General features: G+C 34.5%; 5 protein-coding genes and 1 long non-coding RNA gene across 6 annotated transcripts; 3 read left to right on the top strand and 3 right to left on the bottom strand.

Annotated features, from left to right (window-relative positions):
* Nucleotides 1-4,285: 4,285 nt before the first annotated feature.
* LOC128213293 (receptor-type tyrosine-protein phosphatase kappa-like) lies at nucleotides 4,286-25,728 on the bottom strand. The gene is made up of 23 exons (XM_052918893.1): nucleotides 25,627-25,728; nucleotides 25,089-25,316; nucleotides 20,601-20,801; nucleotides 19,272-20,400; nucleotides 18,861-19,043; nucleotides 18,431-18,539; nucleotides 18,070-18,176; nucleotides 17,784-17,971; nucleotides 17,068-17,155; nucleotides 16,463-16,536; nucleotides 14,915-14,951; nucleotides 14,569-14,666; nucleotides 14,217-14,336; nucleotides 13,812-13,963; nucleotides 12,708-12,843; nucleotides 12,166-12,315; nucleotides 11,891-11,990; nucleotides 11,698-11,774; nucleotides 11,346-11,477; nucleotides 8,316-8,444; nucleotides 7,827-7,972; nucleotides 5,198-5,333; nucleotides 4,286-4,944 (listed from the first exon to the last, which is right to left on the bottom strand). The coding sequence occupies exons 4-21, from the start codon at nucleotides 19,804-19,806 to the stop codon at nucleotides 7,952-7,954; spliced, it is 2,436 nt and encodes an 811-aa protein (XP_052774853.1). The 5' UTR covers nucleotides 19,807-20,400; nucleotides 20,601-20,801; nucleotides 25,089-25,316; nucleotides 25,627-25,728; the 3' UTR covers nucleotides 4,286-4,944; nucleotides 5,198-5,333; nucleotides 7,827-7,951.
* A 14,113-nt stretch (nucleotides 25,729-39,841) lies between these two features.
* LOC128212814 (cartilage matrix protein-like) lies at nucleotides 39,842-58,501 on the top strand. The gene is made up of 12 exons (XM_052918147.1): nucleotides 39,842-39,955; nucleotides 44,251-44,269; nucleotides 47,104-47,351; nucleotides 47,639-47,866; nucleotides 48,308-48,434; nucleotides 49,541-49,699; nucleotides 52,433-52,569; nucleotides 55,565-55,702; nucleotides 56,810-56,969; nucleotides 57,282-57,416; nucleotides 57,595-57,612; nucleotides 57,801-58,501. The coding sequence occupies exons 1-12, from the start codon at nucleotides 39,926-39,928 to the stop codon at nucleotides 58,349-58,351; spliced, it is 1,950 nt and encodes a 649-aa protein (XP_052774107.1). The 5' UTR covers nucleotides 39,842-39,925; the 3' UTR covers nucleotides 58,352-58,501.
* A 9,571-nt stretch (nucleotides 58,502-68,072) lies between these two features.
* LOC128215391 (uncharacterized) lies at nucleotides 68,073-69,837 on the bottom strand. The gene is made up of 2 exons (XM_052922078.1): nucleotides 69,690-69,837; nucleotides 68,073-68,680 (listed from the first exon to the last, which is right to left on the bottom strand). Exons 1-2 carry the CDS (start codon nucleotides 69,835-69,837, stop codon nucleotides 68,073-68,075), a joined length of 756 nt encoding a protein of 251 aa, XP_052778038.1.
* Nucleotides 69,838-75,632: 5,795 nt separating this feature from the next.
* On the bottom strand, nucleotides 75,633-77,806 carry LOC128214365 (heavy metal-binding protein HIP-like). Its single transcript, XM_052920788.1, has one exon. It carries the CDS (start codon nucleotides 77,652-77,654, stop codon nucleotides 77,004-77,006), a length of 651 nt encoding a protein of 216 aa, XP_052776748.1. The 5' UTR covers nucleotides 77,655-77,806; the 3' UTR covers nucleotides 75,633-77,003.
* A 12,569-nt stretch (nucleotides 77,807-90,375) lies between these two features.
* Nucleotides 90,376-92,326, top strand: LOC128215390 (uncharacterized). Its single transcript, XM_052922077.1, has 2 exons — nucleotides 90,376-90,555; nucleotides 90,833-92,326. The coding sequence occupies exons 1-2, from the start codon at nucleotides 90,376-90,378 to the stop codon at nucleotides 92,324-92,326; spliced, it is 1,674 nt and encodes a 557-aa protein (XP_052778037.1).
* A 19,361-nt stretch (nucleotides 92,327-111,687) lies between these two features.
* LOC128213484 (uncharacterized) lies at nucleotides 111,688-112,954 on the top strand. Its single transcript, XR_008257742.1, has 3 exons — nucleotides 111,688-111,812; nucleotides 112,440-112,524; nucleotides 112,850-112,954. It is a non-coding gene; the product is annotated as an uncharacterized LOC128213484 (long non-coding RNA).
* The last annotated feature ends 3,275 nt before the right edge of the window (nucleotides 112,955-116,229 follow it).

Genomic DNA, 116,229 nt, shown 5'->3' with positions numbered 1-116,229 from the left:
ATCAACGATTATGACTGAATAACTGAAATTTTCCGCCTCGAGTCAAAACTTTCTTATTGATAAGTTCAAATGCTTTGAAGTTTGAAGTGTACGGTTATCAACCAGCGACGACAAGTATTCGACAAGATATATAAAAATGTAATTTATATAAATTCTATTTTTGGCTCTTTTAAAGTGTATTTTAAAGGTCAATTTACGTCTGTTTCGGAAACGTGCAGCTTTTGATGGGAAACTATTAACTTAATAAGGTTTATAAATTTAATGCTGCGAAATAATCTTTACAAAATATTGTTGTATTAGAAGGGTTGTAAAAACGGGTTAAAGTAATCTCTTTCCATGTTATTTTCTTACCCCTTTCACTCCCCAAGCCGATGTGGTCTAACTGAAATATAGTTCTTATTAATGTTTTTTTCAACATTTGATCCTATTAGAGAAAGCAATACTTACTATATACTAGATGGCAACTCACTTCAAATGAGCAATTAAAATACATGAATACAGCAAAGAACGTTTCCGTTTGTGTTAATATACAAATTCCTCAGTAAGTTATTTAACTACTAGTAACATATCCCAATCTTAGCTTACCTTAAACTTGTATCAAACAAATAGCAATGCTATGGCAATAGTAAATGGATTTGTTTGTGTAATAATAGGAATGGGGAAAAATTCAGCAAAATTAATTGTTATTTTGTACCGTTATTGTTTAAAATGTTGTTTTTTTGTCAAACTACGTGTTTGAATAGAAATAGAATATCAATAGACACGTATTGATTATGACATTTGAGCAGAATTGGTTATTGAGTTTGCAGATACATTTTACTGATAGTTTCTCTGCTTTAGGTTTCTGTAATTATGCACACATCTGAGAGGTACAGACAAAGCTGAATACGCCAGGGATAAATAATATGTGCCTCTCAATCTGTTCTATCCCCGCAAAATCTCCTGCGTGCTATATCACATATTAGTTTTAATAAAGTCGTTTTATTGTTTTAAAATCATTGAAGGTACCAACTTCAAACTTCATGAACTTAATCACAGTAAATTGTAATATAAATCCAACCTAAATATTGTAAGAGTTATTGCCCTTTGTATCTTTTTAAACAAATACATATTTGTCATGTTTTTACACGCCTGTTTAAAAAAAAACTGGACATATAATAGTTCCACCTTTGGAAGGGCAGACAGGCACCATCCAGTATGTAGTCCGATCAATTACTTTTGAACCCTTTGTCCAATCATGACAAACTTTGGTCAGAATGTGTATGAACGTGTTTGATAATTAGCAAAATTGCTGTAGTTACCTGAGAGTTATTGCGTTTTAATTATAAAAATGATCTAAAATTGCTCTTGTTCTATCAATAACTTTTTAAGCATTTGATCAACCATCACAAAATTTGGTGAAAATGTGAATTGGCATAATACATCAGACAAGCCAAATCCTTGTTATTGAGCTTTAATTATCAACAAGTTTATAGCACAACGTTTCATTTAGGGAGGATTTCTGAACCAACTAATAATTTTCTGATTATATTATTCTTTTGTATTTTTGACGTCTGTTTTACCTGCGCTTACCGAACGCCGCAATCTACCAAAGCAACGACATTTCCCGCACTAAATGCATTGAACAAATGTAGCACCCGAGCGAAAACAAACTTTTATTTCGATCGCTTTTATTGAGTTAATTACTAGATAAAAGCTGGAATAACATCAATTCAGAACAACAGTGTAAACACTATACTTTCAACAAAAATATGCTTTGTTAAAATGGTCACGTCGTCCCAAAACGATGACTTATTATTCTATTTCATGATCAAGACGCTATTTAATGCAATACTGCAAGTGACGAACGTTTGAAGGTTTTTCATGAGGAAGAGTATGGAAAAATGGCGGTAATAATTAATGATGATCATTTTGTCTTTTATTTTATGATCCCACATTGACGAATTCATATTTGAATTTGATGTATATTTTATTATGCTGGTTAATCAGACCAATGGTGGCAATATTGATAACGACGAAGACTGCACTTAGAAAAATGGCACTATATATATCGCCAATCCCTTAGTACCATTATATTAAGCCGATGGATACAGCTGTGTCGATTACAACGTAAGTTGCCTTAACGATCGCGCCATTATAGCACCGTGTTCGCGATGAGATTTCCTGTTAATTATACCAATATTTTGACTATTTTGGATCTTGATTACCTCGTAAGACTTAAATCATAACAAATTCACTATTTCTCAAATATACAAGCAAATTACTGTTTGTGTGTTGTTTTGTATAGTATTCGCCATATTATTCATTTGTATCGCAGTAACCTAATACCAATATTAGATAGCTGCGGTGTTCAAGACGCCATATATATGTTTTAAATATGATTATATACATGTATTACACACCTTACATGGAAACACAGGTTTGAATGGTATAGAAGATTCATAAGATAAAATAGAACTTGCCTTGATGTAATGTACATACCTGCATCAGATATGTATGTGCAAACATAATGTTCTATGTATTTTAACAATAAGAGACTTGTTGGTGTGTGAGATCTGTTTAATCATGATTTTCTATCCATACGTACTTTCGAATAAACCATCTGGTGTATTACAAGTGTAAATCAAATACCTCTTTGGAGTGAGATGAATTTTGGGTCCTAGCATTTGATAGGTCCTATAAAAGTCAGCGGTCGTGATGGTGCGAATGAGTTAGTCATTCATCCTGTAAGCATAGAATAGTATCACAAATAAACAATGGTGCAAATCACCAAAGTCGCCACATTTTTTTATTTTTCTGATTTCCAGTATGATCGGATTACAGTGGAAATTATATTGTTGAGAATCAATCCTCGAACCTCAAACGATGAACACAAAATTTCATTTCTAAAAAAAAACCCATTGAATACTTGAAATCAATATGACCAAAAGCCTGTTTTATTTTTATCTTATATGAACACGACTCTCAGGCAAGACTCCTCTTTCGCATTTTCTCTCGGTTACGTAAAATTATGATGCCATTCATCGCTTTTATTGTAACTTTTTAGAGGCTAATTCATTCTCTTTTGGCGTATTACCGCAAAAACAGGGCGATTTTAGCGTATAGGAGAACCTTGTACGCAAATGGAAACGGAGCCGCAATGACGTCAGAGATGCACGGACGGTCGCGTAACGTAGAGAATTAAGAGAACTAAATTACAAGACCGGTCCCTACCTCCTAGGATTCCTGGTTTTGGAGATATTTTCGACATTAACTTCCTATTAAATGCTCTGTCGGAGCCCGTTGAAAAGTATGAAATGTAGCGTTTTGGGGACACTTTGAGGCTTTAGAAACTGGTGACCAAATAACGTCCCAGGCACCGAGATGGTTGTATCTTATAGGGAATTGGGTCCCCTAAAGGACATGGTCCCAACCTCCGCACGTGCAGGGATGCTGAGATATGTTAGACTCTAGTTACCCCATTTTAAGGTATTTTTGGCGGCATTTTAGCGTAAAGGAGAACCTTGTACGCGAATGTAATTTTTTGGAGACACGATGTAGTCAGAGATGCACAGACGATCGCGTAACGTAGGGAATCGAGAGATCTAAATAACAAGACCTTTCTCGACATTCTAGCATTCGTGGTTCCGGAGATATCATCGACATTAACTTCTCATTACAAGCTATGTAGGAGCCCGTTAAAAAGTATGAAAAGTAGCGTTTTTGTGACACTTTGAGGCGTAAGATTCCGATGACCAAATAACGTCCCAGGCACCGCGGGAAATTGCTTTATTTGAAATGCCATTATTCAACGGCTCTTAATCTTTCTTATTATATGCAATCATCTCCTGACATTTGGCTCCAGAATTCGTTTATATACAGCTATATGTATTTTCATTGATATACAATAATCTCTTCGTTTATGATCTATGACGACCTAAACAAACGATCAGATAATCAAACTTACTTAAATTCAATAAATATAACAAATATCATGGCTGAGGCCTGATATTTAGGGACAAAAAAGACAAACGTCTAGCATAGATCTTACTTAGGACGCATAAGAACGGAACGATATTGAAGGATAATATTTATTAAGCATATTTTAACGAAAAATTAAAGTCCTTTACATTATATACAATTAAAGTCCTTTACATTATATACAATTTAAGTCCTTTACATTATATACAATTAAAGTCCTTTACATTATATACAATTAAAGTCCTTTACATTATATACAATTTAAGTCCTTTACATTATATACAATTAAAGTCCTTGGCATTATATACAATTAAAGTCATTTGCATTATATACAATTAAAGTCCTTTATATTATATACAATTAAAGTCCTTTGCATTATATACAATTAAAGTCCTTTACATTATATACAATTAAAGTCCTTTACATTATATACAATTAAAGTCCTTTACATTATATACAATTAAAGTCCTTTACATTATATGTACAAATGTGTGACCTAATTATCAAATAATGTCTTGTGGCGGTTGTCATGTAATTACAAAAATGATATTTATATATACGTTGGTAAACGGAATAAGAGTAAACTTGTTCCTGGTGTGAAAAAAGGAATAAGCAGGACTTTTGAAGCGCATTTGAAATTGCATTTTTATGACAACGACAATCATACGATACGGTTTGGCGAAGGAACACTCTTTCGGCTATAGCTTTTGTCAATCTGTTTAAAAGTACAATACATATATACACCCACTTCATGTTCTTAAAGCAATCAAGTATGCAACAACTATATAGAAGCACATATTAAACAAATGTTACGTAATGTATGTTACATAAAAAATACCAAAATACACGTTTAAAACAATCCCTGGTTGACATGTTAATGTCACATTGCTGGACAGCCAGTCGACCTCAGTCGGTGAAATTTGAATATGTTTTGTTTTGCAGAATATATTCCTTGACTACTTCATGCACAAACTGGAATTGTTCCTGAAAAAGATGGTGTCAAATTGTTATTTGAAATAACTGTCTTTAAAGCCTATGACACTGTTGTTTTTTTAAACAGACGTGTTTGATCGTTTTTACTGCTATGTTTTATTCAGAGTTAACCTCCAAAGCACAGCATGAAACGAATTTAATACATAGCTGTTTTGCTGATTGTAAGACATGAAATGAGAATATTGCAAAAGAAATGTTAAATATCATCTTTAGGCGTTCTGTTGAAGTATATATATATACGCACCACAGAGGGAATGATCTGTTCCCTGTAGTTCCTCATCTCTTTGATGACCTGTGTAATAGCAACGTCTTGTTCAACCTTCATTCCCTCCAAGACTGCTGACGCAACACAGAACAAGCCACTTCTGTCTGCTCCGTTCCTGTAGCAGTGATATTATATTGATTAAATATCTAAACGAAAGGCAAGTATGTTGTGTGTTTTTTATTCTAAGGAACGCTGAAAATATATTAAACGAGCAGCCTCTGTTTGCTCCGCCCGTGGCGTGTTAAAATTTATCATCGATGTAACGAACTAGTATGAGTTTAAAGACCCTTAAGAAAACGAAAATCAAACGGCATCTCCAACAGTTCTTCTTGGAAAAGTGTGCCCTCCTGCATTCATACTGCATGAACACACGAAAGAAATGCTATTGATATTAATAATTACTATAATTAAGATGAATAATCAAAATCATAATCAAAATCTAGAACATATCATTTACTTAGTCATCATAATAAAATGGTATAAAAAGTTCGATTTCTCGAAAATCTTAAATTATTTGTTCCGCAAATCAAAATCAGGTTTCGTGAGTTCTAGTTTGTGACACGGCATTATTTAACAACATGCGTCGGGGTTGCAACATTGAACGTATGTTATGTATGTCATGTGTTATATGGCTTCAAATAGTTCGAATTAACAGGCCACTTCATCTAAATACGCTTATAAGTTTGCAACGTTAATGTGACTTTGAAAGCACGCCAAAGAGTCTTAAATACATATTTGAGAACCGATTGGAATAGATCCTTGTAGATCAGTAAATAGCAAATGGAATTATGTTAACTAAAAGACACTGCCGCCTTACTTTACCTTTTACAAATAGGCCAAACGTCCTCGGCCAATATCGGGATCACATGAAATAACTTCACACTAGTAATAAACTTGCGAGATGAAAAGAATGTTCATTTTTCCTAATTGTATTAAAATTGATCAAATTAAATTAACCTTAGGTAATGATAAGCACTGATCGGTTACAGATTGGAGTCACTCGACAAATTGATTTACATTGCACTTGAACAGAAATATTAAAAAAAGGAAAATCACGCTTGTCGCGCCTATAGATTTTCAATGCTTTCAGCGCTTTTGTCTCTATTTTTGTAAGAATGTTTGTATCTAGTATAATCGATAACATAAGGCCACTCCTTTTTTTTATTTTTTGGTTTACAAGAATTACTTGAAAAACATGTCCACTGGTGGTCGAAAAAAAGCAAAAAAAAGAAAAAAGTCACAAAACATACTCTTTAAGGGTACAAATCTCTTAATGGGTAAAAATCAGAGAACAACATAACAACATTGAAAGTTTATATCATTCACTTGACATTTTAAATTCTTAAACTGCTATTAATGCATGTGTTTATACACTAAAAATTTCAAAGTTCTAATTAAGCACACAGTTTAAATCTTACATACTGTGCATATAAATCATCAATGCAATTGACTATAAAACATATATACATGTTTAACCTACACTTTATCAAAGATACATTGAATATTACTCAGCAAGACATAAAGCAAAAGTGAATGCAGAAAACCTAAAAACTGACCAATATTAATTTAAAACAGAAACAAAGAGTAGGCACATTTAACGCATTTAAATAAACAAGAAAACTTATTATTGTATTAAAACGATACATTACATTTTCCAAACATTGTCTCAGTTATTTCAATATTGGAAACTGTCAATAAAGTAAAAATAAATACCAATTTTGTAAACAAGGAAGTAACATTTTATGAAGTCATTTGAACTTTAATATTGTGAAAACGGAAGCAACTCTTGAAAAACTAAAAACCAAACTAGACCTAGATTTGGGTTTTAATAACAGTAATACACAAACTTTTAAAACATCCGGTTGATAGCCGTGCCGATTGTTTCATTCACGTCAGACCACAGAAATACTTTACTGGGGCCAACCAGCGATAAGAAACCCCGAAACGATACTTCAAAATATGAATATTTCGCCATTGCCAAGGGCGCTGCCATAATAGTTGACCGGCTCACATGCTATCACTATAAATTGCCGAATACGACTACGTATCAACAAACCAGTCGAGATCTACGGCATTCGTACTCTTATATTTTCGTTTGATTTTGTTTCGCACCAGAATCAATATGGTCTGGTAAATAATTTTGAAATAAAAAGTGAAATTCAATTATTTTATTTTTTGTACTTTTCGGAAAATTAGGTCCGCCGGCTTTGTAAACCAATTTATATAAAAGCAGTGGCCTAAGAAAGCTTGTTTAGTTCTGTCACCATCGAGAACTATTTTCTCAGTTTGCATCAAAGCAATAATAAGCAAATAGAAACTTTCTGTAATTATTATAAGAATAGAAAGAAGCTCTTCATTTTCAGCGTTGGCAGCGACTGCGGCTGCACGCGTTAACCCTTTTAAGGACATACTTCATTAAACAATGCATACTTGAAAGGAAAGTTTCTCATGGCCCTTGTGACATAACTACTGTTTGAAGAATTATAATCTATGAGTAACTACGTTAAACATTCCATTGTTTAAAACTTAATGGCGAAAAAATAAAAGTGAAGGGTTTCTATATATTGTTGGATATTAGAGTTAAGAGCAAAACAGTGCATTCACTTACATGCAATGCACGAGCACAGGGTTGTTTCCTGATTGTTGTTGCCAGTACTGCACTTCATCAAGGAGGTGTAAAACATCCTTAGGAGATGATGGCAACGCTGAATCATCAGGCCAACCTTCGTATTGTTATTGTTGAAGTTTCCTTAACTAAAACAAGCAATAAGTTTTCTTCATAGAATTGTTTTTCTCGTAAGTATATTCTCCGCTCGCTTCCTCCATTTTACTAATTACCATTTAAGTTTAAATATGAGTATTTTTAATCAAGTAATCATTGTGAATGTAACATGTGTTAATGATGCTGTTGGCGATGTTGTTGATGATGATGATGATGATGATGATGATGATGATGATGATGATGATGATGATGATGATGATGATGATGATGATGATGATGATAATGATGGTGGAGGTGGAGCTTGTATTGATGATGATGATGATGATGATGATGATGATGATGATGATGATGATGATGATGATGACTTTTCATCACCTTCTCAAACCGATTAAAGTCAAACATTATCTTCCTCAATCCTCCCTCGCAGTCTTCGCTTGTCTTGGTTATCGTCATATTTTCATATGTTTCCGATTCATTATGTACAGGCCAGTATATCTCGTCTTCCTATAACCGACAGTGCATAAATGAAATCGAAATAAGTTACGGAATCAACGTAATAATACGAACGAACCAATTTGCCAATACTATGATATCATTTTTGGGATAAATCAAAAGCCGTAAAGTTTGATGCCAAACGGACAGACTAACACGACTTAAAAAGTTTCCGACAACGTGTTTGTTTTTTTTGTTTTTCATTCACTTGTTTAACAACATCTTTGCACTTACAAATCATATTTGTTTTCTTCTGTACTTTATATTTCAATTTTATTAAGAGACGTAAGAGAAATAAATATATTGTAAGCTTTCTTTCCAAACCTAAATCTGTGGATTTGTAAATCTGTTAAAGTTTGGTAAAGGAATTAGGGATGGAAACCGGATACCAAATCGGTATCCGGATATTCGTATCAAGTATTCGAATACTATCCGGATACTCGTATCAAATTGTTTTCATAATAAGTAAATTTCCTATTATATGTCACCCACCTTCTGTTATTTGACACAAGTGTCCACTTTATTTATAATTCGTCATATGGCAATTTCACTTTTTCATTCATTCTTTCTCAGTCTTAATAATTTATAATGTATTAATCAAAGCTAAACAACTCATTTTACGTCATAAAACTCATGATGAATACCACATAAACACCTCGCGAATTTGATAGTCACTTCGGCCGAGGTGGTTGCTTGGTTACTGCCACGTGCTTTCGAGTTTGTTATTTATCAGCAGGTTTCATGTTAAATGACGCTTTGATTATTTGATTAGTCGATTGTAATTTTATTTCATTATATTGTTTGATTTAATGCAATACCTACAATTTCTGCGGTGTTTTTTGATGAAGGATATAATTGCGGAAAAGATAAGAAGACAAAAAGACGATCTGATTTTTCTTTATTTACATGCGTGTACTTTTTTTATTTATCAATAAACTAAACATGTATACATATCGTATAAAAAAAATAATAGTGGACATGGTGACGTCAAGAGTTGTCTGCCTCATGGTGGACTTTGAAGGCGTAGTCGGTGGACTGCATACGGGGTGTTTTTTCATGTGATTTCTAAGATTTGAAGTGCCAACACAATATACCAGTTTAACATTACACAGTTGACACACAACACCTTTACCTTCCTCGGATTTTGTGAAATACTTCCAAAAACTTGAAATCAATGTTGGAGGCATATTTCCGTCGTCATGATACAGGAATAACGATTAATAATTTAAAACACAATAACAAGATGCAAAATGATGGAAATTTGATTGAAAAGTGAAAAGATAAACAAATTTGTTTTTATATTTATTGTTTAGATAGCAATAATTTCTTCATGCATATTCATCAAAAATACGATTGGTCATTAATAGCTTTGATTGCACGACCCTTATCTTGTGATTGGACGATCAATTCCTGCGGATTAATGATCAATCCGTTTAATATCAACTAGTGCCAATTAGTGTCAATTAAACACATCTGATATCATAAAACAACACTTGTCATTGTAAACAAGGTCATAGAACTTCACAGGGTGCTGCACAAGGACACAATATCACGCCTTGTACAAACACCAAATTAGCAGACGATTTGTGACACATACCCACTTCGCGACAGACACTGTTGATCACCTGAAATATTTCATCTGAAAAGTTTTATAACAATTGCTATGTCTCTGCTAAGCTATTTCATTGAAATTTTAATTCTTAACGAATATTCGAATACCCATTTTGGTATCCGAATACTTGCGTGATATCCGGATACTCGGATATTCGCTTCCATCCCTAAACGGAATATATTTTTCAAATAAATCAAATCGTCCCAACTCTCAAATCGTTTTCGTTTCTTTCATCATTTTGGTAAGATCAAAGTACTGATATATAGGATCTGACACGGGTTGTCATTTAATACAAGATTTTATTAAACGAGTTCATGAAATTTGTTTGTTAGCGAGCCTCTGGCCAGCTTACTAACAACTTTTATGGACGAGTTTAATAGAAATTTTGTTTATCACATTCTTAAAACGATATTTTTATTTTCAATTTAGTTCCACTTTCTGAACCCATTGTTTGACAGCAAAAGTTCTCAGAGCGTTTTGTCAACGATGCGCCATATAAATAGTTCCAAATGAAAATGACAAAAAAGCTAGCAGTTACCAGGTTTTAAATCTGATAAAGCGCTTAACAAGTCACAAATATTAAAATGTGTAGTTTATATCCAACAACATGAATAACGAACAATTTTAACCAAAAAAAAAACAATAAGCACACAATTTCATGACGTCACACTGAGAGTAAATGCATTTACGCGGTTTGTGTGACCTACATCGGTCTGTCAAGCGTTTTCTTAGTGTACATGGAGTTTCACAGCATGCAGAAGGTTACGGCGAAGCCTTACTCTGTACTGCATGGATCTCGATGTTGAAAAAGTTCCAAGAATGTTTCCAGAGAACATAATATTCTAGCCGTCATGGGATGTGTGATGGGAAGCCTGTGGTTCGGAATTTTTATTTGTGTTTTTGGTAACCGACAGCTGATTAAACTGGCAAGCAAATGGCATTGATTGCAAATTCCTGTGTTTGTCAAGATGGAGATGTTTGAAATGTTCTTGTGTTGTTTGTCACTAATGTGGCTGTATTTGTTGACTGACTGGATATTTCTATGACTAGTGAACTGAATTATCTGGTTGGCGGAACATTATTATCAGAACGTTTTTCAACAAGATGCTTTCTGACACTATGAGTTCTTTAGTCATTTGTCTCCCGGAAGTCCTACAGCTTCATTATTGAGGGTAGTATAGAAAACAAGGGTAGACATGTGATAAATAAAAAACTATCATTACATGTAATATATTTAAGATAGTCAATGCATATATATTTATAATAGACTTGGGTAATTGATAGTGTTAAATGGACCTTACCTTCATCTCACTCATATTGTTCATCATGATGATTGTATGGACATCGTGTTCTACCACCAGTCTCCAGAAGTCAGTCTTGGTCGCTTTGAGAGGTGTCTGGGTGACGATGAACGCTCCCTTCTTCTTGTAGTTCTGAAATGATATTTCAAGGATTAAACATCGTCCGTTGAAAGTGAAATTTAATATTTCACATAGGACACCGTACATTCCTGTCCGCCGAAAAACTTTTAATCTTATCCCGAAATGTTCGGAAGAACAAGGATACTATTATGCCACAAAATGCGTCCAAATATGGTTATTGCACGATCGCCTTGTTTAATCTGTATGTTTTGTTTATGCGAAAGCAACATACCGGTAAGAATACAGCGTTGATATAATCCGGTTCAGACCTCTTTCCAGAGGGAGTCAAGTACGGCATGTGGTCAGCGACTGTGAAACAATCATTTTAAGTAAACATTATTAGACGTTATAATTTAGACCAATTTCTCTTAAAACACATTTCCCAGTAAGTTAAACAACAACGCATCAACCATAAACAAAAATACCTGGGAGAATGTTTGAATATCGATTCTTTTTTCTGTTTCTCACTTCTTTTGCACTCACATACTGACATTCATCAGCCACGGGAGACATTTTCTCCATTCTCTGCGAAAGTGTATCATAAACATAGATAAAGCATGGCAAATAAAGTGTACTGCAGCTTACGCTGTAGTTAAGTTTCCGAAACAAAACAAAATATATGAAGATATGCCAGTCCATAATAACAAAGAGAAACTTACGAACATCCATAAAACAATTGGAATCGACATTTTATACTCACGGAGAACTCGATATCAATTTTACGTTTTCTGAGGTGATTATCAAAGGCCATTAGTTCTTCATAATATTTGAGAAACCTTGACGCAGATAGAGCAGACGTTGACAGCATCAACGTCTCCAAAAGCGCCATGTGCAGAAATATATACTGATCCTGAACGAAACCATAGTGACAGTTAAATACGAATAAACAAATTACATATTTAGATGTATAAGAGGTTTTACTTTTGTTATGACTCAAATAGCGTATCTGAATTCCTCGCATTCTTAGAAACATGAAAGTAACCATGTTTTATTTAATAGATCAATGAAAGCTCAATGGAATGGTGAAACAAGTGATATCAGTCTAGCCCTTATTATATAGCTTTACCCGAATTCGTAATCAGAACCGTATTTAATGTTGAACAATCGTTATTCTTAATCAGGCCTCTGTGATACCATTTATTTTAACAGCCAGCCAATGGAAACACTCATGTTTTATGTCTTCGATCAGGAGCAATCGTAGATGTATTATCCCCTTTAAAACCATCTTTGTTATATTCTTACCGGTGTTTGAACCATGTCGACCCTCTGTCTCCTCAGTGTATTCACACAGCCCACAGGATCCACATATCCCATCGTTGAGGCTTGCTCTGTCAGAATATTCAGCGCAATAAAGGTCCCCGTCCGACCCACACCGGCACTAAAATTAGCAAATAAATGTAAGTAATGATCTTTAGTTACTGCATATATCAAATTGGTAATATATTCACTTTTCATGTGAATCTTTATAGTTTTTGACCATTTCAACATTTTAAAGACAATGATGGTACGGCTCTCTGACGTCTTGTATCACGTCGAGTTCGGTGTGTCAATACTTTCTCCGGAGACCGTGCAGCCATCGAAAAGGACGCATGTTTATTCACCAAACTAAACGTGATGTGAGTTGCAAGAAAAGCCTTTTATCGTAATATTTCTTTTATGTTATGCCTTCTTGTATTTATCATATTGTTTAACGAACTGTTTATAGTTTTAATCGAAGAAATTCCTCTAAGCTTTCACATGATATATCCGGAATATCACTCCGAAATGACGGAATATAGACAGAAAAAGGCTTTTTTCTAAACTATTTTCTTTTCCTTTGTGTTTGAGTTCCTTAATAAATTATCTATAAATCAAGTCAAAATTTCAACACAAAATTATTGCAAAATACAGTATGAATAACTCAAAACGACCCGCTGTATTTTCACTTGTAGATAAAAATAGAATCGATAAGCGGCCTAAAAAGCTTTATAAGACATGCTTTTAGTAACTCTGTCTTTTAGTGAAAAAGATGTATTTTGTTTAAATATCTTGTTTTCAGTTGAGGCAATTTTAAATATCAATTGATATCATTAATTAAGCTATATTTCTGTATTTTGTTTCAATTTAAATGATGTATATATATTCCTTAAACTATAAAATGGAAATGACGTTATCATTTGGAAGAAAGGTGCTTTCTGTTTGTTAACACATAAACATTTGTATTGGTAGTATACTTTTCCAAACAAGACATGATGAGTTATTTTTTGGCGTAAATTGTATGATAAATTGCCGTGTATCTATTATTACTAATGCAATACTATTAGGTCCATAAATATCTAATAAAAACAACAATACGGTCATACAAACCTGCAATGAACAATAACGGGCCCATTCTCTTTTACAGGAGTGGTTTCAACTTTATGCCGGAAATGAACAAGCGACGAAGCATACTTTGGGACACTTTTATCCGGCCACGCAGTAAAATGAAAATGGAACAGCTTTCGTTTTCCCTCTCCTGTCTGTTTATGAGTAAACCCAAATGAATCAATATAACACCTTTGAATTCCGTTAAGCATTTTTTTCACTTTTTTCACTTATATAATAGTCACTGTGGACAACAGTAGTTTGCGGTGCTCGTTAAACTAGTAGTTATCATTCGTATAAATAAATCATATTAATATAATATAAAAACAGAATGGATGCAATATTTCTAGTATTTAGAAGGATATCCATCTTATTTAAATGATTGAAATTAAGCTATTTTAATTTTACCTTCTCAACAATTAATGTTCTTATGATAAAGTCTGAATAATTCTCTTCCCCCTGAGTGGTTACTTTGTAATCATCGAAGTTAACACTATCTGCTTCAGGCCAATATTGTATGCACTTCATCTAAAATGAATCATAACATAGGCCTGAATACTCGTCATAATGCTGCAATTTTGCCTAATGTTGTTATGAATATCCTCGAGAGGTGATTACAGTATATGTACTTGTTTAAAAATATACATGAATTGACAAAATATGTACGTGTTCATTGTTTACATAATTATTAATTTATTGCATACATGCACGTATATTAAACCTTGCACTTGGCTAGATTACACTCCATCATTTCACCAACCGTTTTGTTCTCCTCAAGATTAGTCAGCATAACAACCTTGCCAACCCTTAGTTGCCAAATCATTCTCCAAAAATCAACCAGTACCTCTTTCGTAGGCCCTTAAAAGTTCAATAGAAGTTTATTTTTTGATAATACTCTTATTGTTGATTACTCATATTGTTGAAAAGTAACATGTTTTCGTTTGATTTTGTTTGTCATTAGTCAAATTTTACTCGGATATATCTCTTCTATGCGAATGTATGTTTCAAATTCATAATGTAAACACTGTTATAGCTAGTTTGTTATTGTCTAGTTTGTAGATTTCAGATAGGTTGTTCAAGCTTGATTCCTTAATAAGCATAGTTACCTTGAGACGCAATATACGCTCTGGTCTGATTATATCCCTGCAAAAAGAGCACAGCTTAAAATATATGAAACATGAATCAATTAGTCTGCGCATAACCAGCAACTCAATATTTTGGAAGATCTAGGCTGCTAATCCGTATTTCAAGAAAGGCACATCAAAACTATCATACTATGCGCAATGATAATATTAAGACAAATCTTAGGGATATTCCAGTCAATCTTTCAAAAGGCACAATGGATAATACATAAAATATTAACTGATACGTAATTTCAAGTACTCCACGACCAAACACAAACAGCACCTTTCAACGAATGAATCGCCAATGCCACTCCAGATAGTTCAAAATTAGGCAAATATAATATTTCTTTGAAACAACCCAATAATTATCAGAACGGCCTTGGATGTTGCCGAAAAGGCATCATTTTATAGGATTAAAATAATAGACGCAACAATCAAGTCGTCAACACGCTGCCTTAGCTGAGAATGGCCGTTTAGAAATAGCGCGAAACGATTTTCATGTTTAAAAGTAGCGTTGAAAGGTTTTTTACCGAACACATTGCAAGTCACGTGAACGAATTACACATAAACCTGACACTACGCATTTTAATTAACTCGCTGTTTTTTCAGCAGTGTGAATCTCTTTTAAACGTTTTCATCGATCGATGGCATCACCGATGTTTATCATTCAGGCTTTTTTCTAAGTTGTTTTGCAGCAATATTCCGCTTTGGTGCACTATCCGTCATTTTAGGAAGCCATGACGTATGTATGCTTAGCATGTTCACGTCACGTGATTTGTATATAACGATTATATTTTTGAATCATTTGTACTTACTTGGTGTATAAACAGTACATTCCGATTAGAAAAAATACCCCCAAAATTCAAAAGAGAAATGTTTCGTACGCCATTAAAAGATGCAATGCATTGTATGCAACGATATCAATTTTTCAGATTTTCGACGTGTTTTTTTTTAAATTTGACAATGTATCATATAAAAAGCTAAAAGGTGGAATGTTGACTCCAAAACTTTGTAAGTTTTGCTTTTGTTTTAAAGGTTATTGTTTGCTGCTTGGCTACTTAGATGTTAAATACTCGTACATGACCAAAACTACATAATACATTAAGTGATTGTAGTTTATATCCCTTATCCTTTATTTCAAACGTGTAATTTGACTAATTTCTTATTTTGCAAAGTTACTGCTAAAATAAAAGCTTGTTATAATATTTTTGGTCATTTTTTTACATTTTCTTTGCTGCTTCAAAGTCCCCTTTAAAGTGATATCAATAAAGAATAGGTAAACAGTTAAACAAAATTCATATTTTTCATTCACATGAAATATTTGTTTTAGTCTCATTCCTTCAGTGTTAATGCGTAATACGCTTTTTTGCAGCCTCAATACTCAACTACAAACATAGGCTTTACATGATCAATTAATAATATTTTGATCACTCGAATTTTATCTATAATCGTTCATCGGATTGATTTTTTTAATTTGATTCAATAACAATTAAAAATCAAACAGCATAAAAGAATGTATAATATATTTACGTGTATGTAGTTTGCGTTGGTGTAATCGCTGATATGGCTTCCATATTTCTGAAGAATTACTCTTGTTTCATCATCTGGAAAATAACCGAAGTCGTGTAAGACAGATGGGCAAAAGGTATTTGCGATCTCTGGAATCATAACAAGGTTGAGAGAAGACATGTATTAAGCGTTCTTACGCTTCTGATATTTTTCTTGTAACAAAGTATGTCCATGAGTTTCCATTGGTTTATTTTGGCTTAATGATGATTTTAGGCGTGATATTCACAATTAATTGTCATTATTCTCTTACCATGAAATATCACCTCGGTGTACAGAACACGATCAAGTTTAGTGCGGCTTATCCATTAAATCAATTATGCTCAGCATTTCGCTGTAACAAGATACCACAGTAGCGCAAATTGTTTTTACTCTTATTGTGCAATATCGATACATGTTATCATTAACAGTGTGTGTATGTGTGTGTGTGTACGTGTGCGTGTGCGTGTGTGCGTTTGCGTGTGCGCGCGTGTGTGTGTGTGTGTCTGTGTGTGTGTGTTTCATGTACACGTATACAACAATCCATTTGTTTAAACCTCAAGCGTTTGTTACTGTTGGGCAATACTTACATGGATATATGCTTTTGTATCTATTTTTTTGTCTGTTTTGAGGTTTCAGGGCTACCTGATAGTCTTCTGTCAGTCCTTTTGGAAAGATCTGCAGGCATAATATCATTATCATTATTTTTATTATTATTATTATTATTATTATTATTATTATTAGTAGTAGTAGTAGTAGTAGTAGTAGTAGTAGTAGTAGTAGTAGTAGTAGTAGTAGTAGTAGTAGTAGTAGTAGTAGTAGTAGTAGTAGTAGTAGTAGTAGTAGTAGTAGTAGTAGTAGTAGTAATAGTAGTAGTAGTAATAGGTAATAGTAGTAGTAGTAGTAGTAGTAGTAGTAGTAGTAGTAGTAGTAGTAGTAGTAGTAGTAGTAGTAGTAGTAGTAGTAGTAGTAGTAGTAGTAGTAGTAGTAGTAGTAGTAGTAGTAGTAGTAGTAGTAGTAGTAGTAGTAGTAGTAGTAGTAGTAGTAGTAGTAGTAGTAGTAGTAGTAGTAGTAGTAGTAGTAGTAGTAGTAGTGGTAGTAGTAATAGTAGTAGTAGTAGCAGTAGTGGTAGTAGTAGAAGCAGTATTAGTGGTAGTAGTGTTAGTATTATTTTTATTATTATCATTATTATTATTGTACTCCTATTATGTTTGCTTATTTTTAGTATCATTTTCATTAACATAAAACAAATGAGGTGTGAAAAGTATGCAATTGGCGACTTCTCCTCAAAAATAAAATGATGTACCTTAAACTGAGTTTTCATAGTTTCCTTGGATTCAGATGAGAAAATGATATCATACAAATTTTCCACTTTAATGGCATTATCTGGAAGTTTTACACGATCACCAATGCTGTAATATGACTTCTCCATACCGGCCTCTTCATCCCGCGTTAATCCGAAATGGGCTGTACTTGTCGCATACTCTGTGTTATCTAAATCAACAGACGACAAAAATCAACCAAAATCAATCTGTCAAGGACTACGCCCGCAATTGAAAATATAATTTCAATAAAATCGTAATTATTGTCACCTTTTGTTTCAACTGCCCTTCCAATGTTCACAGTTTCAGAAATCACGTTTAAGACATTCGTTGGTTTATGCAGTGTACATTTGTTTTTCGTGTGTTCCTTCCGTTTCCTTCAATAAAATAGATTTCAAATAAATGTATAAAAAGCATCATTATCATCTCGACCACGCACATATTTGCTCGGATTATTTGGAAAGGCAAGCAAAACAGCAGTTCACTGGGAGGGAGATTGAGGGGGGGGGGGGGCGTGAGAGGTACTTAATCTCGCATGTTTAGCAAAATAAAACAAAAAAGCCATATCGGAGCCAGGCTTAATTTTAACTTTCAATTCAACAAATACAAACATATCAAAAGCAATACATACCTTCTATGCAGGAAAACTGCAAATGCTATAGCAGAGGCAACAATGAGGAGTGTGCCTACACTAGCTGCACTAGCAATTGCAACTGTCTGGGTTTCGAAGGTTGACAGTTCTTAAAATATAATAAAAACACTCTTTGAAATGAAACAATAAAATGCGGCTGACATAATGGGATAGGGCAATGCTAAAGGATACAGGCATACAGTTGTAAATGGCAAAGTTTGTTGAACCGTGAATTATGCAACGTGAAACGTTTTGTTTGAATACTTTCAATGCCTTCCGCAAACTCCAAAAGGAGTGTTTAACTTTACCGTAGCAGAAAGCGCCATCATCGATTATCATTTTGATTTTTTTACTGATATTTATACTTACACCCTTAAATTATTTAAGTAAACATTGTATAGCGAATAAATGATCAAATATTCGTACGTACTTTCACAAAACAAATCTCCATTCCATGAGTGTGAAGGAAGACATTTGACATAAGTGTTTGATGTTGAGAAACCTTCATAACATTCAATTCGTATAGTTGTCCCCTGTTCGCACTTATCGTCAGATAAACAGGAATGATTCACAATCCCGTTTGGTATCGTTTTTGGTAAGATGCATATTTTTCCTTTAATAAAAATGTGTTTTATATATAAATATGTTATATCATGGTTGATATGATACTTGATCATTTGAAATAATTTAATTGTTCTAACGATGTGAATCTATTACAACTCTACACATCTATGATATTATAGCATATGGACCACTTCAATTTTAATCATGCTATTTAGCTTCAAGACACACCCTATGTTTACCATTATAGTAAAGAAACATGAAATAATGAAATGCATACGTAGATCAGGAGGTTTGCCATGTTGCCATTTAAGTGACCCATTGACAGCACAGCTGACTGACAATGAACCGTTCACATGATAAAATAATGAATGGTTATATTCAACTATTTTCGTTTCTTCGTAGAGGAATGGTCCACTGACGTGTACAGAATATCCCGATATGTTGACCTCTAAATGATTAACTGCGACGCAGGCCTTTCTTGTGCAAATTGGTTCATGCCCACTTAGTTGACCGTCTAACTCGCACTTTCTCGGAATATGGCCGGATTTAGGAGTAAATCCATCCTTACAAACTGGATATAACGTTGTATTATAATCAATCAGAAATATGTTTCCAGTGTAGTGTTCAATGGGTGTATATAAGACATTGTTGTTCTCGAAAATATAAACAGAACATGTCACTTTTACACACTGCGGGTTATAAACACTCCAGTGTCCTTCAGCTGTGCATAAACTAAAAGAAGGTATGGTGGTTCTTTTAAAGCCGATGTTACATATTATATATAATGTCGTGTTATACAAGTATTGTCCCATATGCGCTGGTTCGTATCTTCCGTGTACGGGTGCTGGTGGTACAAAGCATGTCACCAATTCACAATGTGGTTGACCCCCGGACCATCTACCGTCAGAACTACATCTGAGTGGGTTTACATTTCCTGTGAGTTTGTATCCGGTACTACAGTTTGGCGTGACAACAGTATTATACTGATATTGGCTCTGTGCAGTATTGGCGTAAAAACCATTTTGAATTTCTGGAGGCTCGTTACAAGAAACTCCACAGTTTATTGTATGACGGCTCCAACGTTTGTCATTTTGGCATGTTGTTGTGACTGCAGAGGATGATATATACCCTACTTTGCATTGAACTTGCAACTTCGTTCCATAATGTTTACGCCCGTAGCAATGATTGTTTGTAGATTCTTCAATGTATATGGCATTGTATGTGTCTGTAGGACAAGGGCATTTGACCAATTCGCATCTTGCATCGACATTCCAGTGCCCATTTTACTGACTGCCAATAATCTGGTTCCAGATAATATACGTTCGAACACATCACATTTACCCGTGTCGAAGGTGGGGACAACGGAAGTTGTTCACCATTTTCTATATCAACAGGCTCACAGGCAACTAAAGCAAAATGGTGTTTTTACGTTCATTGTACATACAAATCCAATACGAGACATAAATACAAACATATAATTGCATTCTAAATATTATTGCAAACATTGTAAATACACAATTGTTCTTTTTGTACTACTATTTTAACACTGACTCAAAGGCATATAAGCATGTTGCTGATGATCTATACGTAAAAATTGCTCATTTACTTGCAAAAACTTCCACTTCACACAGGGTAAGATAGCTTTTCGTTGTTATTCTAATTCTTTGCACCATTTCAGTGCCGCCAACGGAAATGATGATAGTATCATTTCTTGATACACTTCTGTCACCGTCATGAAATAATTCAATGTAACTGGTACTGGAAGTGTATCCATATATTATCATTCCGGTAAGCATGTCTCTTGAAGCTAGAAGAAATACAAGTAAAATAAAATAATTCAATACATGATGAAATGTTTTCATCATTCAGAGTAAATGTCTTAAGAGATGTGATATATAATCAGCGACATCGTTTAAATATTTGTTCAGAAAGCGAGCTGGTACCACAGCGGCCGCGACCGGCTTGTGATTGCAATAAGGCATTAAATGATTGCACCCATGCAAATAACTTGAATGTAAACAGCTACACATTATACTGCATATTCGTTATGGTATGACAATACACATATAAATGTGATCATTCCAAGACATGGGTCAAAACGGAATTAAAGTTATTTTGCTTTTTTGAGCATTTGTGCGAAGCAGTCGTTGGATTGTTATGTAAATGTAACTAAAAGTCGGTACTTTTAAGGTATTAGCCATGTAATACACACTTTTATAAAAGCTTTAAACATCAACAAAGTGTTAATCATGGTACACTATGGGACTTTTATCCAAATCTTAAAGATTTTTTACCGTTAATTAACAAAAAAATATGTTTAACTACACCCACCCCTCAACTCTAAGGGCTACAAAGAGCGACAAGTAAATATTTTGTCTATATTTTTTTCCTACTATCAGAGGTTATGAAATAAACACAATAGTTTCTGGTATTTAAACTTCAGTTAACAGAAAACTAAAGTTCAAACGGACACAATATTGATAGAAATGGGAAAAATCATTTTGATTGAGCTTGTGACTCATGGAAACAGAGCAGCGGTGTTTGAAGATATATATAGCAGTTTTATAAAATTCATAAAAATAGTTAGATATTACCAAGCTGGTGAATACGTTTTAGATATTTTCTATGATGTCTATTGAACAATTAAAAAGACAATTTATGATAGTTTACCGTCTAGTTTTGAAGAAAATATACATAATGTCATGCAACCATACATTTTTATAGCTAATAAAATGCTTAAATTCAACCTTTTTTGTAAAAATTTATAAAGCTTAATTGGACTTATTCATAAAATGTACTCTTTCAAATAAATGCATTTTAATTTTGATATTAACTCAAAATAAAGAGTTTTAAAAGATATGATTGTACATTATAACACTAAGCGGGCGGAAATGCCCCTCAAAAATGTCTAGTTAAAAAAGTTAAAGTTCTAAACAAATTTTGTTTTAATATTATAACATGTAAACAATCTCTGTGGGTAATTTGATGTCTATTTGTTTGACCATCTGTTTCATTTTGCCATTGGTATTCTAACATTTAGATTTTTTCACAATAATTATTCACTCTTTAAGTTCAACATTTGAAGTTTTGTCTGTCCCCATGCGTTTGTACTTGTAGAGTGTGCACAGATGATAACTACTCATTGCTGAGTCAATGCTTATTTGTTTTTCATGCCCCTTCAGGTACTGTACCCATGAAGAATGTTAAGTGCTGTAAAGGAAAAAGGTAGTACATTAAAGCCTTTCTAATTATTATAAAGGATTGTACTGGCAAACATATACAAAATAAAATATTTCTCGGCTTTATTTGGAAAAACAAGCTGATACATATCATCACCATCATCACTACCACCACCACCACATAATTATTGAATACAGTGTGTTTATAAAAACAAAAACCAAGTCAATTATGTTTTAAATAAAATACTCACATCATCTCAATCAGGAGCGGCCGCCTTGTGTAAAGACATGGCTGTCAAGACCGCTCTAAAGGATCCAACATAGTATTTAATGCAGGCTGCATTATTTCATAACCTAGTGTTGTTGACTTTGTAATATTCAGTCACTTTCCTGCCTGAAAGAAATTAGTCTTCTGATTCTCAGCAGAAACTACAACCGTAAAATCCAAATGCAAAAGTATTATACATTATGCACAAATATCTGTTTTAGGTAAGGGTAAGGGGTTGTAGGCACAAATATATTGTTGTTGCGCATATGGCTGATAATGATTCACGACAGTCTGGGGTTTTGACGAGACCTACACCAAGCAAAATGAATTTCGCTAGTGCCAAGCAGTCGTGGGTTCGAGCCCCAAAACACGCACAACTTTTCCTCACAGGTTAACTCTGAAAATATGCATTTTGTACACAAATACCGGGTGTGTACATGTATTAGGTATGTTAGAAATAGGTCACTTATCAAAATATTTACAATGATATTAACCAAAACTTTAAATCTAATATTTTTCTAACATAACATAATCAAATTAAAGATTACAAACTCATACAAATAAACAATATACATAATTGCATGTAAATATATGTAAAACTTACAAAAGGACATGTAAAATATGTAACATCATGTTAAACATTTACATATTAAAGTACATGTAAAAATATGAACATGCTGTCTAAACATTTAGCTAATAAAAATGATTTAAGAATTCTAAAGATAAATTAAAACACATAAACGTAAAAACTGTTCAAGGTCTACTTACCCTTTAACACGAATATCGGAATATTCCAGTTCCAGGATGATTGTTGACAGTTTGTTTTTCGACAGAAAATCTACTTTTATACGCATAATTATCTTATACACGGATACGAATCAGTGACTTCAGCTCTTTTAGGAGCTGTATAAAAAAGAGCCAATGACACTTCCGAGCTAGAGCAAAAGAACGGACATCATCATTAAACGTAAGTATGACTCGTTATTTTTATCTAATATCACAATTATGAGGGCTTATTTGAGAAATCGGGGAATGCAGTGCCATATAAATATTTTTAATCTTCACACGTATTTCGGTTAGTTTGTAAACATATTGTTTATGGAGTTATAAAACCGATTCTCCCATCAAATACATGCATGTTTACAAACGAAAGTAGAACAATTTCCCCAATTTTCAGCTGAATTTCACTCAACAAGCTTACATTTAAGATAACACCAGTATTATCGAGTGCTTTTATTTTGTCGGGAATAAAAAATGACCGCCTTTTTACCGGATTTAGCATATTTATACTATTTTTCTGGGTTGAGCTGGAGCCAAAAGCCATAGAGATCTTTTTTATATACAGCCCTTAAAAGAGCTGGAGCCACTGTTTCGCACCCATGTTATAATGTTTTACTGCATTCAAATTTAGTATTTATGTATTTTAAACTTACAATTATGAGAAAAACATCACCAAATACAACGATGTAGAAATTTCATTATTGACCTATGAATAGCGGGGAAAAACATTCTGTTTCTAAAAATAGCAACATCCGGTACAGGCCGAATACGTCCGATGTTCGCCGTGATCTGTAACTGCGAGTGGCGATATATGTCGATGCTACCCAATGTTAACCAAGTTGTATTACATGGCTAATACCTTAAATTGAAGAATTTAAACAGGGAAAACATTAAGATGTCAAGTCTTTCATGAAAAAGAGAAATATAAACCATGAAATAAACTTATCGTATGACTGATAACTATTTCTGAACCTACAATATTCATTTATAAGTTTATACAAATCAACTTCCAGGTCAGTTAAAACACCCATCCTTGTTGAAGCAAAAGGTTGAAATCACTGATATCAGACTACTTGTGAATGATGACAACAGTAGTTATCTCATCTTCAAGTCTTAACCTCCAAAAAGAAAACAACATCAGCAACATGACGAGGCAAAGGGTATCAGCACATTTATGCAACTACTACAATCTTGAAAGATAACATTGCAATTGTTAAGATCACAGAACCCGAGTCTAATGTTTTGAAATATTTTAATCATTCTTCTTCGATGGTCTTTCGTTTTCTAAGCATGATAAACGCTCACAGACCCTTATTCAATTATTAAGAGGTACAAGAGCTTCGCAATCCATTATTTCAGTAGAAATTCGGCATTTTTTACAGATTTTTATCCTGAACAAGTGTCTGTTTCAGTGAGAAGTGTATGGATTTGTAAATGTCCCTCTCCATGACGTTCATTTTGTTACTGGGAGAGAAGTTGGTATATGATCTGTATTACCCTTTCTTTATTACCGCTAGGCAGTGACTGAGCTGGGGATACGGTTGTATAAACCAACTAACTGACTCACCTTGCGTAGATATGAACCCTGATCTCACTGAGCATGACATTCCTAAACCGTATCCTTCATCTGCACGATACACGTAATATGATAAAGCCAGATATTAAGAATAACAATATCTTAAATATTGACTAAGCCTACACTTGGTCAGTATTTTAATACAGAGGTTTACAAAGCGCTTTGCCTTGTCCGTCCGTACAGACTTGTCAACATTTGATTGTTCTCTACCCAAATCGAATGGTTATGACATGTTGATATGGTGCGGATATATAAAGACGTTCCGTTGTATGACATGTAAATTGTACATACCAATATGTTTTCTGTTAACAATCACAATACCGGTGATGCTGTATAAATTGTTGAATTGAACTTCCCACCAAGCGTTTTCCTCGTGGTTTGGTAAGCCCGTGTGTGAACATTTTCCATGTGCAACATCTGGATCCGGATCTTTATCAATTGCTCTATATGCATTAAATCTGTTATCATAGTATGTCTTCGGATATTGATCAGCCTGACCATATGGTGCGATATTGTGCCCTGAAATTTCAAACGTTTGAATTAATCATTTAATTTCATGAAAATGGGCATTTGGAAAATAAATCTGAATACCGTTAATAAATTTAACTGTGATCATCTTCTTCAACATCAAATAGCTATTATTATTAGCTATGTTGTATTTTAAATTCACTGTTATTACGGTTAATACCTGTTTCAACTAAAACCTATGACATAATATGCCTGTATTTTGGCTGAAATTGTATGTAAAGAAATCACCATAATACCATAAGTGATTTAACATTTTTGTCTGCGACAACATTTTTGTATAAAAGACCAAGAAAATATTCACCTCCAAAATCGCCATAGATAATGATTCTCCAAATAACAGAATAAACGAAACGATAAAATCCCTTTTCAAATTCATAATGAAATGACAAAAGCCAATGTCAACGTGCCTTGCAAACATGAATGACTCATTCAAAAAATCTCAAGTTTAAATCTTCCGCATTGACAATCACTTAAGTGAAGTGATTTGAAGTATTTACAATCCCTTAAGTGTAGTGATTTGAAGTTTGTAGATTGTTAACTATTTAGAATGATTATGTCAATATTAAAATGGCGTTCTAAAGGTCTTTTTGATTCAAAATATGGTGATTGGAATTTTAGAAGAGATAAATTCATAGCTTCGAAAATGCGACATAAGGCAGCTTAATTCATTATTTGTCTAAACCATCATTGTAGAAGAAATTGCTGCCAATATATAGTACAGCGATAGGGGGCATTGTCAGTGTTACACCAACTACAGCTGGAAATGTAATGTCTAGCGATATACAACATTGACACAGTTGCATCTACAATTGCAATCAATTAACAGTCAAGCGAGTGGATGTGTGGACAATATTGTATATACTATAGTATAACAAATATGTTGTTCACTGTTTTGTCAAGCTCACTATACATTCTGAGAGTAACTTCATATTGCTAGGCTTACCGAGAAATAAGTAGTGTTCGTATATTTAAGTTTTTTTGTTATTTGTCAACACGCGTCGTTTGCACGGTTGGTTTGAAAATAAAGTTTGCTTTGCTTAAAGGTTGCCGATTAAATAAACAATCATTTATGATGGTAACGTTTTATCAGCTGCCTCGTTTATAAGTAGCATTTGCGTGTGCCATCATCAATCAATTTTATTTTCACTCTAATTACGAATGACAAAATTTATTCAAGTAAATGATTTGTATTTTTGGAAAAACGTCTAATCGCACCATGCACTAACCTATAATACCGACATGTAATAACTAGCACGAAGGGCTTGAGCTGTTAGCGTACATATCTATTTCAAGTGTCTTAAATAAATTGCAAGACCAAGTCCGCTTTTCCATGTGAGCGTTGTTCGCATACGTAAAAACAAATATATAAAATTCGTGTTATTTATTCCGAGTGTCTGGATCCAAGCATTTTCATTAGATGCGCACATGTGCAGAACTATGCAGTTAACAAAATCCACGGATATGAAACAAAGCCAGAAAAAAACACGTAGAAAATGTGGCAAAAACGGAAAAAGTAATGAACTGAAATGAAAATAGATAGTATATCAGACATGCGTAAAATGAATAGTTTGCATTTGTTTCTGTTCTATTTGAACGTTTTTCATGGTAAATCAACATGACTGTTTAAGTTAACACCGACCATTGGAGAGCATTTAAATTTTATGGATTTCAGCACTGTGGCACATGAGAGCAGCCTGATTGGGATTATTGCGATAACTACTGCAGTGCCTGGGCCAGAAATTATTCATGGGCTCGGAAAATAACAAAACAGTCACTCAAAATTGACTTCGTACATACAGAGCAAGTAATTCGTAAATATATGTTTCATTTAAAGTGACACTCTTATTTTCATACAAATGAAAAACAAACATACATTTTGACTGATTAATCTTTAACTACTTACTAAATAAAGCAATTATCGAAACTATTAATTACTGATAACACGATTGTTAGCGTTTTAATAGCAGAAAGCGCATAAATATCAAAAGATTGGTGATTGCTAAAATATATACTTTGGTCTTCTTTATATTTATAAGGTAGAAATACCGTGTTTTATGCTCATTTCTTTCAAATTCAACTCAGTATTTGTCATAAGAACAATTGTTTTCGACAATCCTTTTTAAATATTAAAACAATTTATTAATTGTGGTAAATCTTATTTGGGAGTAAGAGTACATCTTTAAGGAATGAATGGGAAAGTCGATGTCATTATCTGAGTGTGTAAGCAGTTGTGCCGGTTAAAATATGTAGAGTCCGAAGTACTCTAGGCTTACTTTAACCTGCCCATTTTCGGGTATATCCACATTAATGACATCAATTACGCAATTCATTACTTATATTAACAACACAAATTTATTTATTTTCAGAATGATTGAAAACAACACTTATTTTCATTTAACCTTTCAGTTAGTAACCATTATGTAAATAGATCGACCCGACTGTTTGCCATATGACGCGGGTCAAAATACACGCCGTTATAGACGAATTTTAAAGTAAAAAGAAAAATATTATAACAAATCATCAATGAATATTTTTCAACATGAACAATATAAACAATGTGCATGTATATTTATACGCGATCCGAGCATATCCAAAGATGTTGCGTTCATCGGATGATAATCATAACTGCCACTCATTTAAATTACCAATTCGTTCAAAATGTTTGCGAAAAACTACAGAAAAAAGCTCAGGAGCAAAAAGTTTAAACATATACCCGTTTAAATGGCACTGGAAAAACGCCAACAAATAGAATCTAAAAACAAAAATCACAATCAAGGAACATGGAAAAACAGCACAAAACTCCATTTACAGCACATTGCATACATACTATATATTAAAAAAACTAGGTGTGTTGATCAAGGATTGTTTTGTACCGCATTGAAACGGTCAGTAAAATATAAATTTACCGGAGGTTTAAACCAGTTAAAGTACACAAACCTCACTCTTATCCCAACAATACTAAATAAAGAAAAAACGCAAAAGGTCAAAGTATGCCTTATCTTGTGGAAACTTAACAATAAAACAAATAATAAAAAACGAATCGGTAAATCCCAAGTACTTCTATGATAAGAGATCCCAACTCTATTTGCAAATGGAGGTGTACAATTCAGAGCACCTAATGCAAAAATGTTTTGAAACTATAGTCATCACACACAGACTGCCTTATAAATTAAAAGGTTTAAAACTGTGTGACCATAGGAGTTTCATAACAAAGAGCATCATTGTACTAAAACTAGGAACAACTAAAGAAAACATTATTAAAAACAAGAGCAGTCACAGTATGTGACGAATGCTCCTGAATGTGAAATTGACCTAAGAACAAGGTCAGTACATAAGCAGTTAATCTTGCCTTTACGTGTCAAAAACATATGTCAAATTATTTAAATTGCCTCTGAACATAAAAATACCACTCATACTCAACATACACTCTTAAGTCCTCATATTCAGCATTCCATTGTAAATAAACTTCTTAGTGTATCTTTCACCTTAGAGGTAGGGACATGGGTCTTGCACGTGACAGGTCGTCTTGGTATGTCAAACACATGTGGCAAGTTATTTTTAAATCTGTCCATACAAGAAATAGTTACAGCTCGGACACGACAACCTATACTCTGTGTCCTTATTTGCAGCACTCCATTGTGAGTAAACCTATGTGTGAAAACTTAGAGGTAGGGACACGGGTCTTGCACGCGACACGTCGTCTTAGTATGTCGAACACATGTGGCAAATTCCCAAACAAAAGAAAGTTACAGCCTGGACAAGACAACCTATACTCTATTTTCTTAGTTGCAGCATTCCAGCAAGTGTGACCTTGACCTTAGAGAGAGGGACACGAGTCTTGCAAGCGACAACGCCGTCTTGGTATGTTAAAAACATGTGGCAAGTTATTTTAAAATCGACAATGCCAAGAATACTGTTTATATACCGACTCACAGATATTCGCCAGTAATTTTTAATCTGCACAAGGGCCGAACCCGGCATGCACTTTTTGACTCTTCACGCGGACGGGTAACAGTCACGAGGTAAACATATCCCCGGTTCCCGTTCGCGCGTAAAGTCGAAGATTGCATGCCGGGTCCGGCCGGTGTGCATGGTCAAAATTACGGGCGAACCTTTGAGTCGATAAATAAACAGTATTCTTGGCAGAGTTATTAAAGAAATTTGCGAACACCGTCTAGTTTGTGCTTGTTGAGCGATTGCACCTAAGAGAACTTCCTTCTGAAGATGCATGCGACGTATACAGTTGTTTTATCGAAAAAATCTTGTTCATCTGCTAACCTTCATAACTTGTGAAAGATAAAGATTGTATGAAATTTTAAAATATTAAATATGTGAAAATAAACGACGAGTGGATTATTTGTTTATTATGTGTGTCATAAAGTACTGAGACACATTTTATTTATGATTCCCAGTCCAAGAGATCACCCTAGGGACCAATCGCTCGAATCTTGAGATAGCTCGATTGGCCAAAAATGCAGTCTAAATACCAAGTTACTGTGCGCTTTATACTGTATCGTTAAATAGTGTGAAAACATTATGCTGATGGTTAAATCAACAATTTGACGTACCTGTAAAATGCCAGTCTGTCCTATCGCCGAGAGCTGTGCCAGACAGAAAAAGCAACATCAATGTTAATTCCATGTTCACTTTATCCGTTTTCATAACAAATACCAGCGATACAGATGCCTAAGTCAAAGATCATGACACAATAACTTAAAATTTCCGCCTCGAATCAAAACTTCCTAATTGGTACTTATACGGCTAATTGTTTGAAGTGTACGGTTATCATACAGCAATGACATGTATTCAACAAGATATCTTTAAAACACGATTCATATACATTCTATTTTTGTCTCCTTTAAAGTGTTTTTTTAAGGTACCTATAATTTACGTCTGATTCGGAAACGTGCAGCTTTTGAAGGCGTATCTACCTGATTAATAATGTCTTTAAATTTAGTGCTGCGAACCAATTATTACAAAATATTGGTGTATTTAAAGGGTTATAAAAACGAGTTAAAGTAAACTCTTTCCATGATATTTTCAAAGCTGATTCACTCAGCAAGCAGATGTGGTCCAACTGAATAGTTGTTGTTAACGATTAATTTTCAAAATTTGATCCTATAACAGGAAGCAATAATATATCTATCAATTACAAGGCAACTCACTTCAAATGAGCGACAATAATACATTTATAATGGAAAGATAAATTATATTTGTGGTAATATAAAATTGCCGTAGTAACTAATTTAACTTATTGTAATAAATCCTAATCGGAGCTAATCTTAAACTTGTATTAAACAAATAGAAGTGTTATGGTGATAGTAAGCGCAGATCGTCTCAGCTTTACATGTTACTTGTCAAAAGAAGATGACTGATGTTTGAAATGAAGGCAAATGTTAACACTCACTACCCGTATTTAATAAAACACAATTGAGATTACGCTATGTAGACGATTTTTTATATTCGAGTGCATTTGTATAATGCGTGTAGTTGTCTATCAAAAATACCTACATCTTGTTAAATACCAAGATGTTTAAAGGTATCTGATGTTGTCATTATATCGGGCCATTGGAAACAACCTAAAACCGTGATGCCTCCTGAACGCATTCATTTTTGGTATAACCTTAATAAGAACTTTGTACTGTAATGAAAATGTACACAAAATTTGACATTGAGCTCCCAAACGGTTGAATTATCTACAAAACTTGGAAGTTTCGTGAAATCAAATTGGCGTTACACGATTTACTGCGGATGTTTCGAATCCATTGTGAAATGTACATAAGGGGTTTCCTAGCTACAATGATATTAACCTTGAACATTTTGTAATATCTGTCGTTTAATTCCAAACATCAATGTTTGCACTGTTTGTCGTTGTGCTGAATATGTCAACAATTGTTCTATTGTAATGGCTTTGGGATCGTTGCCGGCCGTGTCTTGCGAACAGGTCGTCCTTTCAGTTGTTAATGTATTCAATTCAAACATAGTACATTTGGTTGTCCGGTTAGCGTATTGAATAGCGCACTTGTTTCTCACCCGTCCAAGCTGAATTAGTGAGTTTCCTCAGGATACGCCGGTTTCCCCTACAACATAAGACAACACTATCCGACAAATCGTGCCAACGGGTGTGATTCTTTGTTTTCCACTAACCAGCTTAAGGACATAGCCTGAGGGAACCTTCTCAATGACCGTTCAAATAGCATGAAGAGTTGTTCACTGCTGTAAATGTAATTAACCTCGACTTTACTACAGTCGCACCAAGTTGAAATTCAAACAAAACCTTTTCATTGCTAAATGTATACCTGAATATACCTTTAGCTGTGGGGCCCCTATTGCTCATCCTTCTAACTGGTGTTTAAGAGGTGTAGTATCCAGAAAACTTAATAGTGACAACCAGATAGAAGTTTGTTTCTCCGACCTCAGATAAGTAGATCCATTAATTTAACCATGCAAGAAATTCTTATCTTGCCCACGGGCGAAGATAAAATGCCCGTATGAAACTTCTTTTAATGGTCACCACATTGTAATTACCTCCCTTGTTGAAGACTGTTATCTGTAGCGCATCATGGAAACCTTGTCTTGTGGCAATATTTAGAACGCTAGTTAATTATTTCTCGCTTCAAATGTCACCAGAAAACAGTTTTCACGCACCTTTCAAGAAATAATGCTTCACTCTTACTTAATTTTATTTAACTGAGGTGGGAGAAAAAGCATCTACCATAGCCGCTCGTGTAAGATAGGTTCATCCCGACCCTCGCGCAGGGTGTTTTGCGGAAATTCGGTATACCTCGTTTCCGCAAAACACCCTACGCTCGGTTCGGAATGAACCTATCTTACACTATCGGCCATGGACGATACTTATATTCTATGCAAGTAATGCAAGTAAATTGAGCAACGGAGTGGATGTTGTCATTGTGGGGACACTGGCGGTGTGATTTATACGTCTTTGAAAGCCAAATTTAAATCTGTTTTACACGTTTGTGAGAATTGCCTGCATAATGGAAAACATCCAATAGCCCAACGCCCATACGGAGTCCTGTTGAACAACTGGAACATTCATATACATTGTATGTGGACATGACACCGAGAACAGAAATGTGAAATTGGGCTTTGCAGAGAATGAAAACAGACCTTCTGTACTGATTTTGTACAATGTTTATAAACCAGAATTTACCAGTAATCCAGTGTAATTCCTATATGTATTTATGTAAAAGAAATGCCTTGGTATTTATGCTATCGTTCGGCTTGATGTTCATGTTTCGATGGTATTCAAATTTCTTCTCGCATACACATACACACACATACACATTCGATTTAAACAAACTGTCCCAAAGTGAATGAATATCAAACTATGCATAATTTTGTAAAATGTGTATTCAATTTGGTATACATGCAACAGAAAACACAATTCATGGATATTTTACAAACATCATAGTGGATAAAGATTGCGTTTTATATAAATCTTGGAAATCGCACACTCACACTCAAGTACCGTTTTAATTCGATGTAGTCGAAAACTGCACAGTGTTTTAATGGGAATGAACTTCTGCTTTGATGTCATATGACCTGTACAAAATATAGTGACATTTAACCTAAATTATTTATGTTTTCCTTCATTATGCTTTGTTTAAATGGTCACGTCTCCACGTTAAGATGCCGTCAGTAATCTTGCCAAGAAAGGGAGCCTTTCTGAACTTACTGTTAACTTTCTGATTATATTATTATTTTGTATTTTTTGATGTCTGTTTTACCTGCGCTTAAGATAAGATCAAAGCCGCAATCTACCAAAGCAACGCCATTTCCCGCACTAAATGCATTGAACAAAAGAAGCACTCGAACGAAAACAAAATATACATTCGATCGCTTGTATTTCTTTAATTACTAGATAAATTCTAGGGTGGCATCAATTCAGAACCACATTGTAAGCACTATAAATTTAACGAAATTATGCTTTGTTTAATTGGTCACGTCTTCCAAATAAGATGACTTATAATTTTATTCTATGATCATTACGTCATTTTCTGCAATACTGCAAGTGACAAACGTTTTAAGGTTTTTCATGAAGAAGACTATGAAAAAATGGCGATAATAATTAATGATTATTTTTTTTCTTTTATTCTATGATCCCACAATGATAAATTTATATTTGAATGTGTTTTATATATTATTATGCTGTTTTTCAGGCCAATTGTTGCAATATTGATAATAACAAAGACTGCACTTGACAAATGGCAATATACATATCACCAACCCTTTACTAACATTATAAACCGAGGGATACAGCTGGTCGATGGCAACGTGTTCGCGATGAAATTTCCTGTAAATTATACCATTAATTTGATTCCCTTGGATTTTGATTACCTCGTAAGAATTCAATCATAGCAAATTACTAAATTTCTCAAATCTGACTGTGTTTGTGCTGTTTTGTATAGTATTCGCCTAATTATTCATTTTAATCCCAGTAACCTAAAACCAATATTAGATAGCTGCGGTGTTAAAGACGCCATATATATGCTGTAATTATGATTTAGGGTTTCGTAAACTCACATTGTGAGAGAGAGAGAGAGAGAGAGAGAGAGAGAGAGAGAGAGAGATTATACTACGCAAGGTTTAAACTATAACAGTTTTTGTCTTAATCCATCATCACAAAAATGACATGCTTTTTCACTACCCTAAAGATTTAAAGGGACTGAACACCAGATTGGCACCAAAAAAGTTTTTTTTTTCTGTAACGTGTATCAGGACAATTATTTAATAAAATGTTTTACTCTTTGATATCATGATTGTAAAACAAATACCGAAATGTAAAATAAATCGAGTCGGAGACCGGGTTCGAACCGGGGTCGCCTAAATTGCAGTCCAGTGTTGTATATACTGGGCTTTGAAGGTTTATTCTTAACGGTTGAAATATTTAAGCTATACACCGTACTTGATAATATTACGTGATAACATCGACTAGCCAATCACGCATAAGGAATGATTTCTACTATGTAGACATATCCAGTAATCTATTTTAACGGAAAAATACGAAAAAACTGCGAAGAAAAATTTAATTGTAAACTATGTGGTATTTCAGTTAGTACGTTTCAATGCATTGTAAACATCAAAACCAAGTTGTACAGCCCCTTTAAAGCAAAAACATAGGCTCAACTTTACCGTACTTTTCGTAAGCTCTATTTCCATTCAGTCAGACAACAGGGGAATCGGATTTATAGCATGAACAGATCTATACGTGCATGCGTTTCCAATAGGGCTGTCACTTGCGTAGGCGACGGCTGAATGTATTAATATACATATGATAAGTTAAGTGCTGTTGAGTACTTGAGTAAGTTAATCCATTTGTATGTTTTTTCTCCTTTAAGTTAAAGTTTGCTCCAATACGGCTTAGTTATGTATTGGGTCAACTTTTAATTTGAGTTCTACTCGATCACCTGTTCAGTTGAACTTTAAGGATCAGTTGAAATTTTAATTAAAGAAAGTTTGTTTTCCTTATTTCAGTAGAACAAAGTCAATGATAAATAGAACACTTAAATGTATGCCTTGACTTATCATCTTTAAATGATCTACGTTTTCAGTTTTATCCAACGGCTTGATAAAAAAGTGAAGTTATCAATATAACTTAAATCTACTATCGTATGTGCATCCAAGAAGTAAGTGAAGTCATTGTGTTGTTCTCGAACAAATGTTAATCACACATTTTTGCACATTTCACATAGTTTTGGGCTTTAAACATACTATGATAACGTAAATGCAGTCAACAGGTACAAAATACAAAAAGGGTTTCGCAATATCTATATTATATGTGACGTTGGTTTCGAGGTAAAAATATGAAATACAATCAACAACCGGAAGAGCGCCATTAAAGCAATCTTGAGCTGGGATTCCAGTGAGATCGCTCAATGCCCAGTACGGGAACTCCTCGCATGGTACGCTGAAATTAATATGTTCTGGTGTCAGAATGTACAAGTAGTCCACGTCTTGACATCCGGTATTATGTACGAAAGTTTGGTTATCCAAATCCGCTTCCGCAAACGTATTATTCAATACTGGTGATCCACAGGATGCACAGTGAGCGTTGACGCAAGCAAAGCGTAAATGGCAGCTCCACCGGAACTCTGTCCAAAAATCGTCACCTGAAAAGAAATGTTTTCAGTATTAGAAGGAGACGACGATGATAATTCTGTTATAATAATTGTTAAATGACAGATGTTATGATAATGATAAACTTAAAATGATAACGTGATGATACAGTGGCCATGTTTTGAACTACCGGGAACAATGTTGTTATCACTATATGTCTGATCTATTCTGCATGCATAAGTGCCATTTTACAGAAATAAAGACAACATCATGATGGAAATGTCTTTATTTGTTCAATAACTGTATACCTTCGATAAAGTGAAATAAGACAAAACGCAAATGAAATATTTCCTGAGATATACTCTATAAATGTTGACAGAATAACAATATTTGGAATACGAAGGAAAACAAAAATGAAGTCAATCACTAGTAAAATAATGATAAGTTTTTATTCATATTCAGTACCTAACTTAAATTACATAAACACTCTTGGCGTAAAATAAAGTGTTTCCAGTCTTTCTCTTTCTAAGCGTGTTTATCATAAAATTGTTTAAAGCAGTTCGAGTGTTTTCTATCTTTGTCAAAATATCGTACTTAAGGTGAAACAAAAATTAAATCGATATAGATGGGTAAGTCTTTTTAATAAAACATGCAGGACCGTTGAAAAATGTTAACGCCCGTGAAACGAGAATGACGTTATTTTATAACTAAATGATAATCAATATGTCTTGATTTAAATTAGATCAAATAAATAAAAGTAAAATTGCAATTTATTAAATAACTGCAAAAAGAACACACATAGCATGACCGAATCTTAAAAGACGAGACAGACGAGACATTTTGTGGTAGATCTAAACCACACAAATATGTTTGAAATGTTTTCTGATGCAATTGACCTTACGACAGCGGCCTCTAAGCCACGCCCCCTGATATCAAGGGAGCGAACTCTGTCTATGACCGTCTATATCCGTCAAACAAACAAGGAAGCAATGGCGTCTCGCGTCGTTTCGCATTCAGATATTCCTGACAAATTATCATTAATGTGACATTTTACTGCGAAAGAAATAGTAGTCAAAGGAATTTGTAACTGGCTGCTACATCGGAAGTCCCGATATATCTTTAGAGGATGACGATATCTTACATTTACGGGGTGAAATCTATCAGAGAAGTCAGAGAAAATCGGATAGCCTCCATGTTGTCAACACGACATCGATACAAAGGAAAAGCGTGTGTGTGACGCATACTGTAAATGCAAACAAGGGTAAGTTTAACTTTTGATAACACCGGTTATTCTTACAGTATTGTTGAAACAAAGACTAAATCATCGCACAATATGAGTAAATCATAAATGGCCCGAATTGGGAACCCGGAAGTGACATTAAATGAGAGTTACATGCCAGCTATATAACCTTGTATTCTACCCCCTTCTAGTCCTTCTAGTCCCCTTGTTATTGCCTTCAACAAGCCTACCGCTACAGGGGACCAAGCATAAGACCAGAAACTGCCCCCCCCCCCCACACACACATGATATTTGCCAGTGAAGACAATGTAAACCACAAGAGAAAACCAGTGATGACAAGTTTTACATTAATCGGTAGAAACTGTTTTAAAGCTTTTTATAACATTTAGTTTTACTTTGCTGTACAAAAGTAATGGACTATTTGTCCAGAAAAAACAACAACCACAAAACATACAGTTAGCTATTATCTTGTCAATAATTCATTATGGTATACATGTATAAAGCAAACATCAAAGGCAGTAGCATATACATCTAGTATTAAAATATTTAACAATACATGTAAGTGATTTATTTTAGTATTGGCATCTTTTATTTATTTCAGGAAAGTGTGGTCTTTTGAAGAGAGTTCTTGAAGTTGTTTAGCATGTTGTTTAGAGGGAATCTTGGAAGGATGTACCTCCATGTTGTTAGCTTCAGTTCTGGAGTATAACACCAGTTGTTGCATATTTAATATCAGATTTATTAAATACATTGTTGTTTTGCAAACATTACTTAAACTTAATATTTCTTTGGTGCTTATATATGATATTGTAGGTGAACATCTCTTGATTGCAATGGCAAATATATTTTAAAATATATAGCATTAGCAGAAGTTATTTTTCACTGTTAAAACTGCACTTTCACAGATTGATCGCTTTGACAAATTACACAAGATTCGATTGCATTGATCATGGTTTGGCTCGGAGAAGTTTGCTTTGTGATGTATATATTAGGTCTTAATTTAAATGCTAAAATAAACCGATTCTGAGACAAAAAAGTGTCAAAACAGAAATCTGTGAGAGTGCAACTTTAAGAATACTGGTAATCGATATGTGCATGTGATCCGGAAGCTGAACATGGGATGAACTATCATTAATTATTGTAGATTTACGTAAATGGCACCAAATATAAGAATAACATTGACATCATGTACATGTTTGACTTGTTCATTATTCATAATAGGTCTATGTCTTTACAGCACATGTCTGGCAGAATGAAGATCTAATGAACTTAATAATTGATTTAAATGTACAGTGAAAAAATGTGCTTGCATTTTTCTAAATTACTCGCTGGTTTCGAATACGGAACGAATTGCACGCCATCTTTAGTCGGCCTGGCTACCTTGTTTCCGAATAACAAGTGCCATGACAACACCTTTTTATCATAATACTTAAAAAGGCGAGGAAATGCCAGCGCATGTGTATGACGGACTCTGGTCAGTTTGACGCTATATTCTGACAGGCTGATAGGACCTGTCAATCAAATCCTGTCGTAAGGTCAATTGAAGTGGAAGTAAAATGATTCTTAATTAATTGTTTTATAATTTATATGGAATGACACATTTTGGAATAATGGGTGTTCTTGTAATACAAAGCCAGGCCTTGTTGAGTTCGTCTCCTACCTATTCTTACAGAAAGTACAGAAACTTAAATCACAAAGAAATCACATATAAATCATGGCTAATGAAATATAGCACTAATAGTCGCAACTCATACATATGTATTGTAATCATTCAGTTTACACAAAATGGAAAATGCACAAAAAGGCATGTACATGTATACATATAGGTTTCAAGAACACCAAACTATGGGACTTATACAACTATGTCGTGACGTTATAGTAACTAGAAGACATATGTCTGCTTGTTGCAGCTTTACATTGAATAAAATGATTGACAATAAAAGCGATGACAGATAATCAAATGGCATCACAGATAAGTAATTAAATAAATTAAACACTAATTTCATGATTGGCCTGAGATTCTACTTTCTAAAATGTGGTGTTTTTAAAAGGTGTGTTTTAATGCCTTGTGCTTGCCCAAGCTACTTCTATGGCTATTTACCTTTAATGAGTACGCCTAAGCTTGTGGCTGGTATATATTTGCTTAGAAATTATACAATAATTCTTAAATGATTTATAACAAAGAAATAAACTAACATATGCCGCGTCATGCTCTCATGAGTGTAAAACTGTTTCTGACAGTATGTATATATTTTTAAGATCTTACAGGCTTTTTAAAGCAAGCTATGAAGCTGAAAAATATTGTTCTCTTTTACCAATCTCACATAAGTCTGCTTTGGCCAAATTCAGATGTGGAGTTGCACCTTTACGTATGGAAACTGGTAGATATGAGCAATTGCCAGAGCATGAAAGAATTTGTTAACTTTGTTTACATACAGTAGAAACTGAATTACATGTTATTCTCCAATGTCCTGTATATGATAGCATAGGAAAACCATTATGTGATCATGCTCAAAGTATATTTGTTTATTTTAATGATATGCCAGATATTGACAAATTTAAGTTTCTTTTTGCTCACCCAGAACACTTTTTAATAAGAATACTTGCAAAAACCTGCTGTCAGATACTTAAATGTAGAAATAATGTTTTATATAATAAAAGTAATAAGTAAGTGCTACACACAACTTTAATTTTAGCCTTTTATTTTGCTCTAAGTCAATGCCTTTAAAGCTTTAGCTAATGATTTTTATTACTAATGACATGCACTAATTCGTGAATGTATTATGATCTTATATACTGCTGTTTTTAAGAAATTAGCAACTGTTTTATAGTTCTAGTGTTTGTAACTATCTAGATGTGATTTTATGATTATATACCAGACTGGTTGCAAGTCTGTCTCTTATAATTCTTATATATATAAACATACATGTACTCAATATCTGACTCCAGGGTACGGATGACCTTTGATAAATACCACTAATGGTACTGATCAACCAGGCGACACATCTATTGAAGTGGAATGTCAGTTACAAACAAACAAGTAGTAATTTGATAACCTTATTATACACAATTACGCAATTACGGTTTATTTCACAACAATATTTAGTTTGCTTCTCTATGTCTCAAATGCCATGTTTGATAATGTCATGCCATTTATTAATGTGTAATTACTTAAACGAATTAGCAAATTCTTTTTTCAGTGAAAGTATAAATTGCAGTATTTTCAGTGCCTTCACATTGTTCAGTGTGGTGTCTTGCACGGAGCATTTCGTTACTCTTTAAAATGTATACACTTGCACCAATATTTTGTGTGGTGAGTATATTTTCCGTAATTGGATGGCACATATAACAAAACAATAATATTGTTTGTTAAAAAGGCAATCTGTATACCTAAATATTTCGACCGACAAACGTAGCTTTCCTTTTGCGTTTAATTGTGAAAGTTTATTTGCATATGTCCACTTATCTACTGTGTGATACGAAGAAAGAATGAAATAGTAATAGTGAAGTAAGGAAATTATGTCAAGGTGCCGATATTACGTCTTAATCATGCAATCATTACACCGAAATTTAACAGGTATGAACTGCATATGAACTATCATAGGGTTATATCACAACGAGCTGCTTGCGTTAAGTCCATGTCGCACCAGACCGAGTGTCGAGTTCAATGTAGCTATACGTGATACAACAACAACAACAACAACAACTTTTAATGCATTCAGGCAATATTGCCTATAGCATACAAACAGATTACGAGCAAACAGGTAAACTTTAGCGAGAAGCATAAAAATAAAATGTGAACATAAAGATAAATGATTGTTAGTCAGTAGTAGTGAATTATTTTGCAATTAAAGGTAAATCTAGAATGCTTAAATAAAACATTTTGTTATTAACAATTTGATAGAACAAAAATTTAAACAAGTAATTCACCAAAGTCCGAGTTTTTGTTTAACAGAAGTTAGATCGAGTAGTATTTATCCACTCGTGAATATCTTGAGCTAACTCGTGTTTTTGTATGTACTCAATGACTTGACACCCACGTGCTATTTGGTACTACAATAAACTTTCTATGAATGAAAAGTATTATACATTTGTGAGTGTCATTCCAACCGTGGATATATAGTGAATTAGTTTCAGCAATGTATGGTAAGTTGCAATATTTTGTATGATATAATTAATATGCAGACTGTCCAACTGGTGATATTAAATAATGATGTTATTTATTTTAAGTTCTTAGGTTATTTGCATGGTATATATATTTTGCCATATTGATGGGTGTTTTAATGGTCTCTTCGCATAATAATTTTGTAAACGTATGTATATTAGGCCAGTGGCAATAGTATGGTTTAAAGAATTGTTACGTACATCCCGAAATTTTGGACATACTAAAAGAAAATGGTATTCCGATTCTACTTGGTTTTGACTGCAGTTTGTACACATTCTCTGTGTTCTTGGTATATTGTTATATCTCCCTGTTTCTATTTGTAGTGTGTGAGAACTGGTTCTAAATTTGGTTAATGCTATTCGGTATTTTTTACATTTAATTCGGTCTAGATTATTTTCAAGTACAAAATCGTATTTAAATAGACAGTATGTTTCAAGTTTACGAGAGTTGCTTGAGTACCATGACTCTTTATAGATATCTGTTATTCTTTGAATAATTATTGTTGTGTTAATCTGAGTTCTTGCTTGGTTCACCCATATGTCATTCATTCCGCATTCTTGTAGAATACTTTTTATATGAAATGCCCAGTTGGCTTTATTTATTGATCCATCATCCACTGTATTTTTAAGCATACTATACGATTTGAATAATACAGAATTTGGGTTACTGTTTAGTAATTTCGACCAGTATTTAATCAGAATGATTTTTCTTTGTATTTCCATTGGAAGTATCCAACGTTCTCCATTTAGTGTGTCTATATGTGTTGATTTTCTTACACATAGAAGTTTTCTGCAGTATTTGTTATGGATTAGTTTGATGTCTTAACGTTCGTGATATCCAATTATCTCTGCGCCATAGTTTAGTATTGGTGCAACTGATGTGTTGAACAATTTTATTTTTTCTGAAATTGGTAAATCCGTTTGATTATAAATTATAAATAGATTGTGCAAAGAGTGCGATGAGCGCTGTGCTATTCTTTTCTGTGTTCTGTACCAATTACTATTTTTGCAAAAGTGAACCCCAAGATACTTAAAAGGCTGTACGACTTCTATGGGTTTGTTGTTTATGACAAAATCATCTGTTGTTTGTCGTCCTTTTTCGAAAATCATTACTTTAGTTTTGCTTGTATTCAGTTTTAATCCCCAAATATCACAGTAATTTTGAATTTGTGTAAGTATGTTCTGTAACGATTGATGAGAGTAGGCGAATACCACTGCATCATCGGCAAAAAGTAACATAAATAATTTTGTTTGGTCTAATGTTATGATGTTTTTATTTTCTACATTTATGCTATCTATTATATCATTGAGGAAAATTAAACACAAAATGCTACTTGCAGGATCCCCTTGTTTAACCCCTATATTTGAAGTTATATACGTTGTATGTTCGTTTTGGTTTATTTTGACGCACGATTTCATGGATTAATACATTGATTTTAGTGCCTCAATTAACTTTGAACTTACATTCTCTTTCAGAAGTTTTTGCCATAAGAAGATTTTATTAATTTTGTCAAACATTTTCTCCCAGTCCAAAAAGGCCACATATAATTTCTTCTCTTTTTTTTCAAGCGTTTGAGTAATTAATGCGTGTAGAATAAAGATACAGTCGATTGTTGACTTGCCTTTTTGAAATCCAAATTGATTGTCGTTAAACTTGGGGTTTCCTTTGCCCATTTGGATAATCTATTAGATAATAGAGTTGAGCATATTTTTGCAATTATGTTTATAAGCGTGATGCCTCGATAATTTTTGGTTTCGTCTGGATTCCCCCCTTTAAAAATTGGAAAAATAATGCCTACCCCCCACCCCAAGATTTTAGGATATTCTCCTTCGCACAATAGTTTATTATATAAATTTAACAGAAATAGTGATAGTATTTCAAACGTATCTTTAAACATTTCTGCAGTAATTTGATCAGGCCCTGGGCTTTTTGAATTATTTTGTGATACAGCCACACAGATCAACCGAAGATAGTTAAGCGTCCGCCAACGGAGTGGAGGTCGTGGGTTCGATCCCTGGCCGCGTCATACCAAAAGACGTTAAAAGTTGGTACAAGTAGCTCCCTTGCCTGGCGCTTGGCATTTAAAGGGAAGTGCTTGGAAAAGTGTTGTACACAGTACTGGTTTAACCCAGAAAAGTTATACCCCGTGTATCGGTGCTTTACACCGAACACGTAAAAGAACAAAGGGGTCTCTTCGAAAAAGAGCTAGGGTATCGCACCCGGACCAAAGTGATTTGGTGGAAATGAGCTCAATTTTGACCGTAACAAAATATAGTGACATTTAACCTAAAATAACCTAAAATATTTTTTTTTCTTCAGATTCACCAAAGAGGTCACTCCTACCGACTATCTAACATAAATAACTATGAATTACTGCACTTTAACAAAGTCAGAAAATCTCGAGTTGTCTAAATAGAGTAAAGTGAAAAATAAATAAAAAATACACTGTTTTTTTTAAGTTGTGAATCGCAAGTTTGTGTTGAGATTTTTTTGAGATATTTTCAGAAACTTCTCCAACTAGATGCATGTTGGCTAAATGTTTTTGTTGCAACTTTTCGTTTGGGTGCTTTTGTAGGCATGTTTTTTTAGCTGTCTCATTTCGATGAAATTGGAGTTGTTTCACTTTACTCTATTTAGACAATCCGAGATGATCTGACTTTGTAAAAGTGCAGTAATTCATAGTTATTCATGCTAGATAGTTGGTAGTAGTGACCGCTTTGATGAATCTGAAGATTTTTTTTATATATTTTAGGTAATCTTAGGTTAAATGTCACTATATTTTGTAAAGGTCAAAATTCAGCTCATTCCCACCAAAGCACTGTGGCCCGGACTTCCTTGTATCCCACCACTGTCTCTTCAGCGTGCTGTCCCTTCAGCAAAAACAAAGGCCCCCGTTGCGAATAAGTGCTTGCACTTTCACGGGTTGTCCTTGACTGCAAGGTCTAAAGAAATACATACATACATACATACATACATACATACATACATACATACATACATACATACATACATACATACATACATACATACATACATACATACATACATACATAGTATTTATTTTATTTACACAACTGTTATTTCAATGCAGTGAAAATAGCAAATTTATTGGAAGCATATGCATTGAACATATAAAATTCGCCTTTGGTTCCGGGTTGTAAGAAAACAGTGCGAAAATTATCTCAATGACATCACAAGTATGACGTCAAGATGACGATGTTTTGAACATGAATTTATTTTGTAAATTCAAAATATAAAAGCGACAAAAAATAGATGAATTTCGGTTTAAATTAATTTCATCTGTGCTCACGCCTCTCGTAAGATTTTTTTTATTTTTTTTTTATTTTTTATGATCAATTAATTAAATTTCGATCTTACACCGAAGTAAAAAATATCAATCTCCTATCTACCTGTGATTTAATTCATATCACTTTCACTTTCAGATATTGTCCAGTTACGGCGGTGAGTTTATACTTTCTTTAAGCGTGAAATGAATAGGTTAGTGTTTGTTTATATGCATTTACCAATTAAAATGTGAAAACAGGCGAACACTTTAATTTGATAAATGCATATTAACAAGCATTAACCGGCTAGGTGCCCTGCGTCTTTTTAATCAAACGATGCATTTGTTTGTATATGTACCTATTCTCTTTTTGTCATGTACTTATGACATGAGTGATGTTAAAATAAACTTGGAAACTTGGTTAAAATCAATAACGACTGGGTACTGAGGCAATTATCAAAACAGACTCAAGTCCAAATCTAGACCTAGACTCGCAAGAGCTCTTTTATTAAATGACAATGAACTTTCTTTATTAAAGCTGCACTCTCTCAGATTGTCCGTTTTGAAAATGTTTGGTCTTGGAACATGCCAACATTTGCGTAAATGTCTGAAAACCCGTGGTATAAGACTGCTGATAAAAGATCAGATCGCAGTTTTTGAAATTTACGCTCGAAAATTGACATTATATGGCTTAAAGCTTTACTTACGCTTTAAGAACTGAAAATTTCGGCAGTTCTCCAAACAATTGAGATCTGCTCAATTGTGTGTATCCTTTATGACTGATTTAAAACACTGATGCAAAATTCAGCTCATTCTGAGACAAAACTGAAAAAGTTATCAAATAGGTTAATCTGTGAGAGTGCAGCTTAAATCGTTTTACAAAAATGAATGTGAACAATTGTACAAGTTCAAATACTTATAAACTGAGCAAGTTTCATTACCACAACTTGAGTAGAAAGAAACTTACAATGAAATGAAGATTTGCTGTTTTGACATTTGAGTCTGAACTCAAACTTAAAACTGTTTGTAATCATTGCCCCTGATTTACCAAAATAAGTTTTGATTTATTTTGAAAAATACCTGTATCCCTATGGAGAATATTTACTGTCAAACACTTCATACCTGTCATTAGGCGCAACAATATTAATGGGCGGGGCATATTTACTACGGAACTACTTTTTTAATGATATCGTAGTAAAATTGTTGGCAACCAGCAAATCTAAAATCTGCAGTAAAGCAGTTCAAACAAAATAAGCAACGATAATTTGATTGATTCTAATGTAGATTTTGATTTCATGATGGATGGAACAGTTGAAGAAATATTAAATGATAATGATGAAGACTTAATTTAAAATTTGGAATTGACAATTGGTAAAAATAAAGCATCTGACTTCACATGAAATCGCGGAAATGAAACAATAGCATATTGTAGTGCACCCGGCAACGTCCAAAAGAAAGAGCTCAGTTCAACACTTTGTCTTCTCGCGTCCTCTGGCTTTCCTTCCGCAAAAGTTCCCATTGCTAAACACGTTACCCCACCCACCGCTACTGTTGTTTCATCCGATGTTAACCAAAGAAATGACAATGCACTTGCTGATTTGTCCAACACCGAAATCCAACATGGTTCATACACCAACTGATTCTTTAAAATAACGCTTAACAAGTAAATTGACTGGAATTTCTCTCCAATTTGAAAACTCATCACTAACAAACGCTAAAATCGCGTATTATCGCGAGATATAATGAGAACTTTGTAGGTGGCGATATTTTTGTTGTTTTCTTATTATTGTAAATTTTTCAACTCCAGTTGTATTTTTCTAGCTGTAATACAGTTATAATACGTTATTAAAATATACTTTTCCTTGAAAATATAGAAATTTAACCCATGAATAAAGAATTATTTTTTCTACGCATTCATTGTTTTATAGATTTAGGTTACTGTAGCTGTTCGAATTTACCCAACGTTGAAAACAACGAGAGAAAGAAAAAAGAGAAAATGCTCTTGAATAATCTATTTATATTAGCAGAAATGTACATTTAAATAAATGTTAATATAAGTATTAAAATTCGACAAATTATGAACAGCCCCATTGCATACCATACCCCAATAAAATGCAAAAAGTCGAATTATAATCCATAAGTGTGTTCACTTGGCAGTGTTGCTCGTCTTTAACTCGTATATATAGCACTTCTCCGATTGATTTATTAAATTCTACAACACAAAAAGGCAGAGTTTATCAGTGCAGACCTAATACAAATGACATTATTAAAGGTATCGAATGAGTAACACGATTCCTAACTTTGCAGAAAGATGTTAAAACATTGTACTTCAGTCTCCAGGATTATCATTTAAACCGTCTACAATATCGAACGTTTGTTTTAGTAACACATACATTTATACTGTTAAAATCTAACTCATCCTCAATTACCTAGATTAACAAAATACGATGAAAAAGTTTTCGATCGGCGAAACGTTCCTTTCATGTTCGTTTCAATGTTCTTTTGGTGTTCGCACATATTTGTGAGCCAATGACAATCGAGGATTTACCCCATTTACTGTAGCTTCATATCATGTAGAGCAGTTTACGGTGAATATAAATATTTACTTTTGAGTATTTTGTCGGTCTTCATAATTTTGTAGTGTTTTTTTCATAGACCGCTCTGCCCTATGCGCATGCGCAAAGTAACCATGAGTGACAGTTAAACTAAAAGAATAATAATCGTTCAAATAAGTGCGAACACAAATTTATTTCATTTTGGGGATATACAGAAAATGGTGCGAGCTTTCTCGGCCTGCGGCATCGCTGCACAGGCTTCTTATTCCATAGATCGCAATAATAATAATAATAATAATAATAATAATAATAATAATAATAATAATAATAATAATAATAATAATAATAATAATAAGAATAAAACACATTCAAACGCATGTAAAATATACAAACATATTTGCATGAACTATGTTTATCTACTTCCGTTTTTACTTATCATTGACGTTTCCTGTTATTAGCGCTCAGTGCCGGACTTGGAAAAACGGGGCAATGCGCAATGCCTGCAGATGTCGCCTTCGTCATCGACAGCTCAAGCAGCATATGGGAAACATACTTTAAAATCCAGCTCGAGTTTATCAAGCGTCTCGTGGAGAAATTTGACGTCAGTAAAAACAACACTCACGTTGCTGCTTTGACATTTTCTACGAAAGCCGTCCAACAATTTCATTTCAACGCTGTTCAAGATAAGGATAGGATCCTTTCTCAGGTACGGTCGACTTCACGTTCACATAGTAAATAGTGGGTAGATATATGAAGAAAGGATCTGTTATTCATCAGTACAAAAAGTTATGACATTAACGTAGGGTTTTTATCAAATTCTGCAATCTTAACGCGATGTTAGTTGAAAAGGGTCTAGTATCGAAACATGTGTGCGTCCGCCGTCAAGAACAGCTTTTTACACCAATTTAGATATTCATGAAATCATTTACAGAGGCATTTTATGGATTCGTTATAGACATGTAGCAAACTATTTAGTTAAAGTCTTTATTTCAGCTCACGGCTATTCGGCAGGACAATGGAAGGACTACTCAAACCCACACGGCTCTTGAGGTGACCATGACTGACCTATTCGCTCAGGAAACCGGTGCCCGCGACAACGTCCCGCATATTGCTATCGTTCTCACGGACGGTAAAGCCACGGAAGGCGCCGCAACATTACAAGCAGCCGACGATGTAAAACAATCAGGGATAAAAATTATGACAGTAGGAATTGGAGATAAAGTAAGTCTGACACATTATGCTGTATAATTACTATATAAATTCAAAGAAGTATTTCTGTATTGGACGCTTACACACAGTTATCATAAACCCCAATTTTAACAGGTTAAATGACGACTTTTGAACACTATTTGAATACTCGTATTTGCTCCAATTATAAAATATTTGTTAGTCTTTACCTCTCTTGGGTATTTTTTTTTCAATTAAATAGGTGAGGTGTCATTTCCAATATATATTTCTCTTCAAAATTTGTCAATTTCCCGACACATTTTGACATGTGAAAACGTTTCTTCACTAGTTATTATTCTTATAAAAATGTTTTATGAGTAGAAATCCTGGCTTTATGAAAGCAATAAAATTAAAAAAAAAATACCTCCCAGGGTTAAAACGGTCATGATGAATGGGGTTGTATGCGAGAAACTATACGGCACTTACTCCCGGTAGGTTGATGACGAGGAGCTTAAGGCGGTGGCATCTCCCCCGGCCTCGGACAATTATTTCAAGATCAAGAAATTTGACGACTTGAAAGGAATCGAATGGCAAGAACTAATCGCCTTACAGGCATGCGAGGGTAATCCAGGGGTTAAAAGTCTTTTGTTGATAACCAGTTGTTGCTTATTGTCATTCTTTTCTCACGCAAAGTACAAGTTCCCCTGGTGGTCTCAAACCCAAAATAACTTGACTAACATCTTAAATGCTGACCAGGGTACACACACGCACGCACGCACGAGACGCATGCATGCACACGCACGCACGCACACACGCACGCACACGAACGCACGCACACATGCAAACGCACATTTTCTTTAATGTCCATATTTCCTCAATGTATTTAATGTTTGTACGAATATGACAGCCAGTTATTTTTGATTCACGGTGGAATCCGATACACGTTTTTTTTTAAAAATAAAGAAGCCTTTCGACTTCAAATAAGGTTAGTTAGTTTTAACATTATATATTCTACAACGATTGTTAAGAAAGCTATGATAGCTTTTATTACGTCATTCTCGTTGGTACGATATTGCGCGAGAGTGCTGTGGGGAAAACCGGAGTACCCGGAGAAAACCCACTTGTCCGGCTTGGTGACCACTAACCAAACTCACATGCGCCCCGGCCGGGAATCGAACCCAGTCACCTTGGTGAAAAGCGAGTGCGCTAAGCACTGCGCTTACCGGACAACAGATAAGGTTAGTTGTTATGCCCAGGTCTCCGCCAATGGGATCGCGGAACGGATTCCGATTATCTACTCACTTTGAAAGCCTCTGCCGAAAACAGCTGAATATATTTCATTTAGATTTAATTGGTGGTGATTTAAGTGGGTCATATAGCGGCTAACGCATGCTTGCTTGTATAAAGTCATTTGCGCCAAACACTGAAGAAAAAGAAAATTAACACTAGACAGAAAATGATATAATACACTTGCTTTTGTTGCATGAAAAAAAGTAGATATGGTCATTTATTTTACATATAAGTAATCTGCTAAAACTGCCAAGTCATATCAACATTACACGGTATGTATATATACCAGTCAATTGGTGGAACAGCTAACTTAAAGTCGTGATAAAACTTGCTTAAGATACAAAATTATACGAAGGTGAAATAGGAACCATATTAAGTAAACTCTACATTAAGGTTAATGGCTAAATCTACTGATACATAGCTGAGTCTAAATTTTAGTGATAGAAAAAACAACAACAGCTGCCCCACAAACGACAACAACGACTGCTACTTCTACAACCATAAAAGTTACAACAACAACGACAACACCACCACCACCAACAACAACGACGACAACGAAACCTACACCAACCACAACAATGCGGTCTACAACTTCTGGTGAGTACTCTTTCCATAGTACGAATTCTGACAACTGTCACAGCCTCCCTCCATATGTTTTGTAAAAAGGGCAATTATCCATCTGGTATGACACAGAATGGGACGTATGAGCGTACATATCAAGTAAATAGAAGAACAACAGACTAAGAGACCAGCGATAATAAAAAAATGTGGGAGCCAACGATTTGATCGTGTTGTATTCCACTGTAATACTCTACTGTAATATTATACTGAAACTGTAATATTGTACTGTAATATTCTACTGTAATATTCATATAATCTTTCATGCATAAAAGATGCAAAAAGATGAAGAGACAAATGCGAGTAAGTGTTGTTTTATCAATTGAAATTTGAAACTATACCAGTTATATCTTTAAATTTGAATAGTAACTGAATCCTTGTAGCACTTTTTAAACCAGATGTTAGTAGTTTTTCGGCTACTGAGTAGTCCCTTTGTTTAATATCAGAGTATAGTAGTCTTGGTATGATCAATGAATTTCGGTGCACAAAAACGCTGCAAATATTTATGGAATTCAACAAATAACATTACTAGCACGACGGTTTTAGGTACATGTTTAATTAACCCTGCCATGTAAGCATGAGCACGGATAATTATGAGCAATCCACGACAAAAACGTTGTCGGCAGAAATGACATTTAAACTTGGCGTTGGCATTTCTCATTTAGAACAATTGAGTATATTATTAACTTGCTTAAATAGAATATACTCAGTTTAATAGGCAATAGGAATGGTAATGTAGTGTTGTGATACTAAACATATTTTGCTGCCAAAAATCCCTTGCCAGTATCGTTCAGAGTTTGTGGAACGTTGATTTACGTAGCTATATACATACTATTTTGTTCACCACGCTTATGCAATGCTGCCATCTGTATTCATAAAGCCCTGCAAGACCAGGTTACTGGTAAGCATATCTATAACAACATGCCACCTTACCTGTTACCGTATCTATTGCAGCATACCACGTTACGTGTTAGCCTTTCTATAACAGCTTTTTACGTTATCTGTCAGCCTTTCTATTACAGCATTCCATGTTACCTGTAAACCTTTCTATAACAGCATACCACGTTACGTGTTAGCCTTTCTATAACGGCGTTCCAAGTTATCTGTAACATATCTATTACAGCTTTCCACGTTATCTGCCAGCCTTTCTATTGCAGCATTCCACGTTACCTGCTAACGTTTCTATTACAGCTTACCACGTTACCTGGTAGCATTTCTATTACAGATTTCCACGCTACCTGTCAGCCATTATATTAGAGCATTCCACGTTACCTGTTAGCCTTTCAATAACGGATTTCCACGTTATCTGTTAGCTTTTCTATTAAATATTTCCACGTTACCTGTTAACGTTTCTATTACAGCTTTCCACGTTACCTGTTAGCCTTTCTATTACAGCTATCCACGTATTCTGTTAACCTTTCTATTACAGCTTTTAACGTTATCTGTTAACGTTTCTATTAGAGATTTCCACGTTACCTGTTAGCCTTTCTATTTCAGATTTCCACGTTTCCTGTCAGCTTTTATATTAGAGCATTCCACGTTACCTGTAAGCCTTTCTATTACGGATTTCCACATTACCTGTTAGCCTTTCTAATACAGATTTCCACGTTACGTGTTAGCCTTTCTTTTACGGCCGTTTTACGTTATCTGTTAGCCTTTCTATAACAGCGTTTTACGTTACCTGTCAGCCTTTCAATTACAGCGTTCCACGTACCTGTTAGCCTTTCAATTGCAGCGTTCCACATTACCTGTCAGAATTTCTATAACAGTACTCCATGTTACATGTCAGCCTTTCTATTACAGCGTTCCACGTACCTGTTAGCCTTTCTTTTTCAGTGTTCCACGTTACCTGTAAGCTTTTCTTTAACAGCAATTCAAGTTCTCTTTTGGCCTTTCCTTAACAGCGTTCCACGTTACCTGCCAGGCTTTCTATTACGGCGTTATACGTTTCCTGTCAGCCTTTGTATTACAGCATTCCACGTTACCTGCCAGCCTTTATATTACAGCATTCGATGTTACATTACGCCATTCAATTACAGCATTCTACGTTACCTGTGAACCTGTCTATTACAGCATTCCATTTTATATGTAAGCCTTTCTATAACAGCATTCAAAGTTACCTGTTGGCCTTTCTATTACAGCATTCCAGATGACCGGGAATTCTTTCTATTACAGCATTACACGTGAGCCTTCATATAACAACATTCTACGTTACCTGTTAGCTATTTTATTACAGCATTCCACGTTACCTGTCAGCTTTTCTATTACAGCATTCCACGTTACCTGTCAGCTTTTATATTACAGCATTCCACGTTTGCTTTCGGTCCTTCTATTACAGCATTCCACGTTATTTGTCAGCCTTTCTATTGCAGCATTCCACGTTACCTGTTAGCCTTTCTATTACAGCATTCCACGTAACCTGTCTGCCTTTCTATTACAGCATTCCACGTTACCTGTTAACGTTCCTATTACAGCATTTCACGTAACCTGTCTGCCTTTCTATTACAGCATTCCATGTTACCTGTTAGCTTTTCTATTACAGCATGCCACATTACCTGTCAGCCTTTATATTACAGCTTTCCACGTTACCTGTGAGCCTTTATATTACAGCATTTAACGTTACTTATCAACCTTTATAATAGAGCATTCCATGTTACCGGTAAGCCTTTCTATTACAGCATTCCACGTGACCGGTTAGCCTTTTTATTACAGCATGCCAGGGTAAACACGCCGATATCGTCTTTGTCATCGACAGTTCTGCTAGCATCCAGCCAGAAGATTTTAAAACTCAATTGTCCTTCATTAGTGATGTCATCAGTGATTTTGACGTCGAAGGCGGCAAAACACAGGTACTACCCCAGTGATCGTAGTGTTTGTAATTTAACCCCAAACAAAATGGTTACTTTTTTACCTTTGCTTTATGCTTCATCTAGCCAGATGTACAATTCTAAATTGAATTGTAGCATATTCGGCACGGTATCTACGCGACAATAATAAAATTATGTTTAACAAATTTATACATTTCAATTGTTCTCAAACGTGATCTGGGGTTATGAGAACCAACTAGACAGTGTGTGGAAAACCAAAATAAGTACATTATGAACAGAACAGAAGAACAGAACAGAATTTATTACACGTAAACTATTCAGTTTTTTTGTGTTTCATATACATATTAAATATATTACAATTACAATTAAACAATGTAGTGTGAAATATTAAATACATAGTATAATGAACTTTTTTTAAGGATGAACTGGAATTGAAAATCACAAATCTATCAAACCTAAAAGTATACAGAACAGAACATATATTATAACACGTAAATTTACAGTTTTTGTGTTATGTTTTCATATAAACATATCAATATTACAACTAAACTAAGCTGATAGCGACTAGTATTATTGACATACAAAGGATGAACTGAAAAAAGTGCTATTGCAATCATCAAAGTTAGTACAAGGTTTTTAATTGACATTCGTATATGTATACATGGTGGAACAATCATTTTCAATATATAATTGAATACATGACGTCATAACTTAAGGGCAAAACGTGATTTAAATATTCTAAATGATAATGTAAAAAACTACTTATTACGATGAACAATTAATGATCTGGTTTATTTATTCATTAATAAAGTATTACGAATCTTAAATGCTTCCGATATATATATTTACCTAACATAAAAGCTTCAGTATTATTTTGTGTATTAAACAGCTGAACAAGTTGAAACATACTAGGTCTAACTCTGTAATAACGATTAATATAATTTTGTCTTAACAGAACATATAATGGACACTTAAACATAAAGTGATACTCATCTTCTTATTCATTAGAATCACATAATTGACAATGACGCAAGTTTCTTTCCAGTCTATCATATCTACCAGTATGTATTCTTAGATTAGGGGAACAAATACGTAATTTTGTAATAGCAAAAAAATGTATATAAAATGGTTTTCGTCTATCTGTGAATCATCACACCATATATAATAAAATCCATATCGTGTAAGACGGTTCTTCACACTACTAAACCAGTTTGATTTATCGTTATCAATATCTAACATAGCATCTTCAATGACCGATTGAATAACTGTATTATCACTTTTCTTAATTTTAAACCAGTATTTAAAAATCCGTATATATATAATAATAATATGTAACGAATATCTACCCACATCACCATATATAGCAGCGTTGGATGTTTTTTGTCTAACCCCAAGAATAGTTTTGCACAACTTCAAATGTATCCTCTACAACTGTGCAGATTTTGTAAATCCCCATATTTCACAATCATATGTGATAATAGATGAAACAAAGGCATCAAATAACTGCAGTGCTAGCCTTGGTTTACATTCATACCTTTTTAAATTAGACAACAACGTGATCATTGTTTTTAAACCTTTACCGTACAGTGTTTGGGTATTAAGATTAAAATTACCAGTGTAATTCAATGTAACGCCTAAATAGTTAAAATTTCCACGTTTTCATTTCCATATATCCAAGTCTCATTTCGTTTTGTACCACCCATTTTGCGAAATACCACAATTTTTGTCTTAGCAATGTTTACCTCTAAACCCCAAGTATTACAGTAATTATGTAATCTATCTAGTGACATTTGTAAATCTTCTGGGGTTTCACCAAGTACAACCATATCATCGGCAAATAGTAATAAAATTAAACATATATCCTGCAAAGCTAACCAACAATCATTTCTGTTTTGAAAATATAATTCGAAGTCTTCAACGAATAGTGAAAACATTATTGGGGACATTATCTCCCCTTGCCTCAAGCCTACTGCGATATCAAAGTAATCTGAATAACTATTACAGTGTTTTACAAAGGACTTAACTGACTGGTATATACTGCGTATAATACGTAACATTTTACCATCTAAGTTTGATTTATACAACTTCAACCATAACGCATTCAAATATATGGAATCAAAACAACGTTTCATATCAATAAAACAGCAATATAATCGTTTGTTCAAGTTTAAATATTTTTGAACAATAAAAATAACATTATTTTCGTCACACCATTTTGATATTCGCTGATTAAGTACACACGTGAACAGTTTCGAAAAATTGCTTAACAGAGTTATTCCTCTATAATTTTTAACATCAGTCTTATCGCCTTTTTTGTGTAATGGTATGATACTTCCTTTAGTACAAGCTATTGGAAAATTTCCGCAGTTTAAAATGCTGTTGAAAATCTCTGTAATATATCCACCTAAGATATCACATGCTTCAATAAAAAAACTCATTTAGCAATTTATCTTCTCCCGGAAGCTTCTTAGGTGAAATTCAGCTGAAAATTGGTGAAATGTTCTACTTTCGTTTGTAAACATGCATGCGTTTGATGGGAGAATCTGTCTTATAACTCCCGAAACAATATGTTTGCAAAATAACCGAAATACGTGTGAAAATTAAACATATTTATATGGCACTGCATTCCCCGATTTCTCATATAAGCCCTCATAACTGTGATATTAGATAAAATAACGAGTCATACTTACGTTTTATGATGATGACCGTTCTTTTACTCTAGCTCGGAAGTGTCGTTGGCTCTTTTTATATACTTTTTTTTCACAAACGATATTGTTTGTATGTTTATTTACGCCGCAACTCGGACTATCCATGGGCGACGGCCCCATGGTATCAGTGTTGCTGAGCACAATGCAAACCTGGACTATAACATCGGTAATAGGTACCATCGTTAAACGGTCAGACGGTCAGTATTTTATTGATGCGGCTTGGTTCGAACCTGCGATCCTTGGTTTGACAGTCAAGTGTCTTACCACTAAACCACTACGGATCCGCTACTTCATCCATATGTTTCCAGGTTGGGCTTATATCGTTCAGCAGTGAGGCCAAGGTGGAGTTTTTTCTAAACGAGTACAGAAGCCGAGGGAAGCTGACGGCCGCTGTCACCAATGTCAAGTTACGAGGAGGCAACACAAACACCCATCTTGCTCTCAAGGTATAGCAACTGCGCGTGTACTTTTAATGTCAAAACTTAAAGCCTTACAACATGAAGTTTGCCAACTGTGCAAACTACCACTTTAACATTATGTCGTTTATTATTATGCAAAGATTTTGAGCCTTACAACATTAGGTCAGTAAGCTGTATAAACTACCACTTTAACAGTATGTCGTTTATTATGATGCAAAGACTTTGAGCCTTACAACATTAGGTCAGTAAGCTGTACAAACTAATTGTTATTAGTAAGTGTTTGGTTAACTGTTCGTTTCTACAATTTAGCTACCTGATGTTTCAGAAGAAATCAGTCAAAGCATAGATGTTGTTATATTTATTTTTGAAAGTTTAAACGATAAAGGTCTATTCATATTTTAATTTACTATGCCACCAGAATTATCCATCGGCGTCGGCCCTGGCGAAATAATTAGTCGCATTAAAATATGGAGCATAGTGCACAGACATGTAACCCTGGTTAGAGAAACTCTGTAATTTAACGTTCACCAGTGTATGCACTGACACAAGGGACCAGCAATTCACACCCATGCTAGTAGACGGCTAGTATTATAGTTATGAATTTTGGTGTCGAACCTTGGGGTGACAGTCAAGTGTTTACCAATTGAACACGTATCCCCAATGAGGAGCAATTGCAATTTTATATGGTTACAATAAACATATAAGGACCCTGTGCTCTTCTTCTAGACTTCTTTATTAACAGTATGAACAAAGTGGTACCGGTAGATCCAGTGATGTTAAATAGCAAGTATATAGTCTTTAAACAATGCTTAAAACTCAACAAATGCTTGTTATTCTGTTCCGCAAAAGTGCAAGAAAGTCCTTTAGTATTAGATCGAATTTGAACAGGCGCTTTAAGCTAATATGAATCGGTATCGATAACTTTACACACAAGTGCTGCTGTCCTTTTTAGAGGCCATGAGAAAGTTCCCCTGGTTTGGATCGAAAGCACAAACCATGAGGTGAGAGTAGGACATCTATACCACTAGAACACTCTTAAGTTTCCATTTTGAAGAGTGTTTTTAGACATTTTATTTTACTTTACCTAAAAGATATGGTTCCAAAATGCATACGCGTGTTTTCTGATTTATTTAGACATTGCTGAATGACGTCATGTCGGTGAAAAATGGAGCCCGCCCACAGACTGCCGCACGGATCGCTGTTCTGATTACAGATGGTCTATCCACACGACCCGACCTGACACTTTCAGCTGCAAAAGATGTCCATACAGACGGCATCTATATGTTTGCAATCGGTGCGTTATTATCATTTAGTCACTTGATTCGTAATTTTAAAGACAGTTTGCCATATTTACACGCCAGATATGATGTTTAACTGTTATACTTATAAAACAGAACTACTCTATCAATATTCACATAATCCATCAAGATCCGTACAAGAGAACATAAACAAAACATGCAAACAATGGCATTTTAGATGTTTGATGTAAATATGATGATCGATATAAGGCCTGTTTATGTTGGCCATATCATAAAGATTCATTACATTAAGACTAAGGTCTGATGTAAAAATTAAGAATAGATATCACACTGAACTTTTTTCTCAGGGGTTGGAAACAATACGGACCGTGCCGAATTGGAATACATTGCGTCAAAACCAGTCAACGAGTATGCGTTTGAGGTGAATGCGTATGATGTTCTTCCCAGGATCAAGCAGCTCCTTGCTTACAAAGCATGCAAAGGCAAGTTTCATGTATATACATGTATAACATGTAACAATATGTTTATGGTACATGGCTTAAATGACACAACTTATTGTTTTCATGTGTGACAAAATTTCTTGGTCTACTTTTAGTTCATTCAACTTATCATATACACCAAGTGTAACGTATAATTGTGAACATTGCTGTTTTGTTTCAGTTCCTGGAGACCAACCGAGTAAGTCTTGCCTTACGTGTCTTTAATTATAAAACTTCAAAATAAAACAGCGAACGAAATAAGTTGAATGGCATAACATGCCTCCCAAATGTGTTGTATTTAAAACCATGACATTAATCCGATTGAAACACATCGCACTGATTTATATCAAAACAGATCTCTTCAAATGCATGGTATATCCTTTACAGAATGCACAAGCGACTTCGAGGCAGAGATCATGTTTGGGATCTATGATATCGGCGGTGAATCCAGGCTGCAAGTTACCGAGTTCATAAAAATGATTGGAGACTCCGTCGGGGTTTCCACAAATGTTAAAATCGGCCTTGTAGAGAGCTGCAACATAGCTGACATAGCTTTACAGAGGTTTACAAAAGATAATCAATTTGCACCTGCCGTGGAAGATGCGATGCAGACCAGCGCATATTCTCTTGTCAATCGCGTCCGTTTGGGTTTTGGAAGAAGCGCAACGAAAGCCAAACGTTTTGCGATTTTACTTATTGCCGGCCCGATCAACGACTTTGATGAGACAAAGGCTGATGTACTAAGATTGAAATACAGCACTCGGAGCATTGTAGTCGGAGTTGGGTCGTCTGTGGACAGGAGTCAGTTGAAAGACTTGGCGAGTTATAAAGACAAACACACACCGGACCTGTCACACGTGTTTCCGGTAGAAAAGGCGGACAAACTTGTCAATATTGTGATGAAGGTTCTAAATCTCATGTGCAACGACAGTCAATAAATAACCTTGTGTATGGACATCCAAGCGTTTAACTATTTAACGATAAATACAATTAAATGAATGTCTTTCACGTTGTGATTGGCAGAATGATTGTCATGTTGTATGAAACAGTTATTGTAATAAATCCTGGTATTTGTCCTGTTGATGATACATGACCTAGTTGTTACATGCTTCCATTGTCCGTCATATCAAATAAATAAAAGTCAAGCATTATAAAAGCTTGTTACACAATAACGTTAATCAGCAGTTGCTGAAGCAAAGCATAGTCCATTTTATTTCATGTTTTTCGGTTGTGTATTTAATAATATGAACTAAGGCGCTGCCTCGGGTTTGAAGTTTTATTGCCGGAATCGTAGTTCTTTTTATGAAACACATGTTATACAATACATCGCGGCCGGCATTTTTGGCCTCTCGGACCATCAAGAACAACTAGCTGTTTTATATACATTAAAGTTTGCAAACTTTTCAGTTCATGTTCTTTAAAGTTAAGCACAGAGCCTTAATTTATGAATATTCATATGGCAAGGACGAAGAGGCTTTTTTGAATGTGTTTTTCAGCTGTATAGTTATTTTGATATCGGGTCTACAGTCCAGTACAGTCCATACTTTGCATGGTCTCTCAGTATTTTGATAAGTAATTAAGACCATAGTGAAAGAAATCGGCTATGTAGTGTGAAAGAAATCGTTCCTATTACCAGATGTAAATCCTTATAAGTTTTGGTCTTTCACACCTTCCATAAAGCAAGCAGTAAGTATTTCACAGTTTATTTATGAGTCCTTAATTTACATAGATACACTATATACATGAACTAAAGCTATAAAATATGAGTTAAATATGCACATGGCCATTGTAAATGAGTAATGTGAAATTCATACAGTTATGTTGCAGTAGACTAATTATTAATTATTATAAACAAGAACTAGGTAGCAGATAATTATAATGAGGTTAAAACATGAGCATTCAGCTGGTACTGAAGACATATTTAAAAAAGTAAAAGATGAGTATAATTATATTCTTGTAACAATAACATTCAATACTCATATCTGAAGATTTAACTTCAACACTATCCATTTCATAAAATATGTCGATTTAACTGCAACATCAGTAAAACATTCCTTTGACCAAATGCATGAGTATAATCCATGATTAACAGTAAATAAAACAATTCTTTTTGATATCACATGTCAAAAGCATTATCACATTTGAAAAACAACTATATTGTTTACACAGAAAAAATACAAATAAAATAATAGTTAAGGATGATGTTTTTATAAAAACAATATGAATGCAATAAATTGCCCATTGAGGGAAGTGTCAAACATAAGAACATTACTCAACTTTTATTAAAACTTAATTTTTTCAAACCAAAAGATTTAAGGGGTCTACTTCCATTTTCAAAAACTAGTAACTAGTATATTTTAAAGCACATTTCAATATCTGCAATATATTTCCATCACATTGGTGTTTCGTTTATAGTAAGTATAATTGTAGAATAAGTCTGTAATTAGAAAATAATTATATAAAAAAGTAACAGAAAAAAAATCCATGATTTGTTTTAATTGAGAATGAAAACAAAAGTGAGCCTTACAACTTTCAAATGCTTTACCATTTGAATGTGGAGGGCAACCTAAGTGAATGAATTATTTAATGCTAAAATATATTTAAGGCTTATACTAAGAATAACTGATAATCTATTGAAAAAGAATGGATTGAAAGTAACTGCATGATCTTAATTAAGCAGTGTAATGTACATGTTTGTCAAGTTTAGAAGTGGTTAATAACTTTCCTGCTTGTACATGAACTAAAGCAAGTACTTTTTGCTTTTGATTGTTTTCCTTTACAGCATTGAAATAACAAAGAAAAATCCACTAATTTCAGTTTGTCATTTCTGCACACATTTGCTTATGGAGGAAAATATCAAAATGCCATAAAAGATTTGCTGTTAATTAAAGCTGCACTCTCACAAATTTAATGTTTTGACAACCTTTTTGTCTTAGAATAAGATTTTTTGTGTAAATATCTGTTTACCAGTGATGAAAGATTGCTGAGAAAAGATCAGATCGCAGATTTTCATATTTCCATTCAAAATTTAATGTTTTATGGCTTAAACCATTACTAATGGTTTAATACAAATGCATAAAACATCGTTTTTTTACGGAAATATGAAAATCTGCGATTTGATCTTTATTCAGAAGTCTTAAATCATTGGTTTGCAGATATTTACGCAAAAACGTGTTCGTTCGAAGACAAAAAATAAAAAAAAGTTGAAATTTTAAGTTTAATAGAATATTGATACTTGAACACAAGCACTATTTTTTCTGTATCCGGATCTTGGTCAACGGTGGGGGGGGGGGCAGATGACTGTGGTCTTGAGCCTATTTAAGCAACATTGTTTCAGAAACAGGCTTCAAAACTCCAATAGTTAAACTTCAGGCTATATGCAACACATACTGAAAGTTTGGCAATGATATATTTAACACTAAATGAATGAGACAAGTATTAGCACCTGTGGTATTTTCATAACAAAGCAGAAACAGTCATTTCCCCCAAATGGTAAGCCGCAAACCTTTGAACAGCCATTATTTCCTTATGCATTGGAATAATTTGACCAATTAAAGTTTTCCTTGTAGCTTTAAATAGTTTCTATAGAACAGACCACAAAAATGGCCTGCCTACTCTTTTAAGATTTTTTTCGAAGCAAAATAAGGTTTTTCGACTTCATCGGCCCAGTGTTTTATATAAAAAATGACATAGAGCCAAACTGCAATGCTTCAACTTGTCAAAATTTTGCTTTTCTGGTCCACTTATATACAAAGGCAACAGTACTGCTCAGTTTAACAAAAGAAAATTAGTGATCATGTGTTTATAGACAGTCTAAACACCACTATATGTCAAATTGTTTGCTTTTGGGACAAATGGCGCAACAAAGGAAATGGCAAAGAAACACCAAAAACTGAAAGATTCATGGCAAGTGCTAGTGTTTTCATGTATGAGATGGCTACATGATGTAGAAAATGCACTTAGATGTCCGTTTTGCTTGCACTTTCTTGGAATGTGTTCGAATTTAGAAGTAAATCCATCCTTACAAACTGCATATAATGTAGTATTGTAATCAATCAGAAATGAATTGCCATTGTAGTTTTCAGTGGGACTATAAAGTACATGGTTGTTCTCGGAAATGTTAATAGAACACGTCACTTTTACACACTGATTTAAACCACTCCAGTTACCCTCAATGTGAATAAACGAATAGAAGGTCCAGTATAAATTGTATATCCAATGTTACATTTTATAACTAATGTCATGTTATAAAAGTATTGTCCAATATGCGCTGGTTCATATGTTCCGTGCACGGGAACTGGTGGCTCAGAAGAGCATCTCAGTAAATATCCTGAAAGTTTGTATCCAGTATTACATTGCGGTGTCACAAATGCATTAACATGATATGGACTCTGTTCAGAATGGGCATAAAACCCATTTCGAATTTCTGGAGGCTCGTTACAAGTAACTTGTTCACAGTTCAATGAATGAGGGCTCCAAAGTTTGTCTTGTTGGCATGTTAGTGTCTGCAATGGATGATATATACCCAGGTTTGCATTGAACTTGCAACATGGTTCCATAAAATTCACTATCGTGACACTGATTTTTTGTAGAAATTACAATGTAAATGGCGATGTTTGTCTCTGCTGGACAAGAGCATTTGATCGGTTCGCATTTTACATCTTCGTTCCATGTCCCATTGAGACAATAAAATATGTTATTGATTACATTTAGCTCATACGCATTATTGCATATGATGCTAAAGTATTCATTAACTTGGATAGGTCTGTTGAATGTTGTGGAATGTACAAAAATATCTGTAAGATAGCCATTTTCAATTTGCCATGGACAACACCGAATACATTGTGGCGAACTCGACCAGCTACCGTTGTGATGGCATTGTACTGACTCAGGTTGCGGATGATAACCGTTCGGACAGTTCACGCGCAAATCTGACGGTGGTGACAACGGAAAACAATGTATTATTTAAATTGTCGTACTCTAGACTGACATTGAAATGAGATTATTCGAAATATATATCAATTGAGAGCGAGTGTAAGAAGAAACAAAGATGACCCTCATATAAACTTAATATAATGATTGCTATTGGCAATTCTCTAAAATATATCTAGTGAACAAGAGGGCTTGAAGTTTAAGATTGCACTCGTATTCATACTTTAAACTTATACAAAAATATAAAGTGAATCAAAATGTTTAAGTAAAATTTACTTAAGCATAATTATTTGCAAAAATTTCCACTTCACATAGGGTGAGATAGTTTTGTGTTACTATCCTTATTCCTTGCATCGGCCTTTTTGTTCCAACAATAGGAATTCTAATTTTCTCATTACGCACTCGTGCACTACTGTTTGTTTGACAACTCGTTGTGGTTGAATTATCATGAAATAGTACAGTATTCTATACTAAAAGTGCTGAAAGTGTTCCCATATATAAACATTCCGAAAAGTCTTTTTCTGTCAGCTTAAATAGTGCATGTAAGAACAGAAAAACATCACACAGAGAAACTGTGAAAAAATATGACATCTTATAAGCGACAGTATTAAATGCAGCTGTTATGAATTGGTAATACCTGTAGGAAGTTATCTAACAAATCAAAATGTAAATGCAACACGAGCAATATATGTTCATATAACATGGGAAGAACACAACGTATCTACGATCTTTCCCTTTACAATGGGGCAAAGCGACTCAAATGGCCTTAAAAATTTTCGATTCGAAATAAGCCTTCATTGACATCAGATTTGTGTAGACCAGTCATACATGTCTGTGATACTTACTTACGATTTTTCTGTTTACAATCGCAATACCATTGATGATGTATACATTGTTGAATTGAACTTCCCACCAAGCGGTTTCTCCATTTCATGGACATCCCGTGTGTGAACATTTTCCATGTGCAACATCCGTATTCTTGTCTTCATCAATGGCTTTTCTTTCATCATATTCATTATGTCGGTATGTCTTTGAATGCTGATCCGCCTGGCCATAGGGTGCGATATTTTGACCTGTGAAGTTTTCGCATTTGGTTTAAACAAATAATATTTCCGGTAAATGTGCAATTGATAACATTTAGTTCAACACCATTATTAATGAATTCGACCTGAAGGTGAACGCGTATATAGATAATTTTATATGACATCAAACGTTTATGTTTATTACCTAGATTTAATTTGTCATTCGTCTTGTAGTATACTATTATATTTTTTTACTTCTACATACTAGTACTTTTGGTGTTTAATGCCTGTTTTAAATCGTATAAGTCGTTTAAAACTAGTATAATATTTGACGCAATAATACACAGCTATAAAAATGTGCACGCTTTATAGTGACGTATAATTATGTATATAGCGCTCTAAATCATCAAATCATTATTCTTGATGTGAATAGACTATAACATTCGTGGAAAATCCAAAAAAGTGCTTATTACACTATCTAAATAAGTGATAAAATCTCGCCAATGCTCTTTTTCGTCCTTAAGGACTCTTGTTGAATAAATTTCGTATAGATGATGATCACGTATATTCTTTCTTTTCCTTCTTATCTAAGATACAAGATAAAATTGTTTACCATGACAATTCAACGCACGGAATACTTTTCCAATTAACAACATGAATAGAAAGAAAAATTCCATGTTTGACTTCATATTTTCGTCAAAGATGCCGATCTGAAAGAGCACAGCGAACGTGGAAGACACTTAACACACATGTTCAAAACTTCCTCATTGATAAGCAATTGAAATTTGCAGATAGTTTTACCCTGTCTTAATGTTTCACAAATAATCATTTTAATATTTATCAGTTAAGCGGAAACAAGTTCAGGAAGGACATTTATAACAAAAATGTGTTGATTGTTTTTTTTATAAGAGACAGGTTCAAATAGTCGAAGATGCTACACAAAGCAGCTTAATTATTCGTAAATAATAATTATCAAATCAGGTATTTCTGAACTCTGGTAGTATGGACATTCAACCCAATATTCGTGATTAATTAAATGGTGAGGATTAAGAATGATTCACACTATAATATTTATAATGGTTCATTAAGCTTAACTTAATGAATATTAATAAACTAACCAACCTATATGTATAGTTTGTAATTATGTTACGATATGTTTTCATTCTTAACTTACAAACCTTTAACGATGTTTGATCACCATAAACATAAAACTACGATTTAGCAGAATGCTTGCAATAATAAACTATGGGCCACAATATAGCTTGCTCAAATAATTTATAGTCTTGGATAAGTTCAACTTTAAATGGTTAAAGTTTTATTTTTTTCAAAACACACCTGGATTTATTTATACATGTTATTGCAATGGAAGGGGTCACAAATATGAAGCGTTCTTTGAATGAATCGATTTTGAGTTCCAATATTGACCAATACTATAGTCCAACTATATGGAACGTTGATAATGTTGCTTTTAAGTTGTAAACAAAGTGAAAGCGTTGCAATTACTATTTCGCCCGATGTACAGTTTAACGATAGGGGCGATAACAGTGTCGCAAGTACTATTGCTGCTTACACAACACTACACTGTTTTTTGTGCAAAAAACACACGTTGCCATCGCGGGCAAGATTGCGTAATCTCGGAAATTCGCGGCGATATATTTCGCGGTAGCCAAAGCGTGTTGCAGGTGTTATAACCGGGTTCATCTGCTGTTACCGTAAACGACTTTCGAACACATCCACGCGGCATATCGCCATGATGCGGCTTACTGCGATATGAACGTATTTAAACAGGTACCGTTAGTACAATTAGAAGATAGTACATGTAAATTGAAACTTGCCCGAAGAATGTATTTCACTCGATTGCGAGGGTAAAGAATCTCATTCCCCAATCTTGATAATTATGTCGCTGGAATATGGAGTATCTTGACATGTTATAAATAAGTGGACCAAGACTTTTTAATTATGACATGTAATGTTGATTCTAATTATGATGTAGAAGAATATATATGTTTAAATATGTCAAGAATTTTTTAACACAGGCGTGCTAAATGCTGGAGTGTGGGAATCGAAATATATATTAGAGATTTAATTCAGATAGGTGCATCTGCTGTTTAAATAGACATGATACTGTTTTGTAGGTGAAACTTGATTAACAATTCTTTAAGTTACAAAGTGATGTGGTTTATTTTGTAGCAGGGCTGTATATTTGGCCCGAAAATTATCCTGCTTATAATATTGTCTATGTCGATCTTTTTGATGTTTTACACGAACACGATATTGATAATTGATAGTATCGGGGAAAAGTGTTAATAACTGGCGATATGAATGACCAAGTAGGAAATAGACGTGATTATATTGTGTGCGATAATTGTTTTCATTTCATTGACCATGAAGACTTATGTCTATATACCTAATTTGACATCGTTTAGATTTAATGATGGTTAATAATTAGTACGGTTTACAGTTGACTGACGTTTCGAAATCAAGTTCTTTGTCTGTTAAAAATCGCCGTGGGTTACATGAACAAGTAAACGGTACGATGCACGGCGGTAAAAATACTTATTAAGCAATTCCATTTTTTTAAATCGAAATTGATAGTTTAAATGTTTGTTCTACAAATATAACGCAAATGATAGTCTTTTTAATTTATAGAAATACTAATTACGTATAGCGTGCAATTTTATTAATTTTAAAAGTCTTCATATTGAAGGTTTTTTCTAGATGAAAAAGTCCTTTGAAAGGCACAAAAATGCATTGTTGAGCGAAAGAAATGTGTTCAGTGATACAAAAGCACATTGGAAAACATATCTGTTTAGTGTCATGGATTAGTATCAATTTTCCAATGTACAAAATGCTATTATAAACAATATTTACATATAGCGTGCTTTACTGGATGTCGAATATGTTATAACTGTTTCTGTTAAAATACAATTAGGGGCCCTCACTTTGCTACGTTCATGAGATCTCACGAGCAACGTGCACATATTTGTGTTTTTTTACCATACTTAACACTCGCACTTCGAGCATCTGAAGAGTCCCACGCCTGAATTTTATCAAAGCACTTGAGGTACTGCAGGAACGTGATTCTTCGTTAAGCAGGAATGATATTGTCCTACAGAGTAACACTTCGGCAGTTTAACTGGTATAAAGCTATTGCAAATAGGTTCTTCATGTTGAGCACCAGTTATTGACAAGTATACCGAAGGTACTTAGGATGGTGATTATCATTTGCGTTTATGCATTTTAAATGATTCATTCTTAAAAAAATCTCGACACAATGGACATTACTTGGACAATGTAGTTTACTTCTTGTTGAATGTGTTTCGTATTCTTTTGTTAGTCATGTACTTTACTTATAATGTATTACATACCTATTTTTTAGAAGCAAGTTTTGCTTTTGGCTTACCGGTGCTATCCTTGGCACACGTTGAAAACGTGTTTTTCATTACTGTGCATCGCTGCTTGAATAATTTAAAACATTTGAGTATATAGCTTTGCAATTGATCTTATTATATTGTGACAGTCAAGCGTTATAAAACAGTTGTAGCATGCCTTATTATATCGACCGCAACTGTATCAAACAAGTCTGGCCTTAAAGTTCACAAAATTTCTGTTTATTTACATGTAAACATTTCCCTATTGACTTTATTTAATTTATCTTATTACATATATTTTAGATAATGTTTCAATATCGTGCAAATATCATTTATCTTCCGTAATATTTGAAACTTGCTTATTCATGTATTATAGGAATTCTGCTGATTATGTGATATCAATAATAAATATGCATATAAATTCAATTAAAAATGTATTGCCAGAGCTCCAGATCATGGTATTATATGCCGAAAACGAATCCACTAAAATAAGCGTTACTTTGCAGAAAATAGCATGAAACTGCATGCTTTTGGAATTTAATAAGCACGCCTTAATACGCGAGCGTACGTAATTCTTTTTTATCAAGAACACATTATGAAGACCATTCTGAAGGGTGTCATTCGGAGCTTCTTGGTCATTTTCCATCGAAAACAACCGCGTATGCCTGTCGGTATATCAGTACAATAAGTTCGTATAAATTTGAATAATTGCATTACGTTTTTATAGTGTTTTATTGTATAGTTTTTATATCTTAGTTCACATATTTTGTACTTGAATTCTATTTGTGCATAAAAAAAGATTCCCGAGCTTAAGGACATAAAGTTGAACAGCTAAATTTAAATACCACGCGATGTACTAGTAGAGTAATTATATTTAAAGATTTTTGACTGAAAAACGTCCATAAACATCTGGATTTGTTTTCGATGGAACATGACCGAGGGGTTCCGAATGTATTGAGTGTAAACCCCTTGGTGTAAAAAAGATAGATACGTCAACACGTCACAATTGATAGGACATGGTTGACGTTTTTGACGTCTGTTCCATGACGATTTCGAAAAGAATATAGAGCTACTTTGTGGAATTTATTACTGACTGTAAACCAATTACAATTGCATCAGCTTAATTGATCAAATAATTTAAAACATTTTCTACCAAGTTTTACCTGATGTTATTACATATAAATTCCATGTATTCGTCTATTATAGATAGTCGTATTTTTAACAATTTGAAAAAAAATCTTATGTTTTATTGTAATACATGTGAATGTGTTTTATGCATGTCATTTCTGAAGTAACGGTAATCGGAACAGTGTAAAAAACAATTTGGTTCCATTTTAATTTATCAAGGTGTAGGAGAAGAACCCGTTCTTTAACCAGAAGAGACACTCTGCAGTGTGGTACCCAGCCGTAACCGTTGTGTTCTCACTAAGCACTGCGGTTTGGCCGGGAAACATTCCCAGGTAGGCCGTAAAAGGCCTTCCGATTTGCATAAAACTCAAAACTTCCTGCTGCACGTTGACCTCCCACTGCCTGTCTGTGTCTGTCATGTTGTCAATCATGAGTCCCGTGGTTTTATAGAAAGCGAACATGTCGATGCCGTGAAAGGCGTATCTCGCGGGAAGCGTTACCCAAAACGCCTTCATTGGAGCGGAGGGGGCATATTCTGCTATGTATCTGAACACCGGGGACGTAAAAGAAGTCGCCATTACTAGAGCCAGATAATCGTTTCCACAAGTCACTCTGAGGTCTGTCACTAGACTAGCTAATTGAAATTCTGGATTGTGCACGTTTTCTGGGTAGAGCTTAAGCGCGGTCTCTGCTATGACGTCACCAAAGGGAAGTAACGCATGGCGGACATACTCCTGATACTTGTTATCTTCCCATGTCCAGTTGGTGACCTCTTGCGGACTAGACTCTAAACTTTCTTCATGGGATGTGGTACCTAAATATCACATTGTTGTTCAGTTTAACATGACATTTCATTTGATACAGAGCGTGACATCATAAACGTTTTAATCGATAAACAAGCTTCTCAAATTATTCAAGGTGGTTAATTTGCCATATGGATTGAAACAACAACCAGTAAAACAACTAACCAATCAGAACAGGAACATCGCTTCCTATTTTTGCTGTATACGCTTCAAGAGTTTTGGTAAAAAAATAGCCTCGAAAACAAAACGGTCGCAAACGTTATTGCACTCTCCTCAACGAATTTGAAAATAATATACTGGCAAACATAGACTTGGTACACAACGTTACCAAAAAACATTTAAAGCAACTCAGTCGAACACTTTGGGATATTTATAAACACACACATTAAAACGGTCATATGAGTAAAGTCGTTAAATCGAATGAATGCCAATTTATCCATGTAAATATTGGAGAAATGAAGTAGTCCTCAAGCCCATGAGAGCCGACATATTAAATGCAATTAGCGACTTCTGAAATTTTATACTTGGACTTTGCATGGCGCCTTTTTATTGCCTTTTAAAGAAAGATAATCAATATAAAAGTAATTTCCTAAATGCTTTACAATATAAACTCCTTAAGATGCAATTATTTCATTAATTTCGAACTGATTAAATTTGTCTTTATATTTACGTAGATGAGAGTCAATGATAGATAGAACACTTAAATGTATGCCTTGATTTATCATCCCTTGATTATCTACGTCTCAAGTTTATTCAACGGCTTGATCTAGATAAAGGAGCGTTCAGTTGAACTTAAATCTACTGTCTAGGTTGCATCCAAGATGCAAGTGAAGTCATTATGTGGTGCTCAAACCTGTGTGACGAACATGTGTGAATAACATATGTTGGCACACATCTCAGTTTTTAACTCTACCCATACTCTGATAACGTAAATAAAATCCGAGGTACAAATTACAAATAGGGTTCCTAATATCTTTAATGTATGGTATGGTGTTTTTTGGAGGTAAAAATATGAAATACCATCGACAACCGGAAGAGCACCATTAAAGCGATCTTTAGCTGGGATTCCAGTGAGATCGCTCATCGCCCAGTACGGGAACTCCTCCCATGGCACGCTGGCAAGCACATTTCTGGTGTCATATTGTACAAGCAGTCCTCGTCTTGACATCCGGTATTTTGTACAACAACTTGGTTATCCACATCCACTTCTGCAGCCGTCTTATTCATGACTGGTGATCCACTGATCGCCCAGGCCATATGGAAAAGTCCGTGGCCGAGGGGTGAAGCAAGCAAAGCGTATATGGCCGTCCCACCGGAACTCTGTCCAAAAAACATTATCTAAAAAGAAATGTATTTAGTATTAGAAAGGGACAGGGAGGCAATTAAAACGGAAAGGGAAGTTACGCTTTCATTTTCTTTTAAATGGTGCGATATAAAAAGTTTGCAGAGATATTTCAGCTTTACCAATGTCTAGCGATGATTACCTTATTCGGGTCTCCACCAAACTGTCGAATGTTGTTTTGCATCCAATGTAGTCCTGTTAGCATATCCATGAACCCATAATTTCCGGAGGTGTTAGTATGCGAACCATAGCGCAGCATGTCCAGCGACATAAATCCAAACGCGTTCAGTCGGTAGTTGATGCTGGCATAGACAACATCATGGTCACGAGCCAGCTGCTCTGTTGGCGCGTAACCAATATCCTGCTGATTTCCGTTTCCAAAAACCAAACACCCCCGTGTATCCAGAACATTACCGGAATTCCTGCCGTTGGGTTAAGATGGGGCGTCCAGACGTTCGAATAGAGGCAATCCTCGTTTCCAATCGTCATGTTGGCAGTGAATTGGGGGTTTCTCTTCAAACACGGGCTGCCAAATGTTCTAGCGTTAAGGCGTCCGCGCCAGCAGTTTTTGTTGGTGCTGTTAACCGGGAATGGTGGTCTCCAACGCAAATTGCCAACTGGAGGACTGGCATAGGGAATTCCTCGGAACGAATATGCTCTTGAAGTGACGTTATAAAGTCCACGTACTCGACCGCAGTCTACTTTAACGGTCTTACCCTTCATATTGGCCTTTGCCGCTTCAACGACGATTGGTCCTGAAATCAAAAGGACGAGATTCAGTAATGTACAAAACATTACTACCGCCATTTTATCTGTTGTAAGCTACTTCGTCAATTGCATAGTCAGTTATCATTAGTAATTTGTATACATCATCTATAAAACATCATGATAAATAGGATTGTTAAAAATGGATCGTATTCAAAGCGTAGGCTAGGAGTATGTAAAAAAAGTTAAACACTGAACAAACACCATAACTGGTGATTTATAAAGTACATTTATAAGAAACATGTGAAGGAAAATACATCTTAGATAAATTAAATGCTTGATTCCTGTTAATTCCATCTAATCGTTTACTCGCCGGCGCCAACAGTTACAATATTGCCGACTGTTCTCCATGTCGAAGACGCAAGATTTAGCATGAACGGTATAGTAAATATGTCTCAGGAATAATTATTCAAATGTTTTGAAAGTATTGAAAATGTCTTCTCAAAACATTCATTTTTTTAAAGTTATAGGAGCAATATTAACACAATGAAATAGTTCATCTAATGTTAGTTACATGTAAGATATAAAGATCATATAAAACTTCACATAATTAATTACCAAAGTGTTATGGAATGAAATTATCATATAAATAAGTATGCTAATCACATTTCAAATTGAAATTGCATGATACGTAATAAATGAGTTCGTTAACCTACTTAATAACATCAGGGAAGGGTGAGATTTAAAGTAGTGCGTATATCATATACCTGGCAAATATAATTTATCCTTCTTGTTTTCGTTAAATAGTATGATTTAGTAAATCCTACCGCCATATCATGGGAGCACACCCATGACTCGTTTTTTTGGAAGATTTTCATGGAAGATCAAATGATGTTTTAACAGGTCATTATTTGTTTTGTTTGTCACCTATAAAATGTATGCTGAAATAATTGATTGAATTAAACATGAAAGGTAGATTGTTCGTGAATATAAAAATACGCATGTATTGCAAACTAATATAAATTGTTAAATAACAAGTTCAAACAAAAACACATACTTAAGTAGGCTTAAACCACAAATAAATTAGGTAAATGAAACCACCAAAAAAATTTTTTTTTAATCACAATTGATAATTTCAACCACGTTAGTGATATTTGCGTTATATATTGTATGCACGATTTCTTTTTATACTGTTATGCTGTTAACACATCAATTATACGATTGTTAAACATCAAAATAAATTACATACGTCTTGAACCATTAATTCAAAAAATCGATTAAACACTGCTATGCCCACCTTAAAGCTGGTCTATCACAGACTGGCCGTTTTTACAACCCTTTTTGTCTTGGAAAAAGCCAATAATTTGCGTAAATAGCTGAAAACAATTGGTACAAGACTGTTAAAAAAGTTCAGATCACAGTGTTTTATATTTACGTTTATTGTTTCAGCCGTATAAGTTAAAACCTCTAGTTAATTTATATCTATTAAAGCGGTACCTAACAATCCTTGATAAACACCCCTAGCTTTTACATATAATATTTATGTACTGTGTTGGTTGTGTTCTTGTTCCATGTGTTCTTGTTTGTGCATATTTGTTTTCGTGCTCTAGGTCTTTAGCGTTTACCCTGTGCCGTTAAACGGGGTTTATGTTTGATGATTTTTCGACAACTGAGCATGTTTCTGTATTTTTTTATATACATATTGGTGTAAGTCAAGGGCGCTGTATTTAAGGTGGTTAGATAAATGAAACAACAACATGTTGTCTACTCAGGATGGTATGAACATTTTTTATGCTATGGCAAAATTGTAAACTATATTGTAAATGTATGGCTCAGTAATACAATAGAAACACCATATTTGAAATGCGTAAGACTACCAAAGATAATATCTATTATTTAGTAGTAAATGTGACGACATGAGCGTATATAAGGGAATGATAAATAATGTTATAAATTATCTGAAATATAATTATACTTAATTTTGTTGTTGTTGTTGCTGATATTGTTTTCAATCCAACCACCTGGATGGAATTGAAATCAAACGATATCTCAATATCATGCATGGACAAAAAATGATAAAACAAAAGTGACAAGGTACAGAATACAGACATTTACTTTTTCCTAATATATATTACAAAAGAGAAATGACATAAGCGTTCTTCATTTTCATTAATAGAAAAAGTATGGAAAATATATTAAGCTGAATCTAGAATTGCAATTACAAAATGGTTAATAATATGAATACAATACCTTTGCATTCAGAACTTGAGTGCAAAACTTTTGGGAAAGAAAAAACAAACAGACGCTTTTTTTTAATAAAAACAGCTATTTCGTCAGGTAAATTCACACCTGTTACAGCGTATATTTGCGCTGATAAGAATGAAACCACAATGTTCATATAGCTGTGACAACAGTGAATGGAATTTTCATAATTTATTACAGTCATACAAACACGTGTTACATTCTACTGCATATGGAATTGATATTTGTATTCAATTTAAATTGATTCATGACCGAAACGTTTTATAGTTTGTCACAAAATATTGAATACAGCTCCCAAATGTTTAAAAAACGAAACATAACTTGTATGATAAAAAATTATATGAATAATCATGTCAAAAACTATAAATGGTTAAATAAAATGTTATTTCTAATATATTATTTTTCTACTCCAGCGAGTCCAAGCGTTCCACCAAGCACGCCATCGGGCATATGAGTGGGGGTTTTCCTGGTCAGTAGAAATATTAAAACCTATTTTTGGTCAATTATAAAATAATCGAGGATGATGTATCGATTTGATACTTCTATTTAAAGTAAACATGTCTGTTTGCATGAATATATGAAAACGTGTCCCATCATTTGTTCTGTTTAACAAAATTGTGTTGATATCAAGTTGAAAAAAACAAACATAAACATAAACATTACTATTTTGCGCTTCCGCTTTCTGGGTAAGCACTTTGATGTGATTTTACGGGTGTTTTTTTCTTAATAAAAACAACACATCATAAAGACCACTCTGAGTGGGATGCCATTCGGCCAATTTCCATCGAAATCAACCTCGTATGTATTCAAGCAAGAAGTTGTTTGTAACATTCTAAATAATAGTATTAATTATTTGTACGGTTTTACGTGTATTTTGTTGAACTAAATTTAAATCGATTGTAAGTGAATTCTATTAGTGCATACATGATTAAGATTCGCAAGTCAAGTCATTAATTTTATCGCTAATTTAAATTAATACTCGATTTACTTGCACCATAGTAAAATGTAAAGGCTTCTGACATTGTAAACCGTCCATATACATCCGAGGTTGTTTTCGATGGGAATTGTGAATTGCACATTACAATTCGTAGCGCTGTAAATTGGCTGACATTTTGACATCAGTTTGATGACGAATGCGATAAGCATAAAGTGTTTATATGAGGAATTTATTACTGACTAATTGCTCAATTGAACAAATGAGGATTTCAAAACGTATATACAGCTTATTTGTTGAATATGGTGTTGACTGTTAACACATTATTATAGGAGCTGCTTAATTAAACAAAGAATTTAAAGCCATGTCTGGCGATTTTCCGTGATGTTATTTTAAGTTAAATCCCGATATGTGTTTTTTTTATCCTCGTAGCTATAATAATTCTCTTTTTTATTTTATTTTTTAAATTAGTTTATTTTTTCCTGTATTAGTGTCGATTGTCTTCCAAACTTTACAGAGTACACACTAAATATGCCCTTCCATGACGCAAATCATATCTTCATTTTAAAGCTGCAATCGCACAGATTGAACGTTTTGACAATTTTAATTATTTTTTTTGTCTTGAAACGAGCCAATTTTTTGGGAAAAATCCATGAAAACTGCTGACAAAAATGAGATCGCAGATTTTTACATCTAAGTTCAAAAATTGATGTTTTATGCGTTTCCTTAAACTGTTTTTAACGGTTTAAACCATAAATCATTAATTTTGGAACGGAATTATGAAGATCTGTGAGCTGATCCTTTGTCAGCAATCTTTTATCATTTGTTTGCAGATATATACGCAAAAAGTTGCTCTCTCCAAGACAAAATAGTAAAAAAAAAATTGTAAATATGGTAAATCTGTGAGAATGCAGCTGCAAATATCCGAAATATACCAAAAAAGATCCATGCATGTTGTTTTTTTAAGTGAAGGTGCTCAATTAGACGCCGATATGTTGTAAAGTAGCACACATTCAAAATAATAGATCATAACATTATCTGATTGATTTTCAGCTGTCAAAGTTATACCTCTTTCACAGCAGAACAATAACTCCGTTTTTGGTGTTCCGATGCATACGACTTGCAGCTGCATGCTGCTCTTTCCTGTCTGCCTTCGCAAGTTTGTCCATCGCGATCCCATGGTTTTGTTCGTGATAATTATGTTTATGTCACGTTATTAGTCTAAAATCAGGAGAAGTGAATGAAGATCGTGCTACTAAATATAAATAATCGCTGCCAAACGTCATACTCATGTCGAAAGTGACGTCCTTGTTTAAAGGGGTCTAAATTTGCTAATATAATCCAGGAATTTTTTTTTTCAAGTTGGTGAACTCCAGCAGTAACAACCAATCATTAAACCAGATAGATAACGTACAATAGTTGCAACAAAGGATTTGAGAGCAGGCGTTGTAAGGATGTAACATAAACACGAACACTCGCCACAAACAATGACTATGGCGCCCTTCTTGACTTAGAATGTGAAACAAATTTCAGGGGAGCAAATTGTTCCTTTGCTGAAATAAAATCGGACGTAAAATGCACTGATTGGAACCTTCCAAGGTCAAACAATCTTGTTTCAAAAAATGTCGGTATACTTTAACACTTTTTACTGCTCATAAAACCCTATCAAACTAACCTTTTCAAAATAATATGGTTACGTTTAAATGAACAGCGAACAACATTTTCCAATGTAAACATTTATTGTAGAAAAAACACATGCATAATGTGAAAAGTACATCTACAGCTGTTACTTCTTATAACAAAGATTTGATTTTATTAAACAAACATTAAGGAATACGTTCAATTAATTACCCGCTAATGCATACAGAATTACTTGAAAAGTGTGAAACATAACATCACATAATAGAACATTGATTAAGATAAAAATGTATGAACCTTCATAACCATTCAAATACAACTTACAATATGCGTGGAGGTATCACAGAGATGGTGAAACGACAGTGTAATAGCACAAGAAGAGAGCAAATATGGATGTTAAATACATAAAAAATATCTTTTCATATAAGCATTCTTAAGGAATGAATTGCGGGGTTGATGTCATTATTGGGGTATGAACGCAATTGGGCTGGGTAAACTGTGTGGAGTCAACGCGTACTTTGACCAGCACAATTGCGTTCATATCTCCGATAATGACATCAATCCCGCAATTCATTACTTATATTTACACCAGTAGTTCATTATTTCATTCAAGAATTGTAAAGAAAAATACTTCATTTGACTTAAGGAAACCTTTCACTAATCCTTTCTTTCCGATTCTGTAAATAAAAAGACCCGAATGTAACCGAAAACATTTTTTTTCAAATGACGTCACAATGCCGAGGGAAAAGATCAACCACCGGAAATCACTTTTAAACGTAAAATTGAAACAATGTTGTTATCATATAATAATATAATACTATAAAATGTTTATTTATATTCTACGGGACCTGTTGCCACAATACAAACATTAATAAGATCAATAGTTTTAATGTAAATTGTTATGCGATGAATTGCGATCCAAACATATCCGAAGATGTTGCGTTCATCGATTGAGTAACGCAATTGCCGAAAGGCAGTTCATATAAGGAATGGAAGTTGAGGTGTAAATATAAAATTATTGCATACTAAAAAACAGCATGCTGTTAAAAGAAGCATTAGCAAAGATACAGAACTATAAATTTAACACTACATATATTGATGTTTATTAAGTATATTGTATTTAATTTAAACGCCAAAATAGTAAATACTTTGAATGAGTATAATAGACTATTTACCTGACTGCATTCAAAACGATGTATCAAACATGTATTAAAACACAAATGAAGTAAACCTGTGATGATGCGTGACAAGAAGAATCTGATGATTTTGTAAATTATATTAAAAAATCTAGTGCACACTTGAAATATTAGTACAGCTTATATTCAAAATAACATTTAAACATGATTATAGTGAGATTTTTCGTAACAAAAACACAACTGAATACCGCACAAAGAACAGATGTTCACCATTAAAAAAAATGAAACCAATGTTTCCTTTGAAACACATTTGTAATTTAGAAGCTTGTATTAAGTAGAAAGCCAGAGAAAGTACTCCAGTTAACATGAATGTAGAATGGCTCCGATCCCCAAGGCCCATGTTTCACCATCTTAACTTTATCCCCAGAGTTCAGATTCAGAACCGCCATATTGCTGCCAGGGCCATAGAAACCGGTTGGTCCTCCGGAATAAAGGTACAGTTTGTTGATGTCATTTACCTTGAGCGATGTTTCAATAGACGTTCCTTCTTTCGTCATGATATTTGAATAAAAAACGTAAGTCCCATTCACTGGTGCGGTGAATACACCCGTTGTTCCATCGTATGCCCCACCCTCGTTGGTAACCACCGTTTTAAACACAATCGTCTCCCATGCTCCAATATTCTCGTAGCTTTTGTCAAGACGCGCGAAGAAGGCAACACTAGTTGACCTAGCTGTAAGCTGTTGGTTCACGTCTTTAATTAACTGTGATGTCAAACTAAGTGATTGTCTAAAGCTCTGTTCCAGGTCGCCCACTTTCGCCCTCAGAGCCGTAGTAGCAAGCGTCTGTCTGTCCATTCTCTCTTTCAAAACGGCAATGTCATCAGTAACACTCCGACTTGGTGCCGTATGCACCAGGAATGTGACCGACGCTACACACAGAAGTCTTAGTAACCCACTGTTTTCCATGTCTATGAAGATTGTTTTTCATCATCGCAAAGTCTATTATATACCTATGGCATATAATATCATCATTGTGTGTGCGAAATAGATTGGTTCGTTTAATCCAACCATTGGCGATCATTCATTGGACTGCAACATTGGACTTGGATTTTCATGGAAGTCCGTAAGTTGTTTATCTCGAAACCCGGATCTGTTTTGTTTAAACATTGAATTGCTTTGTTTCTGCCTCGTGAGGTAAACCGAAAACAATTGGGCGATTCATCATTTGATACTTGATTCAAGTGCGTCATGGTGTTTTACTTTTTAACAATCTTTATGATTTTTATGAAAAAAAGTTCTTCGTATAATGTGAATTTTCTTTGAAACAATTTACATCAACACGCAATTTCAAATTGAGAATGTAGTAAATATTTTAGAAGTAGGACACCGTGACTGTTCTTCGTAATTTGTAAAGACCACATGAATGATATGCCATATTCGAAATAGAGTATTATGTCGTATATGAAACAACTATATGTATGCTAAATTAATTGATTGAAATAAACATAAATGGTAACATTTGCGTAAATATAAACATAAACTTGTATTGCAAACTGATATTTATTGTTTAAATACGAGATCAAACAAAAAAACACATACTGAAATACTCTTACACCACAATTAAATGACGCAAATTAGACCACAAAAATGTGTTTTAAATCAAGATTGATAGTTTTTACCACATAAGTCAGATATCAGTATTATATACTGGATGAACATTTTCTCTACCCATCAATTGTACGATTGTTAATATTAAAATGAATTACAAACTTCTTGAGTCATTTATTTTGAAAACATATAACGATCAATCAAACACTGTGGTCTGTGTCCAACCAGGTGTGACCAGCTTAAAGCTGCACTCTTACAGATTAAACATTTTGAGAACTTGTTTTTTGTCTTGGAATGAGCCAATTATTAGCGTAAATGTCTAAAGTCCAGTAATACTGGACTTCTGACAAAGAACAGATACCAGTGTTTCATGTTTACTTTCGAAAATTGATATTAATGGCTAAAACATTTAAGAGAAATGCCTTATTTGGCGGTTTTCAAAGAATTGAGATCTGTTTTATTGTGGATCATATGACTAATATGACTAAAACTAATACAGTCAAAACTGTCAATCTGTTACAGTGCAGCTTTAGTCAATAAAAAAGTGAAAACAACCTTAAAACAAACACAATCAAAGAAAAAAGTATATCATTGTTTTCTACGTACGATTATATGTATTGTACTTATATTCGTATGTTAAAGAAAGAACTTGCACTTGCTTTGTGTAAAGAGCGTGATCATTAAAGTGACACAACCGCCCTTTGTCTGCACATGAGGTTTAAATCATAGTTTATGCTCGGGCAACATTTAGCTAAGCACAGTCTCCTTCGAAGGACCCCTTAAAGTCAGAACATAACATATAATGCTCAAGAGCCTTGAAAGGGATTCAACATTATGTTATGAGAGCCTTCTTATAAAATAGTTTTGTGAAAATTAATTAAAAGCTTTATTCTGTTTCTGTTTTTAAGTGATCAACGAGTACGAGAAGAACCCGATTAACCCAGAACAGACACTGTGGTGTGTGTTTGCCAGTCGTAATCGTTGTTTTCTCAGTCAACATCACCTGACACAAACAGTGGGAAATCAATGTACAACACAAGGTTCTGGCTTTCGCGGGCACCGGAAGTCACCATACTGATGACTAAGGGAATGTTTCCCGGCCAGGAGGTGCTTTGAATTAAATTCCACAAATGATAATTGTATAAGAAGGCATCCATAACATTATGCTGAATCCATTTCAAGGCTTATGTTAATTATATGTTTTGACATTAAATGCCTAGTTTAATCCTTCTATAAGTGACCAAAAAAAAAACAACAAAAAAAAAAAAAAAAAAAGAACGTGTATTGTATACAAACTCTGTGTATTGATCTTATTTTTATTGTCTAATTGTCTTATCCGACCTCCGATCTGAATATCCTGCTGTGCAGTTTTGGAGGTTTTATTATAGAAATGGGCCCTAAATGGCCCTAAATAAACAAACAGGAAATTGGCCCATACTGTGACATCAGTGCAATTAGCAGAAGATGAGCAGCTGGGGATTGTCATGCAAAACATACCTTAAACAAGGACTTTAAGGGGTCCTTCGAAGGAGACTGTGCTTAGCTAAATGTTGCCCGAGCATTAACTACGTTTAAAACCTTCTGAAAAGACAACGGAAGATTGTTTCATTTACCTAACCTACTTAATGACCACGCCCATTCTCAATCCAAGTCCAAGTTCTTTTTTCACATGTTTATGGTTAAGTACATATAATCGTACGTCGAAAACAAAGGTAGAACTTTTTCAATTGATTGTGTTGGGTTTAAGGTTTTTTACTGATTTAAAGCTGCACTCACACTAATAATACATATTTTACTAGACTTTGCCAAGCGAAAAAAATATTCGTCAAAGACATGGCAAACAGTGAATGTTAGTGTATATTATGAATTGTGTATACAGCTTTAAAACAATATTCGACGATATTATTTAGTGACAAAGTATGTTATTGTATCACATGCTTTAACCCTTAATCCAAACGAACAACATTGATATATTAAAGTATCATGACATCAGACGATAGATGTAAGTCTGTAATTTTGGATAGCTATTGATGATAATTTATCATTTTGTTTAAGATTTTCAGAATAAAAGTTTAACAGTTGTGTGTTCAAAGCGCCATAAGGTAATAACTTTATTTTGATATCAATGTCATTTGCTGTTTTGCTATTTGTTGTAATGTGGTGCCTCCTGTCTCTTTTGACTGTTTGTTCGGCTTTGATCCTTTTGTTTTAAATACAACATATATGTAATCTCGACTTCTGATCATGTAATGCTGTGTCTCTCGTATAGTTTCTATTTTGCTTTGACGCTATGTTTAAATGAAAATAAATCGGCTTGGCTCGTTGCTGTTTTCCAAAAAGAATGTATGTTTAGATACTTTATTATTAAGTACAATGAAGACGTTTGTAAGAGAAAACCAGTATTTTTCTGAAATCGAAAACGCCAAATAATAGCGCCTTGATACCATCATATCTTTGAGACTGTGGCGGTTATCAGAAGATATTATCAAGATACAATATATCGCAAGGGTAAAGCAAAAATACTCAATGTGACTTTGAGTTCAACAATTTTTACAACTTAAAGTTTATCTAATATTCATCTCCCATTTAAAACTGAAAAAAAACTTGATTTATACTGTGAAATATAGATAATACCAAAGCAAACACGAACCCGAAAAATGAATTATAAAGAATCATGTTTTATTTACTTTGGATTTCATGTATAATTAATAACAAAGAGAAATCGTCGAGTTCTTTTCACATATTTAACAAATACATATAGTGTCTTTTGTATATGTTAACATTTTCAACATTTCAAAGCATCAAATATCTTAAGCAATTGAAATGTTTACGAATATGTTTACATATGTACAATCCATAATTTCTTTATAAGGTTAAAAAATAAACAGGTTTTTTCTTCAAAATAACACATGATAAGCAGAGGCACTGTTAAAGCAGCACTTAGCAAATTAAAAAAGCAAATAGGTACAAAAGAATGGAGTATATTATAGCAACGCAAGCAGATTAAATTCAGGAAGAATGCGCATTTACTTATCTTATATTATTTTCTTAACGCCAGCAATATCATGAATTCCAACCAACGCAGTGAACATCACGTTATTTCAATTTAGTTGAAAGTCTTGTACGTGAGGACTGACGCAGAGTGGACAGTTTTATTAAAATTTGTAAAACAGAAGAAGCTACAGGAGAACCACAGAGCCTTACATTTAGCCCAGGATATGTTTAGTGGTCAACATAATATTTTGTTTATGCCGGCGGTGTTGTACCTGTGTAGCACCCTCAAATGTCACTGGTGCTGTCTGTGTCACCACTCACATCACATTCGGGCGTATAGGCCATACATGCACCATAAATATGTCATATATTTAAAATATATAAAACCTTAAAAACTCTGATGTCACATATTTGATAACTGTGATATCAGAAATAAGTTCAATGCCGCTGTTTAAAGATTACCAATTGTATTGTAAAATACTAAGATACATTTTGAACACGTTTTGTTTATATTCTCGAAAACAGTTCGTACTGATCGTTTGTTTCTGTAAGTATCAAATTGCTGAAAGCTGCACTCTCACGGATTGAACGTTTTGACATTTTTTTTTATTTATTGTTTGCCTTGGAACGAGCCATTTTATGCTAAAATGCATGGAAACCAGTGATATTAGACTGCTGACAAAAATAGATCGCAGATTTTTATGCTTAATTTCAAAAATTGATGTTTTATGCATTTTTTAAAACCGTTAGTAACGTCTTTAGCTATAAAACATTCATTTTCGAACAAAAATATGAAAATCTGTGAACTGATCTTTGTCAGTCTTTTATCACTTGTTTGAAGATATTTATGCAAACATTTGCTCATTCAATGACAAGAAATAAAAAAGCTGTAAAAACAGTTAATCTGTTAGAGTGCACCTTTTATCATTGACATGATTTGTGTACGTTTTGTTTTCAATTTGTGTTTGATAATGCATATATATATATATATATATATATATATATATATATATATATGCATACATTGTCTCTGTTGTTGTAATTATGTTAAAATTGTTCAGGTAAGTTTGGTTGAAAAATGCAAACGATTTTTTTTTACTATCGATGACGCAAATTCGACGTCGTTTTGGTATTGGCGAAATGCCACAATTTATGATCTTCGAATTGACAAACAACTAGTTGCAAGATGGATCGGAAGTGTTCTCTGCTTCGCGCTAATCTTCATTTTTTAAACCGTTCTCCTGAATATTTACATGCTACTGGTGGCGTTAGTAAAATCTGCGAGTAGGATTAATTCGTTATTGGTCCAAAGAAAAAATAGGTAATGTTATGTAGCTTAAACAGGGTGGGGGTGGGGGCCAGTGCATTATTATATGGACAGGAAAACCTCTTATCCGGAGCACCATTTAGTATAGGTATTAAATAAAAAGACAAAATCTTGCTTGATTTCGTATATTTATGTTTTGACCGTTTTGATATTTAAAACAAATCAAACAGTTATAACACATGCATAGCAAAACGCACATATATGTGAATGGGTTTATTCTATACATACAAAATAGCCCGTAATCCGGCGTACAAAAAACGCAGCTGGGTGAAAGTATTGCAATATGGTGCAAATATTAGAAAGATTGTGCAAAAAATGGCAATATGGCGCAAAAAAGAGATTTGTGCAAAAAATAGCATATGGTGTAACTATGAGTAAAATCATGCAATTTCATGAAAATAGCAATGAATACAACTGTATAAAAACTTGGCAAAACATTCTACATGCCATATGGAGTATTAGTATGACATCCAACATCTTAACACCTTCTACATATGATTTATTCTTCTTTAAAACGGTGCATGTATGCCGCTCATTTGGGTCATCATTATGCCTGTCCGTGTCCTACACACAGTCGCTTTTCGGAGTAATTATTACATTTTATGGTCAGATAGCTTATTAGTATACGTTTCTTGGAGCAAAGTGCGCAGATAAAATGTAACCCTGGTTAGAGCTACCCTGGATCTTTAAAGGGGCTGTACTCTGTAAGATGAAATAGCGAAAAAAAAATTGTCGAAAACTGACATAAACTTGGCATCGATGTGTACAGTGCATTGAAACTTACTAACTGAAATACCACATAGTTTACCATTTATTTAAGTTTAGCAGTTATTTCGTATTTTTCCATTAAAAAGATTACTGGGTATGTCTACCAGGTAGAATTTATTCATTATGCTTGATTTGCTAGTCGGTGTTATTACGTGATATTATCGAGGAAGGTGTATACCCATGTAGAGTAAGCCGTCGTAGCTCAGTGGATACGACGTTGGACTGCAATTTTGGCGACATGGGTTCGAACCCTGTCTCCGACCCTTTTTATTTACATTTTGGTACTTTTTTTAACAATTATGATATCAAAGTGTACCACATTCAATTAGATAATTGTCCTGAGATTCGTTACAGAAAAAAAACTTTGGTGCCAATCTGGTGTACAGTCCCTTTAACGTGCACCAGTGTATAGCACTGTCACACGTTACCCCCATTTAACGTCTATCCCGGAAGGCGATAAGTATTTGTTTAGTGGTGCGGCGGGTAATCGAACCTGAGACCCCTGAATTGACATTCAAGTGCGTTACCACTAGACGACGAATCCGCGACGATCAATAATTACATTTAGAATACACAGGACATTGTATAAAGGGTATTAATACATTTAATTGATTAAAACCATGTACAGTTTTGTATAAATAACGAATTAACACTCGTGGCGTAAAACCTTTAATATTCGAATATTTCATATACATTCTTAACACGGTATTTTGTCAATCGTGACCACTTAGCCGTCTCAGGAAAGCTTGGTACATTTCGATGTTCACACCCATTGTGTTGTTCAATGTCCGCGGGTAATCTTATCAGCTTTTGAAATCTGATTACCTGAAGACCGCGCTTACCAAATGGGCACTGCGCATATGCAAACGGTAACTTGGTAGCTCCCGGTCAGATTGTTTGACAATAAGAAGAGATCGGATATATTTTGGACGTTGAAAAGTGTGCATGTAGGTATTAAATATGAAGCTGCTTTTTACTTCTCAGTTAACATTAAACTCCTTCTGATTAAAACTTGCTCAGTTTTGCTCGGGCTGTATTATTTTCTAAAGTGAGATATGGACCATAACTAGTGATCACTTATAATCCAAGATTATTGTCCAACACATGTAATTATATACCAATCTGATGCTTACAGTGCGCATTCGAGTCATCAATACCAGGTTATTTTTTGTTTTAATTTTGACTTGTCAAACTGCGCTTAAGAACATATAGCTCAATCGGTCACTGATCGGTATTATGTTTTTCGCATATATACTATTTACTGATGATTTTACAATTTCAGTTTTGGTGCAAAATTTGAAGATCACAGCCAAAAGGAATTGGTATAGTTGTAGTCGAACATTGCCGAAAGTGCCCGACTTTATACGATCTTGACCGAACGTAATCACGGAAACACCCGAGCGGAAACTGCAACACAAGCTAAGTGTTTATTTCATATACGAGTTTGACAGTTCTCTTTTATCTAGATATCATTATTTTTGACAACATTATATGGTTCCGAAATTGATTTCTTAAAAAAAACATCCGAAAATAAACACTTGTGTGTAGGAATGGTTATATGTAAGTTTTGATTATATGCGTAAATAATTAATTCTGTTCACGACGTTCATAATTCATGGATGATTCAAAAATCAAAATTGTTTCATTAATTGAAAGTTATTTAAAAAAAAAATTGATGTTGTATTTTGTGGACAAGGTGATTAAAACACTTAGGGTACGACAACATTACAAACAAAACTATATATTTACTTATTATAATACGTTTAATATAGTAGATATGGTATTTAAGTTTCGGGAAACAACATTTTCTTTCGAAGGCAAACTCAATCTTTTTGTAGAGAATTCCTTGCTCATTTATTATTATAATAACATTAAAATCAGACTTGCATTTTCTGTTGGTTTTCTCAATCTTACAGTGAAAATGCAAGCGCCAGCATCTTTCCCAAGATTGCTTTAACCAAACCCGGGTAGCAGAACATGTTAGTTTCGTTTTCATGTTATTCGCCACCTTGTTGGCATGAAATTTGGGTAATTTTCACGCGAAAATGTGGCAGTCTGATGGGCAAACCTTGTTCACAAAATTATGTCCATTTTGTTTTGTTAGGTAATTAAATATATTTCTAATCATAATATAATGAAAACATGATAATCGGAATATCAACTTGGCCGTTAAAATTAAGAAAATAAATAAAATCAAACATGAATATGGACGTTGCTGGATATTGAACTTTAAATTAATAGTACTAGTTAAATGCATTTATTTCATCATTTTTTTGATACAGTCATACGCATTCGCTGGCCCTTTTCACACCGTTATGTAATACTTTGTGAAAAGCAGAAAATGAAAATAACATTTTTACATTTTTTTTGCCGCCATTACTGCCACTCGTTTCAGAAATTATAGCTTTCCTAACACCGGAAGTCGGCATTGCATCGGAAACGCCCAGGATCAAACCTTCCGGTATATGACGTCAACAAAATCTTCCGCCCGCTCGAAGGTCACGTGCACATCACCATAGAGACGAGAACAAAGCGACTTGGGAATTGTTTGGTAAGAAATGTGATTGATGATGTTGATGATGATGATGATTATGATGATGATGATGATGATGATGATGATGATGATGATGATGATGATGATGATGATGATGATGATGATGATGATGATGTATCACGATGGTGATAATAAAAAGCAGAGATATCAAATGCAATTTATCAATTGATACTTTTGAAAAATTGACCTTTTAATATTTTTTTAAGATTGAATTAATATGTATATTGATTGTTTTTATAGCATTTACTCAGCTGAAGAAAACTCTTAATAGTTAGTAATGTTGTTTCAAACAGTATTGTTATCGTCTTGTACTCAGAGTAAAATAAAAACAATATAAGTGATCGTTGAAAGCGCTGATAAAATAGTTATTCCCGTTATGTGTGTTTCTTTTAGACAAATTCTCCAAAAGAACGACATACGAGATTGACGTGGACCCGATCAACATTGTGCAGTTATGTGAACAACGGAGGGAAATCGTGTCGCCCCCCCCCCCCTCCTCACCTTGCTCCAGCAGACCCAATTTCCGGGCACTTCATGTCTTCCTGATAACAGGTGCGTACGTTACAATCTTGACGTTTTATTAAGTAATCTCTTAAACGTTAACCTGGAAGTTTAAGTGAGCCCAAAGAAGACTTAACACATAACCGCCGGAATAATGTCAAGGAGCTAAATATCCGAACTAGGCATTATTCTCGAAATATATGTAATCCCTTAGCATTTTTCAAAACCATGAGCGAGTCCTTTCAGATGACCATGCAAACCTTGTTTTTGTTTTGTTGAATCAAGTTTAAAGTGACAATCTTATTCAAAATCGATACATGCATTTGTATAACAAACTTCAATTTTGACTGATAAACCTTTATCTACTTACTAGACACTGCATGAATGGAAAATATTTATTACTGATAACAAAAATATAACCGTGTATCTAATAGCAGAAAGCGAAAACATATTAAATGATTGGTGAATGCTAAACGATTTACTGTGGTCAGCTTTAGTCTCATAAGGTAGAAATACCGTGTTATATGCTCATTTCTTTAAAATTAAAGATTAAGCGTATTAGACTAAAGACATTTCGGAATTTTGATTTCAGCCTGTTCCTTACCCATACACAATACATGTACACCTTATGAGCATGTCCGGTTCACTTCCTACTATAAAACAATACACTAGCGAATTAAGGGGGGGGGGGTGCGCATCCGGCGCGCGCCCCCTCTTAAATCGTCAAAGTTTACTTTTTATGTCAATATAGGAGTGAAAAAATATTAAAATACGCCAATAATTCATCATGTCCGCCTACAAAATGTTAAACTTTCTTGATTGAGTAAGCCCAAATCCACATGCAAACAGTTCATGACATACACTTTCGGTTCAGAGGGAGGGATGCATGACAAAAGGTTGCCCCCCTGAGTTACGCCCCCTTTTACGTCAATTCCGGGACCCGCCCCTGCAATATATAGAAAACACACTAGTAGGGGCTGGTTAACCAGACTTCATTTAACAGTGTACTATTTTTGTCTTTCCTTTGCTCGTATATATTTGTTTTCAATGCAATGGTATTTAATTTCGGAGCTGTTGTTTGATATAGATTTGAGAATAATTCTGGATGAGATCGTGAGAAGTCGGACATTGACGGAAATGCCCGATGTTAACCGAACTTTGCCACGAAAACTGCCGAGAAGAAAAGAAAATGCAACAAAAGCCTTAAATTTGATTATAAGTGTGGGATTTATCTTTTTTCTTGACTATATTTTTTCTTCTTACAATATATTTCTTTTCTTTCATGATAATTTCCCCAAAACTAAAACTTTCTAAACGCATGGCGCAGTATATATACTTTATCTTAGATCCCATTTCTAGTGGTTACATTAAGATACCAAATCATTTTATTTTATTTTCCAAAACGAAAACCTCATTTGATTTATGTTTATACTCGGGTACAAACGTATTACTTCAAATAAATAAAACTAACGACGCTCGTGTTTCATGACTGACACCAGGAAATAAAAATCAATTTTTCAAATTTTAATTCCGCAACTTATCAGAAGTCGACACCCGCCCGGAAAACACTAGGTGTTTGTGATAACAGGCTTCTGTTTGATGACGTCACACCAATGACGTTGCCAGATCAAGGGTCACCCGAGCACGATCATAACTGAAAGATTATACCCAGCAGGGGTTAAGTGGTAAGGGATGTAATGACTTCTTAAAAACACGTTTTTGTATCGAATATTCAGGGAAAATACCACAAATAGACTGTATTAAAAACAATAATTGTATTACTCAAGAAATAAGCTAGGCCGTATTGCATACCAGCGTGAAAAAACGCAAACGCTCAGCAAGAATAAACAAAGAATGGTCTGCAACCCGTCACAATTGTATTTGTGAAATTTGTACTTGAATGATGGGAATATAAGTATCTATCATGTGTTTCCGTTACGGATAGAAAAATCCGACCCGAGGGCACGTGCGTAAACCGGTAACGAAGCTTGCCGAGTTACCGGCCACGCAGCGTGCCGAGGGTCGGATTTTTCTATCCGGACCGGAAACACATGATTGATACTTTTTCTTTCACATATAAATTTATCAGTCTGTGGAAAAATGACGTTCAAATCGAACTTTTGAACAATTACACCAAAAAGCGCGTGCGCTGTTGTACTGACGTCATAGAGCGCAGTAATTTTGAATAACAAAATATAGCGTTTTTTAACGATTATTTATTTTTAATTTTAATCAAAAGTCTTGCAAACATATATGTTTCATTGCGCTTTATTGAAATGGCATAATATATTTTTCATAAACCATACAATAAATGAAATAAGTAGTGGCGCGTTGTTGCGCATGACTCATATTACATGGGGTATGTAGGATGTTTTTTCCAGCACTGGTGACATGAACGGAAACACACGTCCGGTATGCAAGAAATTGATTTTCTTTATATTTGAATTTCCTTATTTTCATTATAAATGATTGATAATGTTTGTTATGAAGGATGTGTGGCTTGATGCATTCGGAATACCACGGCCATTTTCCATTGAAAACAACCTCTGATGTTTACGGACGGCATACAATGTCAGAACTCAATAGAGCAGTTAAACTTGTTTATATTACGCCCCAAATGACTTTCCTCTTGAGATTCTTAAATATTTATGCAAGAATTTACTTAACAGGCAATGAATTTAAATTAAGTAATAAAAATAGTTAAAACACACGTTAAAACACGACAATTAATTATAACTATTATTTAAGATTTACCTAATTCTACTGATGTACCTACAAACATCGGAGGTGTTCCGAATGGTGATGCTGGCCATATGTATAAGCTTGAATCATTTGATCTATACATTTAAGAGTTGTTGCTACATGGGATAATTTCGGTCCAGATCGAATGTATTTAGAATCTAATCCGAAACATGTTTTGGTACATGGCTATACGTGTATTTTGTATAACTGTAAAGAGTTTATTGATCAACACTCAAATTGTTATTCTTGTTATGTTTAAAGTTCCAGGACTTCCCCCACCTTCCACGGCGTCCGTGTCGTAAAAAAATCTATTCAAACAACTTTGAGGTCGAAGCTATTCAACCACGTGACATGATTCGTCCAACTACGACAGATTAAGGTTAGGGAAAAGCTCGTAACAGAGAAATGTGGGTAATACATTAGCAAGTAGTAATCCATACATGTTTTATATTTGCACGTTTCTTCATACTATTGAAAAGGATAAAGCAGTTACTATCATTCAATTCCTTAGATAATAGTTGAATTATCTCCCGTATATACATTGAATTATAATAGAGTAATTTCCTTTACATTATTGAGTAATGATTGAGTTATTTCCCTTACATGCCTTAAATTATAACTAAGTAATTTCCCTTAGATGTATTGAATAATAATTGAGTTATTTCCCTTTCAAACACTATTGTCATAACGTCTCTGTTTTGTACACAATCGATTTGGTCACTCCTGGCCACACTTTAAATGATTGGGAATTGCAATTACTTCGAAATGATGTCAGTTTTTGCATAAAGTACATTTTAGATGGGATGGGATACACGGCATGGTGAAGTAATACATCATCAATTGAGCGCGGGAAGACCCTAATGTCACATAGAAAGGTATACTCAGTGATTGGACCATACCTCACACTTTAGTTTACGGCAGTTGTTTCTCTTGTAAAAAGAAATCGTCAAAACAAAATGAAATCAGAATTCTTAGGAAGTGCGACCCAAATATATGACTGGATAATGGACCAATACATTTTCTGATCGGCTAAAAAACACCCATACAGTATTTAATATATATTTAGAGTATTCTTGTTACTCAAATTATAATGCATGATTTTGTCTAGTACAAATTCACATAGGGGAATAATTACCTAAATATTGGACCATTATCGGACCATCATTGGGCCGATCTACCGATATTCCGACCAAATGCCGATATCGATCCGATATGGCCATGATCACTTGACTGTACCGGTTACCGTACCTGCTACACCGTACCTGTTACCGTACCAGCTACTATGTATCTACTACCGTAGTTGCAACCTTGTACCTACTACCGTACCTGTTACCCTGTGTCTTTACCGTACCAGTTACTCTGTGCCTGTTACCGTACTTGCTACACTTGTACCTGATACGTACCTGTACATTCAACCGATACTGCTATCCATTCTCCTCTGTACCTCCTTCTCTACCTGCTACAGTAACTGAACTTCTGTGCCTACTACTCCTGTACTTTTAATCTTGTCCAAAATCGACATGCTTATTTGGCTGACCCAATACCTAACCTGCTACTCTGCACGAAAAAAAATACCTGTTACTCTGTACCTGCTACTATTTACTTTCCACTGAACCTGCTAATCTGTACCTGCTACCGTACCTGATTCAGTACCTGTCCCCACCTGTATCATCCAGCGTACCTGCTTCTGTACCTGCCCCCACCTGTAACTGCTACCGTACCTGCTACCGTACCTGTCCCCCATACCTGTACCTGCTACCGTACCTGCTTTCGTACCCGCCCCACACATTTACCTGCCAATGTAGCTGCTTCCGTACCTGTCCCACACCTGTATCTGCTTCCGTACCTGCCCCACACATGTACCTGCTTCCTTTCCTGCGTTCGTACCTGCCCCCACATGTATCTGCCACCGTACCTGCTACCGTATCTGCTCCCCCTGTATCTGCGATCGTACCTGCTTCCGAACCCGCCCCCCCCCCCCCACACACACTCCTGTATCTGCAACCGTACCTGTTCCCGTATCTGCCCCCACCTGTATCTGCCATCGTTCCTGCCTCCGTACCTGCCCGATCCCCTGTACCTGCTACCGTACCTGCTTCCCCCTGTATCTACCATCTTACCTGCTACCGTACCTGCTCCCCCCTCTGTATCTGCTACCATACCTGCCTCCGTACCTGCCCACCACCTTTACCTGCTCCCCCCATGTATCTGTTAACGTACCTGCTTCCGTACCTGCCCCCCTCCTCTGTACCTGCTACCGTGTCTGCCTCCGTACCTGCCCCCACGTACCTGCGACCGTACCTGCAACCCCCCCCCCCCTCTCCTGTACCTGCTACCGTACCTGCGTCCGTACCTGCCCCCCTCCCCTCCTGTACCCGAGAACGTACCTACCCCCCCCCCTCCCCTGTACCTGCTACCGTACCTGCCTCCGTACCTGTCCCCACCTGTACCTGCTTCCGTACCTGCTCCCCTTTACATGCTCCCCTTTATTTGTTCCCCTGTACCTGGTACCCTACCTGTTTCCGTTCCTGCTCCCCTGTACCTGTTCCCGTACCTGCTCCCCTGTACCTGTTTCCGTACCTGCTCCCCTGTACCTGCTTCCGCACCTGCTACCATATACTCTGTACCGGCTTCCGTACCAGCAATTCTGTTTCTGCTTCCGTACCAGCAACTCTACGCCTGCTACAATTCTGCTATTCTGCACACGTTACCGTACCTGCAATTCTGTTTCTGCTCCCGTACCAACAACTCTACACCTGCTACAATTCTACTATTCTGCACACGTTACCGTACCTGCAATTCTGTTTCTGCTCCCGTACCAGCAACTCTACGCCTGCTACAATTCTGCTATTCTGCACACGTTACCGTACCTGCAATTCTGTTTCTGCTCCCGTACCAACAACTCTACACCTGCTACAATTCTGCTATTCTGCACACGTTACCGTACCTGCAATTCTGTTTCTGCTCCCGTACCAGCAACTCTACGCCTGCTACAATTCTGCTATTCTGCACACGTTACCGTACCTGCAATTCTGTTTCTGCTCCCGTACCAACAACTCTACACCTGCTACAATTCTACTATTCTGCACTACCGTACCTGCAATTCTGTACCTGCCACCGTACCTGCTTCTCTGTACCGTATGACTTACCTACTACTCTGTTCCTGCTATAATACTACCTACTTTTATTCTTGCTAGCGTATGAGTTGCTTTGGACCTGCTATTGTACTTGCTACTTTGTACATGCTGCGCGTACTTGTTGCGGTGTTTTTGTGTCTGTACTTGTCACCTCGTAACTTCTACCGTATTTGGTACTCTGTTCCTGCTACAGTACAGGCTACACTGTACCTGCTATCATACCTGTTACTATGTATCAGTAACTGTACCTGCTACTCCCCAGCGAGCATAGCCATATCGGATAGGTATCGATATCTGGTCGGAATATCTGTATATCGGCCCATGATCCTCAGATAACGGTCCGATATTTGCTTAATTATCACGAATGTTTATTTGTTTCCTACAGCTTAATTTTGAAGTAGATGTTGAATAACTAGGAAACTCTTATCATATTTTTAATACTTTAAGAGAGCTTTTGTAAACATAAGAAAATACATCGGTCCACCATCGGACCGATATATTTTTAGATGTCACATACTTAGTATATGTCAAGCGCGACCTAAATCCTATAGTCTTATGTTTGGTAAAAAACTTTTTTGAACATATCAAATAACTCTCTTGATTTTAATTTAATATATAAAACTAAGCTACAGAAAGTCGCTAGATGAAGCTGCGCTACTAAAAAGTGCTAGATGAAACTGCGTTAAAGACGAACGCCAAATGGAACTGCGCTACAGACGAAAGCCAGATAAAGCTGCGCTACAGAATAGTGCTAGATGAAACTGCGTTACAGACGAACGCCAAATGAAACTGCGCTACAGACAAACGCCAAATGAAACTGCGCTACAGACGAACGCCAGATGAAGCTGCGCTACAGAATAGTGCTAGATGAAACTGCGTTACAGACGAACGCCAAATGAAACTGCGCTACAGACGAACGCCAAATGAAACTGCGCTACAGACGAACGCCAGATGAAGCTGCGCTACAGAATAGTGCTAGATGAAACTGCGTTACAGACGAACGCCAAATGAAGCTGCGCTACAGACGAACGCCAGATGAAGCTGCGCTACAGAATAGTGCTAGATGAAACTGCGTTACAGACGAACGCCAGATGAAACTGCGCTACAGACGAACGCCAGATGAAGCTGCGCTACAGACGACCGCCAGATGAAACTGCGCTACAGACGAACGCCAGATGAAGCTGCGCTACAGAATGGTGCTAGATGAAACTTCGCTATAGACAAACGCCAGATGAAACTGCGCTACAGAATAGTGCTAGATGAAACTGCGCTAATGTTCTTGCTCCCTGCAATATTTAGTTTTGAATTGTAGCAGCTTTGACTTACACTATACATTTTATGAATGAATAATAGCATATTCTAATAGTACACATGTGCTGAAAAAAAGTTTATGACAAAAATATGCACAGTAAAAAACTATGCTCTGAAATAATATGACAAAGATAGCAATTGTTTTCTTGCACTTGTTATTCTTCAGGTTTCTGCAACCATTTCCGCTAGCATGATGCGAAAGGCCTGTATCGACCTCTGCTGGGTTGATTACGTCATATCTTTAAGACCACATAAACTCATTCAAAGCCCGCCTCCCGCAACTTCCGTCTGCTGCTATTTCTGAAGCCGTTTTTGCTGCTGCTGCTGCTGCTGCTGCTGCTGCTGCTAATGATGATGATGATGATGATGATGATGATGATGATGATGATGATGATGATGATGATGATGATGATGATGAATATAATGTAATGATAAATGAATGCAAATTATTGAGCTACGCTTTAAATAAGTATAACTTACGAAAAAAAACACACAGCAAGATAGCAATTATTTACTAACTGAATTGTTATTCTGCAGTTTCGCTGATTGTAGTATGTTGGTGACGTCACAGCCCTCCACGACAACTTCCGGTTAGGGGATGAACGTCACAGGGGCTTTATGTAAGTGATTGTTGTTTATGCAGTGAGTGAGATGATGATGATGATGATGATGATGATGATGATGATGATGATGATGATGATGATGATGATGATGATGATGATGATGATGATGAATATAGTGTTACAAATGCAAAATTTCAAGTACAATTGTCATTAAATAAAGGTTTTTGAAATAATGCACGTTGAATAATATTTTCTTTCAGGTGGACATGAACACGTCAGATTCATCTACATACAGAGAGAAAACGAAGAATGTGTTTTAACAGTTTGTCTGACTCAGTGACTAAAATGACTGTATGTTCGGTCGTATATTGATCAGGAAACTATAAGGCAATTCCAAATTGAAATTTCGTTCACGAAGAATCATGTTGGATTTCCTTCATTGAGATACTTCAACTATATTGAGGTAAAAGCCGAAGAGTAAGTGTGTGCGGGTGGGAGGGGGGCAGGGATCTTGGATAATTTGGGAGTTGTGTCTTGTATGCTAGATTGTCTGTAGGATAGAAGGTTGATTACATAACTGTTACCAGAGGTTGAAGTGTTTTGCGAAAAAGCCATGTTCTATATCAATGCATTGATATTTAAAATCATTATCATTCATTTGTATTCCTTGTGTTTAACATAATTAACATGTTTATTCATTAATGCTTTATATGACTCGTTGTTTATCGTATTTGATGATATTTAAATAATAGAATGTATACATGTGTGAATTGTGTAAAGATGTTTGTCATTTTGTTTTGTTTTAGGCCATATTGAAAATATGATGTTTTATAGTTGACACTGTAATTCGGTCATTGTGTGTTACCTTTTTAAAATGAAGATGTTATTATTATTATTATTATTATTATTATTTTATTATTATTATTATTATTATTATTATTATTATTATTATTATTATTATTATTATTTTAATATTTTTTATTCTTATTATTACTATTATTATCTGTATTGTTTGGGCCAGGATTAACCAAATCTTTAGCATGTCCAGGTTATATTTCTCATTAAAATCAATAAGGTGTTATTTTCTTTTCTAAAATGATATAAAGGTGTAATGTATACATGCATTGATAAATGTAAAGTTAAACAACGTTGACACGTGCCGTCTTTGAAGTGGCAAGGCGCCTGCTTCTTTAAAGATGACACGTCGGTAAATTGCTGAACCACATCAATATGCACGTGCACTTGTTCTCTAACACTAATACCATAAACATCTTTGTTCAGCGATTCACCGACGAAAATCTGTTTTTAGATAGTAAAAATAATAAGAATGTATGCATGTATACATTTAATAACATTCTTCATTATATTTTAATACAAAAATATTATTATTATTATTATTATTATTATTATTATTATTATTATTATTATTATTATTATTATTATTGTAATTATTATTATTATTATTATTATTATTATTATTATTATTATTATTATTATTATTATTTTCATTTTTAGTATTAGTATTAGTATTAGTATTAGTATTTGTATTTGTATTAGTAAAAGTATAATTATTATGATTATTATTATTATTTATAATAATTAATTTTAATAATAATAATAATAATAATAATAATAATATTATTATTATTATTATTATTATTATTATTATTATTATTATTATTAATAATATTATTATATTTTTCATTTTTATTATTCTTATAATTATTATTATTATAATTATTATTATTATTATTATTATTATTATTATTATTATTATTATTATTATTATTATTATTATTATCATTTTTTAATGAATTAATAAGTTAACTGAAATCAATGAAATAATATTGAATCTAATATTGAATTGCTCGGTGTATGTGTTGGGTTGATGATTAAAAACGATCTGTGTAATTTAGTTTAGTTATTGGAATTCTCCCAAAATATAGTTTAAAAGAAATAAATATTTTTAAAAAGAATGTTTGTTCACGTTATTATCGTTGATGTTATTTCGAACTACATAAGCTCTATTTTCAATGCTGTTGAAACAACTGTATTGCACGACCTCGAAATTTAGTAAGGTAACACAAGTATTACGAAAGCATAAGTTGTGTAAAATTTAACGCCACTGACGTATTTTTGTGAACCACGTGACTTAAGGTTGTGTAGATGTTAGCAAACTTTGTGTCTAAATTGACGTAAATGCTAATGACGTTTATTTTGTCATTTAACTGGCATAAACATCGATCGTGTATAATTTAAGCAAACACAATTGACTGACTATGTAGAACGGGACCTCAAATTGTGCTGACGTCAGCAATGTTAGTGATTTTTTTACACAAATTCTGATGCTATTTTATGTGTACCACGTGACTTACGTGCGCATTTATTTTGTATAAAAGAACAAACAGTTTGATGACGTGCTTTCAAAGTACCACGTGGCCAAACGTTGTGCTGACTTAAGCATTTTTACGCAGGGCTTGTTCAAACGGCCAGCACAATGGTCACGAAGGGTCGAATTAGACATTTAAATAAAAAGGATATTTCTATAGCTTCTTTCCGTTTTAAAAGCCATATATCTTGTCGAAGCTGAAAGACTCTTTAACTCGGCTTTAGTCTCCATGTCATCGTTGACCAGGGACTGTTCAACTTTACATTTCTTCGTAAGTCGCAAATCTTAGGAAAAAATGACCCCAACCAGTCAATTTAATAGTATTCTTCATCTCATTTATGTCGGGTCAGTCATGCGTATTTAAGTGCAAAAGGGTGGGGGCACCAGATCCTTCGACTCAGTTAACAGTGACTAACCTCTTCAGAGGCTACCAAACGGGCGGATAAGAACACACGCCATCCTATCATACTACCTATTTTAAGATGGATTGTTAACACAAATAGAAACGAACCATCCCTGTGTTCTGCATGTTATGTCATTGCATTTTGGCTTATTTCTTTAATGGGGTTCAACCTTCCGAGCAATACGGTCGATAACGTTATATCGATCATCGGCATCGCGTGTGGAAAAAATCTGCTTTAAATTACATTGTGTCATTCATAAATACTCCAGCTGGATGCTCAGGAAACATTAGAATTAACATTTCTTAATGAATCGACTTGTCCCGTTAGCTCCATCGGGCATCTTCGTGTGCACCCATAAAATGCAGGATCATTTATCATTTCGATTGCTCCCTGGTCACTAGTGATCAGTTTCCTTTGGTGCTATAAAACATTGAGTCTCGAAGGTCTTGAAATGATGCGTTTGAGTTCTCAAACATTTTATGATGCGGGGAGCCTCCAAGCAATGACACTCACAGGTCGTCCGCAGGGACATAAGGAGCTGCCTCCGACTAAGTTAATTTGGTCTCAAATGTCTTGTAAAGCCTGGCGATATTTGTTCTTTCGAAGTACAAGCCATTGAGCCCTTCCGCAAAAGCTGCAAATCTACTATATAATCTGGTGGCAATCTTTCCAAACACACAAAACTCAATATTTTCATGTTCCTTATTTACGCAATGAACGGGGTTCATCCACTTAGGTTCAGACTTATTTTTAAAGTTTTTTTCAGTAGCTTTTTACGAAAACATACATCTTCGCTCGCCCGTTTTTCGTTAAATGTGGGTGGTGCTGTGAACCTTACTGGATTAATTTATGGCTACACTTCACTTAGGCTGTTTGTGTATATATGCACGGCCTGTTTTGGTATATCGACTACCCAAAATGTATTTTGCGGGCGTTCCGTGATTCCATTACGCCATTATGTTAACTTTATTGGCGGTGGATCCATATGGGCTCTATATGTGCCAAAATATTTCACATTATGCATTAGGAAATGCCGAACGCAGTCCGGTATCACTGACTAACAGGATCCAAACAATTTAGCTTAACATGGAAATAAATGGAATTACCAGCTACAGTGAAAAACAGTGAATTGTAACTCGATTAAACTGACAAGACCTTTTACCTATTAATCTTATAAAAATTAACAAAAATCCCTACTAACGAACCATACATTAAAGTTTAATAAAAGTATAACATTTACACCTTAACCAAAAGTGCCAACCGTCAAATAAGACTAAACCTATCATCCACTCATTCATTGTCATGAGAAACAGAATCAAAAGGTAATCGACGGTCACCGTTCACATTTTGTATAGTAAAGCATTATACGAGGAAATTTAAATTGCAAAATGTTTGTTGGAAGGGGAAATAGCTGATAACGATATATATTTTTACAGTTCCCTATGACAAAACTTTAATATGGTAAAACATCATGTTAAAAGAGTACATTTCCATTCATTTTTTCCATACAACTGTGTTTTTGTAAGACAATATCTATGTTCTTTCCTGAACTATGAATGAATAAGGAAGGTGTTATACAATTTTTATTCCGACTCATACTTACTTCTCTTTAACTTGAGTGTGGTCAGATCAATGTTTTTGTCGAATATTCCGCTAGTATTTAAAACCCCCTGGAAAGACTTCTAGTAAAATCAAGACAGAGTAATATGCAAAGTTCGGCCTTTCAGATTGTCTAGGCTCTAACTTGCAGTTACTTTCGAATTTTCCATGAATTGGGAAACTAAGATTTATTTGGAACTGTTATTTGCATTTAAAAACTGTTTTAGTATGTTTTTATTAAATTGAATATATTTCAATGATTTTTTATTTATTCATGTTTTCATTTACATGATCAATTATCGATACTGAGTTTATGTGCCACAACTAGTATGCAATAAAAGTGAATATTTAAAACTCAAAAAGCAACATTTCGCCAATTGTAGTAATCTTCTTATCTTTTAAGATGACCTTTCAATTCGTCACAGAGAGAATAATCCAACAGACCACAAACATTCTAAAATAACACGAGATTCGATGGAATTGATATGGTTCAAGCAGTATGCTTCGTAAAGAGTGGCTGCTTTGGAGTTGTGAATGTGCAACTGTCGACGTAGCCCAGTCGGCATATATTTTTAATTAGGATCCGTTTGTGTAGAGTAACCACTGTAACAAATCAAAATATCCTAGATATTTTATTATAACAATAATGTGACTGGTCACTATAAAATCAGGAAGGCAAGTGCCGATTAACAAATGCACAATGCAAATACAAATAACAAACATGTAGATATTAATACAAACGAGATTCAGGCTATATACTTATATAGTTATAATACTCATGTAAAGATATAATTACATTAGATGTTAATTGTAACTTAGATATATTTCAACACATATTATATGCTTATTAAATACCAAAAATGTACTAACCTGTAACAAATCAAAATATGCTAGATATTTTATTATAACAATAATGTGACTGGTCACTATAAAATCAGGAAGGCAAGTGCAAAGATTAACACACTCGACACCTGATGACCAATCACGCGTGACAGGTTAGTACGAACAATGGTAGAATAAATTGTAGAGTAAAATAATGATCACAGGACACCTAGGGCGGAGTTTAGTTGTCTCAAGGTAAGGACAAAGAAATAAAGGAAATAAGAATAATACGAATATCGTGGATGTAATAAATACAAAGACTCCTGACTTAATGCAAATTTAATTAATTTATTAATTTATTCAGTACAATCAACACACGTCCTGTGACACAACCATTGATGACACTTTAGAGCCGTTTGAAATGGGGCCTTCTTGAATAGATTTTCTATGCATTTTAATTCTTAACCGTGCTCTATTAATCGTTAGAGTGTTAGAAGGCTTACTCTTATTTTAATCTTTACAACGTTTTATTTGGTGTCTTCATAAAGGTAAACTACATAGTTATGAAAATATATTTGTTAGACCTCTTCTCTTAAAACAAACATGCAAACAGATGATTACTTGTTACCTAATAGAAATACCTCAAGTTTGGCAAATAGATGATTCCCTCAATATCTTAATGGATCTACATGTAGGAAAATATCAATATATAAAAGCCAATCTTTACAACATGCCTTGTGCTCGTGCATCACGCGACCATGCATCATGTTGCTGAGCAACATATTCCCAATCGTCATCCTCCCACGTGCCATGCTTCCATGGTGTATCCCTTCATGAGTCATGTGACTTACTTACATGATCCCTTGCACCATGTTTCAATGTTTTGTCCCTCTCGGAGGAAAGTAAGTATTCACCGTGTGTTTATGTCATGGATATGCAATATTCACGTGCGTCTCAACAGCATTCACCACTTGCATTTCCCAGTGTTGCATAAGTTCTTAAGAAGTTCTCATATTGATATTCAAAGGATCAACATATAATCAAACTTAACTTTAGTTTACATATGTATATGAGTTTTATATATATATTTACGTGGGATTTTACATATACCTCTATTATAACATTGACCATTTTGTATAAAAAAACGATTATGGCTCATACTTTGTCTTAATTTGTCTTGGATTTAATTTGCATCACGTAAATCTGTTTGAATACATTTCTTAAAAACACAAACGTTTGATTTTTGTTTTTAATTTTTGTGGTCCAAATTAGGTATGTAATCATTGAAACACATGACACGCAAGTTAATAAGAAACATTTTATCACAATCATTTGATATTTTTTCACTAAAAAAAAAGGTGTGAAAATATTAACTTTTAGAACTCCTTTCAAATCTATTGTAGTTATTTCTCCTTGATCAAAACAAAACACCAGAAAATGTTGGCAAAACAAAATTCCTGAGCTTGAAACTGAACGTTCCAAAATTTGCTTCCATGCCAAACAAATGACGAATGCAACTGTGCGAACATAATGTTATATCATCGTGCAAATGTATTTTGAACTATTTGTCGTTATAAGACGTAATACAAACTTCCCGGTAATTTCACGCAACAAATTAAAGATTAACTGATATTTTTCTACCCCACCAACGCTTTACAAGTTGTTAACAATCTAGTGTGTCTGCGCTCTCTACTTGAAAACGACTTAACTTCAAGCGTAATTAGTAAGATGACTAAACACTCATGAATAATAAACACATTCTAAAACTAAGAAAATTGTATTAGTTCAAATGGTTACCCGCATAAGTTTGGCTACCATGTTCGACCTTTCAAATTTTTATTCAATAAATGGCGGCGTGTTAATTTGGTTATGTATTCATGCCTCTTTTAATATATCAAAGAGTTTACGTTATTTTTGGAACAAAGATGCACTCACAAAACTTCATTGATTATTATCCATAAAATATTTGCACTAAACAAGCGAATAATAAAAAAACGAATATAAGAATATCTCAACAAACCGTAAATATAAAATTGACATCTACGTCATCAGTTATAATTTTGCGTGAGGGACGTCCCATAAGTAACGGTTTCAAAACAGCCTTTTCAAAAAAAAGAGGATAATTAAGTCACTAAATCAAAACACTAATAAAACACCGATAAAAGCATAAAAGAAACTTTTTTATAAAATATCATATTTTATTTTACTCGTGATCAGAGACAAACTACATTTTCCGTTAGATCACGTGCAATCAAATTCGATTCTAACTTTAAAAAAAATAAAAATATCAACTATGTTTTGTTGAAGAAAACATCACCGCCAAATGACTCGCTTTGTGTACAGAGACAAGAATGTGACCCGTATAATGGGATTCACATTATAATGACGAAATGCGAGAACATAAACAATAAAAAACAGTATCTCAATTTTTATACCAAACACCAAGAAAATAAAGTGCTGTAAGTTTTGTCAAGTGTATAAATATATCCTATATTTAACATTAGGGATCACGCTATAAGTATGTAAAAAAGATCGGCAGATAAGTTTAATGTGACTCGCCCATGTTTTGGACCAAAACTTAGTTTTCCCGGTAATGCATCTGAAAACACTTATTTTCTCATTATTATACTCTATGATATCGAATTTGCAGACAGAAGTACAGTTGTAGCATAAAAAAATAATTTGGTTTAAGTGGGGTTCGAACTCACGCCGATAAAGTCAAGAAAAAGTATACAAACAACCTGCTAGTCAACACGGCCACCGGATCTTAACATAGTGGTTGATATATTGACCTTTAAATGATCACGTGATAACGTCAATCAACCAATCATGCAACACCACAGCAGTTATTAAGTTTCAATTGCGTTACTAACGCTTATGAAAATTGTTGTCTTCGAAGACGATATTTGAGAAGAAGTTCAACATATATGCTTAAAGTTCCAGCTTTTGGTATGTTTGTTTTAATACTCATTGCCACCTTTTGCCACACCTTATTCCGTTATTAAAATGTGCATTTTACAAACCATGAGCGAGTAACTTTAATGCAAAATATGATGTATCTTTTGTACTTCATACAAATAAATTTGTCTTCACATTATATTTACACACCTGAATCAACTTACATTCTACACCTTATTATTTTCTGTCTAAACATCAAATTACATATATTAAAAACTAAAAAGGAAGTTAAACTTCAGATCGTTTAAAGCAGACGACAAAAACTCAGTGTACCGTAAAGAGCAAATCTTAGGGGGGTTTTAAGCAATATATTCCCTTTTCATTTATTTAAGTTTAACAAACTTGCCCTAGGTAGAAAATATACCCATGAAAATTAATAATTTTTCCATTGACAGTGATTACTCAAAATTGTCCTATTATATTTCTGTTGAAGTGTCAAGTTCATGACAGTAAGAAGTTAATATTTGGCTGAGCTGATCCGTGACGTAATGTTAAGCATAACGACCCGAGACATTGAAGCATCCATACACCTTCTATCTTTAACCCTATCAAATCTATGACACGCTTAACGGACACTTTTGAAATGTATTGGGTTATACTTATACGTATTAGGTATTAACTCGAACATATAAAATTCATATCAAAACACAATGGAAATTACCGAGAAAAGCCCTACTACTACTACTACTACTACTACTACTACTACCTACTACTACTACTACTACTACTACTACTAATACTACTACAACTACTAATACTAATACTAATACTACTACTACTTAAAATATATTTACAATTGAGCTGTTCATGCAATAATACATTAAGGCTTTCTTTTATCAACTCCAAAAGAGATTACATATTTAATCAGATGAATACGATTATAAATTTGTAATATAATACACACTTTTATTTTAATAAGATATTACATTCGAGCATTCTCCTCGTAAAACTGTGTTTTATCAAATATATAAAACAGGCGTTATTTGAAATATTGTTGGATATATTTTAGCTTTAAAAGTTTTGATGCTGTTCTTATCGTTCTTTGCCAACAAGGTGAGTCTAACCTACGTATCAATATGCTAAACTGAAAATGGCAGAGCACATGTCATCCACGTGAGGCGTAACTTTTATTCCGGCATCTTTCATTTCAATCTTCACTCGAACATTTCTGTTGAAAAGTTGTCGAACGCAAGCAGGCATGGACTCTTCCTGAATTTTCTCAACAAAGAGCAATATGACAGGCTTGTTCAATATAATCGCATACTCGAGCTCATTTCTACAAAATACGCTTTCACAGAAGCCATTTGACACAACCGCCAAAATGACCGCTGTGTCATTAAAACATTTATTCACTTCATCCATTATGCCGTATCCAGGACGAAAGTCTCTATCACCAATGCCGACAAATTTCATATTTTCGCCTTCAACATCTCCTACATTCAATTTAAAGGCATCCGTTAATAAAGGCCATAGGTACTCCAGCACTATCTCTGAATCATTGTCGCTGTAGATAAGAAACGACAAAAATCGAAGTTTGAAACAACCGTTCTTGAGCTGTGTAAGGACACTTCCAGCTTTCTTTTTAATTTTGTGTCTGTTTAACATTTGCTTTCCAAATTTAGTACACATAAAAACTACACATAAAGAAACAAATGTTATGCTGGATATGTATATATATTTGATATAAATGTTGCAGTCGCGTTGCAGCTTTGCAAAAGTAGTTTTGTTTATTTTGGATTGTACACCGTCTAACTGACAAACTAAGTTCTGATGAAAAACAAATTCTGAAGACAGCAGCCAGTGGATGAACGTCCGACTGTTACATCTGCATTGTAAAGGGTTCGAATCAATGTGTAATTGCAAGGATCCATTACTTAAATGGTTGATTTCCTCAAACCACCGAATGCTCTTATCGTTGAACGCGTCAATATAATTCTTGGCTAAATCAATAACTCTGTAAGGAATCACACCTGTTTGGTAAAACTGCATCAAATTATTATCACTTAGGTAAATCTCTTGTAGATGCTTGTTGTTTTTAAACATTGCCTTTGGAACGTACGGTAGCTGATTGGATGAAATATCCACCACTTGTAGATTGCACATATATTTAAACATTTCAGTAAAATGATCCGGATGGCTTTGAAGCATACTATGCAGATTATTGTGCGCAAGTAAAAGAGTAGAAAGCTTATGACCCCATACATATGGAAGACCGAAATATACCATTTCATTAAATTGTAAATCCAAATTTTCTAACTCGAATGTAATGTTTGTTTCAATTTCAAACAAAATCCTTTTTAAACTGTTCCTCTGGAAGGATAGTGTTTTAAGAGAAAAGGTAAAGTTTTCCGATGGAATGGATATAGTAAAATTAAAAGGTAGGCTTAAATTCGGTCTGTCATATATATTGTTTGCTATGAGTGTGTCCACATGCCGCAATCGTTTTAATACCAAGACAAAGTCTTTACCCTGAACTGTGCAATTTTCCTTTCCAAACGCTCGTGTACATTCAGCATTTTTCACACTGTTTTTAAACATCGGAAAACGGCCTTCTGAAAAATCAACAGTTCGTAGTGACCTATAAGTAATATCCCTTGTCCAGTCTCCACCATTCAGTTGATGTATTTTGACTGTTTGTAGCGATATATTTTCAAGGTTATTGAATATAATGTTGGATGGGTCCGCGTCGAAACGATGTATAAAATTGCCGTTTGCTTCTAAACAGGTCAAATTACGCTGACCAAGTGCGGTTAAAACACTGTCATTTAAATTAATTTGAATGTGGTAGTAATCTGGAATCGAAAAGTCATTCATTAACAGTGTTTTCAAATTTGGGAATGCCGTTTTCGAAATGAGTATCATACTAAAAACATCGAATGAAAATCGTTCATTGTTAGAAACATTTAATTCAACAATACTATCCAATCCATTGAACGCTCCGTATTCCAACTGAGTTATGGGACAACCACAAGCATGTATTCCAAGGGATTGTAAGCTGTTCATCATTTTAAATGTGTCGTTTGAGATAGACACATGTTTCGAGAGTGGTGTTTGCCACGATATATCTAAAGTCAGTATGTTCCCCCATGTTTGGTTTTTAAAGGTTTCAGGAGACAAACATATATTGCAATTAAGATCTGTTAATTTAACACTAGTTATTCCACTTGGAATATTCACAGGAATTCCATCTTCGCACTCCATGTAATATCCGTAGCATATGCATCCGTTCACTTCACAGTCATTGCCATTGTTTCTAATGATGTGTTTTGCGCCCTCGATTGAAATTTTGGAGAATAAAGTGACATACAGAATTAACACAGCATATTTCGAATTGCGGTACAGACCCGTCATTTTGCCTTTGTATTTTATTATGAGAAGAGTTAGATGATGAGATGTAATTATATCCAATTTCAAGCGCACTGGCAGGTTTTGGCGAAGGAGATAGCTGCCGTCACGCACCCAATTTCTCAATAATAGTAGTTAAAACTACATGGATAACCTGGAAATCCGATACCATCATAATGAAATTTCCCACGCCTCCATCATCTCTACCCAGGCTATTCATCACGTTATACTTCATTGACCATTTAGTCTGTGTAGTAATCGTAATGATAAAGCGTGGGCTCCGACGAATTGCATCGCATTGCATAAATGTACTATAATCTCATGAAATTTAGCAAATCTCATTCCATACGCCCTTATTATATGAAACAATGGATCCGCTTATGAATGGTCTAAATCGGTGTAGTGGCAACACCAAAGGGTAGTTATACTGTTTTCCCTGTTATTTCCATTTACAATTTAGGTCAACCAAAATTAATTTGTAGTTTTAGTTTCCCGGCCGACGTTTTGTTTAATTAGTTTTATAAAGTTTACTTTAATTGCATCGATATCTTGGCACATTTAAAGTTCGAATGTATTTAAACAAAACAACGATTTAAACAATAGAATAACTTTACAAAAAAACCGGCAACCACAACACTATGTTTGTTTGGCGTTAATGATATAACGTCTTGAGGAAAATGAAACTCAATGTACAGGAGGTGTTTTCACATTTCATCTAGCATCCAATAGTGTATAGCAAATCGTGCGTCAGTGATATTCGACACCTTTTGTGTGCATAAAATTTACAAATGCGGAGGACCGTTTTGAAAAAGCACAGTTTGAGCACATGCTAATTTAATGATATTCGCTCAAGGTGATAAAGTAAAAAGGCATTTTTGTAAATTATTATTAGCTGTTATATATTTGTCTTTAAAGCTTCACTCACACAGATTGACAATTTTGACTTTAATTTTATATTTTTAAAAATTAGCTTAATTTGGCATTAATACATTCAATTCGTTCATATCAGATAAAACACAAAAGCAAATATTGAAATGATTTTGAAAACAGACGAAAATCATTTTTTTCTTAGAGCGTTAATATCACATTTAGCCATAAAACATCGATTATCGCATGTAAATAGTTAAACCTGCGATCTGATGTTTTGTCAGCAGTCTTATGTCACTAGTTTCCAGACATTAACGAAATAACTGGCTCATTTCCAGACAAAAAATAAAAAAGTCAAAACAGTCAATCTGTAATAGTGCAGGATTTAAATTTGCTTATAACACATTTAATATTTCATCCTGATTAGTTTTATTTAGTCTATAAACGTATACAGGGTTTATATTTTGAATATTTGACTTCTGGCCTCATCACTGTAGTTTTCGTAGTAATATTTCAGATAACATTGCTATTTCGTATTGGACATTTTTAGATTTCTTTTCTACCTACCCTACCCTACCCTACCCTACCCTACCCCACCCCACCGACACACCCACACCACCCCACCCCACCGACACACCCGCCCGCACACCCACCCATAAACCCAATTTTAACTGTACAGTGGAGCAACTGTTAAGTTCCTAAAGACTGAAAACGGTAGAATTCTGTAAATCTGAGTTCCTTTTGAGGGATTTTCAAGAGATTTTCACTTATGATGTGACAGATTAACCCTAAAAACAATGGCATAGTTGCCAACACGGTACAATATTAAAATAGTTTTACAACATATTCTCGAACGTTTGCCACCGATTAACACCAAGCAATTAAGTGGCGTTGAAATGTTTTCAACGTATTTAAGGAATTGCCACTTTTTGCTGCTGCTATTCATGCATATCTGCCCAGATGGTCTGAACAATCACAAAACAGGAAGATGAGTGATTGTAAACTTGACTAACAAACCACAATGCTAAGTTCATACTTATTAAGACATTCCTGCTCAAAGTATGCACGATGGCTGGTAATCGAACAAAAACTGAAACATAATTCCACTTTCAATATTTCTGTTTATATTTTGTAAAAAAAAGCAATTGAAATTTACCACGCATCTTTCACTGCCCACCAGTTACAGCTTTAAATTTACAACGCATACGTCAATGACTAGCCACTAACAGTTTTATATTTCAAGCGCAGGCTTTACTGGCTAGCAAGTGAAAACATCAAATATCCCACGAAGGCTTTACTGCCCAGCCGGAAGCAACGTCAAATTCATAACGCATGTTTCTCTGACCAGCCAGTAACAAATTCAAATCCCCAACGCATGCTTCACTGACCAGCCATTTACAACTTTAAATGCACAACTCTGGGTTTACTGACCAACCAGTAACAGTTTCAAATTTAGAAGGTAGGCTTCACTGACCTGCCAGTAACAGATTAAATTTACAACGAAGTCTTAACTGCCCAGCTAGTATGCCGTATCAATTTTGAGTTTCTCATTCTGAGGAGTACAGATTACGGTTTCTCACCTGAAAGAATATTATGTTATGTACCTGGTTCTACATAAGTCTCTCATTACATACACAAAAACGGTCGAGATGTTTGCAGAAAACTAGTAGAGTTACTGTTTGCAGACATGTACATACATAAGTTTCTTTTTGGACCAAATAAATTTACTAAAATATACAATATTATGGTTAACTTGATGATGAAATGTCTGCATTTAGAATTGAAGTTTATATGAATGTTGTTCAATTCAGAATTATAATTAATCCAATTGTTGTAGAGGTGGATCTCATACCAGTTATTTTCAATCAAATGTTATGTAAAGTAATGAAACATGTTCAGGATGTTATTTAAAACTTGATGTATTACATATTGTTGTATCTCATTTAGTTATAGAAAGATAACGATAAAAGCAATAATTTATACTATTAGTAAGCCGAACATCTTAAAGTATGTTCTCCCAAGCTTCTGCTTTATGTTCTCATTTTAAATCGGTACAGAATTTAACTATAACTTGGTGAGTAAAAGGGACTTCTTGTCGATATGCCTCATAATCGCCTACACGATCGTGTTACCCACTTCCGCACTATGATAATTTCACTAAGCCGGGAACCACCTACTCAAGACGATTGACTCTTGCAAAGAATTAGCGTATGTTTTAACGGTTGTATTTCCCCTGCAGTGGATCAGAGTGGTAGTCGTTTATGATTCAGAGGCAAGTGCACAGACAGAACGATATCATGGTTAGAGCTACCCTGCTTTTTACGTGCACCACTGTATGACATCGTCACACTCCCATTTAACATCCTGCTGGAAAAGGATTAGTATGTTTACTGACGATGCGGGATGTCAAACCTGTGTTCTCTGAGTCAAACATCGGCTTGTCAATATGTGTTCAAAAGTAAAATACGTTAACACCCTTCAATACCATTTAAAGTCGTTATACACAGTCTACTTAGCTGAAGTTGAATAAATCTTGCGATGACTTCGCAAATGTCTTTACGGGTTTTATTTCCCCTGTTCCACAAAGAGCCATTCATCGAGGAGAGGCATATATTCAAGAACGAGAAAATATTCGGGAACGATGATCTTTCATCCACGTCACTCTTATTGTTGTGATAAGTTATATAACTATATAATGAACATAATCCAACGCTGGTTATTTTACAAGTTTGGGTAAAGAAAATAGTATCTTTGCAACTGATATTGATATCGATTTAAAAAGTCCGTACTTTGGAAAGTACACCAGAACGTACCCCGGAAATGTGCCCAGAATTTACCCGGGAATGTACTCCGGAAAGTACTTCGAAAACGTACCCTGCAACGTTATACGTAATACTCCCCAGCATATTTTCAGGAATGAATCCCAAATCGTATGCCGGAATGTATCCCGGAATTTAACCCCAAAAAAACTCAGGAATGTACCTCGGAATGTACTTTTCAACGTACCAGGGACGTACCACGAACTGTACCCATGACTGAATTACGGAACGTACCACGGAACAGAACTCAGAACTCAAATAAGTTTATAAACACATGTATAGAATAATACATAGATAGTAAGTGGCTAGCGCCTTAAAGTAACTCGCTCATGGTTTGTAATATGCTCCTTTTTATTACGAAATAAAGTGAGGCAAATCATAAGAAGTGTTAAAACAAAACTACCAAAAGCTGGAACCCTTCAGCAAATGTTGAAATGTCTTTGAAGACTACAATTCTATCGGCGTTAATAACGCTGAGATGTTGCGTGATTAATTGATTGACATTATCACGTGATGTTATCAATGTATCCTTAACAGGTCAACATATCAACCACCATATTTGTGGGTGGCCGTGTGGACAAGCCGGCTGTTTTCTTATTTTTTCTTGACTTTACAGGCGTAGGTTCGAGACCCACTAAAACCCGAATACTTTTTTATGCTATAGGTATATTGTTTTCTGCAATTTCGATGTCATAGAGTAAAATAATGATAAAATCAATGTTTTCAGATGCCTTACCGGGAAAACTATTTTTGGTCAAAAAACATGAGCTATTCACTTTAAAATTGTAATTGAATAATAAAAAAAAAGTTCATGTGATAAGCATACTATATTTGCGACAAGAGATGTGTGTACACCATTTTGCTCCATGCTCACTGTTGACTGTTAAAAACAGATGCAAGATTGAATAAAGTAACTTAAAGAAGGAATGCATTGTTAATATATCATTGTACACATTTAAAAATAAAGTCATATGAAGTTCCATTTTTTTAAATCACCCGTCTTCAAATCCCTAACCTTTCATATATTAATGACGCGCAATCCATTTTTCACAGTATTACATGATTAAACATCTAACTTTTTTGCTGATGTTTTGTAAACAAACTGTTCACACATGTTATGCTTGACGTTTGTCCTACTGACTCCTAAAGGAATAGGAATAGGAAAAGATATCTTTTGATTTTCAGTAAAAGTTCATATGGTTGTCTGTCTATTGTGTTGATAAAGCTGTCCAAAGTGTACATCGGCTCTGACGGTTGACGCACTGTTCCAAAAACTAGGAGCCACTTTCTCTTCAAAGGCAATCTACTACTAGATCCTTGTTCACAGTTCGTTAATAAATGTGAAGACAAACTATTTAAAAACGTATTTAACTGTGACCTTGGACTTATCTAACTGAACCCGTAGGTAATGTGTTGGTCAAGTCCAATTTACAATTAAAGTTTTATGGCCGTACGTTAATCTGTTCTTGTATAAGTGATCAACTAAGTCCCAACGGAAGGTATTTAATATTTGCCTTGTCCGTCATGCCACCAAATATTATAAGCGTCGCAGCTTTAGATCATTCATTTATACTTAAAGTTTAATGAAATTTCACAGACATGTCCACCAGCAATGGAATGTGTTGTGATCATAAGTCTCTGCTTTCCCTTTAGAGATTTAATGTCACATGTATAGGTAATTCCAACAATGCTAATTTCAAGCAATTTTTCATGTACCAGTGACAACTGTTATTTTAATAGGGTGCACTATTACAAATTGTAGAGGTTTGTGATAAATATGATATGTTTTTAAACATGAGTTGATTGAAGTAACAGTTTAATTGGATAATATGTATTTGTGCTTAAGAACAAAAAAATGACAAGAAAACGAAGCGTAAATGTATTGTTTACTCAGAAGAATTTGATGATGGCCATTTCCCGAAAGGAGAGAGGTTTGATTCTGTCAAAGATAGTTGTGAGGAATCAGTGCGTGAAATTATTTCAACTTTCTGTTATTTCATGTTGCAACCTTCCAGAAAGCTTTCAAATGATGAACTTTTTTAGCATCATCTAGCATATATCATATGATGCCAATGGTAATGAATGTGAACAATTTTCCATCATCAGCCAATTGTATAAACAGATTTACCCAGGGTAATATTTTACCGGCGGTAATTTTCCTGGTAAATTGGCGGTAATCTATTGTATAAAACAAAATTAAGATTTTACCAAGCTATTTACCGCGGTAATATTTACCCTCCTCCAAGAGGTGGGTAAATTGATTTACCGTCTCAGTTACCAGAATCAAGATGGCCGACCAGACATAAATAAACGCTCGATTCACAACTCATTTTGTCGATTTTAAAGACAAACTGAAACTTCGTGCTTAGAAAACTGTTCCATTACGTCCATATCAATAGAAGACAGGAATACAGAGGTAAGAAATCGCCAATAACTCACTGTGTGAACAAATAAATGCATTATAAATATTCCAACGAACAAATTTCATGTACAAACACAGTGACACAAGAAATCTGAAGTTTAAGAAAGTTATTTACCTTGTTTCGCGTTTAAATAATTCCAAAATCTTTCAAAGCTCAATGCAATTGTTCGAGACCAACACTTGATTGCAGGTCTCGACCTTACTTTGTTGAAATGTATCCCACTTTGCACATATTTTGAGTATTTTGCACATAAATATTTACAATCAAATTGAACCGCCTGTAAACATTGAACAATACTGTAAATGACAGCTATGACGTCATTTTCTATGAAATATACCTCAGTCTATAGTCTATTTCCACAGTTTTCTTTTATATAGAGGCACACAATGGGGTGGCTGCTAACCAAATACTGTGAAGTGCCTTGATAATATAAAAGTTTACTGTATATTTGATAAAAACAACAGCTGTGGTATGACAACATACCCAAGTATGATTTTTTGAGTTTGTTAAAATGTATATAAATTATACTGTTACATATACAGTTCTGTGATTAGCACGTTTATGTTCAATTGTACACAACCATTTCATAATTGTGATAATGAATATTATAATCATTTTAGGCTTTTCATCAGCGAAAGCCAGCAGAGCCAGTGTGATGATAGAACATATAACAGGCACATGATTAAAGACACCAAGAGCAGTGAGGTAAAAATAAGGTCGTTTTTTTTTCTTCTGTAAATTATCAGTGTACTGTCATTTGAATGAAAGCAAAATATCATTAACTTGTTTGTTTATTGTGAAAGCCATCATCTCTTACCGACGATCTTGTTAACTTACCTTTCAAATTTATATAAACATTGGCCTCTAGGGAACGCCGTCAAACCCCCCCCCCCCGCCACCCCCCACCCCCTCATATGCATATTTCCATATCCGCATCCAATATTCATTAATCAGCCATTTAAGATATGAAGCTGATTTCACAGACAACATATAATTTTAATGATTACAAAATAATTTTACTTATCTTTAGATTGCTACCAGTGGAAGACCAAGGTTATATGACAAATGTGCCGTCAAGAAAACATCACAACATGAACTTCATGGAGCCGCTAGTGAATTATATGCTGTTTAACATTGCTGATTCTGGTTATTGGTATATACATAAGAATTGACTTTGATTTTGAATTTAAGACCATTTATATATATATATATATATATATATATATATATATATATATATATATATATATACAAATTCAACCTTTGGGACATTTTGCCTATTTGAACAACCTTTGGAAGACATTATCATTACATGCTATATATCCTATAATACTATATCCTTTGCATATTCCTTCATAAAATATGCATAATTAAATGTAGTAAAGCATAATTAATGATGTTTTTTTCCCAAAAAACTAGCCATCGAGAATATACAATTTTTGACTGTCGCCTAAAGGTAAAGCGCCGGATGTTCATGAAAAAGTACAACCTTTGGGAGAAGTACCCCAAATGTTGTACTGTATATGTCGCCGAAAGGTTCAATATTATATATAATGTAATTTGACTACTTAACTCAGCCGGTAGAGTGGTCTGAATGTTTCGCGGCAGACCCCGTTCGAATGTTTTAGTCCTACTGACAACGTTAAGATGCCAGTTCGGTAACCATGATTTATGTAGCCATCTCCTCAATCCTTTCATTATATTGTCAAATTACTATTTCTTGCATTTTATTTGCTGTGTTCATAACAATATATGAAGCTAATTTTAATTTAAAGTCGGGCTAGGTTGTGATCTTACTCTCACACTAAGACGAAGATTTATGAACCTTAATAAACAATACAACAAAATATATGCCATTATTAATAAGCCACATACATGTTGTTTGTCCAATGAAATGTTCTATTGCCGTTTTCATCATTGCATTACTCTTGTAAAAAAGCAGCATTGTTTGCACTTATGACTGGGTTGCTGAATTGCTTCAACCACCAGTTGGTGTGTAAGCTTCTTTAAGCTCGCACTCGGGCCTTGCCCATTCGACGAGTGCTCTGGTAAGAGTGTTAGTTATCTAAAATAATTCAAGAATGGTGCACAGACAGAATAAAACCCTGGTTTGAGCCAACCCAATTCTTTGACGTGCCGCAAAATATAGAACTGTCACACGGGACCCCGATTAACGTCCATCCCGGAAGATGATTAGTATATAAGTGTTGCGGTTGGGAATAGAAACTGCTGTCCCTGGATTGACTAGTGTGACACAAGACCACGGAACCACCCGGAAAACGTTGACAATCTATTAACCGTGTATTTCGGTATTTTCTCCCTATATATGGCGATACCGATGAGCAATGCGATGGTTGTCGGAATAAATCCTCCGGCGGGATTATGTATGCCAAAAACGTGCCCTGGTATCCAAACGCGTAGTTAGCAGCTAGCCTATTTCATTTTCGTGAGCTGGAAGAACATCAATACTTATGAAACGGGTATAAAAATTACAAGTTATTATGACTATATGCAAAATGCAGCATGAATGACTCATTTAATAATAGTTTAATACGAAAAGTTGAAATTGTTGTGTATGATGTCCACATCCTGTTATGCCAATGCCAAAACGATTGTCTGATTGAGGGTCAGACATCGACGGCCCTATACTTGGAGGAAGAATTGACGATTGGATTTTAAATATGTCTCTGGTGTAATGTTGTCTGCGATTGCATACGTTTTCTTCTCAGACTTAAACAGACGTGTCGTTTCAAACCCACTGTTCCTATATTTTAAATAACAAATAGAAACCACTCTTTGCTAATATCTACCGTTATGGCATTCCTTAAAACACCAAGTGCACGTGCGCTTTTCAAAATCATTTCAGAACTGAAAAAAGAGTGAAATCTATATACATTGTTAATTTATTATGTTTTCAATTTGAAAAAAAAACTGAAATGCTATGAATATATGTAAGTTTCACTTGTATCTGTTTGATTGTTAAACCAATCGAAATAATTATGTGAGGCTTTTTTTCCAAGAAAATAATGACTGCAAAACAAATCAGTAACGTATTATTTCACTTGAGAAACAACCACCAGAAACCATACAGTAAAACTACACTAAGAAAAATGATTTGTCTTAATGAATGTAGTGCAGTTAATCTCTAAAAAATATTTAAAGGTGCACTTGACAATTATTCTTAAATATTTGATACGGTATAAAAGCGGTTACAGCAGGCGAGAAAATGCACAATATAAGATTATAATTATCTCCCATGGCCGAGAGTGTAAGATAGGTTAATTCCGACCCGAGCGTAGAGTGTTTTGCGGAAACGAGGTTTACCGAGTTTCCGCAAAACACCCTGCGCGAGGGTCGGGATGAACCTATCTTACACGAGTGGCTATGGTAGATGCTCTTTCTCCCACCTCAGTTAAACAAAATTAAGTAACAATGTATTTTTTGCTGGAACTCTTTTGTGCTTAGTGAAAATAATTGCGTATGAATATGCGATAGCACGTGGTTGTCATGGATATGCGCGCAATGATCCAGTTAATGTAAATAGTCAAATCGGTCTTTTTAAATAGTTCTAAGGAGAATGAAGCATTTTTCTTGAATGGTGTTTGAAAACTGTTTTATGGTGACATTTGAAGCGAGAAATAATTAATTAGCGTTCTAAATATTACCATAAAACAAGATTTCCTTGATGCTACTGACGACAGTCTTCAACAAGGGAGGTAATTACAATGTTGTGACAATTAAAAAAGGAGTTCCATACGGGCATTTTATCTTCGCCCGTGGGCAAGATAAGAATATCTAACATGGTTAAATTATTGGTTCTACTTATCTGAGGTGGGAGAAAAGAAGGTACAACACTCGCCCCAAGCGGTAGGTCCTGACGCGAGGCCAAGACTGTCTGTACATCATCTTTCCGCGTATCTATACCCCATTTAAACACAGCGACACACGAACATTCCCTAGATTGAATATCAAATTGATATTGCCACTAACCGTTTTTTTCTTGAATCCATCGTGTATGCGGTCGAACAACTTCTTCCTTGTGTCGATCACTTTGTGGTTAATAAAGGTGATATGGTGCCCCTCTTTCCCATTTCTAACCTACGCCCCTTAGAAGGGGTTTACATACTTAATTATTAAACGGCTCCAGACATTAATTAAGTAGAATTGTATTTTAAACATTGGCATAACACATGTAAATGGGGGGTAGACGATGTATAACAAATATAAGATATTTTGAACGTTTGCGATTCAAAGATTCTTTTAAATATGTATCAAAATGAATCTAGGAACAAATTAATTTATTCAAAAATGGTTCTTATATAGTTTTCCCATCAATTTATAGAAATTATTTCAATTACAAATCGAACTTCAGTTTTCCAGACATACTCATTCGTTTCACGATGTCCCTCC

Source organism: Mya arenaria, chromosome 13, assembly GCF_026914265.1.
Source record: "Mya arenaria isolate MELC-2E11 chromosome 13, ASM2691426v1".
In the NCBI taxonomy this organism is placed as follows: Eukaryota; Metazoa; Mollusca; class Bivalvia; order Myida; family Myidae; genus Mya; species Mya arenaria.
The sequence above is the reverse complement of the archived record's forward strand: the minus strand, read 5'-3'. Positions and strand labels throughout refer to the sequence as shown.

Excerpts from the sequence above, each read along its gene's own strand:
- LOC128215391 (XM_052922078.1), bottom strand. The coding sequence starts at position 69,837 with ATGTCAAGACGAGGACTGCTTGTACAATATGACACCAGAAATGTGCTT. Across the intron at positions 68,681-69,689 it reads TGCTCTTCCGGTTGTCGATG|GTACCACATCCCATGAAGAA; the intron begins GTATTTCATATT and ends TGTGATATTTAG.
- LOC128212814 (XM_052918147.1), top strand. The coding sequence starts at position 39,926 with ATGTATACACTTGCACCAATATTTTGTGTG. Across the intron at positions 49,700-52,432 it reads AATGCGGTCTACAACTTCTG|CATGCCAGGGTAAACACGCC; the intron begins GTGAGTACTCTT and ends TTTTTATTACAG. Across the intron at positions 56,970-57,281 it reads CATCTATATGTTTGCAATCG|GGGTTGGAAACAATACGGAC; the intron begins GTGCGTTATTAT and ends CTTTTTTCTCAG.
- LOC128213293 (XM_052918893.1), bottom strand. The coding sequence starts at position 19,806 with ATGGGACAATACTTGTATAACACGACATTATATATAATATGTAACATC. Across the intron at positions 14,952-16,462 it reads CCAACGCAAACTACATACAC|GGATATAATCAGACCAGAGC; the intron begins GTAAATATATTA and ends CTCTTTTTGCAG. Across the intron at positions 14,667-14,914 it reads AGCGTATATTGCGTCTCAAG|GGCCTACGAAAGAGGTACTG; the intron begins GTAACTATGCTT and ends TGAACTTTTAAG.
- LOC128215390 (XM_052922077.1), top strand. The coding sequence starts at position 90,376 with ATGCCGATATCGATCCGATATGGCCATGATCACTTGACTGTACCGGTT. Across the intron at positions 90,556-90,832 it reads GTTACTCTGTGCCTGTTACC|TACCTGTCCCCACCTGTATC; the intron begins GTACTTGCTACA and ends TACCTGATTCAG.
- LOC128214365 (XM_052920788.1), bottom strand. The coding sequence starts at position 77,654 with ATGGAAAACAGTGGGTTACTAAGACTTCTGTGTGTAGCGTCGGTCACA.